This window comes from Podarcis gaigeae, assembly GCF_964106915.1.
Source record: "Podarcis gaigeae genome assembly, chromosome: 11".
Classification (NCBI taxonomy): domain Eukaryota; kingdom Metazoa; phylum Chordata; class Lepidosauria; order Squamata; family Lacertidae; genus Podarcis; species Podarcis gaigeae.
Genome location: NC_139687.1, coordinates 26,136,952 through 26,281,130, shown reverse-complemented (window position 1 = coordinate 26,281,130; position 144,179 = coordinate 26,136,952). Strand labels below are relative to the sequence as shown.

General features: G+C 42.4%; 1 protein-coding gene and 1 long non-coding RNA gene across 5 annotated transcripts; one reads left to right on the top strand and one right to left on the bottom strand.

Annotated features, from left to right (window-relative positions):
• Positions 1 to 82,328: 82,328 nt before the first annotated feature.
• Positions 82,329 to 95,440, top strand: LOC310827018. The gene is made up of 3 exons (XR_014556138.1): positions 82,329 to 82,806; positions 90,772 to 90,883; positions 93,479 to 95,440. It is a non-coding gene; the product is annotated as an uncharacterized lncRNA (long non-coding RNA).
• A 6,183-nt stretch (positions 95,441 to 101,623) lies between these two features.
• Positions 101,624 to 140,181, bottom strand: SLCO4C1 (solute carrier organic anion transporter family member 4C1). 4 transcript variants are annotated; one of them, XR_014556079.1, is made up of 13 exons: positions 136,968 to 137,612; positions 131,638 to 131,901; positions 123,610 to 123,807; positions 122,494 to 122,590; positions 121,882 to 122,003; positions 119,546 to 119,655; positions 118,585 to 118,729; positions 116,573 to 116,768; positions 114,070 to 114,226; positions 111,948 to 112,129; positions 108,930 to 108,994; positions 106,658 to 107,162; positions 101,624 to 106,477 (listed from the first exon to the last, which is right to left on the bottom strand). XR_014556079.1 is itself a non-coding variant. In XM_083702327.1 (13 exons), exons 1-13 carry the CDS (start codon positions 137,203 to 137,205, stop codon positions 104,971 to 104,973), a joined length of 2,037 nt encoding a protein of 678 aa, XP_083558453.1. In that variant the 5' UTR covers positions 137,206 to 140,181; the 3' UTR covers positions 101,624 to 104,970. The 4 variants fall into 4 exon arrangements, 3 of the variants coding, with proteins under 3 accessions (XP_083558453.1, XP_083558455.1, XP_083558454.1); XM_083702327.1 differs by having other exon boundaries at positions 101,624 to 105,095; positions 107,025 to 107,162; positions 136,968 to 140,181; XM_083702329.1 differs by lacking the exon at positions 136,968 to 137,612 and adding an exon at positions 137,750 to 140,179 and having other exon boundaries at positions 101,624 to 105,095; positions 107,025 to 107,162.
• Positions 140,182 to 144,179: the final 3,998 nt, after the last annotated feature.

The following is a 144,179-nucleotide window of genomic DNA, read 5'->3' as shown; positions in this document are numbered from 1 at the left end:
ATGCTTAATCAGGACATCAGTTCCTCTAGCTCAGTATTGTGACTGTGACTCTCCAGGATTTCAGACATGGGATATTCCTAGCCTTCTGGGAACTGAACCTGAAAGCTTCTGCATGCAACACAGATGCTCTACCACTGAACTATGGTTCTCGGGTTGGAATCATTCATCCCCTCTTAAACAGATGATCAGGACTGTCAAATGGAGAAACATAGGCCATCTGATTAGAGGACCGGCACACACAACTCTTTGCTTTCCACGTGCTTCTGGATCCAGGCTTCATGAGTACTTCCTTGGGAAGAGGGATTGACTGTTAAGCCATGTTGAGAATTGCAGCTATGTTCTGGGGAATGAGGATCTTCTAGCAACACTCAGCACTCTTAACAAACTACAACTCACAGCATTATTTGGAAGAGCCCATGATTGTTGGGCAGTACGCTACCACTTTGAATGAGTGCAGATCTTTTGCCCTGTAACCATGGATAACAATTTCCTCCACTTTTTAACATGGTTCTGTCCAAGTATTTTGTCCCTTGATTTGGCACTACATTTTGCTTCAGTGCAATTTTCTTTTTTTCACTATGAGACAAAACCAACAATAAATGTAATCATCCTCCCTTTAAGTACCCAGTACGTCTCCAACACCCACATGTAGTAAAGCAGAGGGAGACAAAATTATATTTCCCTTCCTCATTAAGTGTTTAACAGTTCCAGGCTAGAGCATCTTCCAAGTGTACTATGAAACAGAAAGCAACAGATGTTACTGCCATTATTGCTAAGAATGAGAAGGATCTCTGGTAATGCCACCACTTGAAAGAAAACAAAACCATGCATTTTACTTGACTTTAATTTGCCAGCTTGACCCTGCAAAACACTGACATTTGGGGAATGTGTGGCTAAAAGACAATTCTGTGTATCTCTAACTATTCAAAGATGCCATCAGGGTAAAGTCAGAAGGGTTTGAATAAAGATTCTTGGTGTTTTTAAGGACATTACTGACTCTCTTTATGTCAATAAAGCTTGCAGAGTGGTGCCATGAAGGCAGTTGGTGAGAGAGTGTGGTATAAAATTGCCTGAAATTGGTTTTGATAAGTGTATCTTGAGGACAAGATATAATGCAATATAAACAGAGAAGTGACTCAGATCAGTCTACCAAAGAAAATTACATTCTGCCCCCTTGAAGCTAAGCAATCAATATGGGAATCTGTTTCATAAAGTCATGGCGCTTCCAGCATAAAAAAAGCTAAAGGTCATCTAGTCCAACAAATAGCAGTAAGTCAGGTTCCACAAGTTATATATTCGTAACTTTGAAATGTTTAGGTCTGGAGGTCCCTGACTTCTATATCAAATATAGAAAGTTAACAGCCTGTTATCAAGAGTGTCAGATGCAAGAATCAATAGGGACCAATATGTAGAATAATGGAGGTCTTTCGACCCCCAAAACGTTTGCACTGTGTTCTGACGAAGCGGCAACTGAAACCGTATACAACATGATAAAATATCAATAAAATGAAATGGTAAAGCAATTAAAAAACAAATTAAAACACTGCTATAAAAACATCCCCAGCAAAAGAAACCAACACCAGTTGCCTTTGGCCAGCACAAAACACCTGTCTGAACTGCTAACATTAAACAGTTACTGAAATGCTAAGATAGAGGTTGCTGAATACACCTCTGATGGCAGAATTTTTTCGTATTGGCTCCATGGCACAAAACACACTGCCTTTACACTCCATTGCACAGAACACATAGAACACCTCATCTGCAGATCTGACCGAATACAGAGGAATATTTAGATGGTGGCTCTCTAAGAACTGGGCTTTAGGAAGGGGTTTAGAGAAAAATAACCACACTTTGAATTGGACCAAGTTGCTTATATACAATTGGAGTGATATGCTCCCCCAGACCTTTTCCTGATCAGAAGTAAACAGCAATACCCTGTACTGAGTAACCATGGCTAATTGAAAGTAAAGTGAAGGTTTTCAATATTGTCTCCATAGCAGCAGTGGATAATAAGAGAAGAGTTTATGGTTTATCATTATGCGCAACCAAACCTCGAGCTTGAGCATTACAGTACGATTGCTGCTGGGAAAAGGAGGTGGTTGGGGGGAAATATCAGGCCTGCTTTCAGGAGTGAGCCAGCAATAAATCACACTGTGCAAGTTGGAGTTAACTCTTTATTAGCAAAAACATGATCTGCACAGATTTGGTGGAGTGTGAGGCCTAATGAGTGCAGCAACTCATCTCTAGTAGGTCTTGCCAAATGGATCAGTTGCTGAGACAAAGTCCCAGCTTCCCCACAGCCATCTAAGTCCCCTCCTTTCTAGGGTTGTTCTCAAGTAACCAGAGACTGTGACTGCATGAAGCCAACCTCTTTGCTGCCATTTTCATGCCTCTTCTGGTTCTGGGAGACCAGAGGAGTGAGGGAATTGTCACAGCAGGAGGGAGGGATACCTGTGACTCTTCACCATCCTCACTCATCTCTGCCTCCTGGCCTCCCTTCTCCCCTGTTTCAGTTTCTGCCTCTGATTCTGGACTTCTTTCTGCCATAGTCTCTCCCAGTTCACTAAGCCTTGATGATACCTCTTCAGCTTCCAACGCCTTCACTTTCCAGTCTTCTCCCTCTTCTCCTTCTAACCACTCATTGTTGTCTAACCACCACTCCTTGGGCTTTGAGCCTCCTTTCTTTGGTGGTCCCCCAGTTGGTTCATGACACCTGCTAGCTAACAATACATTGTGGAACTTTCTAGAACCAAGACAAGACCCAAAGCTGGTTATTGTTTGTCTTTTTTTCTAGGTCCATAGCTCAACAATCCCAGAATACAGTTCAGCCGCAATTCTTTTAAATTTAATTAGGTTAGGATTGTTAAAAGCTAGTAATAGCAGACTCATGAAAAGCTGCCTTTGTCTCATCCCAAGCAGTTGAAGGATAACCATGTTTCTGTGCAACAATAGATTTGAAATTTTAATATTGCTGAAGGTAGAATCGCTCTCCCTCCACATTTTGTACAGAGATTTATTGTTTGTATCCCAATAAGGACTTTAATATAAAAATGGCAAAGGACAAACACTTAAAAGTAAAGTTCAAAACCTTTCTGTCAGGTCCACAGAGAAAAATAACTAAATGCCACTTTTTAAGTGTGCTTCTTCCTTGATATTGGCTGAAATATCAGCCAGACAGCTACTGTGCAAACATTTAGTGCATTTGTCCTTTGTGCTTTAAGGATTATGCCCATTTTATATTTTGCAGGCAGTCCAATGACGTACAGAGGGTTGAAATTCTGAAAGAATATTAAACCATGCATACTAATAAAAATAGGGTACAAAGTGCTTCTGTCAGTGACTTAACATCAAATACAAGCATATCGGACACTGAAGGAAGTCAGCTGAAAAGTGACACCCCCCCAAAAAAAAATACAAGAAGGGTAGATATGCTGCAACAGTTAACAAAAGCTAGCCAATATGTCTTGAGACTTATTAAAGAGTAAGGTTTGGTAGAAAAACTAAAATAAAATGAGTATTTAATTATAACAGCATAAAGGCTTTCTCCTTTAGGTATTTCTTTTTTTTATTGATTGTTTGTGTCTGGTTTATTTACTACAAATTATTAAGTATTATCTCTTTAGCTGACCTATGTTAGGTTAACTTCTTCATTCTTGTATCAGCAGAAGATACATTTGTGTATCTTTCCCAACCCAGCTCAGCCAAGACCCAGTTGGCTGAGCTGAGCTTGGCGGGTCTTAAGCATAACTTACACTGGCTTTACGTCAGCTTCTTGTGTATGGGATTGCTCCTTAAGACTGCAGTCGTAATCACACTCACCTGGGAGTGAGACTCATTGAATTCAATATGACTTATTACTGAGAATTAGGTCTGAGAACCCTAATGCACCCTACAGAATAACCTGAATGCATAAAGATAAAGGAAATTGTCAGCATCAGAACTCAAATTGCTGATAGGCACTAGATACAAGTTCTGTCTGGACTGGCATGTAGCTTAAGACCAAATCCCTACAGCAAGCTGTAACTCACTTTACTATTTTTCAGGAAGAGTAAGTGAGTGAGGTAACTGACCTGTAAATGAATAGCATTATGGAAGTTATTGACCATATAATTGCCACTTTGATGATGAAATGTGATGCTGAGTAAATAGTCAAAGCAGCAAAATTTCAGAAGATTAATGTATCGGACCAGCTTACAATCATAACCATGTCTACTAGATGTCCTATTGAATTCAATTGTGCTTACTTTGACGTAAGTGAGGTGAGGGTTGTAGCCTCAATATCTGTAGCTCCTCTCTAATGTGAATCACTTCAGTGGGACAAATATTGTATTTGAGATCAATGCTATAAAATTGACTAGTTAAAAAGAGGAAGAAACCAAATGTTGGTCAGAACTTACAGAACTTAGCAGGATGGTAGCTAAGCCCACCTATCTCTCAATTATGTAGTGTCTTTCTTTTCCACACAAAGTCCAAGAGAACCCCTACAAAAATCCATAAATTAAAGAATACAATAAAAACCATAAATGTAAAATACCTGCTGCCAGCCATTATACCTGCTGCATCATTTGTTATTCCACTCCAAAACATGTTAAAAATTGGGGAAGGTCTCCTTAAACAGATGGGTGACCTAGAAACAGATCTTCCTTGACATTAGAGTGGGGGTCCCAGGACAAAAAAGTTTAGTTGGATACAAGATAGAACTTGTAACAGAGACTTCTTATCCTAGAACCTTAGAGTTGGAAGGGACCCCAAGGGAGAAAACAAGCTTGCTCCATCCTCCATGTGACAGCCCTTGAGAGGCAACCAGAAGAAATCAGTTCTTAGGCAACCAGAAGAAATATATTGGGGAAAATAGCACCCTCGGACACACAGGGCCTGAACTGTTGAGAGATTAGAAATTCTGGATCATCACATTTCATACAACTTGGAAACATACAAGCAGTCATTAGAATAACTGTATGTGCTTTTTATGCCTTGTCACCACCAGGAGATAAACTGCATATTTTGATATGACCAGCCTACCCAAATATGCTGAACCATTTTCAATGGTAACTCTAGCTCTCTCAATGTGTCACTCACATGTAGAGGGCCAGTATAGGGGAAGCAGGCCTTGCTGTGTGTTTTGTCTCAGTTTGATGAGCATAACTTTTGCAGGAGGGTAAAGAAAACTTCTCTTTGCATGATTTAGCACTTGGCTCTGTCAAGGATCTTCCAGAGCTATCAGGGCACAGAAAGAGTATATGCAAATAAAAGTTATGCTTTCTCTTCAGCTGAAAAGTTCTACTTAGCACAGAAAGAGTGGGGGTGCCTGAGTGCCCATTAAAGTCCAGGGGAAGACATCATTAGTGTAGGTTTCATGAAGTAACTCTTCCCAAGGGAGTTCAGAAAGTGTGGACAGCCACAGAGGCTGGAGAGCACTGGATAAATGTTTACTGGTGAAATGGAAATTAAGCCAACACAGAACAGATACAAGTCCCTTGGCACCTCACAACAATAAGGCAAAACCTCACACTTGCTGAAATTATAGAGTGCCTTCAGAATGAGGCAGAGGAGAGAGACATTTGAGGAATTGGAGGAGTGACCAGCACATCACTAAACTGAACCATTCTTCTATCAGACAAGAGGCTAACTTTTCACAGAAATATTTTGCTTGGTGGAGTAATATATGTAGGCACTATTGCAAAATGCATTAGCAAGAGTAGTCAAGAAAATCCATGGGGTGGATCCAAAGGTGGCCCCATCAGTTCATGGAAAGCTTCTTGTGGAAGGGAGAAGGTAATTTTCCCACAGGCCTCACAGTATTTTGGACAGTTCCCCAACTTCCGGGAGCACATTTGCATGAGGAGAATCAGAAAAAGAGAGAGAAGGACGTATCTCACTACAAAATCCAATAGTATCCCATTCCAAGTGTGGAATTCTGCCCACCAGGGCCAGTCCACCCATGAGACAAGGTGAGCTGACCACCTTAGGCAGCAGGATCCACAGGGGTATCAAATTGCCATGTAGATCTTTCTTTCCCCTTTGTTCCTGATGTAGATCCTCACTTGCCTCTTCTCCCTTGGCAAGGAGGGAGACACCTCTTTGTGGTTCACCTCAGGTGCCAAAATATCTTGAGCCAGCTCTGCTGCTCACATAACTCAAGAGCCAATCCCAAATTAAACTGTACTCCAGTTTGTTAATTAAGCTATATTCCACCCATTTTCCTTCTATTTTTTTAATGATTTAGCAGCCCCAAATAGCTCAGTGGACCAAGGAACTAGGGTCTTTGTAATACCAAATTAGAATTTGAAACAATAAACCCCTTACTTAGCAGATTGGTGTTCTGCTGTACCACTGACCCAAAGGCATCCAAGCCATGATTAATTGCAACCCACATTCCATAACTAATGTAAAAGTCACAGTAGTTTTATGGTTTCAGTCATCAATCTTGAAAGTGATGTCACTTTTTGTTTTTCCCATCCCTGTGGCAAAGACGAATCGAGTTAATTTTATTACTCATTACTTTGAACCCTACAGGAGACTATTGTTAAATTTGTACTTCTGTTTATTTCATCAAATCAGTCCTGGAAAATACAGCCAAAGACAATTGTACCATGAAATACACATGTGGGTGTTAGATAGAAAATTATATTTATATATATAATTTTCTATCTCTGGATCCATGCATCTGGGAAAAACTAAATCTCTATTATGATATAAATAGCAGCCCAAATATGTTTGGATTAGGAATACTGTCAATTTAATTCAATGGCTATATTGGTACATTTTCATCTGCCGTTGACATTTAGTTGCTGCCCAAAAGTCAAAATGCTATGAATTTTTGTTTTAAAGAAAAAGTAATGCATGCATGATTTGTTAGCTAATGAAGTTGGAAGTTAGTTCAATTAAGAGATTTGAGGAATTAATGGAAAAAAATATAATGAGCTGAGTATAATTCTGCAGCTCCCAAGGCAGTTTACAAATTCAGGCAAGTTCCTGAAGTAACTTTATCAGCTTGGAGAGTAAATTGGACTAAACAGGCCTACAAATTTTAGTGTTGGGATTTTATATATATCTACCTAGTATAAATAAAGTTAGGCCAATTCATATGTAACAGATCCCACACAATCACCTTTTTGAAGGTGTGAAGAGGGCTCTAGTTCCTCAGGAAAAGTACATTGTTTCACTAGAATCTTGAAGAAAAAGACCATTTCAATGTGGAGTGCGCATGTGGCTCTGTAGATGTTGTTGGACTACAGTTCTCATGATCCTTCATCACTGGCCATGTTGGCTAGTGCTGATAGGAGCCCAACATCTGCGTGGGTTACTCACTCTGACATACACTAACAGAATAAATGTAATTTTTATACCAACTTTTACTAACCTTCATTTCAGCAAACAGCAGATCTCCCATTGCCGCTTAGCATTATACAGTACATTGATAATTAATTGCCTGCCCTCCACTTTTCAGAAGTCCTTCTCCTCTAGACTTCAGCTTCTACATAGCAAGAATGTCTGTCTGCTCATGGTCCACTTATACCCTTTTTCAAGAGAACAGAAAATATATTACTCATGTTCATTTATAAGGCTACTTCATTTTGAAAACCTGGAAGACAGACAGGTTTCTAATGCACACAGTATGATAAATTTGCTTGTCTGCTTGCTTTATTATTAATAATCTTAGCAGTGCAGGTTTTTCTATTTCTTTTAATGCTCATTTCATTTTCATGGCCATTAATTTGTGAATTCAAATGTAGAGATCCTCATGAAAAGGACTCTGTTTAACATTTTATGTTGTGTACTGATTTGATTTATGAGACTGTGCAGCATGAATATTGTTCTCTAACCTTTACTTCTGTTGAAAGCAGTTTGAATTTCATTTTCTTTGTGCAATTTAAGCATAGCTGTATAGGATGGGCTTCGTACATCTTTGTAATTATTCCAGAGTAGGACACGTTGAGAAAAGTGAAAGAGCATCTTGATGGGTTCAATTAGACTAAATAATAGTTTTCTTTCTTTTAGACTTGAAACAACTGGAGAAATACAACAAATACTTGTCTTCCATGTATGACAGGACAGGTCAATGAGGAAGGACATGGGCATGTCCCTATTCTCCCAGCAGTGGAGTTTCTGCCACTTACCAGGAGGGGAGGGAGAGGTGGCAGGCAGGTCAGCACTGTGCAGACACATCAGTGGGAGCTCCAGATTAGCTCTGCCACCATGCCTACACAACACCAACCTCCCTGCCACCTTTTCCCTCTCAGTAAATGGTAGGAACTCCGCTGCTGGGAAGCCAGGTGCCTGGTACTGCCCTTCTTCCTCAGCCTCTCCTGCTCTATGTTATTGCCCACTGTAGGTTATTGCCAAGGCAATGCCGTTACTGAGCCAAACAAAATGTCACATAATAGCATGTAAGTTTTTGAGTTCTCTGAAACTCTTCGTCCGGCTAGATGACAAAGCAAAGATGGAGGAGAGGAGCAGGTGGCTGATGATGTAGCCTTTGATTCTATATCAATAATGTTCTATGTAGGCTTCACATTGAATATAGGGATGCTAGGAAGGAGATACATAGAATGGTTGATCCCCCATTATTGAAAATATAAGGTCCACCTGTTGCCAAGGTCCATCCTTAGTTACACAAGACACACAGATTCCTTGGTAGGTGGAAAACAAGAATAGACAGTTGTTAGCAAACCTAGAACATAATTTTAGATGGTGTGTTAAAAGGTAAAGGTACCCCAGCCCATACGGGCCAGTCGTGTCCGACTCTAGGGTTGTGCGCCCATCTCACTTAAGAGGCTGGGGGCCAGCGCTGTCCGGAGACACTTCCGGGTCACGTGGCCAGCGTGATGAAGCTGCTCTGGCAAGCCAGCACCAGTGCAGCACACGGAAACGCCGTTTACCTTCCCGCTAGAAAGCGGTACCTATTTATCTACTTGCACTTAGGGGTGCTTTCGAACTGCTAGGTGGGCAGCAGCTGGGACCGAACGACGGGAGCTCATCCCGCCGTGGGGATTCAAACCGCCGACCATGCGATTGGCAAGCCCTAAGCGCTGAGGTTTTACCCACAGCGCCACCCGCGTCCCTAGATGATGTGTTAGGTACTTAAAAAAAACTAATATGGTTTTGCGATTCCTCTCCCCCCACCCCCATGTGCCAACATGGTTTCCTTTACTTTGTATGTGACATGTTATTCCATGGCATAACAATGTTTTATATTCTCTGTGTATAAATTATATTACAGTGGTACCTCGGTTTTCAAGCGTCTCAGAAGCTGAACGTTTTGATTTTCGGACGCCAAAAAAGCAGAAGTAAATGCTTCCATTTTGAATATGCCTTGGAAGTTGAACGGTTTTCACTGCATTTTTTTTTTCAATTTTCTCAATTGAAACTGCAGACTGCCGTTTGTGCCTCAGTTTTCAAACGTTTTGGAAGCCAAACAGTCTTCTGCAATGGATTACGTTCGAAAACTGAGGTACTACTGTATCTAAAACTGTATCTAAAACTAAACTGTATCTAAAACTTAGCAACTTGTTTCATCCAAAATTCATTAAGAGTTCAATTCAGTGCATGACCCTGAAAAATAATCAAAAAATGTTAGAGCTTCAGGTGTTTTCTTGTTCACCTGAACATCCAACATCAATGAAAGCAGCAATATTCAGTACAGAGGCTAGACTTCTTCTCCTCACCTTTCACAACAGGTTAGATTTGATGTTGACGGAGTGAAGCCACACAGGCAATGGTAGTCTAGCTGTGGAAATGGTTCATGTGAATGCTCTTTCACACCGCAGATAGTAGGTTTCCAGCTTACCACTTTCTTTGAATTTCTTTCATATGTAGAGATGGGAAATTTGCAGTTTTCCAAATGTTATTGGACTACATCTCCCTTCTTTCTTGACCATCAGCCATATTGACTGAGGCTGATGGGAACAGAAATCCAAGATCTGGAAGATTTCTCCCAATCACTGATCTAAGAGATTGTGAACAACAATCTTTCCACATAGCACTGATACCTCATCAAATTCACACAGACACCCCATGATGGTCTATGTAGCTTTATTATTTTATACAGTGATACCTTGGTTTACGACCATAATCCGGTCCGGTTGTAAACCAAAACAGGTTGTAACCCAAGGCGCGCTTTTGCCAATGGGTCTCCAAAAAAAATTGGTTGTGATCTGTGATGGGATAATGAGCTGCTTGTGCATAAAAGCTTGATCCCTCTGGGGTTTGGCTGGTCATCCAAACCGAGGCACTAACGGAGCCCCCAAAGCATGGCTCCGTCAGTCGCTGGTAGAATCTGACAGTGGGCGTCTACGGAACTTACGCCAACATAAAAGCTGTTTGACGGACATGCGCCTTTGTGACTCTCTGCGTGACAGTTTCCGGCGAAGGGTGGGAGTTCCTAAGGGGGGTCTTGTTCCCTCTTCACTATTCTCACTAGAAGTATCCCAGAGCCTCCCCTCCGCTGTAACTCCTGCACTCCCCCTGCTGGTTCCTTCCTCTGCTGCAGATTCTCTCCTATTCTCCTGGAGCCTGTCCACCACCTGTCCCTCCGATGGCAGTTCCCTGACATCCACCTCCCCCCCAGGGCCCCCTTCACCCCCTCCCGCTTCCTCTCCCACTGGCGGTGAGGGCGGAAAGCCCCTGAAGGAGCTCTCCTCGTCGTCCGAGGATTCAAACACTTCTAGCCACGGCGTACCGTCTCTCTCCCCTTCTTCCTCTTCTTCGTCGGAGACGGCTTCCTCACCCACCCCTGACTCTGGGAACCCTTCAAACTCTCCTTCCTCATCGGTGGTCCCAAAGTGTTCCCTTCTAAATCGTGCCACGGGTTGCGGTTTTTTTGGGAAACGCTGATGAAATGTTTCTATTAAAACCTCGTCATTGACTACCTCTGCTGGTACCCAAGTGTTTTCCGACTCTACTTCCCCCTCCCATTCTACCAGATATTCCACCTGATTCCCCTTCCACCTGGAATCAATGATTCCTGCCACGTTCATGTCGCGTTCTCTCTCTTCTATCACGGGCGTTTGGGTGGCCTCTCTCTCACGCTCCCCCCACTCACGTCCCTCTCGGTACGGCGACAGTAATGACCTGTGAAATACTGGGTGTAATTTCATGTGACTGGGCAGCCTGAGTTTGAATGCTACTGGGTTGACCTGCTGTATGACCTCAAAGGGTCCCAATCTTTTGGGTCTCAATTTCTTACTCCCGCCCTTGAACGGTAGTCCTTGGGTGGACAACCACACCCGGTCTCCCACCCTTATAGTTTCACCTTCCCTCCTATTTCTGTCTGCTTGCTTCTTATATTCTTCCTTGGCTTTCTCTAAGTTAAGTTGAAGCTGACGGTGGATCGCTTCCATCTCTTCAAAAAAATGTTCCGCCGCCGGCACGCTCCACCTCTCCCCTCCCTCTCCTGGGAATGCCCGGGGATGACACCCATAATTTGCCAGAAAAGGACTCATCCCTGTGGACACGTTCTCCGCGTTGTTGTAGGCAAATTCTGCTAGAGGTAACTTATCTACCCAATCATTTTCTCTGTCTTTTACATAACACCTCAGGTATTGTTGTAAAATCCCGTTTGCCCTTTCCGCTTGCCCATTTGTTTCTGGGTGCCGGGCAGTAGAGAAATTGAGTTCTACGTGCAGTAAGCTCATAAGTTTCCTCCAGAACCTGGAAGTAAATTGTTTCCCTCTGTCGCTGACCACCCTCAAGGGGGCGCCATGCAACCTGAAAATATGTTCTACAAACAACTTGGCGGTTTCCTCCGCTGTGACCGCATGTGAACAAGCTATAAAATGACACATTTTGGTTAATAGATCTACCACCACCATGACAGCTGTTTTGCCTTTGGATTTTGGCAGGTCCGTCATAAAATCTATGGATACTGCCTCCCATGGCCTTTCTGGCGTGGGTAAGGGTTGTAATAGCCCCGCTGGCGCCACCCTCTCTCCTTTCGCTCGCTGGCACCTGTCGCAACCCCTGACATATTCCCGTACGTCCTCCCTCACCTTGGGCCACCAAAACTCCCTGGTAACCAACCACATGGTTTTGTGCTGTCCAAAATGTCCCGCTGTGGGGCTGTCATGCAACTGCTTGAGTACTCTGCCTCTCAGTTCCCCATCGGGTATGTACAGTGCCCCTTTGTAATACAACGCCCCGTTCTTTTCTTCAAACCCCCCTGTGTTCTCCTCTGTCCTCCTGAGTTCTCTGAGTTTCTCTTGGGCGTATTCATCGTTCTCAGTACCCTCTATCAGTTCCCTCTGCCCCACCAATGCCGCCCCACACACCCAGCGGTCTTCAGGGATTACATGCCTTGCCTCAGGCGCTCCCTCCCCCTCTAAGTACTCAGGTTTCCTGGAAAGAGCGTCCGCCCTCACGTTCTCGGAGCCTGGCACGTAACGAATCTCAAAGTGGAACTTGGAGAACTCCTGGGCCCATCGCACTTGTCTCTGGTTCAGCACTCGGGCTGTTCTCCAGTATTCCAGATTTTTGTGGTCAGTTCGGACTTGAACCTTGTGCTGCGCCCCAATCAGCAAGTGCCGCCATTTCCGGAATGCTTCATGAATGGCGAGCAGTTCTCGGTCGTATACTGTGTAGTTCCTCTTGGATTTGTTCAACTTCCGCGAGAAGAATGCACACGGTCTCCATTCAGACGTATCTTTTCCCGGCTGGAGAAGCACGGCCCCCACCGCTCGGTCTGACGCGTCAGTCTCCACTCTCATTGGTTGTTGTAGATCCACGTGCAGAAGTTGCTCTTCCGACGCAAACGCCTGCTTTAGGCGTTCGAACGCCCGCTGCGCTTCTTCCGTCCAAACAAATTTCTTTTTGCTACTAAGACAATCCGTGATGGGCGCTGTTAAATGGGCAAAGTTTTTGATGAACTTCCTATAGAAGTTTCCGAAGCCCAGGAACCTTTGCACGTCCTTCTTGGTCTTTGGTGTTTTCCATTCCAGTACCGCTTGAACCTTGCTGGGATCCATGGCCAATCCCTTGTTAGACAACCGGTACCCCAGGAATTCCACCTCCCTGGTATGAAACTGACACTTCTCCAGTTTCACCCACAGCCGGTTTTCTCGCAGTTTGCTCAGTACCTCTCTTACATCTCGCACATGCTGCTCCTCATTCTCTGAGTACACCAGGACGTCATCTAAGAACGCTACGCAGTTCTTGTAGAGCAATGGCCCCAGGACGTGATTCATGAATGATTGAAAACAGGCGGAGCCCGCTTGTAATCCGACAGGCATAACCAGGTACTCAAAAGCCCCCAAGGGGGTGAACATAGTGGTCTTCCACTCATCCCCCTTTCTCACACGTATCAAGTTATATGCCCCCCTAAGGTCCAGCTTGGTAAAAATTTTCCCTTTTCTCACCCGTGTCAGAATGTCATCAATTCTAGGCATAGGGAAAGTCACTGGTTCTGACACTGCATTTAGGGCCCTGAAATCACATACAAGCCTGGGTTTACCCATGTTTTTTTTGTCCACAAAGAACACTGGGCTGCCCCCCACCGCTCGTGACTCTCTGATGAAACCTCGCTTGAGATTCTTGTCAATGAACTCCCTTAACTCCTGCATCTCACTGTCTGACATTGCATACAGCTTGCCCACTGGCAATTGTGCTCCTGGGAGTAAGGTAATTTGACAGTCAAAGGGTCTGTGCGGGGGCAGTTTATCTGCTTCTTTTTCGCTGAATACGTCAATCAAGTCAGCGTATTGTGGTGGCACCTTCCCCTTGTCCATCACTTCCATCCCTGCTAGAGTGGCCCTGGCGCCTGCCTGACCCTCTCCCTCCTTGCAGTGTTCTAGGCAATGTGCTGATCCAAAGGAAACCACTCTCTGATGCCAGCCTACTAGTGGATCGTGTAGTGCCAGCCAGCTCATTCCCAAGATAATAGGAGCTCCTCCCAAGGTGGCTACGTTAAACGCTATCAGTTCTGTGTGTCGTGCCACCCTCATTATCATTGGTACAGTCTGTTGGCTCACTTCTCCTCCCAACAGCTCCCTCCCATCAATCGTGGTAACCTGCAAAGGCTTACTTAATGGGATAGTCTGTATCTGGTGTTCAGCTGCAAACTCCTTACTCATGAAATTACATGAGCTACCTGAATCCAATAGCGCTTTTATCTTTAGTGGGTGTCCGTTTGCCAGTTCCAGCAACACCTCTATCACAAGCGCTGGTCTTGGAGGTTCCGGCATGGGCACGTTCACTACTCCCTGGCCTGGCTGCTGTGCCCTGATGTTGGCAGCCAGGCGTTGGCTTTTACTTGCTCCTTGATTTCTTCCTCCTCCTTCCCCCCAACAGTTCCCGCCATCCCTTGCCATTCCTTCCTTTGCGGACAGACTCTGGCAAAGTGACCTGGCTGTTGGCAGAGATAACATCTCTTGGCACTCTTTCCCTCCTTCTTCCGCCCCTCACTGGTGTTTGAAACTGCGCGCGCGCACGCTGTTCCAAGTTCCATCGGCTCTGCTGGCGGGAAAGGCTGCTCCGGAATCTCTGGAATGCGGAAGTCCTTCCAACGTTCCCCCTTTCCTTCCTGCTTTTCCATAGCTCTAGCTTCCTGGCGTGCTCCTATGGACAGCGCTGATTTAGTCAGCTGATCCATAGACTCCGCCCTAGGCGCCCGGGAAAGTTCATCTTTCACTGCCGGAGAGAGACCTTCTTCAAACAGCATTTGAATAGGTTCACTAGCAAGGTCCCACCCCAGTCTATGAATCAGCATGGTGAACTCAGTCCAGTACTCACGTACAGATCGGCTCCCCTGTTTACACGCCATTAACTGCCTGCGCACCACCCCCTGCTCAATCTCGCTGGAAAACATCAAGTCCATGGCGCGAAAAAACTTCATTGTGTCCTTTAAGATTTCATTATTGGCTGCCATCAGGGGCCGAACCCAGTCCTTCGCCCCTCCCTCTAGATGGCCAATCACGTACGCCACTCTAGAGTTCTCATCGGGGAAGTCATCAAACAGTAGATTGAGAGCATATTGCATCTCTGTCCTAAAGGCTTGATAGTTCCTGGGATCCCCCCCAAATTTCTGCACCAATCCAGGCACCCTTCTGGCAAGTGGGGTGGTTTTCCCCTTATCCGCATCTTGAGCCCTCCTCTCCTCGAGCCTCGCCGTTTGCAGCGCGAGCTGGACCTCCAACGCCCTGTACCTTTCTTCCAGGCTTGGACCTGCTCCCGCTCCAGCTGCTCCGGTTCCTGCTGGTTCACTCATGATGCCCTCTGCTTGCACAAGCTGCTTTCAGAGACTGTCAGATTGCTGTGATGGGATAATGAGCTGCTTGTGCGTAAAAGCTTGATCCCTCTGGGGTTTGGCTGGTCATCCAAACCGAGGCACTAACGGAGCCCCCAAAGCATGGCTCCGTCAGTCGCTGGTAGAATCTGACAGTGGGCGTCTACGGAACTTACGCCAACATAAAAGCTGTTTGACGGACATGCGCCTTCGTGACTCTCTGCGTGACAGTTTCCGGCGAAGGGTGGGAGTTCCTAAGGGGGGTCTTGTTCCCTCTTCACTATTCTCACTAGAAGTATCCCAGAGCCTCCCCTCCGCTGTAACTCCTGCACTCCCCCTGCTGGTTCCTTCTTCTGCTGCAGAGTCTCTCCTATTCTCCTGGAGCCTGTCCACCACCTGTCCTTCCGATGGCAGTTCCCTGACATGATCCAAATAAAATGGGTTGTAATCCAAAAAAACGGGACACACACTTCAGGGTTTGACGTGGTTGTAATCCAAAATGGTTGTAATCCAACACGGTTGCAAACCAAGGTACCACTGTATAGCATACCATGGCAATAGATAAGATTCCCAAAGTGTGGCCTCCAGTCCTATTATCAGTTCTCCCAAACATACCTGTTTGTTCAGATCCTAAATTCCTGATTATCAGAATTTCTCACAGCCACACTAGAAAAGACATTATCCTTAAATCAACTTACATTGTCTTGTTGGGGTATAGGTGCCTTATTTAGGATTCATGGAAACTTCAGCCAGTGTTCACAACTAGGCAGAGTTCATTATGCATACACATAAACAAATCCCAAGTGAATTCATTTGATATAAAATGTTCTTTCACTGTATTCCTTGTGGAGGGGTGGATAACAGATAAAACACCAATCAGAGGCACCAGAATCTTGACAGTTCTTTTCTGAAAGAAAGAACTCCACTCTCTTAGTTGCAATCCCCACTAGTGCTGCGTTCTTTGGAAATGACAGGCTATTGCTGCCACATTCTAATTTATCCAGCTATGATTATAGCAAATGCTGCAAAATGGGTACCAAAGATTTTTGTTTTATTATGTGTAAATATGACTTTCTACTTTTGAGCATAATTTTTAAACACTGGAATTTGGAGGCCCATTTGGAACTTAAAAAGGTACAAAGGCAGACTGTCACACCCACCCCTTCAAATAACACGAGTTGAGTGTTCAAGCTTGTGAAGATATGCATTTCAGAATTGCTGCTGACAGGTTTTCATTGGCTGGTATTCTGTGATAAGAACGTGACATGCCAAATAGAAAGATGTATGATTTTGAAACATATAATAAATGAATCTTCATTCCTTTCATCAGATCAGGTCAGTAGTGGTTGGCATGGATTAAATACAATATTACAGGAAACGGTTCATTTTACTAGTTTTGTCAGATTTAAGTCAGTAGAGAAATGCCATCTGCAGTACCGTATATAAAATCCCCTACAACAGGGGTCAGCAACCTTTTTCAGTGGTGGGCTGGTCCACCATCCCTCAGACCATGTGGTGGGCCAGACTATATGGGGGGGGGATGAATGAATTCCTATGCCCCACATATAACCCAGAGATACATTTTAAATAAAAGCACACATTCTACTCATGTAAAAAAACCAGGCAGGCCCCACAAATAACCCAGAGGTGCATTTTAAATAAAAGGACACATTCTACTCATGTAAAAACACTCTGATTCCCGGACTGTCCGCGGGCCAGATTGAGAAGGCGATTGGGCCACATCCGGCCCCCGGGCCTTAGGTTGCCTAACCCTGCCCTACAAACCCATATTCTTTCCCGAAACAGAGATTTCCTTAGAGCAGAAAATGTTACAATGACATCTCTAAATTACATTTTCTGTTGCTACTTGCTACTTTTTTAAGGGGAGGGAATTTCCCGTGAAAATGTTGTTTTTTCTGTTACTGCACCTCTTTCCTTTTGCAAACCTGCATTTTGTTCTCACCCAATGCTCAAACCATATATGCACATCTTCCTATGGGATGAAAAAAGGGTAACCAGAGGTTAATGCTTAATTCTGGCAGCAGCTTTTGGGAGAATAATAATAATTGAAAAGTAAGGAGAACAGGGAGCTCATAGAAAATGTTTAGAGGCACCGTTTCAAACAAAGAGTTGCAACTACCCAATTTCCATTTTTAAAGGTGTTTTCATTGACAAGAATTAAATGAGAGGGAAGCAGGAGAGCGACGTCAGAGAATTGCTGTTCTTGCATCCAGGCAAAATATGTAGATGAAAATATTTAATGTCTCAATAGGGTACTTCAAGATATGGCGCTTTCAAAATTCCTGAAATGAAGCAGGAGCCCAAAGTGCATGCAAAGAAAAACATCTGCCGATGTATATGCAATGAGTGTGTTGCATATTTTTAGTACTTCAGTGAATGAGCATCATGTTGGTTATTGGCTTAAGTTAATTTAACTTTTTTTTCTCCAAAAGAAAGGAGTGCCCTTTGGTACCTACTCTTTCTCCAGCCACAATTGCCACAAAAGCTGAAGAGTCCTGATTCAAAACCTTTTACAAAAAACTAATGGCTAACACTAAAAACAAGTGGGATTTGTAACAGAAGGCCAGTGTTGAGTAGTGGTTAAAGGACTGGACCTTAGAGGTCAAGGTTCAAATCCCTCTCTTTCAAATTTACTGGGTGACTTTGGGTCACTTTGTTTGTCTCGGTCCATTCTACCTCACAGGGTTAGGATAAAATGGGAAAGAACCATGGGTGTAAGTCCTATTCAGAGTAGACCCATTGTAATAAATGGACAGAATCTATTTTAGGACCACACAATTAAATGGGTGTCCTCTGAGTAAAAGATCACTGAATATAGTCCTGTGTGTCCAACCTTTAGCTCCTTGGCAGAAAGTTGGGATACTAATATAACTGTTGCAGTGTGGAGAGACGTTGTTTAGGATTGCACCCAAACTCCCTCTGCCATTTTCTATCCTACTTACTTTGCTTACTTTATCAAACCTTTATTAGGCATTATGGAAATAAAACCTTAAAAGAGAAAATAACATATAAAAGCCTTGAAATATATATAAAAAGGCAGCAGTTTGCTAAATGCATATATATATATACATATAGAGTCAGTGGTTTTCCTTGTTATCCTGCTCCTTGGAGGACTGCTACCAAAAACTCGGCTACCCCCGCCGTTACCCTTTGGTCAACGTCGGATAGGTAGAAACCCACACATTCAGCTTGCTGCGGTTCCAGACCACCCAAAAGAGGGGACAGCACGCGTTGACGGAGCGTACTGTACAATGGGCAATGAAGGAGAATATGCTCTACAGTGTCCGGGACATTCATAGAGCATCTGCAGAGTCTCTTGTTTCTAGGAATGTTTTGATATCTTCCCCTGACAAATGCTGAGGGAAAAACATTCAAGCGGGCCAGCATAAAAGCCCTACGTTGGGCTGGGATTATTAGTTTAGTGACGTAATTGGCTCTGCTATCTAAGATATTTAATTCATAGAATATGGGGGAGCAAATTTTGTTTACAGCTGCCATAATATTTTGTCTCTCGACATCCTTTAGTCTAGTTAGGATATTATGGGAGATATATTGCTCACTAGAATTGTACAGGGGCTCCAGCTCGATGCCTAAAGATTCAATCTTTTTTTCGAGGTGCTGATACCATCTTGATTTATAGGAGTCTTTGAGCAAATCAGCGAGCAGACTTGATGGAGGGCAGCGAAAGTGGCAGCGTAACCAATACTTTATTGAGGTGGACCATGCCCAATATTCCATTGTGTGTATGCCTATTTCTGCACACATTGTTTCATATTTGATCATAGCTGGGAGTCCAAGAATACGTCTCAGAAAGCTAGAGTGAATCTTTTTTAAATCATTGTTATATGCTTGGACCCATAGCGGGATTCCATAGAATATCTGGGATTGCACTTTTGTTTGAAATATCTGATTTGCCGCAGGAATAAATTGATTACCTTTCTGATAATGAAAACGGGCAACTGCTGATGAGATGCACTTTGCCTGTTTTATGGCATTTGTGCGATGGGTTGCCCACCCTAAATTGCTCTGGAATAAGATTCCCAGATACCTATAGATTTTCACTTGTTGGATTTCTTGCCCTCTTATTTTCCATTTCTCTAATTTCCAACCATTCGAGAAGACCAAAATTTTTGTCTTCTCATAGTTTATAGAGAGTTTGTTACATTCGCAATAGAGGATCAGTGAAGATATAAGACGTTTCAGACCCAAGCTCGTTAAGGATAGTAGGACAGCATCGTCTGCGTATAGTAAGAGAGGAACTGGTTTCTGATTAAGTTTAGGGGCATGTGATTCTATTTTTTGAAGGTAATCTGGCAAGTCTGATAAAAATAAATTAAATAGAAAGGGGGCAAGAATACACCCTTGTTTTACCCCTTTCGAGATTGGGATGTCTGATGAGAGGTGACCTTTGATGTTAAGTTTGACTTGACAGGTATTGGAAGAGTGTAGATTTTGCATTAGAATCAATAGGCGCTGATCAATTTTTAATTCTGCGAGTTTCCTCCACAACTTTGGGCGGTCAATTGAGTCGAATGCACCACGAAAATCTACAAAAGCAGCGTATATCTTAGATTGCCTTTGGGATCTGTATTTTTCAACCAGATGCATAAGTATAAGACAGTGGTCTAGTGTGGAGCAACCTTTGGAGAAACCTATTTGTTCTTTCCCTGGTAAATTTAGATTTTTCATCCAGGTAAGGAGTTTAGATAAGAGGTGCTTAGCGTAGATTTTCCCTATCACTGATAGAAGGCTTATCGGTCTATAATTCCTTGGTTCTTTTGGGTCGCCATTTTTAAAGATTGGAATAATTATTGATCTTAGCCATATCTCAGGTATGATCCCATATTTATCTATAAGCGTAAACAGTTGGGCTAAGGGTTCTGCCCACCAATCGATATAGGTCTTAAATAATTCTATTGGTAGACCGTCTGGCCCAGGAGATTTCCCCGATTTGAAATTTTTAACTATCTCTCTAATTTCCTCTTCCTCTACCCTTGGCCACTCCTGGAGTTTAATAATTTTATTTTTGGTGGTTTCATTTCCTTTAAGTTCACTGTGTAGATTGTTAAATACAGATGTAAAGTATTGGAACCATTTGGATTCTGCAATTGGTGGTAGAGTTAGTTGGTTTTCGGCTTTCAATCCTCCATACACTAGGTTCCAGAACGCTTTGTTGTTTTTGCTCTGAATTGAGTCAAATAATTGTAGCCATTTTTGGGTTGCGTATTTCTGTTTCTTTTCGGCCAGAATGTAATGATATTTTCTTTTTTCATCAAGATAAGAGGGCTCTAGTTTAGTGCGATTGTTTTTAAATGTTTGGCGCAGTTTTCTTTTTAGCTTGAAACATTCATCATCAAACCAAGGGCTAGCGGTATGTTTAAGTACCCAAACTTTAGGTGGAGTACTAAGCTCTACAAACATTTGAAAGATTTCATTATAAATTTTCGGAATATCACTGTAGAAATTAGTGATCTTTAAGTTGGATAATACTTGTTTTCTCAGGTTGGCTGTAAGTTTTTGCCCCACTGCTACACTCATTTCCTGGGACCATTTTAATTGGGTCATTTGTTTGTTTAATTGGGTCATTTTCTATCCTATATCTAACAGTCAGCCAGAATCCCATCAACACTGGGCATGCTCAGTACTCATTTGGGTATTTGGTGGCAGGATTCTTCCACCCATTCCATCAGATCAGTGCAATGCAAAAGCAACATTAGAAAATGGCACTGAAGTGCTAGCATTATAATTAGGAAAATTAATGCAGCACACCACATGCCTGAAAGTACCTATATACAGTCCAGGACCAGTTTTATTTGTGATAAGCAGTGTTATGAGGGAGGTTCTTATTGAGTAAGTCAGGCACAGGCAAACTCCGGCCCTCCAAATGTTTGGGACTACAATACCCATCATCCCTAGCTAACAGGACCAGTGGTGAGGGAAGATGGGAATTGTAGTCCCAAACATCTGGAGGGCCGGAGTTTGCCTATGCCTGGAGTGAGTGATAAGGAATGGCTATCCTCACATGATCCCAACCACACGGTCCCGATTGTGTGAGGGAGGAAAGCCAGAGTTCGCTCACTTGACCTATCCCTTTTGTAGTCAGGTATGTGTGACTCAGCTCTGATAAGCACATTCTCGGATCAGACCATAGATAGTATTTTCCACTTGTGAAAGTTGCTGCTCTTCCTTTATTGTTGGGCCTTTAAAAAAGAAAAGGAATTTATTCCTGTGGTACCACCCATTTTGGCTTAAGCAGTGTTTCCTTGAAAGGGCCAAGGCCTGAGGAGAGGATAACAGCAGCTTGCACTGACACCTATGACAGGAGATTTTATTCAGACCTGCAAAATAAAATCTGTTATTTCCAGACACAAAGGAGAGGCAGTCTGTAGGATGAAGGCCAGTGCAGTTTCAATACCATCTGCCTCTCTCTAATTGTATACCTGAGAATAATTCTTCAGAGAACAGAAAACACCCACCCACCCCATTGTGTCTGCAACAGAAAGGAACAACACCACCGCCAAAATATCTAATGGTACAGAGAAGACACATTGGAATATGGTTTATGGACTTGGGAACTCCTCCTGACCTCTGGAGCAAGACATTTCATTATAACATTCAGATAACATTTAATTATAAAATGTTTAGTGCCACAGCACTGCAAAGGAAATGGCACCAGTTCTCAGTAAGATACAACTAGGGGACAATTGCACAGGCACCAGGATCTTGATGACAACCCTTTAAAAAAAAAATCAAAGAAATTATGGTTCTGGGAATGAGGCTCACATTGTGAACATCAGATCTGACAAAAGGATGTGACAGTGACTAGTCATGAATGTTGAGGAATACATGTACCATGATTCCTTGGGTACTACGCACCTTGATTGGGGTACACCACACCCTTTGCTTCTTTGCTTCAGGTGGCAAAATCCCTAGGGTTGGACCTGCTTCTCCTAGCTGTAAAACATGCTTCAATGTGCAGGGTAAATATTTTAAGCACCTAGGAAAGCAATGATATAAAAAACTGTGCATTCACTGTTACTATTATTATTCCATAGTTGTTTTCTCTGTGGTGAAAGTGGATGGAGAGATGTATCTCTCCATCTCTCGCAACACTAGAACTCAGAGGCCTACAAGGAAGCTGAATGTTAGAAGATTTAGGGTAAATGGAAGAAAGTACTTTGAACTTGTAGAAGATACCGTAAGTTCAAAGATCTTATGGCGGATTAAAGGTAAAGGGACCCCTGACCATTAGGTCCAGTCGTGACCGACTCTGGAGTTGCAGTGCTCATCTCGCTTTATTGGCCATGTGGCCAGCATGACTAAGCTGCTTCTGGCGAACCAGAGCAGTGCACGGAAACACCGTTTACCTTCCCACCAGAGCAGTACCTATTTATCTACTTGCACTTTGCCGTGCTTTCGAACTGCTAGGTTGGCAGGAGCAGGGACTGAGCAACAGGAGCTCACCCCGTTGCGGGGATTCAAACCGCCGACCTTCTGATTGGCAAGCCCTAGGCTCTGTGGTTTAGACCACAGCACCACCCACTATGGAAGAATAGTAATAATCTTTTAGTCCAATTTGTGGTCAATTGGCTCCTCATCTGTGATCTGCTGGGCACACCACTGCCAATCACATGAGCATTGGCATTGGCAAGTTAATTACTTCCCAGACAGGGAGCCAATGAACTAGGGAATTTGAAGTGGATTTTCAATGGACATCTCACAGCTGAGGTTACAAGAATTGCTAGTCACTTAAAATAAAGCCAAAGAGTGTTTGCAGACTTCCTTTCGTTATCTCTCTCTTTGATTTAAGGTCTAAGAGCAAAGGATTCTGTTAGCTTTTGCTGAGCTGTTAATGCATTTGGATGAGGTATAAAATAAATGCTGCTGAAGGCAATTGATGGCTTCTGCACAGACAAATGAAGTACCAAAGATAAACAAAAAGAGCCACAGTAAGATTATTTTAAAACAGAACTAATATTCCCCTTTGCTGAGCTGTTTCAGTGAAATAGAACAGAAGTAATCCTTCTATTATTTGATTTCCCACTTCCCTATATACTTTTATAGCCCTCAAAGGCATCCACAAATTCCACTGTATACTAAAGTAGGTTTCTTGTATTCATAAAATTGAAATGCTGGCATTTTTGATATGGCATGAAAGATGCAAAGACAAAAACGTACAAAAATTAGGCTGGGTATTATAGCATGAGATCAACTTGAAGACCCAGTTCCAAGTCAGAGATTGCCAACTGAGGTTGCTGACTGTCTTGAAACCCATATCTGTCCCACATCTTAAATGAAATGCACAGAATCATGTAGGAAGAGGAAGAGGAAGAGGAAGAGGAAGAGGAAGAGGAAGAGGAAGAAGAAGAAGAAGAAGAAGAAGAAGAAGAAGAAGAAGAAGAAGAAGAAGAAGAAGAAGAAGAAGCAGCAGCAGCAGCAGCAGCAGCCCATCTGGCTGGGTTTCCCCAGCGACTCTGGGCAGCTCCCAACAGAACACTAAAAACAGAATAAAACTTCAAACATTAAGAACTTCCCTAAACAGGGCTGCCTTCAGATGTCTTCTAAAAGTCAGATACAGTGTTACCTCAGTTTAAGAACAGTCCAGTGTAAGAAAGATTTGGTTTACAAATTCCGCAAAACAGGAAAGTGTCTTGGTTTGAGAACTTTACCTCGGTCTAGGAACGGAATCTAAACAGTAGAAGGGCATCGGCAGCAGGAGGCCTCATTAGGGAAAGTGTGCCTCGGTTTAAGAACAGTTTTGGTTTAAGAACGGACTTCTGGAACAAATTAAGTTAGTAAACTGAGGTACCACTGTTGTTGTTTATTTCCTTGGCATCTGATGGGAGGGCGTTCCACAGGGCAGGTGCCACTACCAAGAAGGCCCTCTGCCTGGTTCCCTGTAACCTCACTTCTCACAGTGAGGGAACTGCCAGAAGGCCCTCAGAGCTCGACTTCAGTGTCCAGGCTGAACGATGAGGGTGGAGACGCTCCTTCAGATATACTGGGCCGAAGCTATTTAGAGCTTTAAAGGTCAGCACCAACACTTTGAATTGTGCTCGGAAACATACATAGTGCCTATTTTTTATATTTTATTTCTCTTCCCCACGTATTATTTTGTGTAACATCTTGCCTGCTGAAGAGTTCTGAAAAACCCAAAACCTTGCCACAATTTTTCATCATTTTGGTTGCTTCCTGACTGTGAATTTTGGATATATTTTTTTCAGTGAGGTCAAAGCTATTATTTACCGTATGCTTCTGGTATATGTGATACAGCCGTATTTTGTGCAGTTCTTCTGCCCTCTTCTAGCTTCCAGACATGAAAGCCATATTAATTAATAATGTTCACAAATATTTTTTCCCTCCTGTTCTAACTCTAGCCAACATTTAGATACAGCTGCAAATGCATCAGTGTTTAGGCCTCCTTGGGTTTCATTTTTATCAGTGCCGATTTCAGCCATGTGATGTGCAGAAATCTGTGGCACAACGAGGCAAGATAAGGGATGGCTTTTCAAAGCAAAATATAAAGAATTGCATATGCCTTTTATAATGTTAATGTGATATGTGCATAAGATTCCCAGAGCTCTGCTACAGTGCTTCTCTCTGTCTGGAATGGTGAATTCCACAGAAGAGCTCCCAAACACATTTTCTTTGTAATGTAGATAAGGAAGACAATGGGGCAGGGACTGCCTGTTGGATGTAGCACAAACAAGCATGAGATGAAAACACCAGAGCACATTTCTCTTTGCACATCAGATAAGATGGCTGTAAGAAGAGCCAAATGCCTTAAAAAACCTATATTAGGTGTATCGAACCATTGCTGCCTTACAGATAGGTAGCCGTGTTGGTCTGCCATAGTCAAAACAAAAAAAATTCCTTCCAGTAGCACCTTAAAGACCAACTAAGTTAGTTCTTGGTATGAGCTTTCGTGTGCATGCACACTTCTTCAGAAGAAGTGTCTCCTTGGGTGAAGAAGTGTGCATGCACACGAAAGCTCATACCAAGAACTAACTTAGTTGGTCTTTAAGGTGCTACTGGAAGGAATTTCTTTTGCATTGCTGCCTTGACACCAACAGCAAGCCCTTGTCCCATCAAGAAGAACTCAGCCCATCAGAGGCTCAAAACATCTGTTGTCTGCAAATTATAAAAAAGAGGAGGTTGCCAAGTACTTGGCAGGCCACAATACATGCCTTGTATGTGCCATTTGGCTCATGAGTCACTAGTTGTGCAGGCCTGATATGCAAATATTATAATCTATAGTCAAGATGATGCAACACTGTTTTGATGTTGTCAGAATCTGTTCTCTTTTGTGATGAGGCAGGCCAAAGGGTGCTGTAGATGCATGGCTACGAACGCCACGTTGCCTGTGTGGTTTTGGAGCAGACATGGGAACAAAACACCCACATAAGAGATTGTGACACTTGTCAGTTTGGCAATGCTGTAATCATACCAGCCTCCAGGGGGACCTTTCCTAGTCTCTCTCTTGAAACATATGATCAGCGCTTACAACAGTTGGTGCTGTGGGTCAGGTTCTGCTGTATGCTGAGCTCTGCAACTCAGGACCAAGTTCATACCCTCCAACATTCCTCGGATGAAAATTGGGACAATTCTCACTCCTCCCACAACTGACCCTTCTCAACCCCCCTCCACTTTTTTGTCCTGCAAAGCATTATATATATATATATATATATATATATATATATATATATATATATATAGACTCCTTGCACTCTGCTCCGCTCCACTCCCATTTTGTTCCTGCTCAGGGTGGCCCTGCCCGCTACCTGCCCCTCAGAGCCAACTCGTCACACAGAACTGGCCTCGGTGAGCACAATCTCTCCTCCTCCCCCTCCTCTTCATCTGCTGTCCTGCAGCTGCTAGGAGTTGCCCAAGGGAGAATGCCAGCAGCAGCAGCCACCATGAAGAGGCTATGGAGAAGCAACAGGATGCTCCCTCAAAGCCGACACCACCATCACTGCCATTGCTCAGGATAAATGCCAGCCTATTCTCCCCCCTGAGCTCAGTGGAGGTGGCACAGGCAGGTGAAATAGTGACATTTTGGGCTCAAATGTAAGCATGGACCAATGGTACCAAATAGTATGTGAAACAGCCTTATTAGAAAAACTAACCAATAAACTGAAACTGACATGGGGACAAATGGAAGAAGACGCCTTCACCCCGGTATGGCTCCCCTTTATCACATACACAGCCCACCAAGATAACGACAAGAATCCGCCAACAAATCAATATGGCTAACCTAATACAAAAACACCCGCCCACCCCACTCACACATGAAAACAAAGTTCACCACAGCCAATCACAAACAAACAACTACACCCTAGGTCAACCCCAACCTCTCTCACCACCAAAAGAACACAAGTGAATAGTAAAGAGAAACCGCACAAGCAATGCTGACCCAAAACCCCACACATAAAGTAAAATAGAAACATCGCCACCCGACTCCACCCCCACTCAACATGGCCCCCTCCACCTCTTTCCCCCTTTTCTTCCTAATGTAACACTAAGGTCTCAACAAATGAAACTGGTCTGTAGAAAATGTAACTTGAAAAAAGAGACATTGCACATACTTTTGTAAACCAAGAAATCTTTAATAAAAAATACATTAAAAAAAATAAATAATACAGTAGTACCTCCGGTTACAAATGGGATCCGTTCCAGAGGCCCTGCCGTAGCCTGAAAACTTCGTAATCGGAGGTGCCCTTCTGCACATGCACACAGCATGATTGAGCACTTCTGTGCATGTGCACACGGCGAAACCCGGAAGTATACATTTCTGGGTTTGCCATGGCTGTAACCCGAAGATTCTGTAACCCGGAGGTTATGCAACACTAGGTACCTCTGTAAATCAGAAGCCAGGTTGGCTTTCATAATTCTGGGACTGTCCCTAGAAAATCAGATTGCTTGGAGGATATGCAACCGGCATTGATTTTGACAATATTCATGGCATCAAAAAGTAATCTTGGAATGATGCACAGAGAAGGCATTATAAACTCCTTGCATAAAACTCCACTTCTAAAAGAAAGATTCCACATGTGAAGGTGTGTGAAGAGAGTTATCTTTTCTTTCTGTGCATCATTTGTCCATTCCAAGACCTACAGCCTCTTGAAAACAATAAAGTACACTGTACAGCAAGGTTGTGCAGAAAGGATTTTATTTTTCCAGTCCTCAATTTCTAAAGGTAGGAATGGCAGAACATCAGAATGAAGTGAACTAAAGTGGGGAATATTCTAATTTAATGGGATTGTAAACATCAGCCTGCACAGAATTTATTTCAAACAGAAAGAGCTGAGAGAAACTATCTATCAAAGGGGGAGAAATATGCAGGGCTTCAATGAATAAATGGGAAAATGAGAAACATCTACTCCTATTGGAACAGATGGTGTTTGTATATGTTATCATATCTCATCCTTCAGCGGAAGGAAAGTACATGGAAGAACTGATTAGGTATTGAAACTGCTGGGGTTATAATGCATATACTTAGGTTTTCTGTGCCAAAGCTTCCCCCTAACAATTTAGAAGATCAATAAAAGCATAGAAACTCCATGCCTCTGAAGTCATTACCACATGGCCACAGATCTTCATCGGGCCCTTACAACACTCTGAAGCATTTACCTTCTTTGTTTCACTTTTTTATCCAAAAGTAAACTTCTGGTCTCAGACAATGAACAACTTTGAAAGGTGTGCTTGGGACTTGTGGTTGTGAGTGGTATGGAAGTAGTTGTGATTTTGCAAGTTTCCGTGGGACTTTTCTGTGGGAAAGACATATAAAAGCATTTTAAATGTATGGTATGGATATGACCAAAGAATGAAAAACATGTTCAGACTGCAGAAGACAGCTAAATCAAGGGAGCACTGTGAGAGAGGTATAGAGTGTCTAAAGTAATGAGATTTTCATTTCCAAGAATTGCAAGTGTCATTTATTAAAATAGAAAAGAACAATTTGCTGTGGACATGTAGCCTGTTCACATCAGTGCCTCTGCACAAAGAAACTAGCTGTTAGCAATGGGAAGTTAGAAGATTTGAAACTGGGTCCACATGGGAACACTCTTTGCCACATTGACTGCATTATAAAAGGGGTTTATTTCCCAGCAGAATGCATCACTTCCTCTAAATAACGAATTCAGCTGGAGAGGCCAACAGTACTGTAGGCAAAATGGGGAGAAACAAAGTACAAAGATGTTTGAGGGATCCCCAATGTTTGCAGAAGTACACGAAATTCTTTAGGAAGAAAAGCTAAGGGAGCGAAAAAAGAAAAGAAAAGAAACCCATCCAAAATATATAACCCAATGAGAAGTGAGAATGCTAAGAACATAAGTACACTTCAGAGAAACATGGGAAGTCACATTATACTGAGATTTGCTGGCAAATTCAAGTATTGTTCACACTGATGGGCAGCTGCCCTCACGCATTTCAGACAGGATATTCCCAGGCCAGCCTGGAGATGTATGGGGTTAAACTATATAATGTTTAGAATTCATCTGAAGGCAGGAAGTAAGATTTTTATGTCTGATGTTTTATTATGTTTTTATATCTGTTGGAAGCGGCCCAGAGTAGCTGAGGTAACCCAGTCAAATGGGCAGGGTATTATTATTACTGAGCTATGGCCCTTCCTGGAGACACGGGTGGCGCTGTGGGTTAAACCACAGAGCCTAGGACTTGCCGATCAGAAGGTCGGTGGTTCGAATCCCCACGACGGGGTGAGCTCCCATTGCTCGGTCCCAGCTCCTGCCAACCTAGCAGCTCGAAAGCACGCATTGCAAGTAGAGAAATAGGTACTGCTCCGGTGGGAAGGTAAATGGCGTTTCCGCGCACTTCTCTGGTTCGCCAGAAGCAGCTTAGTCATGCTGGCCACATGACCCGGAAGCTGTACGCTGGCTCCCTCAGCCAGTAAAGTGAGATGAGCACCGCAACCCCAGACTCAGTCACGACTGGACCTAATGGTCAGGGGTCCCTTTACCTTTTTGGCCCTTCCCACAAATCTCTGAGCAACCATTTCCATCGAGCTTCATTCAAACCTTCCCCTGTTCTGTCATTTTCAAAGTAACATTCTGTTGTTTCATCCACTAGCCGGACAAGTGTGGGGTTACACAAACTGATAGCCGCTGGCTATCAACAACCGTCAATTATTAAGAACCTTTCTGTCTAGACTCAAGTGGGCTACTTTGCACAGTCGGCAAGAAGTGTGTTTACATCTGTCTGTCACTTAACTGAAGAAAGTGATTTGGCACCTTTGACTGTGATGATTGCAAGCTATATTTCCCTTGTGTATGTAAGTAAGTTTCACAACTGGCCTGCTGTTTGCTAGCAAAATGTCAGATATAGAGATTTGCTGGCTGTTTTATCCCATTTATTGTCAGTAAGTATTGTTGTTGGTGAGAGGATCCAAAGACACATGCTTGCTTTGCACCTGCTCTAAGCAAATGAGGCAAGGGATAATAGCACTTATTGACTAGCAATGGCTAGGAAATCTACTTACCTTTTGAGCCTTTTTAGAAATTAAAATGCAAAATCAAGCACAGAAGAAAAACAGATGTGAAACATCGAAGCAGAGACTTTGATGAGGGGACTGACTGATTACATTCCAGACTTTTGATATAATAGAAATTATAACAAGCCTATAAAAATATAAACACCATTAACACGGCTATCCCTTATTTCGAGGGAGGATGAGTTGCATTTTCAGTGAACCTTAGTTTGCGAAGCTCTGCATGTATTCCTATTTTATTGTATCATCCACAGCCTTTTATAGGCTGGGGTGGGGGGAGGTCGTTTATGTTCTGCATTGTTAACAATAATAAAATGATCCCAAACAGAAATAAATTTGTCCTTACTTTATTGACCTCTACAGGTTCTCAGTTTATACTGTATGTCATTTTTTCTAATAGTTCAACCCAGTGCTTTTTTTCTTTAAAAAACAAACAAAAAATGTTTAGGGGTAGTCTCATTTTGACTCAAGAAAATCACCATTTTATAGTTCAAATTGGGAAAAACAAATACAGTAAATGGATAAAAGTACAAAAAACATGCATTACCTCACATTACACAGCTGAACTCTCACAGTAACTTATACACTGGCATGAAGTTGTGTGCAGTAACATCTTTCTTCCTACTTCCAACTCCTACGTCACACATTAAATGCTCACTCTGAGACTCAGGAATCACCGTGAAAGGAAATGAAGCCACTATCAGGGGTAGTAATGGAACTGATGATTCACCATGCTAGAGGATAAGCTTATTTTTTTACAAAAAATAGTTTCTTCTCCTGTTAGATTCACAAAATGTTTAGGGGTATGCGTATCAGAAAAAGCACTGGTTCAACCATGACCTCATGTTGAATGGGAAGGTCTGAAGGAGGGTACTAAGGGCAGAGCCATAGCATACATTTAAAGCACGGTCAACACACATTTAAAGCAGATGACTTCCCTCAAAGAATTCTGAGAACTGTAGTTTCTCCCTCACAGAGCTACAATTCTCAGCACCCTAGACTGTTTCCAATTCCCAGGGGAATGTGCAGGGAATGTGTTTTAGATGTATGCTGTGGATCTGCCCTCATAGCACATTCAGCTGTACCTGCTTAGAAGGCTCCCTGCAACTGAGAACTCTGAAAATACAAAGTTCACCCCAAAGCCCTTAGAAGCCCCCTTCAGACCTTCCTACTCATCTGAAGGTCAGGAGTGAGCTGGGACTTGGGATCAGGGTTGCAGTATGCAACTAGATTTCAAGCTTAAACAACCAAATATGGTATAAATCTACTGTTTCAGTTAGAGATGCTTTTTTCCTTCTCAAACATAGGGTGTTTGATGGATGTAATTGTTCACAGCAGCATTTTTCAAAGCATGATTCATTCAGAAGAGTCAATGATCCATCTTCTGCCACATGACTCTGCTTAAATTCGTCACTCAGGTCACTCCTCTGACTCCCACTGCCTTCTGAAGTGAAGCTGTGGTGAATAGAAGAAGGCGGTGCCCTGTATTTATTTTATTTGTTCACTTTGATGATTTATATGCCGCCTTTTGCAAAAGCCAGAGAACAGTTACAACAAAATCAAAGAATCACAAAAAACTATGCAATGTCACTGTTGAAATGTTCATGGCTGCCCTCTTAAAAAATTATTTCAACCAATTCATTACTAAGCAGTTTTTAATGCTTGTGTTTCATTGAATTGTGTGTGTGTGTGTTAAATATCATTTGTCATTCTCTCATATGGGTTTGTTTATGCTTCCAATACTGAAAATCACTAGATGTCTCTGAAAAGAAAACTACTCTATTCCTTTTCTTCTTTCTAGGGCAATAACAACCTCCTTTTAAAAAGCTGTGCATTGCAGATAAAGACATTGCATAATATTATTTATGTGAAGCATTGTTAATTTAATATAAACAATTCAGGCACCTTCCTAGTTGGACTGTCAACAATGTTTTTCTCTTCTGCTTTAACCCTATTAATATCAAACAACGCATTTAGCAGGCAAGCCACAAATCATCTCCTCTAAAGTATTCTCACAGATATGCTGAAGTGTAGGGAAACCAACTTGTGTTTCCAATTACACATTCTAAGTACACTCTATAAACAGCTCTGCTTTCCATAGTTGTTGTCGCCGTTGCAATTTATTGGCCAACGAATGGGCCTTATTTCTCACAGGTATTGTCCCTGATGGTCAGCAATGGGAAACATCATACATGTGTGGCTCAAAATTTTACTTTCCCCCCAAAATGCAAACAGTCTATAATCCAAAGATGAGGTCCTATCTCCAGAGCTGCTTCCAGAAAGTAGTTATGGGCAGCTATTGTCTGACACCATTGTCTTGTGGTGTTCCAGAGGATTCTTTCTTGTCCTCCTGGCTATATAGCATCCATGTGAAGCCTCTGGGAGCTGTCACTGGAAGATTTGGAGCAAAGTGCCATCAATATGCAGATGACACCTAGCTCCAGCTCCCTGTTCCATCTGCATCAGGAAAGGTGGTTGATGTGTTAGACCAGTGCTTGGAGGTAGTGATGGGTTGGATGAACAAGTCCGGAGTTTGGGGGTGCTCCTGAATTCAGCACTGTCACTAGAAGTTCAGGTGCAACATGCTCTTTGTGGGGCTGACCTTGAAAACAATTTGGAAACTTCAATTGGTCCAAAATGCAGTAGCTGGATTACCCAGAGTGAAGGATGTGTAATAATTTCATCATCAACAACAACATCAGCATCATCAGCATCATCTTTGCATTAGAAGGAAAGTTCCTATTTGCACCACTGGAAGTCACTCAACCAGTGTAAACAGCAGATGAAGAGGACCTCATCCAACAGAGCCACAGCAAGAACAGAAAGTTAGTGGCTTCTTGCACCAATTGCATTGTTGTAAGGTGGGGAGATGGCTTCCCCCGTTGACCAATAGTAAAATCATTTAGATCAGGTTTCTTGATCAGTTCTGAAGTATGATGCTAGGCCCACAATCAGTAGCTTTTCTGTAAAAAAATAGTAGTTAAGCCAGTCAAAAATGTATCTGGATCCCCAACCCCAACCCCCCCCCCCAAAATCAATTATAGTTTATAATGTGAAAGTTCAGACAGAGGCAGCTTATTATAAAGAATGTCTTCCAATAATTTTCTATTTGCTCTGAAGCATCTGGTTGCAAGAGAAGTAACTTTTCCCGAAATGAAAATGAGAACTGCTAACCAACAAAATTCTAACAAGAAGAAATCGTAAAAGAGCTGGGACTTGTAAATTAAAATTGATCAGTTTCTGCAATACAAACAATGTAATGGAACAATGTGCTTGTTTAATGCATTGTTGTCACGAATATAGAAGAAAAAAAGCTCTTTAACAAATTATAGTTCTTCTATCAATCTCTATCTAGATAAAAGCATTAACACATCTATCAAAATGATATCTATACACACTAGAGAGAGTTTAATTTTCCAGTTTGCTTACTGATTTTGCCTGCATTGTTACTATATGCTACATCTCCAAAGAAAAATCAAGTCTGGTTCAGCTGCCAGATTATGAATGCCTGGTTACTTCTGTTCATTCTCCAATACAGATATGGGTACTTGTTACCAGACTTGCCCATGTTCACATTTATATATGTAAATAAACTTGAAGATCACATGTGCACCCACAGAAGTGCAGCTTCAGGGGAGGGCACAGTGTATTTGACAGAGGAAGAGATAAGACACCAACAGCCACCTATCCTGAGGAAGAGGAAGAAGGACATGGTTTTCTGAATTACACCGTGACCTGTGAATGAAGGGTCTGAGCTGTACACTGGAGCTTTAGATAATGCTATGCACAGCTTCTGTGGTGGTCAGTCATCTTTGAGCAAAAGAACCAGGTTGCAAGCTGGCTCTCTTTCACTAAGCAACTAGATCCAACTCATGAAAAGATGGGGTAGCCAAAGGTAGACCAGCCTTCACGGGTCACCCTTGTGCTAAGTCTATCCTGGCTACCTTGGAATCCTCCTAACATAATTCTCCTTCAGGGAGAACACTGAGCTATTCCATTAAGAGTTCCTGAGAAAAAACAACAAACACAGTAGAGAACAAGAAGGTAGGGGAAAGAGGCATAGAGGAGGAGTCATAGCTGAGGCTAAAATATCTCTTCTTGCAGTCATTCATGAGGGTAATACAGTTTACAGAAGAAAAAGGTGAAGTATGGAAGAGCCTCATGTGAACAATTTTGAGAGGGTTTTACATGGGCATAGGTTACTAATACAAAGAGCCATTTCATTATTGGTTTGTATTTAGCAGGATTTGTATAGCATGTAACTGCAGAAAAATAAAAATAAAACCCAGTGTGAGGCTTACATGAACATTTCATTTCAGTATAGACCAAGAAGGGGACATTAAATGACAAAACATATAGGCACCAAGATGTCCGCATGTATAACAATATGGGTATCCCCATATTGCAGAGTTGCAGATTGGTAATGAGGTATTCTTGGGCCTATCAGAACACACACTCAGGTGATCGAGGTACCCCACATGTTGGTATTTTCTCAGGGAACACAAAATCATACTCATTCCAAGTAGAAAGATGTGGCTTGGAAGGGATGACAGTGGCATTCTGTTATTATACGTAGATATAGATCAAGCAAACATCCCAGGAATTAGACATAGGCATGTTCACAATGTGTGTGCTACTTAGGGAAGTCATTCTTCTTCAGAGAAGGTTTGCTTCATCTGTTACTTTCAAATGGTACCACACTCAAATCACAGGGCAGAGCCAAAATGGTCACATAGGTCAGGTTCATGCCAAGTTGCAGCTGAAATGAACTTCTAAATAACAGTAAGTGCTACAGTTTTCCACGTTTAATTTCCGTGCATCATATTGTATGGGTTAAAATAGTTATTTGCTTTGAAATCTGAAGGGGCCTAATCTGATATGCCTAGCCTCTTTATATTATGTGTGCAAAATGTAGCGACACCACCTTCACTCCACATTTGCACAGCTAAGTGTCATAAACTTGGTCAACATTTGATAGTTTCTGAGAATGCTGGGCTGAAAGGATATAGCCATAGAGTGCCAGGGGGGTAAAACAGGGATTAATTTGAAAGAATCAGACCAATTGTCTTGCTGGCTCACCATGTTGGCTGTTGACAGACCAAACAGATAATTCAGAAAAATTCACAAATAGTGTATAGTAGTAGTAGTAATAATAACAACCACAACAATAAACCCTTTTTTGATCCCTGACATATGATATTAGCAGTGCTTTTTTTCTAGATAAATAAGTGCCGGTATTCACCATGAAGTTGCTACAGTAGGTGCCATTCTGGTACTGGTGTTGCGTTGTCTGGAGTGCCCCCTGAAAAAAACCACTGGATTTTAGAGGAGTCAGCATTCTAAAAACAGAGGATGGGGTGTCACCTTTGACTTTCAGAAGAAGTCACTATGCAGCTAATTATAGCTTCCTCCACAGTATACAGGAGGAACACGCTTGTTGCCATTCCAATACCCAATGGAAATTAGTTATACAGTAAGTTTGATTACATGTTGTATGAATAAATGCTTCTGTTTGCTTGTCAAGAAGAGGCAGCATACCTTGCCTTCATTTGTGGATCAGACCAACTACCTTAGTCATTGTTAAGTATCCTCCACAAGAATCATGGTACATCATATTCACTCAGCAGTGTCTCAAGTGCTGCTACTGCATCAAATGCCATAGAAAATTTAACAACTGAGCTTGTAGTGATTTTTTTTTCATCTACACAAAGTCACAGATAAGAAATCTGAGGATGTTTTGGACTCTTTTACTCAGTCCCCAGCTGTGCTTTGTAAGTGCCTACTTTTGAAAATAGCCACTTATGCACAGCACGACAGCTGGCCAACAAGGGATTTAATAATCCAAATTGGTCTAACGTTTGTTGAGGCTGTATGCTTTGAATATTTGAAACAATGACTCTTTCCACATTAGACTTTTTTATCTGCAGATTGAGGAATGTTAAAAACATATCCACTGAATAGCCGAGCACTTAATGAATGACCAATTTCCCTTCAATCAGAAGGAAACAAAACAGGATTTCTGAACAAACCTTTATGCATCTCTTGCTAGGCAGTGTTTTATTCTGCATTATCACAAGGTCAGCTAGAATTCTGCCAACTTCAGATATTTGTGTCTATTTTCCTCTAGAAACTGGCATTATGTAGAGCATAAAGTGTTGGAAGCACTTTGCATACAACATTCGTTCATTCGTACACATTCCACTTTTCACCCATTGTGGATTTCAAGGTGCTGAATATAGAATACTCAGCATCCCATCAGTCACTGACCAAATCTAGATCATCTTAGGCAATTAGATCATGTCTTCAGAGCATGTCCTAGGGCATGGGGGACCCATGGGCCTCTGGGGCTGTTAGACTCCAACTCCCATCATCCCCAATCAGCATGGCCCATGGTCAGAAATGATGGAAACTGAAGTCCAATAATATCTTCAGGCCACATCTCTGTCCTGAGACCTTGCTCAGAAATCCTTACATCAACTTTGCAAACTTGGATAGTATTACTATGGCTGAAGTCCACATTATGTTTGGAATATGGCTACATCTCTGTAGCAAACTATGAGTTTGCAAAATTCACTGTATTTGAGTTTTTAAATTCAAACTGAGTTCACATTTTCTGATAAATTCCATTGATGAAGCTTTCCAAAGTGGGTATTAATTACGTGTTCATCGTCCATTACTGAACCTCTTTTTTCAAACATGGCTGTGGTTTATAACTGGTTGATTGATTGACTAGTGAGCATAGTAGATGAGAATTGCTGAGTCTTTAATATGCTGCTACATTGCTGCTACATATGAAGCCTCATACATTTCTTAGGCCATATGTAGGCACAGACACGTTTTTAAAATTCAGGCCAGTGACAACTGGAAATGGGGGACAGTGGGTGACTTATATTCAAGTAACGTTCAACAATGCAGACAATGTGTTTTTAGTGGGGATAAGTACAAAGTTCAGGTATGGAGAACCTGTGACCTTCTGAATGTTGTTAGACTACATCTCCCATGACCCCTGACATTGGTTGGGGCTGATGGGACATGGAGTCCAGTAATATTTTTAGAGGATCATAGGTTTCCCATCCCTACACATGACTCTAGCAGGGTAAGTTCTCCTTGAGGTCTACTGCACCAAAGCTTGAGGTCTACTGCACCAAAGCTCTGGAGCTTAATTTATGCCAAAAATTAAAATAGCAAATAATAAATTTTAAGTATTAAATGAAATCCAAATGGGTCCTTGAATCTTATTCCAGTCTTCTCTGTAGCAATTGTTTATTTATTCCCAATATTTATAGGCTGTTTATAGATTTGTAGATGTTCACAAAGCAGTTTCTGCTACAATCAGCAAAGCATTCCATCCACTCATCAAAATAACATGGCACTCAAAACAGCCAAAAGCCCAAGGTAAAAAAAATAGTTCAATAAGAAGGCACAGTATATGTATAGTAATGAAAGCAGTCAACAGAAAATATCAAGCAGATCCAGTACTAAGTAATTGGTTGCACATAGTTTGTAGAAAGTTTCAATGTTGCTTTACACTTCTAAACTGTGATCTTTATATTTAAATGGGAAACTCAAACAATACCTTCTGATTGAATTTGGTAGTTGCCTTAGTAAACTTGCTTTTTTATATCAGTGGCTTCATTAGATGACAGAACTTTGCATAGCTTTCTCTTTTTATTTAGGTTCTGGTGTCATTTGGCTGGTGGGTCTGGGCATGGGAAAACATATTCAAGCAATTGCTCACATCATAGATCAGACCAGGTTGTTCCCAGGGCCGGATTTAGATGAAGAGAGGGCCTAGGCTACTCCACTTCTGAGGCCCTTCCCCATCCCTCACCCTCACAACTAGAAGAAAATGGAAGAGTGTAATAAACAAAATTGAGAGAAGCCAAGGATGATGACGTGTATTTAAAATTCTGCAATTCACAGTTTCTCCTCTAAAGGCCGCAGCAGGCCTAGGCAGGCTGCAGGACTTCCTGTTATATACCTACTAGGATTAACAAGGCATCTGACCCTCACCTGAATCTCTTAACTCTCCTGACAGGTGATTTGGTCTGCAGCCACAGTGTGGAAATAAAGGATGAGATTGCCCATCAGATACCAGGCACTCTACTGTTCAAATTAGGCCCCAGTGTTTTTGTTACAATCCCCTTCTCAATTGAGTAATCAATTTTAATCTAGAATTTTAAATTCTCTAAACTTTCTTATTTGTTAATTCAAGCAAGTAAACTACTGCTCTGGGACGTGGGTGGCGCTGTGGGTAAAAGCCTCAGCGCCTAGGGCTTGCCGATCGAAAGGTCGGCGGTTCGAATCCCCGCGGCGGGGTGCGCTCCCGTTGCTCGGTCCCAGCGCCTGCCAACCTAGCAGTTCGAAAGCACCCTCGGGTGCAAGTAGATAAATAGGGACCGCTTTCTAGCGGGAAGGTAAACGGCGTTTCCGTGTGTAGCTCTGGCTCGCCAGAGCAGCGATGTCACACTGGCCACGTGACCCGGAAGTGTCTTCGGACAGCGCTGGCCCCTGGCCTCTTGAGTGAGATGGGCGCACAACCCCAGAGTCTGGCAAGACTGGCCCGTACGGGCAGGGGTACCTTTACCTTTACCTTAAACTACTGCTCTCACTTCATTACAAACAGTATTTCTACCTGCAACACACTTGAGCAAACCTGCTCCTCTTCCTTTCACAGATATTTTGTTACCATTTGTAACTGTACCTACCTCTGATTAGTTATCATTTAACTCTTGGGGGAAATAATTAGCATCACACGTCATGTGGATGGAAGTTGCCAAACCAATTAACCAACTAGAAGGATTACTGTTAATAGCACCAGTTTTCCTATAACCTGATATTGCTGGATAGTTCTGATGAACTGCAAAAGCATTTTTAGTTTGCTTTCTGTTGCCACCCTTTGACTTTTCTTTATTAGTGCCACTCTGTTTTGTACGATTTCTTGCAAATGAAGGAAAACAACTTTTCTGCTTGTATATGTTGATAATATAATTTGCTTGCTTGCTAAACAGCTGTTGGGAACTTCAAGGTCCCTGCTCTCCCTTCTTATGTTCTTTATATTGGACCTGGAGACTCCAATAGAGAGCATTCCATGTCAAGAAGGAGGGCAAGTGGGCACCCTATCAAATGACAGGGCAGGAGCTACATGGAGCAGGGCCTTTTCACTGGTGGTGCCCATTGTATGGCTCACTCTTCCCAGACCTGTTCTCTTTTGGCCTGTATTTTGGAGCTTTATAATTTAGGAAGACTTTTGAAGAACTGGTTGACAAGTCTTATCAGTTGCTGTCGTATGAGCATATTTTATTTGCTACCATTCTGGGCTTCTGGTGCCCCAGGGTTTACACCAGCATAATAGAGTTGGCCAGTATGCCAGAAGGGATACAATTTATGAACTTTCTCCATTATCTGCACAGCAGGGGGTGTTCAGTCAACAGTGCAAAGGCTGAGCTGCAGTGTTTCCTGCCGGTTACCTGCTTTCAGCAATAGGGGTTGCTGTTTGGTAGTACCCAATAGATTCTAGAGTTCCCTATTGCTACATATTGGGTGTATATTTCAGTGGTTGAACATACAGGTTTATGGCCATGCTGTAGTGTAGTGCTTATGTGAATAAAAGGTGGCTGGGCTCATTGTCTCAGGTTTGGGGGGGGGAGGTCAAAAAGCTGATTTCCAATAAGTGTCCCCCCCCCTTTATTTCCATAACAAGTCCTTGAGTCTGTGCTCTGAATAATGACACCAGGAACTTAGAAGGTGCTGGGCTTGTCAGTCCAACCCCTGCACAGTCTCATCAGAACTATTAGAGCAATTAGGCCAAATTGGGGGCCCCATGCCGCTCCTAAGGGGCTCTCCACACCAGGGCAATTTAGATGGATTTAATTTATATCTGTAAGATTTTGCAGACTTTGGCTGTGAACTGGGGCCCTACAAAAAAAAATTTCAAGTTGCGCCCCACTGCTTCAAATTGGGCTTCCCTGGCTAGCCCTGAGTCTCATAGTTGCTGAGCCTGAGTTGCCTTGCCCTTTCATGAAGTCTTGGGTTTGCAATTTTGGGAGAGGGGAGTCTGTGGCACTGGGGAGCGGGCAGGCTGGTGAGGCCCCCTAGATTTAGAGACCTGAGTTTCCCTGACCTCACATGAAATCTTGGATTCAGGTAGGTAGCCGTGTTGGTCTGACGCAGTTGAAATATATATTAAAAATAATAATAATAATTGTCCAGTAGCACCTTAGAGACCAACTAAGTTTGTACTTGGTATAAGCTTTTGTGTGCATGCACACTTCTTCAGAAGTCTTGGGGTTTGCAATTTTGAGAAAGGGGAGGTTGCCTGCTGGGGATAAATATTTATTTTACTGCCATATTTTTACCCATTTTCTTTCTGTTAAACTATATGCATGCATCTTCCAAAACCTTGCAATGGCAGCTGGTTGTTCATTTGCAATACAGTATTCTTCTTTTTTCATCCCTTAATCACAGCACATTATTTATCACTTGACAAATGGTTGCATTTTAAATGGTACAAACATATTGTTGTACTTTATTACAAAATTCCCTCTAGACAAAAGGTCTTAGCCCACAGTTGGTTTCAGGCTATGGAAACAAAATTTACAGGGAAGAAATGTCTCTGAAGCCATCTAAGTGAAATCTTTTTGCCAAATAATTCTTCGGTTGATCCCTTAAACCTTTAAACTAAAGAAAATTCACATTCATAAGTTAAGCTTCTGCAGCCTTAGGGTAGACTTTAGTTTAATTCCTGCAGAGAACCCAATTTCATCTCATTATACAGATCTTTTCTTTGTTGTCAGTCATTGCATTATTACTCCTTCTCTGTGCTTAATCAAACATTATTGCAGGAAAAATCTAAACATTTCAGCCCAAAACTGTTTTGTCAGTTTTTGTGTTCACACACACACACACACACACACACAATCAGGAAAGGTGCATGCATGAATGAACGAATGAGGAGGGTCACATTAAACTATCCAAATAGGAATGTTGTTTGGAGGAGGTGGAATTGTTCCTTTTTACTAGGAGTAACTTACTAATAGTAAGTTATCAACAAGTAGCATAAATCTAGAAAGTCAGATTAGCTGGTGGCTCTTGCAATATTAATTTATTGAATTGTAAGATTTCTGTGTCACTTTCCTGATCCACTTAGGGCTCTCAAGGATGCAACCTAAATCAATCCGCTATTTAAAATATCAAAGTAAGTAAAATGTTTTTATCTTTCTCTTTGCTCCAGGGGAATGACTTCCCTTTACATATCAGGCAGGCACCATCTCTACTATCTCTGTGGAAGACTTTCCTTTTCCAGCAAAGCCTTCAAAGTGGAAAGTTATATCCAGTTCTATCTCTGTACTGAAATTGTTTCTATTGTTGATGTTTTAATTTTTAAATTGCTTCAGGTCATAGGAGCCAGCTCCTAGGGGCTGAGGTCCTTTTGGGCCCCTCCCCAATAAAATATTTTAGCCGCTGTCCTCCCCAACCCCCCCCCCCCCGCAAATCCATGAGCATTGTCATTCAAATGGGCATGTGTGTGTCACATGTTGTGACCAGGACAAAAAGGTTTTTTAAAAAGGTAAAGGACCCTAGACAGTTAAGTCCAGTCAAAGGTGACTACGGGGTTGCAGCACTCATCTCACTTTCAGGCTGAGGGAGCCACCATTTGTCCACAGACAGCTTTCCGGGTCATGTGGCCAGCTTCTGGTAAACTGCTTCTGGCGCAACCGAAAACCATGATGGAAACCAGAGCACAGAAACACCCTTTACCTTCCTGCCACAGTTGTTGTTTAGTTGTGTCCAACTCTTCATGACCCCATGGACCAGAGCACGCCAGGCACTCCTGTCTTCCACTGCCTCCCGCAGTTTAGTCAAACTCATGCTGGTAGCTTCGAGAACACTGTCCAACCATCTCGTCCTCTGTCATCTTCTATCTGTGCCCTCCATCTTTCCCAACATCAGGGTCTTTTCCAGGGAGTCTTCTCTTCTCATGAGGTAGCCAAAGTATTAGAGTCTCAGCTTCAGGATCTGTCCTTCCAGTGAGCTCTCAGGGCTGATTTCCTTAAGAATGGATACGTTTGATCTTCTTGCAGTTCATGGGACCCTCAAGAGTCTCCTCCAGCACCATAATTCAAAAGCATCAATTCTTTGGTGACCAGCCTTCTTTATGGTCCAGCTCTCACTTCCATACATCACTACTGGGAAAACCACAGTACCTGCCACAGTAGTACCTATTTATCTACTTGCACTGGAGTGCTTTAGAACTGCTAGGTTGGCAGGAGTTGGGACCCTATTAGACAGAACAGGAACTCACCCCCTCAGACAGGACAAGGGTTACCTAGCCCCCCCCCGCCATTTTATTAATGTTGCCACCCTTGCTTTGGGTTTATTTTATGGGAACTGATTCAGAAACAAAATAAGTAACAAATAAATAAGAAAACAAGAGGTGTGTTTCTCTATATTCTTCCAATTCATCTGTTTTTGAGGTACAGTGGTACCCTGGGTAACAGACGCTTCAGGTTACAGACTCCGTTAACCCAGAAATAGTACCTCGGGTTAAGAACTTTGCTTCAGGATGAGAACAGAAATTGTGTGATGGCGGTGCGGCGGCAGTGGGAGTCCCCAATTAGCTAAAGTGGTACCTCAGGTTAAGAACGGTTTCAGGTTAAAAATGGACCTCCAGAACAAATTAAGTTCTTAACCAGAGGTACCACTGTATAGTGACCTGCAGTAGGGGCATCCTTGCTCTCACCAGATATTTAAATTGTGCACTGATATTCAAAAGAAGGTTGTGTGCATGCATGCATACTCAGCGTTTTGAGTTCCTTATTATCCCACCTTCAACATACTCTGGAGAGAACACAGTGGGGCTTAATTCTCACAGAAGTGAGATTGGACTATACTACTTCATATTGCAAATGAGAATTCACATGACTGGATAATAATAATAATAATAATAATAATAATAATAATAATAATAATAATTTATTATTTATACCCCGTCCATCTGGGCGGCTTCCATAAAAACCAAAAATACAGTAAAATATCACACGTTAAAAACTTCCCTGAACAGGGCTGCCTTAAGATGTCTTTTGAATGTCAGGTAGTTGTTTATTGCTTTGACATCTGCTGGAAGGGCGTTCCACAGGGTGGGCGCCACTACCGAGAAGGCCCTCTGCCTGGTTCCCTGTAGCTTTGCTTCTCGCAATGAGGGAACCGCCAGAAGGCCCTCGGCGCTGGACCTCAGCGTCCGGGCAGAATGGTGGGGGTGGAGACGCTCCTTCAGGTATACTGCTCCTTCAGGTATACTGGATGCTCCTCATCTCCAGCTGAGGGGAATGGAGGTGTTCAAAGATTTGACTGGGGGTGGGCTGGTACCCCCCTAAACATGTGCCACATTAGGCAATTGTTTCATACTGCCCTAGTACAACATGTTTGCCACCTCATAACTAGGATAGTAGATTCTGGGATAGGGGATAGTACTAGTCCTCTACTGATACTTTTAAAATATGTTGCAATTTGTTACTCACCTTGAGACTTGGGAGTTTAAAATCTAATCAATCAAAGATTGGATGGGTACATTTTTTTTGTTTTTCTGAATCAATAAGATCTTTGGTTCCCCAATGCCATATGGCTATTTCCTTCCTGTCCAGAAAATGGTCATTCAATGGGACTTAGTCACAATTAACTTTTGCAGTAACGTGCCTGTTGACTCATTTCATATTTCAGGAAAGAGTTGGTGCCAGCATGCAAAACTCCTCCCGGCTACCCCGTGCAGTTCCCATGCAATCCCTATGGCTCCAGGGTTCTGACACTCTACTTCTGAGGGACCCTGGGAAGTATACCTTCATATTCAACCTAGTCCTACAGTTCAGTTCATCTCTGCAAATTTCATAATACATAGTGAACGAGAGCTGTAGACACAGAAAGGGAGGTGATATGAAAGGGAGGAAGGAACCCATTCATTAACAAAGCCCGAAGTGCCACAGGCCACCATGCATTTGGCTGGGTTGTTAATGCGCACATTTGCACAATCTATGTGATCAACAAAAGGCCGGAGTTGCACAGAAGACCCTTGGCACAGAAGCCGCAGCTGAATGTGTGGAGGTCATACACGAAGCATGTCATCATGACCTCACCATCAAAACTGCCTCACCCTGGCACTTTACTGAGACATGTGGTTTTCTGCTGAAGAGTGTTGCACTGAGCAGAGTACATACTGCTATCAGATACAATCAATTGCCATCATCATCTTTAAACATGTTAGTTACTTCTTACACATGAAAGGTTTTGAAAGAACTTTTAGCATTGTTAAGAGCATGGCGTGTGAGTGCAGGTGTGGGTGGGTGGGTGTAAGCTTTGGCAGCACAATTTACAGCCAGCAACATCATTGCTGTCCATCAAAAGCCTGAAAAAGAAGTACATTTTTATCTGCTGCCAAAATGGTGTAGGCAAGGGCCCCAGGCAAACCCGATTCCCACCCAAGTAGTATCAGTGGGTCAAATATTTGGTGATTTCAGAGATACCTGGTATTTTCCTTAAGTCAATGATTTATGTCAAAACAGTATTTTTGAGAGTTTTAAAAGAATGGTTTCTTCCCACTCTTCCTCTGGCAGTTTAATTATTTCTCGGATTTCCTTGTGATAAGTTTTGTGGCTCCAGTGCCCCAGCACAGTTAAAAGTGGTTTGCACCGTTAATCGTTTCATTGACACAAAGAGAGCTTGATTTTTTATATATAAAAAAGGATAAAAATCTAATACCGGATTATGCAAAAGTATTATTGACATAAGCAGGAGGGTATTAAAAAGTAGAAGAATTTAAATTAAAAACAGAGGGGTAAGAATTGTATGCAGTCAGCTCACAGCAATAGTTCCCTTAATCCGTCTGTAGTGTTGATAGCAGGGCAGAACAGTATTCCACGTCTCTGCATCTGCTGCCTTCTATTGATGTTAAGAATGCAAAACAGAGAGCTGTTTCTGCCTTAGAAGAATATATATTAGATCACACCAACCCTCTTGAGTTAGGACCGTGACTAAACACATCATTGCCATTTATATTATTAATCAGTGTTAGAATATGTTTGTCCACCTGCAGTTTATCTTTCTAGTGTACTACATAAGAGTAATGTTTATACCATTTGTCTACCTTGATGAAGAAAGACTGTTAACTTCCACAGAAAATGAGGAGGTGGGGTTTCTGTCACCTCCAGTAGGTTTAGTTGCTAAAGGTTGTAAGCCAGGGGTGGGGAGCCTGATAAGTCATTGGACCAGTGCTGGCCCACCCATGAAGCAAGGTGAGTCAACTGCCTCAGATGGCAAAATCCACAGGGACAGCAGATCCAACCTCCAAGGAATGCATAAGCCATTGGCAAAATGCAGTGCTTATAGCTGACCCAGGTCCTAAGTTTCTGACTTCCAAGCAGATAAATCCTTGTCAGCTTTTTCCCCATGCTGTATCCTGTTCTGCTGCATATGAGACACCTATAAAGTATTGTCAGTTACTCCTTCTTACCAAATCAAAAAATAGTTTCAACGGTTGGATACTTTTGTTTATCTGCCCTCCCCCCAAATATCCCTCACTTTAAAGTACACTGAGTATTTGGTTTAGGGAGAGAACTGAACTTTTACATTCAATGCTGTCGTTTTTTAAAAAAAAAACTTGTAAAACAAACACAGAGCTTAAAAATATCTGAAAACACCCTGCTGTACTGACACAAGTAGGTCAATTGGTTTACTCACGAAAATATTTCCAGCAAATTCACAAGGATGGAGTAAGCATGCTGGCATGGTATCAGAGTCATCGCTAAATTATAGACAACCACCCTCGGAATGCAGAAGTCACAATGAAATACCCATTTTTACAAAGAATAATATTGCCCCCTTCTGGTTGTGATAATCAAATATGGACATTCAAATTGATAGTCTGTAATATGACTATTAATGTGATAATTATAGCCTGCATTGTTATACTAGTCCTCCACATAATGTGATGGTTTGACTCTGAAAGTAAAAGAATATATCCTAATTTGTATTTCTTTCTATAGAACAATAAATGTCAGAATATCACTTTAAAGGGATTGTTGTATTAAATTTGAGTCTAAAGATAGATTCGTTTTTGCAACTTTTTATTAAAGCAGCAGCAGCAGTCAGATGAAGCAACGGAACTGAACAGGATTTTTCAAATGATGAATATAAGCATAATCTCAGTGTTCTGGAGGAAAATAGAATAGCACCCCACTGAAATTGCTAGTTTCTCTCCATAAAACAGAGGTGGAGAATATGCAACACAGCTCTAGCAAAACAAACAAGATTCAAATACAGTAAAGATTCATGTCCTCCCACTGAATAAACCACTATGGGTGATATCCAACATTATTTGTGAAGTAGAACCACTGAAATCAACAGACTTAAGTAACTTTTCCATTGATATCAAGGGATCTGTTCCAAGGCTGGCCCAGGGCATTTTACTGCTTGAGGCATAACATCACCTGTTCCCCGCTGCCACTGCTGCAGCCCTGCCCCTGCCCCTGCCAACATCTTTCTCACAGCCCTGCCCTATGCTGAAGGAGCTGGGGGATTAAAAGGAAGCTTCAGGGGAGCAGATGGTAGCCAGCAGTAGAGGGCAGCAGAGGAGGAGGCTGCAGCAATGGCATCAGGCAACAGGAAGCAACAACCAGCACATTCCTTGGAGGGTGGATCTGCTGTCTGAGGTGACTGCCTCACCTTGCCTTATGGGCGGGCTGGCCCTAATCTACTCCAAGCATACGTGCCAATTTGAGCAGAAGATTGGGGATGATTATGCATGCATTGATGCACATGTGACACTGGGATGAGGCAGAGGGCAGAGCTGAACACAGTGGTGGTGTGGCTTCAGTGGCAGGCAGTTCCTTCTCACGGGCACCCAGACTCCTCCTGCTGCCACTGCCACTGGTCCAGGGCTGCTTCCCCACTCCTTCCCCTCCACAGCAGGGAGCCAAGTGCAACAAAACAAAGAGCAGTCTGGGCAAAGGCTCCACATAGATCGCTCTTTGTTTTGTGGTGCTCAGATCCCACTTGAGCGTGGGACCTGGAGGGAAAATGGGACTTCTTGCATCCAGACCATTCAAGCCCTTTCCAGCCAACTTCACTTTGCCTCACAGCTTCAGTCTTAGCACGGGGTACTGCAAGGCAGGTTTCAGAAGAGGGAGGGAGGGAGGCAGAAGTGTGTGGTTTGGGTGGGATGCGAGGGGCAGGGTGCGAGGGGCCCTGAAGCTGTGAGGCAGAGCGAAATGGGGTGGGAATGGCTTCGTTGGCCTGGGTGCAACAGCCCCGATTCCAATGGCAACAAAACAAAGAGTGATCTGGGTGAAGACTCAACACAATCTGCCCCTCGCATCTGCCCGCATGACACACTTCTACACTTCCCTTCCCCCCACCTCCTCCTGCCATGGAAGAGAAGGAGGGGTGAGCAGCTCTGGACTCATTGCAGCAACCTTAACATGGAGGAGGGGTTGTGCCCCATAATAATATTATTGGGGGCATGCAAAGGATCCAAGCCCCCTAGAGTTGGCACCGATGAAACCCCCCCCAATTGTCCTCAACATGCAGGGAGAAGGGAATTTTGCCCCTTAGAGTTGGTCCCTGTGACTCAAGTATGACTTCCAAGTAAGAGAGACTACAGACTGTACCCTTAGTTGGCTATCACCGAAGATGCCATAATGCAAGGTACTTTCTGATCTGGAAAGATCACACTTTATTAAATGAGTGCAGCTGATAACAAAGGCTGTAATTTTACGCAATATCTGTTGACAAGGGCGATGATAGACTTGTGTTAGAAATGAGTTATCTAGAGACTGAGGGGCAGGGAGAGACTGAGAAGGGGCTGTACACAAGGACGGGCAAATTCATCATTTTCTCTTGCTTTCAGTTTTCCAAATTTCCACACCAGTTTGCATTTTATATTTTAAAAGCGCTCATGAAAATTCATACGTATTTTACTTATTTCTCATATACACATTTTTGTATGACATGTTGCCTGATTTACACATTTCTGCGAGCCATTTTCCCCATTATAATGCACGTTTGCATGTTATTTCTACCAATAAATGCATTTTTAAGCACACTTTGCCCTGGCAAAGATATTTTTTGTAAACATTACTTTGCTGGGGAACAGGATTGCAAAACTTGGAGAAGTTTGAATTTTGAACTGTGGTTGTGTTTCAGTTTGCATATTGTTTTTAGAGGGTGTGGGTTGGGTAGGTTTGTCTTTAAATAATTCAACTTTATCCCCTATTCCTAGCTAGCTATACAGAAAAACTGCTACTACAACTCTTAAAAGGTATTGTTCCAAACATGTACCAGATGCCGTGGGATGCAATGGGGAGGGATGTAAGGAATAAACAAGGCTTTGGAAAGCTACATGTGCAAAATTAGCTCATGCTCTGTGTCAGCTGTAGTTGAAAGTGCCATAACTTTCCACTAGCTTTCTAATGAAAAGTAATGTTGTGGTTCGAGGACCCGACCCCCGCGAAGTAAAATGAAGACACAGGGACACGTGATATAAGGTTAATGGGCTAGAAAAGGCCACAACTTTATTGATTACAGCAATGAAAAGGTATTGGCTTAGGCATTGGATCACGAAACAAGTGGGTTTATTCACCAGGGGTTCATCACCTGTTGATGCTAATCCAACTATAGGCTCTCCCCTGATGTCACCGAGGGTCGTGCCATGGCCTCCCGCCAAGCAGGCTTCGGACGGAATACATGACCGCCAGATTCCTTTAATGGAATACCCCTAGACATTGAAGGCATAGGCGATGGCCACACCTAGCACTTCGACACACCACAACACATTATTCCAATGCCTAACCTACCCACCAATACCACCAAAAAGTTGTGACGATTGCTACGAGGTAGGCGAAAAAACCAAAAAGCCCAATGCCAAATGGAAAAACTCCTACCAGGCCCCCCGGGCAACCGGGGTGACCAACCTAAGGTCCATAGCAAGGCCAATGACCTAAGCCCTAACTCAAAGGGAGTGGAGGGTGGGTGACTCGCGACGAGGCGAAGGCGAAGAATGAGGCCGGGGAGAGGCTGGCACTGCAGCATAAAGGCTGCTGGACACGCCCCCCCATGGCACCTGGTTGGACGGCCACCGGGGGGCGTGAGCGCCAGCCAGGTGAGCTGGAGGCAGGGGGCAACGCCCACAACCACTCCCCTCTCTTTCAGGGAGGAGAGTCTATCTCATATAGTAATTTAGTATAATATCTCTCAGCCAACATACTGATGAGCTTACGAATTTCAGCCCTATCATGATACCTCTGACGTGACACAAGGAGCAGGATGTGGAAGTTGTACCTTTCTGTAGCAAATAAGGAATTAGTCATTTGGTAAAAGCCTTGGGACAAATGGCTGTGTCTTACCATTATCAAACATTCGCCGACAGTTCTTGCTGTAGAACACATAGCTGTTTTTCCACCTGGAAGAATGTGATAAGTTCAATTTATTCTTTTAATTACCATTCATTGTGATGCCGAAGGAAGTGCTTCAAAATTCTTGCGACCCCTACTAAGCCATGCGATTTTTCCCAGCTGACCAACATGATGAAATTTGTTAGGAGGCATCTTCTATATAAATTCTGTTTGGCCATTTTGTGTCTAAGAAAACCTATTTTCGTATATCTTAGGGACATGTTTGCAGGTTCTGGTGGGGATTATGCTTCTCTAATGCCACAAACCTAAATGCATTTACTGTACTTGGAATTTATGTTCCATGGAAATCTTAATGTACTTTGGATCAAAGCTTATGCTCTGTTTTTCATCAGCTGCTATGCTATGAGTGATTCACACAAACGAGGGACTACATGCACAGTCTCAGCACAGCTCAAATTACTGTAGGAGGCAAATGTATACCCTTTGGGATAGAGGGAGCAATTTATACTAAGCTTTAAAACAAATAGGACAGTGAGGGAAGGCGTTAGAACTAGCAGAAGCATTCAAGAAGCAATCGTCATAATGTCTAGAAAAGGATGTGTAGCAAGGACAGAAGGTTTCATACTACAGGAAAGTGGTAAGATGCTTACAGTTTGCCGTTTTGTTCAGCAGAATATAGGATTCTGGGGAGGACATCATCCAGCTATCATCTTAATCTGGTGTGGAAGGGCAAATAGTTGTTGCCAGTGGTAGCATCTAACCTATGAACATGAGTGACCTATTGGAAGGGACAAACAGAGAAAACACCAGGGCCATTCATTACTAAGGGATACTTGAGTAACCACCAAGGTCGGTTGAGAGTTAGTGATCTATCAGTCGGAATACTTAACAGCAGAGACACTGTCTAGCACTGCCAGCAATGTTATCAAGAATCAGATAATAATAAATAATAATATTTTTTTATTTATACCCCACCCTTCCCGGTTCAGAAAACCGGGCTCAGGGCGGCTAACAACAAATTTAAAACACTTAATTATAATACAACATAGAAGCAGCATAAAATACAGTATAAAAGCATGAATAACATTAAAATTCAAAGTCCAAAAACTAATTTGGGGAAAATCCATCCAATAAACATTAGATAGTCACCAGGTAGATAGCCAAGTGTTGGACAACCGGGAAGCTGTCCAGGAGGTTACTAGACTAGGAGATGGCCCATAATATTCTTGGACTAAAAGCTTCCAAGGATCAATCAGGAGTTTTTTGTAATAAACCTGCTGCCATGCTCTTCCTGGTGCACTCTGAACCTGACCATGCTCAGGGTAAGGACTCCTTCTCTTAAATAGTGTTTTCCCAGGGTGTAGCTTCTGTCACATTCTGACATCTTCTAGGAGCCACAGGTGAGAGCTGAGTGCAGGGTGGGGTGCAAAGGTGGAGAAACTACCCCAGAAGGAGCATGATGTGCCCCCCAACCAGCAGTACTACCCCTCCCCCTAACACCCCATACATCCCACTGTTTATTTCACCATAGGTGTCTGGTGCTCTATGCACTGGTAATGTAAACAGAAATCCTGATTTATGGCAATGAAATTCTGTTTGAAAGGACAGAAGCCACTTCCCATACTAGAGAGTTTAAACACCTAACATGAGGTGTTATTATTTGTGATAACGGTCCCATCTGCTGGGAAATATGAGAGCTCTTGTAAGTCATGACTCAAGACATTTCTGCAAGAAGATTTGCTACAGCAGCAAAGACATTTCCAGATTCAGACAAAAAGTAGAGCAGTGGTGGAGGTGGGGAGGGATGATTTGCCCAAAAGAGAGTCAGATAATTAAACGCAGCCCATCCCCAGGCTCTAAAGCATGCTGGCATCCTCCCAAATACTCGATTCAGCTTGCAGACCTCTCTGTGATAGCATTTGCAAAAAATAGTAACTCTAATTTGCAATAAATTAACTAAGGGGACTGGAGGCAGCCGGCAAAGGGAAGGCTGCCACTGTTCGTGGTGTCAAAATAGGAAGGGAGGATTTTTCTGATGTGACAGTTTCAGCTGCAAAGAGATGAGCGTGCTGTCACATTGCCCAGCAGGAGTCAAGAGCAGAGTACTACTGATGCTGTGTGGCTGGCAATCAAGTGGTGAGTAGCCAAGAGAACGTTACGGTCAGGATGATCCCATTACACCATACGGTCTAAATTCTATTTCTCGGAACACAGAGCTGTCATTGCATCAGGAAAAATCTGCATTACAGCTGCTTCCTTTATATCTGCTGTTGCCCTGTTTTAGCTGTGACACACACCGGCATTCAAGCAGAGCTCATCTGGAGTACTCCATTCACCATGGTTCACAGAGGATATTGATAAGCTGGGAAAGGACCAAGAAAGAGTAACAAAGTAGAAGGCCTAGAAAGATAAGGCCTAGAAGATAAAATGTAATGTTGCACACCACCTCAATCTCCTAGCGGTGCAAGATTCCAGGGGTTCCAGGCAGTTACCCAGGGTTTGAGTTTCCTTTTGGAAATGAGGCACAGTAGAGACTGTGGTGTCTTTAAAATATATGGTTTATTTATACATATATACAATGTAAAAAGGTAAAGGACCCCCTGGATGGTCAAGTCCGGTTGAATTTGACTATGAGGTACGGCACTCATCTCCACTTTCAGGCTGAGAGAGCCAGAGTTTGTCAGCAAACAGCTTTTCCTGGTCATGTGGCCAGCATGACTAAACTGCTTCTGGTGCAACGGAGCACCATGATGAGTGCCAGAGCTCACGGAAACACTGTTTACCTTCCTGCTGCAGTGGTACCTATTTATCTACTCGCATTGGTATGCTTTCAAACTGCTAGGTTGGCAGGAGCTGGAACAGCGCAACAGGAGCTCGCTCTGTCGCGTAGATTTGAACTGCCGACCTTATGATCGGCAAGCCCAAGAGGATCAGTGGTTTGACCACAGTGCCACCCGCATCCTTATGAGCCTATGATGGAGGGGTTCACAGCATTAACACCACAGCCTTGGATTCAAGCAGAAATCAAGCATTGCTCAGACCCTCTCTCCAGCTTGCTGCTTTGCTTCTGGCCCACATTTACTGCAACACTCCACTCTACCTTTTTGTATTTCTAATGAATAGACAGTTGAGGGAGGTGGGTCACCCATTTGGCCTTTGGCAGAGAACACTCCCTTTGTTCCCTTAACGACCCATACTTACAGGGCCTTTACCAGGATGCCAGGCTGTTCCAATGATTAGAAGGGGAGCCCAGGCATTAGAAGGGTCTCGACCTACAGCCTACTTCCCTCAAAACTCATAGCAATAAAACGATTAAAAGATGAAGGAGTTAGGCAGCTATGTGGGAAGATTGATATATAGCCAAATGGTGTGCATGTGTGTGGAAATTCTTCTTTTTGGTGAGCATTGTCCTCCATCTGATTGCTTTTAGGAAAAGATCATGTGATGAAACTGAACCAGAGGGAGAATAAGGTTTCCTGCATTCCTTGCTCTAGAACCTGATTGGTAAAGAAAAATGGCACCACTAGTATGGATGGGTGGCACTGTGAGTTAAACCACAGAGCCTAGGACTTGCTGATCAGAAGGTCAGTGGTTCGAATCCCCACTACGGGGTGAGCTCCCGTTGCTCGGTCCCTGCTCCTGCCAACTTAGCAGTTCGAGAGCACATCAAAGTGCAAGTAGATAAATAGGTACCGCTCCAGCGGGAAGGTAAACAGCATTTCCGTGTGCTGCTCTGGTTCGCCAGAAGCGGCTTAGTCATGCTGGCCACATAACCCAGAAGCTGTAAGCCGGCTCCCTCTGCCAATAAAGCGAGATGAGCACCGCAACCCCAGAGTCGGTCACGACTGGACCTAATGGTCAGGGGTCCCTTTACCTTTACCTAGTATGGATGGGGGGCAAGGAGAGAATTCAAGTCTGTTTGCATTTAAATGCAACTTACCAGTGAACTTACCAGATTCATACTTTGCAAAGCAACATGCAAATTGAAATGTGACTGTCCTTCAAAATCTTTGCTTTCCCAAATTTTGCAGTGCAGTTCTCAAGCCAAGCAATGTGTACAGTAATACATATATTAGGGTAATGTTAGTACAGTGGTACCTCGGGGTACATACACTTCAGGTTACATACACTTCAGGTTACAGATTCTGCTAACCCAGAAATATTACCTCGGGTTAAGAACTTTGCTTCAGGATGAGAACAGAAATCATGCTCCGGCGGCACGGCGGCAGCAGGAGGCCCCATTAGCTAAAGGGGTATCTCAGGTTAAGAACAGTTTCAGGTTAAGAACGGACCTCCAGCACGAATTATGTACTTAACCCGAGGTACCATTGTAGTGAAAATAACATACAAAAATGAATCATATTGGATAAAATTGCTTGCAAAATATGTAAATTTGGTGAAATTACATACAAAAATGTGTATATGTGGAATTCGCATTGAAATGCAGATGAATTTCCTTGAACACTTTTTTTTTTTTACAACTGAACTTAAGGTTGAAAAAACAAGAAACAGAGAGAACAAAAAATTGAAAGGTTTGTCCATCCCTACACACCAGTAGCAGGATCATGATTATTTTGCTGCCAGCAACTTCATTCAAGCCTTATTCTGTTTACACCACCTAAAATTGCCAGAAAGTCTCCTCTGACTCCACAGCATGAGAATGGAATGACAAAGCTCAGCAGTAGATTAAAGGATGTTTTGGCAGCTTCCAATATATCACCTCTATGTATATGTTTGCTGACCCTCTCGAATAATTCTAAAAGGTGAATGAGACTGGACTTACAGCAGAAATAAAAAGTGGGATCATTTTCCATTCTTGTTATTGATGAGAAGGAAAGGATGAGCAAAATTAATGGTAAGAAAACAAAAACCTCCTAGGCATTTCCTAATTCACACATAACAGTTAGAATAGGATAAGACACTTCAAAACTCATGCAAATGTCCAGCAGTACATGAAGGTTGCCTCATATGAAGAACCTGCTTGGACTACAACAACACACACTATATGTGGCTAACTTTGAAGGTGACTTGGAAACTAAAACTAATCCAGAATGCAGTAGCCAGACTGGTGACTGGGAGTGGTCACTTGGGCCAAATAACATTGGTCCTGAAAGACCTACATTGGCTCCCAGTATGTTTCCAAGCACCAATTTAAAGTGTTGGTGCTGACCTTTAAAGCCCTAAATAGCCTCAGCCCAGTATATCTGAAGGAGCGTCTCCACCCCATTGTTCAGCCTGAGCTCCAGCACTGAGGACCTTCTGGTGGTTCCCTCACTATGAGATGTGAAGTTACAGGGAACCAGGCAGAGGGCCTTCTTGGTAGTAGTTACCACCCTGTGGAACGCCCTCCCATCGGATGTCAAGGAGATTTAACCTTTAGAAAACATCTGAAGGCAGTCCTTTTAGAGCAGCTTTTAATGTGTAATGTTTTATTGTTTTTATATATGTTGGAAGCTGGCCAGAGTGGCTGGAGCAAGCTAGTCAGATGGGTGGTGCACAAACAGTAAAATAATAATAATAATAATAATCATCATCATCGTCATCTGAATCATTCTGGTAGTTTTTGCATTGATTTGAAGGCTCTTTTTCTGGGTGGGAGTGTTGATCACACTATGCAAATATGACCACTATCACATGGGGAGCAGTTTCCACATGAATTCATTTTCAAATAGGCTAAGACAAATGCCCTTTGACTATTCCAGCTACCTACCTGCTAATGCTTAGGTCAGCAGATCTTAAGAGGCTTACAGATGCATGCTCCACACAAGCACTTTGCCATCTGTGCAACACTATCTGATTCTGTTTGATTCTCCCTTTCAACTCAACATTTCACAAGAATCTTGTTCATAACAAAGAATTCTTAAATAATGATTGAAGCACACGAAAGTCAACGTTCAGTCAGTCCGGTGCAGTTGGGTGCAAGCAACACTGAGTGTGGTGGGATTTCAGATGCAGAGTAAGAGGGAGGCACACAAACCCAGTGTCCAAATTATATTGCCATGAAATTAGCAGTTGGTGCTTTTGAGAATAAAATCCTCCTTTTTTTTACTTCTTTTTCAGGTATCACACTTACCCACACATCAAAGCTTCCAAGTGAACTGTTCTGTGGGTTATTTTAAGCATTATGCTTTGCTTTCTTTTGGTTTGTTTGGGTTTTGTTTTGTGTTTTGTCAAGGAGACCAGACTAGGTATGGAAGAATCTGTTGGTTTTCGTTTCTCATTTTTCAAATCTAACTCACCAAATTCTACACTAGCTTGCAGTTATTATTTTTCAAAGGGCCTCGTGAAAATTCATCACCATTTTGGTGCAAATTTTCCCCAATAGGGGGGTATGCGATTTTGCTTAATATGTGCATTTTTGCAGAGCAACTTTCCATAATAGAATGCATTTTTGTATATTATTTTCACTAATATATGAATGGCAGGGGTGTCTACTTGAATAAAATATTGGGGGGGGGCAGGTAAGCCCTTCCCTGCATAATCAATGACAAGCCATGGCAAGAACACACCATTTGAATGGCAATGCCCATCAACTTGTGGGGAGCTTCCCCCTCAAATATTTGATTGGGGATGAAGGGTCCTCCGCCCCTAGCAGTTGGCTCCTAAGATTGACAGTATTCAATTCAGAGTATATATCAAGTCCTGACCCCTGACTAGCAGCTGATTCCCAGGGTTTCAGACAAGGTGTCTCTCCCAGTTCTACCTGGAGATGTAGGCAATTGAACCTTGGACCTTCTGGCATGCAGAGCAGATGTGCTATCACTGAGCTATTGCCCTTCTGCCATGACGAGACCTATTGTCCAGTTACAGCACAGAATCATAGAATCATAGAATCATGGAGTTGGAAGAGATCACAAGGGCCATCGCGTCCAACCCCCTGCCAAGCAGACCTGTTGAAATTAATCACCTAACTTAGTCAAGTTCATTAATATCAATGGGTCTACTCTGAGGACAATGCTTTACCCTAGTATCCCAGCATTTATGTACATATTAGGTAGGCTCACTTTTCAATGCAAACTTGCATGCTTGATATTTATCTGTTATATTTATGTCCTGCCATTTCACTGCCTCGCTGGAACGAATTGGGTATTTATTTAAGATTTTAACAAATTCCATCCCCACTGTGGTCCAGGAAACATTAATGTGCTCTAGGGAGGATCCAGCTTGTTAGATTTAATAGTGAGATGACTCCATTTAGCTCAGTTGGTTAGAACATGGCACTGATAAGGCCAAGGTTGCATATTCCTGCACTGCAAGGGGCTGGACTAGATGATCCACAGGGTTCCCTCCAACTCTACAATTCTATGATTCTGTATCTGAGATCAAGATCTGCTTTAGCTGTGAGTTCACCTGCTGGCATTGGTAAGACATTTTCATGCCATTCACTTCCTTATTTGTAGAAGGTTTACCTATATCACAGGATCGTTCTGATGACAAATACTAGAGGCTTATAGAAGTCTTTTAAATGCTATAGAAGTCATCAGTCATAAAAAACCCTAACAGGCCAATCATATTTACTCAGAATTAGGTGCCACTGAGTTCCTGGTAAGTACAGCACATAGTATTTTAGCTAAAAACCAATGGCACTGAAACAAGATGAAGTTCCCAGCACACGGTGACATGCAAAATATCTAGCAAGATGGCCATTGCCGATTTTATGTGTATTCCCATTTCACTGAAGCACAATCATCCAAAATTGAAATGAAAATGTTGTGAAAAGACTTGTCTCCCCTTTGTGAACTCATTCCTGCCTATCGGGTCCTACTGGCAAGAATGAATTTCCACGCTTCCTCGCAGTATGTACTGATTACTCTTCTGTCTCTCTTCATGCTATGTAAGTCTCAAACTACCCTCTTCTCTTTTTTTCCCCCTTCTTTTTTCACCCATCTAATATGTGACTTTCCTGCCAAGGCTGTTAAATGAAACTAAAGTCGGTCCCAGTGCACAGAGATTGCCTCGAAGTCACTGCTGATTGCCGTAATATTCTGCTCAAAACCAGATGGAAAATCTCAAACAGCAGAAGGTTGTTTTTTCTTTAACTATTCACAAATCAAGTTGAGTTTAGTAGCTTAGAATAAATGTGTTTCCCCCACTCTAGTCTATTTACATACTTAAATAGAAGACTCCTAAGAGCCAATTCTGGGGTTACATTTTCACTACTGTTTAAGCTCTATGTAGGCATTTGCGGGGTTTTAAAAAGCTGGACAATTTTCACACATTATGCAGGGATAATAAAGCACCTGCCACAAAGAGCATTCACATGTTACATTCATAAAGTGTATAATCTGTATTCTTGCATACACAAACGGCTGATTTGTACACTCACATGGTTATTCACATGTAATGTTCAATGAGTGCACAATATGTCCACACAAAATTTGAAGCGCACAAACCAGCAGCTATAAACTCTTTAACGCAGAACTATCCAGATGGGTAGAGTTTGTAACTGTGCTTAGTATAATGTGTGAACAAGCCTAGGCTAAACTTGAACTACAGTGTTGAAAGATAGTTGAGGGTAGCTACATGGCTCAGAGCAAGGGTGGTGAACACAGGCCTGGGGGCATAATGAGCCTCCACCCAAAGCTTCTCTAACTGGCCCCCAGACCTCTTACCAGGGCACTCATACCCCTTACGAGGCCATATTTCTCACCAGCAGCAGCGGTGTGCAGTGAAAAAATTCATAGGGGAACAGTTAGGGCCAGAGGTGAGAGCATGCAAGAGCGATTGAAGGCGGAGTCAATGTAACATCACACACATGAGCCTCGCAACTCCCTTCCTAGGCCAGGCAGAAGTTTCCCAGGCTTTGGGAAGGAGGCAACAGGCTTTAATACTTTAATACTCTAATTTACCAGGAAAATTCAGGGAACTGTCCTAGTCCCCCTAGTCCACTGACCGCACGCCACTGCTCACCAGAACTACTTCATGGCCTCCTTGGCTGGATCTAGACACATCAAAAAAGCATTTCAGGAAAACACGTTTCATTATGGGAAATCATGGTGGCAAAATTCGGGACCCCAGAGCCCCATCAGGTGTCACAGTGTTATAATGCATATAAAACACTTTTTCTTTACTAATGTAGCTGAGTCCCTTAAGTGTTTTTGACTGTCTGGAATGTGTCCTTGGACTCTGGCAATGCCTCTTTCTATCCTGAATGGAGGACATAGGGGGCTGAGTGTGTGTGTGTGTGTGTGTGTGTGTGTGTGTGTGTGTAGAATCTAGCTTATTGTACAAGGGTAAAATTTACATCAATTGTCCCACCCACTGTTTCCTCTGGCCCAACTTACCACTGTCATGTGACCCCTGGCAGGTTGGGAAATGCAGCCCTTGGGATGAGAAGGTTTGATGTGCAACCTCACAACATAGGAAGGTCCTCTTTGCAAAAGAGTGTGGAATAGTGGAGAAGTAGATTATCATAGCCACAAACAGCCACAAAAGAAGCAAAGGGAGAGTAGCTGGGGTGTGCCTTGCTGCATTTTTGCTCTGTTTTGATGTGGGATATCAGTTGCTGCACAAATTATAATGTGAATGTCTTAGCAGGTAAACAATTATACTTCCACAGAATGATGGCAGATCAAACCCCTTCCCTAGACACTCCCCTCATTTATTTATTCTTGAAAAAGTGTTTTCAGAGAGTAAATAAGCAGCAAAAACACCAAATAGTGGCATGCACTATCCCCGAGCTTCAGCTGCATATCTTTGCCACATATACTAGCAAAGATACTGTCCATTTTGCAAACCAAAAAGAAGGTATTCCCTTCTGCGCAGTTCTATTTGTCCCTAATGCTTAAATTTTGAAAAGTGCATCAATCATTTCAGAGGCATATTGATTATGGTAGAAAAAATGCACGAAGCTAGAGAATAAATATTACAAGCAGTGACACCATTTTAACTGATGCGAGGAGACAATTGAGCCATAACCTTCTATGGGGTTTGGGAGTGGTTGCTTTAGGGCATAGTCAATGGAATGGAATAGTCAGAGTTTTAGAAGGCCGGATTGAGTTTTGACTGGCGAATGTGAAGGTTCTTGATGTAACACTTCCTCTATTAGGATCACTGCCTGGGGGCCACTGCCAAAGGAACAGTAACTAACTAAATAAAAAATGGCTAGAGAATATGACTAAGTATTATTATTATTTCTTAAATTTTTATATTGCCCTTCATCCCACCTCATGCCCTAAACACCATTCTGTGCTGGCTGATTTGCAACCAATGTTACTCTGAAGGTGACCCCATGCACATACAGATCAATGCAAGTAGGGCTCTCACCATGGAAGTAAAAACCCTGATCCCATCTCTGTGGAACAGCGCTACATATGCATATTAGAATATTTGTGGAAGCGAGGCCCTTAGGCTGATACCAAATGTAAATCAGCTCTCTCTGTGTGTCAGCATCTAGGAGATGGGGCTAGACAGCTGCATACTAGAGAACACCTTCATGTGTTTGACACCCATGGGTGCTGACTGGTTGAACAAAGTTATAGATTTATTTATAATTTTTGTTCTCTTGAGTCATGTCCCTCAAGAAGAATAGACGGAGGGTGCATTGAGACATGGGGAATATGGTGTTAGTTTTCATTATTACAATGCTAGCACTTTTGTTCCATTTTTCCCATGTTCCTTTCACGCTGCAGCTTTTTAGCTGCTATAGCAGCATGTCACATTAATTTTCATTCACACCTGTGGGCATGGCGTGACACAACAACAGGCGATGTTGCTGCCTTTCTCCACATGCCTGCTTCTATTCCCCTATGATTCCCACATGAAAACAGCGGGGGGGGGGAGGGACTGTATGCCACCCCAAATTTCATCACTTTACTCCTGTAATTTTACAGGTCATGGGGGCTGCAAACGGATCTTTTCTGGAAGCAAACAACATGGAAATGAGCACTAAACATGCTCTGTATTCTGTTAGATTTCTGGAAATAGGTTTTATGTCATGTGAAAGCTCAAATGTAATGCAGAAGCTAACACTTAGGGAACTGTCAGGGAAATGGAATATAGAATATACTGCCATGTGAATACATTCTGCATGTGGATGAGAGTCCAGCTAAAGATTACAGCTTTAGACTAAAACTGTGCCTGCTGAAGATGCTTTAATCCAATTGACTTCAATGGGATCTGAGAAGATTAATAAGGGGGCTCTCCATTTTACTTTGTGGCCTTTGGCTTCCAAATAGCTCCAGGCTAGCTAAAAAGTAGTGGGTTACAACAATAAGGGGAAAAGGCAAAACTCCAAAAAGATTGCGTGAGTATTCATTTAATGTTTAATGTAAGTTTAAAGCGAATGTGTTGCTCTTTGTAGAGTCTCATTGCCATTCTCCTCATGCATCTGCTATGAGGAAATGAGAAACGGCACATTAGGAAGATGAAAGCGTGTGATGTGCTAAAGCGAACGATTCTGCTTCTGTTCTGTGCCTCCCCATCTACACACCAGCATCCTTCTGTCTCTACCCATCTCTTCCAAATGACAACACAGCCCCAGAGAAAACATTATAGAGGAATGCTCTATTGGGACAGAAATTAACATCAGCCAGAATCAATTAAAGAGAGAGCGAGAGAGCACCTCTCGACACTAAGAACTGCAAATGAACACTGGGAAAACAGAAATGGCAACATCTCAGGGGTTTAGGTTTCCTGTGCCCAATAATAAAGAATTACTGAGTTGGAAACAACCATTTGACCTGAGAAGCCCCTGCCTCCCTCTCTCCCTTTTGCTCCTCAATCAGGGACACTTCTTTTAAAAAAATAGATAAATAAATGCTTTGACAAGAACTACTGTCACATTTTTATTTTATTTTTATTTTTAAAAAAGCTTCAAGGAGGACATTAATAAATTCATTGCTACTATCTAATAATTCAGAGTGTAGCACAAATCATGTTAACCAAGAAAAGAAAAAGAAAAATCTTGTTTGCTGTGATGAATAAGATCAATTCCCTTGTCTTTTGTTCAACTCATACATCTTATATCTTTTACAAAGTGCCTGCAATAGAAAGAGAAAGCAAACAATTGTGACATACAGCCTGCGTACAGCAAGCAGGGATTCATGAAAATCTATCATGGACAGATTTAAGGTTTTCCTTAATACCTAAATGTGATAGTAACAAGGTGGGTTTTTTCTTTTTATTTGTGCTGTGCCTGTTCCAAATGGATATCAGCTGACACCAATCCTGTTTGCACACTACCTTCCTGAAACACAACAACAGCTCTAACATGAGGGCAAGGAAGATATCTTCTTCATGCTAGTAATAGTACAGGTTCAGCAGCAAGCGCTGGGTCCAGAAACCAGGATTCCAACATACATGAGCAAGGCAGGAGATGCAAAACTGAACAGAAGCAATGAAGATGTCCTAACAGCTATCACGTCCTTCCCGCCAAGCTTTTAAAGATGAGACTGTATGAGCTCACTCATGAGACCTCTCACCTTATGGGACTGCTGCTCATTCAAACACACACTCCAGCTAAATGGGTGCCTTTGATCCCACCAGTGAAGGTGGTGCCTGGATAGTGGCAACAAGACAGCCTCTCTGACTTTAGCTCTGACTAGCAGGTCAAAGTCCTTCTCCCTCCCCAGTGAGGCTCTGTGCTCTGTAAGGGGGATAATGGAGGGAACCAGAAGATCTGCTTCCTCTTTTCTGACAACTGGATGCACAAGGGGAGGACTTCCATCCTCCACTGCTGGGGGCTAGACTCCAAGCTCCCCTCTTGACTTCTTCTCCATTCTCCTTTCTCCTCCTCTTGTTTCAACTGGGGCTGCCAAACCAGGTCCTGATTAAACTGAGGGGCCCATGACACTCTCTGTGCTTATTCAGGCATAGTGTTCAAGGTGGGTTATACAAGAATTGCAACATTGTAGGTGTTCAATAGATTAGAATGGGGCATCACTGCATCTGCCTCCACCCTGATCTACACATCCTTCATTCTTCATCCTTCGGCCGCCGAGACCATATAACACTGGTCTTGAAAGACCTACACTGGCTCCCAGTACGTTTCCGAGCACAATTGAAAGTGTTGCTGCTAACCTTTAAAGCCCTAAACGGCCTCGGTCCAGTATACCTGAAGGAACATCTCCACCTCCATCGTTCTGCCCGGACACTGAGGTCCAGCGCCGAGGGCCTTCTGGCGGTTCCCTCGCTGCGAGAAGCCAAGTTACAGGGAACCAGGCAGAGGGCCTTCTCAGTAGTAACGCCCGCCCTGTGGAACGCCCTCCCACCAGATGTCAAAGAGAAAAATAACTACCAAACTTTTAGAAGACATCTAAAGGCAGCCCTATTTAGGGAAGGTTTTAATGTTTAATAGGTTATTGTATTTTAGTGTTTTGTTGAAAGCCGCCCAGAGTGGCTGGGGGGGACCCAGCCAGATGGGCGGGGTATACATAATAAATTATTATTATTATTATTATTATTATTATTATTATTATTATTAGAATTTTTGTAGAGAGCTCCTATGGTTCACTTGCGCATAGGGACCACTTTTTGTGTGCGCACATGTACGTGGCTGGGTACAGCTCCCTGCAGATTTTCTAATCATACAAAGGTCATTGTGGTACCTCCCTCTGCACTCCAGCTACTCTCCACACACACCATAGAATTGTAGAGCTGGAAGGGACCCTGAAGATCAACTAAGTCTAACCCCCTGCAATGCAGGAATATGCAGCTGTCCTATATGGGGATCGAACCTGAGATCTTGGTGTTATCAGCACAATGTTATAACCAACTAAGCTGTCCAGTCTTATCTATCTTATCCCTATTGAACATAGGTAGGAGGCTACATTTTCAAAGGCCCACATGCTCTAACCTTGCCTTTAAAGATGAACCAAGTCGAATTTCTCCCCCAGCTCTCTTGATGGCCCTGCCCTGTGACAACTGAGAGCATTCAATGTGACTGGTTGACAAGCCACTGGTCTAAGCAGCTCACTATGGGCAGCGGGGTCTAGGGTGTATAACTGGGGAAGAAGCCAGTGGGCACAAGATATTGGTCATAACATTATGTTTGCTGACTGGGAAAAGTTGTGGACCACCTGTATGAAATTTACGGCATGTAATGCTCTAAGAGAGAATATTATGAAAATGATTTATAGGTGGTACATGACCCCAGTCAAGCTTGCAAAAATTTACCACTTGCCTGATAATAAATGTTGGAAATGTAAAGAAAATGAAGGTACATTCTTTCACCTTTTGTGGACGTGCCCAAAGATTAAGGCTTTCTGGGAAATGATATATAATGAAATGAAAAAGGTATTTAAATATACCTTCCTGAAGAAACCAGAGGCCTTTCTCCTGGGTATGGTCGGCCAATTGGTGCCAAAGAAGGATAGAACATTCTTTATGTATGCTACAACAGCAGCAAGAATACTCATCGCAAAGTATTGGAAGCCACAAGATCTACCCACCTTGGAAGAATGGCAGATGAAGGTGATAGACTATATGGGACTGGCAGAAATGACTGGCAGAATCCGAGACCAGGGAAGAGAGATGGCGGAAGAAGATTGGAAGAAATTTAAAGATTATTTTAGGAAACATTGCAAAATTAATGAATGTTAGAATGACGTTGGTTTAGAAATTAAGTGGTTTTCAGCTGTAATGATTAAGTAAAAAGAAAAGAAAGGCTAAAAATTAAATGAAAAATAAGGGAAAGGATTTGCTGAATTAATAATTAGAAATTGGAATACAGAAAGGGGAGTTATGAGGAGGTTGGGGAAGTAAGTTACAAGAAAATAAGAGATTGAAATTATACTTGTTTTTGTTTGCGTTTGTTTGTATTGTTGTTTTGTTTTTATATAATTTTTGAAACTTTAATAAATACCTTTAAAAAAAAAACTGGGGAAGAAGCCATTGTAAGGTTTCATCAAAGGTATAAAATTGCCCGAGACTGATCCTGCAAATAATTATGTGGGTGCTGAGATTTTTGCTGTTGAGGTTGGATTTTATAGCCATCTTGTGAACGATACATTAAAACTGCAGCATTTTTTTCCCTTCAAAAATGCTTACGAGAAAACAAGAAAGATATCTTTCTGTATATAGCCTCGCTATAAAACCTTTCCCAAAAGTGCAACATTGCTTTGCCAATTTTATCCTGAGAGATCTTGAAGAAATTCAGAGTGATATCAGGAAGCCAATAAAAGCTTGCAAGTGCAGACCATTCACAAAATAAATATTAACAAAACATCTCAGATGCATCAAAGCATTACAGAGTGGAAGATTGCGCTGAATGTACAGACATATTTGATATTTCCCTGAAAATGTCTTTTTACCTTAATATTGACTTTATAACCAAGCAATGTCATTCGGCTTTAAGTGGTGATATGTGGATTTAATTCAGCCAGGATGAGTTGTCCTAGGATCTATAAAGCTGAAATACATTGTTTCACCAAGGGGGCAAAATGGGTTTCAAAAAATCAATAAAAAATATTATTTTCTCATGAGGCTCATCTGGCCCCTACTCGTTCTTGATCGTTGCCCTATGGCTTTTATAATCCCTTTTTTTTAAAAAAAACAGCAGCTTAGCTGTATACTCAAGAGTGGGTTGATTCCCTTTTTCTACATATGCAAACTCAAATTGTGGTTCGAGGACCCGACCCCCGCAATGTGGAATGAATACACAAGGACACGTGATATAAGGTTAATGGGCAAGAAAAGGCCACAACTTTATTGATTACAGCAGTGAAAAGGTATTGGCTTAGGCATTGGATGTCTAAAACAAGGGGGTTTATTCACCAGTAGGTGGAGCCTGTTGATGCTAATCCAACTATAGGCTCTCCCCTGATGTCACCGAGGGTCGTGCCATGGCCTCCCGCCAAGCAGGCATCGGACAGAATACACGACCGCCAGATTCCTTTAACGGAATACCCAAAAATTGAAGGCATAGGCGATGGCCACACCTAGCCCTTTGACCCACCACAACCCATTATTCCAATGCCTAACCTACCCACCAATACCACGAAAGTTGTGACAATTGCTACGAGGTAGGTGAAAAAACCAAAAAGCCTAATGCCAAATGGAAAAATTCCTACCAGGCCGCCTGGACAACCAGGGCGACCAACCTAAGGTCCATAGCAAGGCCAGTGAACTAAGACCCTGAGCTCAAACGGAGTGGAGGGTGGGTGACTCGCGACGAGACGACGGAGAGAAGAATGAGGCCGAGGAGGAGCTGGCGCCACAGCATATAGGCTGCTGTAAACGCCCCCTCGGAGGACCTGGTTGGGTGCCTGCCGATGGGCGTGGGCGCCAGCCAGGTGAGTGGGGAAGGCAGGGGGCTAATGCCCCCTGCAAGGGGCGGAGCTCGGGCTCCCGCCCACAACCACTCCCCTCTCTTCCAGGGAGGAGAGTCTTTACCAAAAGCAAAAATGTTACCAGAATGAGCACTTAATAACGGCTCTTAAAATCTAAAAACACACAACAATTGATCAGAAAAATTAACATGCTGAACTACTGAAATCTGTTCAGTAAGAGGACCTCAGGGGAGTAAAAGGCTCAGTCCCTGGCATATCCAGTTAAAGTATCTATTCGGTTAAAGAATCCACTCTTCCTTGGTCAGACCACACCTGGAATATTGCATCCAATTCTGGGCACCACCATTTAATAAGGATGTTGACCAGCTGGAACATGTGCAGAGGAGGGCAACCAAGATCACCAAGGGCCTGGAAACCAAGTATTATGACATTAGATCCCTGAGACAGAGAACAGCACCATATTGTGATGTCTGGCTTCCAATGCAAATCAAGCAGCCACAAATGTAAGCCCCTGCTAAAAGAATATCAATTGAGCTTTCAATATTTCAAAACAAACAAGGGGTCAGGGAACAGGGGGGTGGATGTTCTGAATGGGTACCAGGCACGATGGTTGTGGTGCGTAAATAATTGCAGCCATGAACTAGAACTGAACTATGACTCCTTTTTCTAGATCCTTGAGTTCTCAATTACTGAGGAATCAAAACAAAGGCTGCACTCCAGGCTACAACTTAAAAGAAAAGTTGGGACTCATTTTTCACCTTCCAGATAAGCTGAGGCTATATAAGTCAACATTATGAGCTCAGTGGAAATGCGCGATTCAATCATAGCCAAGTTGAAGAAGAAACTCTTTGTTGTCCTTACAGATTCATGATGCCTATCAGCAAAATTTGTGGGGGGTCTTATGTTCAGACTTAGTACCTCTATATACATAGGAAGAGAATTCTGGAAATGATGTATCAAAACATTATTCAAAAGTGGCTACATTAAGCATGCGTTAGTATTATGCCGCTTCTTCAACATTCCTAATGAGATGAGGATATGCAGCTATTTGCTATTATTCGTACTAACAAATTTGTTGCCTAGAGGCCATGATATTACAGAACACAGAATGAAGCATTAACACAGATTTATCGCCACTCCTATAACCTTTAACTCAGTATTTTATTACTAAAAGCTCTGTGGGAAGTGCTTATGGAATATGCAAAAAGCATTTAAGGTACTTTTTATAGCCAGAAACCCTTGCATGTTACTTAGGCATAAACAATAGTCAAACAACCCAAATTTACATGGAAGTGTGCCTATGCATAATGGAAAAAGAGCCACCGTGTCATAAAATAAAATATATGGGACAATGGGAATTATTTTATTTTCTAAATCCTCCTCCCTAAATGCTCATTGTTCCCTTAAATCACAGTTTTTCTTTTCTTTTTTTAGTTCAAACTCTGTCCATCAGTGTGTTTACTGCCTGGATGAATTTGTTCAGAAATATGGGAGGAGGGGAGCACACATCAAAGCTTTTCCCATAAACTTTTTCCCAGTAAAAAAGGTATTCGTTATATAAGGTTGCCCAAGGGATGGCTGACAGGAACTAGGGACACTCTTTTGTATTCAATAGGAAATCATGAAGGAAGGACAATAGCTCAGGGGTACAGAATATTCTTCATATGTAGAAGGTTCCAGATTCAATTCCTGACACACATACCCCTAGGGGTGGAAAATATGCTTGTTTGAAACTTCAGAGTAGCCTACACAGACTGGCAGCAGCACTCTAGCATTTTTCAAACATCTGTCTTTTGCACCCTTGGGTGTCGGGCTGCCAGGAACTGAATCTCAGACCTTCAAACACTAGGCTAGGTGTTCCAATTGCCCAATTTGGTGTAAGATGGAGTCTTGCATTGCAATATCCATAAAGTGGTACCTCTGGTTACATATTTAATTCGTTCCCGAGGTCCGTTCTTAACCTGAAACTGTTCTTAACCTGAAGCACCACTTTAGCTAAAATGGGGCCTCCCGCAAAGTTCTTAACCCGAGGTACTATTTCTGGGTTAGCAGAGTCTGTAACCTGAAGCTTCTATAACCCGAGGTACCACTGTATATGCATATCTAGCAATTATATTCAATTTAATTTCGTTACCTCAACATATTGGTCAAAATCGCCCATAATGACTGCCAAATCCAGTGTTTTTATCTTTCTACCAAAAGAAAAAACACTTCCAAATGTTTAAGGAGTATCATCTATATAAATAAGGCATCCAAGCTAAAATATTATGGGCAAAAGTAATCACAGTGAATCATAAATTCACAGGATGCAAAAACTGTCAAGTTTAAAACATGGGAAGGCTTTCTTGCACAGAGAAAGAGCCACATGCCTTGCATGCAGGAGATCCCAGGTTAAATGCTCCTCCTGGTTTGGTTTGGTTTGTTTTTTTAGAAAAAGGAATCAGGAGTATGTGATGTGAAAGCCCTATGCCAAGACACTAGAGAGCTTCTGCCAGTCAAAACTACACAATACTGGTCTAGATGGAAGACCTGGTATAAGAGAGATTCCTAACACTCAAGTAACTTCTATGTTCAGCTATATTACATTTTGGAAGTGCGTGCGAATGAAATTCATTGGAGAGCAGGCAGGATATGTTGGTGAGAGTGAGGGTGTACTATGGTTAACAAATTTAGCAGCATCCTTCTCTCTTATCTTTTTTAAAAACACAACCTGGTGCTGTGGAAAGAAGATCTGTGTGTGGACACAGATTCTATATTAATTTGCTCAAAATACTACTGGGCGAGTAGGGATGCATGAATCTGTACTTTGCTGTCTAGTGTGCAAATGCAGGAATTTTCCTGTCTCCTCTTCTTTTTCCATGGCCAAACATTTGTTGTTTCTGTACACATCCAATTAGATGTCTTCCTTACATTTTCAGTACATAAGGAATCACGCTGAAGAGCTGGCTAATTTTGTCAAGTAGATATTCTTCTGTCACGTTCCCATTCGCTGGAAGAATGGGCCTTAGCATAACTAAAAGACTGGCCAAGTATAAGTGATTTGTTGCCATAGTAGTTAATAGTCAGAGACTGAGATGGCACTTGCAAGAGGTAATGACAGTGTAGTACTAATTGCCTTTTGAGACTCTTGAACCCCCTTTTTTAAAATTCAGCTGCAGCTGTACAGATGTTTGTGGGCACTATACACAAAGAGGGTGTTTATCATGGGTGAAGTGTCCCAATGAATCTAAGCCTGTTGGTACTTACAATGTCCTGCTCCATCCACATAGAGGATCAAAGTGGGGAGCCATGGACCAGCCAGGAAGGAGGGGTGGCTAGACAGCTGGAGGAGAAACCAGAGAAGCTGACTCCCATTCCCATCACTAGGAACTTGGTGCTGCTTCTGTCATTGACAGCAGACCCACACTCCTTGGAGAAAGGTGCACCTCCAAGTCCACCATTCTTGTAGGGAGAGAGAGTCTCATGAGTAAGCATGCTCGTCTTACTTTGAAAAGCTGCCAGGAGGAGCATGTCATTGATACATTGCTATGGCTTTCATCCAGTCCCTGGTGTCATTCCTGAGCTCCATAGCCATACCATAGATGACCTATAGCCTGATCTGAACTGTTACAAGCCTTGAATAAAGCTTACTTACTTAATCACACATAAGGGCACAGGAGACAGGGCATATGATCTGCGTCTGCAGAAAAGAACCAAATATGGTCAAAGCTCTTTTGTTAAGTAGATGGCCTGGCACATTTCTCTTTTGTTGGGATAATGGCTGTATGCATAATGAAAGAGTTGGCCGAGTGTAAATGATTTGTTGGAACCAATGGTGAGAGATATCGTTTGGAAGCAGTAATATCAGCATAACGTCCACTAAATGGATGATGTTACAAAACTGATTATCTTACAAACCCAAAACCCTTTTTGGCAGAGTCAAGAAACATGCAGTAATTCACCATGAACATGCAGGTTTCATTCCAAGATGGACGTCAGGGTGTCAGAACACCCCAAATCCATGTCTAAATGTGAACTGGGAAAATTTCCTCAAACATCCCTAATATTAGGGCAACAATGGCCTGCAGCTGCTTGGCCTGGTGCTTCTTATCTGAGCACCACCACCCATCCCTACTATTCCCCATCAGTGCCTGAAAGGCCTCTGGGGGTTGGGGGCGCATTGCCAAAGGCCCCTCTCAAGTCCGTCATTGCCATTAGATTGTTTGTCTAATACTTTGGCAAATAAGCCCAAATACAAAGAAGCTCTCCTGTGACACAATGGAATGATTGGCAATGTTTCAGGCAATTGACACATTTTAATTTTGCAGCAATTACTTTTCATAAGTTAATACTTTTAAATCAGACATTCCTTTAAACTCCTTGTATTTAGACTCCTGCTATTTCATGCTTCCTCCTCACCCTCAGCCCTCCTTTCCTGAACATAATTTCTGGCTACAAGGCTGAAGCCAGTGTTCGACTCCAATAAAAATGATCAAGCAAAATACAGTGTGCCACTTGGAAAAGAACCCTGAGTAGCTCTGCATAGTAAGCAAATGCCTGTTATTGTGATGCAATCATCACTTGCCTCCATTTTCTCTCTTCTCGGTGCAATTAGACATAATTGTGCACAAATAAATATATACATTTGCAACCAAACTGTAAAATGGAAGCATTTCTGCTGGATTTTTCCACAGAAAGTAAGAGCTGGAAAATGACGTGCACCTCAGCTTTTACAACAATCAGCATCCATCCTGATTTGTTTGTGCTGTATTTGTAAGTCTTCTCATTGCAGGCCTAGAAGAAGTACGACCACAAACAGGAAGACGGGGAAAGAGTATGTGGGGAGATTGGGGCTGGATTTAGGTGGGGGGGTGTGTGCTTTGCTCCAGAATCAGTATTATAGCAGACCTGCCAAAAAATGGTTTGGTGAGAGGGATGGAAATGAAACCTTGTAAAGTTGACCTGAATAGTGAAAAAGCCCAGATGGGGCTTGATAGCTTGGGAAGTAGGTGTGTGATACCTGAGCTGGAGTAAGCTCAGGTGAGGGTCATTGGCCTCGTAAAGCCGAAAGGATATAACAGGAAGACCGGTCTGCATCCTGGCCAGGCCTTCATCTAATATCATCATTTGGGGATGCATCCTGGCCCATCAACAGCTGTCTGGGTGTCAGGATGGAAGCAAACACCTCCCCCTGGACCCCTTTAATGGGGTACCCTGATTTGTTCAGCTTAACTAAAGGGTGATGGAATCCATCCTATTTTAGACCCTGCTACACTACAAAAAGCAAAATAAGAATTTGCTCCCTGAATCATGGTGTAAATGAAAAATAAACACAGTAGTTCTCATACATTTCCCTGCAAATGCAGTGATGTTTTTTGCAGACACACAGTTGCTCTCCCATGAGGATCTAAAGCAACGTCTCGTGATGCACTTCTTTTCTTGAAGCACCGAGGATTTCAGAACTATTTCAATTATATCTGTATTGTAACCTCTGTAACGTGTATTTTTTTATTTTAAATTAAACTAAAAATACATCTGAGTGATAATTGAATTTTAATATCATTACAGGATTATAAATTCTCCTGGCAGCTTGGCAAACTTTTAACAAGGTTGTAGCAAACGCCTTGTGAATCAGAATGTTCACTTTTTATAGGGAGAATGAAAACCTCCTTTTCGTACAGGGGTTGCCAATATTTAACAAGATTCAAAAACGTCTTTCTCATGAATGTTGATAGACAGCATTCAGATTCAATTTAGGAGTTAATTCACACCATAAAATATTGATGTGATTTCAGCTCTTGGGTGTAAAATTTATTTCTAACAGTGGCAGGGAATCAACGGTCTCTTGCAAGTAACTGCCCCAGTGAAGCTAACCTACGAAGATAAGACTGCTTCTAGTGCCACTGCTATCATCCCTCGAGACTGTGATAGCTTGCTCAAGCTTCTCTTCCATTGGTCAGCTTTCCACCATCCTATCCATCTGGAAAGGATGAATGAGTCTGGGTCATCAGACATGCATGCATCGCACATGCTTCGCCATGGAACAATCCCTTCATTGTAAAAGGAGCGTCTTCTCCCCCATCGTTCAGCCCGGACACTGAGATCCAGCGCCGAGGGCCTTCTGGCGGTTCCCTCATTGCGAGAAGTGAGGCTACAGGGAACCAGACAGAGGGCCTTCTCGGTAGTGGCGCCCGCCCTGTGGAACGCCCTCCCATCAGATGTCAAAGAGATAAAGAATTACCTGACGTTCAGAAGACATCTTAAGGCAGCCCTGTTCAGGGAAGTTTTTAATATGTAATGCTGTACTGTTTTTAACACTGATTGGGAGCCGCCCAGAGTGGCTGGGGAAACTCAGCCAGATGGGCGGGGTATGAATAATAAATTATTATTATTATTATTATAACTGAGTCCTGAGTGTAACTGGCTATGTTGGCAGGTAACGGTCCAGAGGGAAGAAGTTTTCTCTCCGGTCCTCTCACCCCCTAGCTCTCATGCCATTGACTGCAGCTGTGGGCAAGCTGGCAGTAAGCAGTCCTTGTCGTTGTGACTTCAGCAGTAATGGATGTGGCAGGAATTCTTCTAAGTGGGGTTCAGAAATGAACCTGCTTAGAAGAATGGGAAGCAAGTGTCCCAGCTCTCCCCAATTTCTCCTCTGTGATTGGATCAAATGCCAAGAGCCAAGAGGGACAAGTCTAGGGTAGGGTAGGGTAGGGTAGGGTAGGGTAGGGTAGGGTAGGGTAGGGGAAACTATTTTGGAAGGTGGTGGGGATGGCATTGGCAGTGGAAACTGCAGAGGCATCTGGTTGGTCACTTGTGAGAACAGAAGGATGGACAAGAAAGGTCTTTGGTCTGACCCAGCAGGACTCTTCTTAAATAGGAGGAAATTCCCAAAGTCAGTCTGACAGGCTCAGCATATTATTATTATTATTATTATTATTATTATTATTATTATTATTATTATTATTATTCCCCTACACCTGCAGGTCTCAGGGCAGTTCCTATTTTCCCAATTTCTATTGGGAAAAATATATAAAAATCCCAAACTAATCTGGGGAGAGCCTGTGAGGATTACTACTCACTGGTTCTGAGGAAGAAACCAAGAATGAATTTTTTTAATATTAATGTTTTTATTGAATGAATTAAAATTATAAAGAAATAAAGTGATACAAAGGGGGGAAGGGGGGAAGTGAGCAGCAAAAAGAACAAAGTTACATATAAAGAGAGAGAAACAGTATACAAAAATGCAATGTAATATTCTCCCATACATTCTTAAGTAAAATTGATATAGTGTTATTATCTTAATACATACATAGATGTTATTTGCCTACTACATTCTGTATGAGCCCATTCCAAATACTGTCATATTTATCCAAAGTCTACATCTATAAGCAGTCAGTTCGTAAGTTGCAAGTGTTGTCACATTGTGGATCCATTGAATAGGCCAAGGGCATTGTGAGAAACCTGCCCTTACTCTATTTCTATTTTAGATTTGCTGAATTCACCCTGATCATTATATATGGTGCTTGCCATGTTAGTAGGCATCCGGCTGATGGAATGAGCACAGAGGAAATCCTCCATTTTTAAAATTAAAACCTAGTGTACATCTGAAGAGAAACTGATTAATGAAGCAGCAGGACACCAAGACCTCCTGCTAGCATTAATAAATCTGAGCTTCTGTAGCAATCCTCATCCAAGGAAACCCACTGATCATAACTTGTCGTCTTGTGAAGACTTTAATATAAACTCTAGATTCATTAATTTTTTATGGAAATTTAGAACAGCCCTGAGTGGAGACCTTCTTCAATAATAAAACAAGAAAATGAAAATAGACTCTGATTATGACTAGATATTAGAAGTGCGGAAGAGGAAAGATTAGTAATAACCGGACTGTGTGTTAATATTGGGTTCTTTCGACAACATCAGCCCAGTGAGTTCTTAAAAGACAAAGTGCTGGTGGTCTGATATCCGAGAGAAAAGCAAGCAATTTACCAACTCATTAGAAACATTTATTTACATTTGATTTGCAATTCATTTCTTTTTCATTAGGTCTCCTGGGTCCCATAAGAACAGGATTATGAAATTAATTTTGACTAGCTGCCAGTTGTCGCTGCTTCTGTACAATTGTAAATAAGAAAAGCACAGTCATCTTCTCTCTATGCCAGCTATCTCTTGAAATCTGCAATGAACCTCAATCACCATTCAAGGGTCTCTGAATTTATTACCATCTTATTAAGGGATCTCTTGAGAGGGCTACGTGAAAATAAACTATAAATCAGAAAGCTCATACGATGACAGAGGGGAAATTTTGGATCAAGCAAATGCTGAACTGAGGAAAGCTAGAGAGTGTCCCTCTCCCTGTGTCCAAAAATACATTAGGATAATAAGATTTTGAGGAATGTTAAGAGGGGAAGCAGAGTTAAAAGAAAGCATTCTCAAATCTCTAGAAGAAATATTTCTGTCATCCTCAGTGCAAATTCTACATTTAAAGCACTATAATATCACTTTAAGCAGTCATGGTTACCTGAAAAGATAATTGGGAACTGTAGCCTGCTTGGGGTGCTGAGAGTTCCTAGGAGATTCCTATCCCCAGATGCCTGTTCCTGTAGCCCTTCCCAGAGCTACAGTTCCCAGAGTTCTCTGAAAAGAGGGATTGATTTGTTACACAACCCTGATAATTTTAGCTCTGGGAGGAGAATAGGCACAAAATCCCTTATCTGCATTCTGAAAGCTATTGGATCAAGAGCTAATACATTTTTTAAATGGACCTATCAGGGACTGAACCTTGTACTTATTTATTTTAGCATCCATATCCCGCCTGTTTCTCCAATGAGCTCAAGGTGGCATACATGATTCTTGCCCTCCTTGTTTAATCCCCATGACAACCCTGTGAGGTAGCTTAGGCTGAGAGGCAGTGAGTGGCCCAAGGTCACCAAGTGAGGATTTGAACCCTGGTCAGGACATGGGTGGCACTGTGGGTTAAACCACAGAGCCTAGGACTTGCCGATCAAGAAGGTCAGCAGTTCGAATCCCCGCCACGGGGGGAGCTCCCGTTGCTCAGTCCCTGCTCCTGCCCACCTAGCAGTTCGAAAGCACATCAAAGTGCAAGTAGATAAACAGGTACTGCTCTGGCGGGAAGGTAAACAGTGTTTCCGTGCGCTGCTCTGGTTCGCCAGAAGTGGATTAGTCATGCTGGCCACATGACCCAGAAGCTGTACGCCAGCTCCCTTGGCCAATAAAGTGAGCTGAGCGCCACAACCCCAGAGTCGGTCACAACTGGACCTAATGGTCAGGGGTCCCTTTACCTTTACCTTTACTCCACTACACCACACTGGCCCTCGGTGTGCTCTACTGAGCTAAGGTCCCTGCCCTTGATTTATATTTCAACATATGACACTGAGATCTTTTGCCAATATTTCCAGCTCCCAGGCATACATTAAGCCATTCCCTTGAATTACAAGCAACCATTAACAGTTCCTCTTAGCTTGGTAAGGGAACAGAAGACTTCAATAGTTTGTTGTTCAAGATTTATTTTACAGCCATTAGGCATAGCTGTTCACAGGCCATGTAATTGCTGTTTATAAGATAGGAAAAAGGAGAGTTACACAGTATGCTTGCTGCCTCTCTTTGCTACAAACAAGAAACACAATTACCAATATTATTCTTTTCTTTTGTCTTGCAGATCTCAGATGTCAATGCACATTGTTGCTATATAGCATGGTTTTTGTTTTATTGTCTTAAGGTGCAATCATAGTTCATAGCTCAGTGGCAGTGCATCTTCCTAGCATGCAGAAGGTCCAGGTTGGATCCCTGGTATCTCCAAGTAGGGTTGATAATGTCCCCTGCCTGAAACCCTGAACAGCCACTGTCAATCATCAGTGTAGACAACACTAAGCTCAGAGACGGAAGTAAGAAATTATTTATTGGGAATATGAACTGGCTAGGGGATGAGATAAGTATGCTGGACTACATGGGCCATGACCCAGCAGGTTTCTCTTATTCCCAAACATTTCCCACTGCCTAACAAATGCAGATTCCACCTCCTGAAACTACTGTCTCAACTATGCATTCAGCTTTCCCCATCTAGCCAGCCTTGTGCACAGAACCGATAGCATTACAGAGAAAGGCCTTGGCTTACAACCTCCTACCTGGCAAGCTAAATTTTGCTTCCATAATGTTTCCCCGCTTCATTGGTGCCAACATGCATTATGACCACTAACTCCTCACTAGCCTTGTCTACCATCTGCAGCCCTCAGTCCAGAAAGGCAGGTCAACATGCAATCTGGAAATCCTATGTCCTTAATTCTCAAACTCTGCATCCATTAACCCCTTCTTCAAAAATGGGATTTAATCTAGGTTTCTGGTTCCGTTTTACTGTGGTTCCTCAAGGCTGCCCTGCTAGGATAGAACTGAAAACTGGGTTTCTGCCATCTTATCACCCACTGGATTTAGGTTAAGGGATTTTCAAGTTTTACATCCTAGCACCCAGTGCCTTTGATATGTATCTTAGGTGACATTTTATTTATTTACTTCATAAAATTTATATACTGCTTGATTGTAGAGAAAAGCTCAAAGCAGTTTGCAAGAAAGATAGGGTTTTTTTGTAATATTTTAAAGAAATAAAGAAATACCATTATTCTGTACTTCAATCTCTCCTCACACAACTGCCTAACTCTCTTTCCCCTTTACACTTTGTCACTGAAGTCAAGATACTTTGTTAGCTGGGGCTGATCTCCTGCTGTAATCCTGTAGCTACAAGAGTGTCTCTTGCCAGTTATGGAAAAGGCAAATGCCTTGTTCCCTATTTACGGTATTTCTAATTAAGGTGTGAGGGACCCTCCAAATGTTGCTGGACTCCAAGTCCCATACATATCAACCTACACAACTCAGATCTTTGTAAACACTCCTGATTCCCCCATTAAGTTTGATGCACATAAAAAAAAACAATAGCCTATCTCTCTCCCCCGCCATCCCCGGGCATTCCTTGGTGTACTATTTTTGGGAAATGTACCTTCTTTTACAGCCATGTTCCATAAATATCGCTAAGCTTCAGTCTAGTAAAATATAGGTGCAATCATGCTTCTTTACTATTGCACTCTAAAATGAGTCACGGCGGTCTTATAAGATTGACAATTAGGGGCAAACATTTTGAAATGAAGGACACAATGAGGTACATCAAGCTTGCTATAAATGACGGAAATGATACTTTACACAAAGCTGTAAGTTGTACTGCAATTGGATGGTTATTTTTTCTCTCTCAAAAGGACTGGGAGTTTATAGGACTTAGAACATCTGTTTCATGCAGCTTTGTGGAGCTTAGGAATATTTAGGGAACGGGAGTGTGTGAAATGCAGTGTATTTTCCAACAGTAGTTAAGCTGAGCATGTCATAAGGTAAGAGGAGCAATTCCATCAAGCCTTGACTGCAGAATTCATTGTGCCATGGAACATCTCCAGGCAACCTACTTGCAATTGAGTCCAATGATGTAGCAACTGCAACAACAATGAAGAGTCAATCCATTTTCCAGGGAAAGAGGGAAGGAGGACTGTCTGACCCCACCAAAGCCTATGGGCTTTTGAGGCCATTCTGATTTCAGTTCATGAGTCTCTCTGCAGATCATAGGAGCCGACTTCTAGGCACCAAGGAGTCTTTGGCCTCCCTAATAAAATATTTGAGGGGTCAGACCCCCCCTAAAAGGTTGATAAGCATTGCCATTCAATTAGTGTGCATGCATCGCATAATATGATCAGCATTATGTGGAGTGGGACTTACCGGCTCCCTCCCAATGTTTTTTTCAAGTCCCCCCCCCCCACTGTAGGTTGTGGGAAGCTCATGCAGGGGAAAGCTAGTATGATGTACACACATTCAATTTCTAGTATTGCTGCCTTTATTTGGCAACTTTGTTGTTGTTGTTATACTAGGAAACATTTTCTTCTCCAAATAAAAAAAAAATTAATCAGTATTTTTGAATCTCCATCTATCCACAAAAAAACCCTGCCTTCTCTTCAAGAGGTGTTAGACCAAAATGTAACCATTCATTGCCTTTAAAATCAAGCCAACTTTGAAATACTTGTGTGATACAGTGGTATCTCGGGTTGAGTACTTAATTCGTTCCGGAGGTCCGTACTTAACCTGAAACTGTTCTTAACCTGAAGCACCACTTTAGATAACGGGGCCTCCTGCTGCCGCCACACCACCAGAGCCCGATTTCTGTTCTTATTCTGCAGCAAAGTTCTTAACCTGAAGCACTATTTCTGGCTTAGTGGAGTGTGTAACCTGAAGCATATGTAACTTGAAGCGTATGTAACCCGAGGTACCACTGTAATTGGTCTCATAATAGAAAAATGCATCAAAAATATGGTCAATAAATTCATAACTGAAATCATTTAAAAGGTTTGGGGGGTTAGATTAATGATTAATCTGGAAATGAAGTGCATATTATCCACAGTGTTTTCTTCCCCTTTACTTAGATTAATTGCTCTCCAACCTCCTTTGACCCCCCCCCCATTTTTCTACTGCTCCTATGGGGGGGGGGGATAGGTGTAGCAGTAGTAGGTAAAATGAATATGAATCCCAGAAAATGATTTGCAAATCTTCTTGCTGAAGAAGAACATTTTTCATCCAAGACAGCTCTCTTTCAACTTTATCTCTCCTAAGCAGTAACAGTGGCATCCTATGGTCAAATGTATTATTGGCCTGTGTATAAATTCTAATGTTTTCACCATAGCGATATGATAAATCAGATGCTTCTCTCAGCTTTGGACGTTCAACAGTGATCATTTACAAGATCTGAAGCATTTACTAGATCTCTGGGACTAGCCTATGTGACCTGTATAGGCCATTTGTATTTCAGATGCATGAACTCTGAAGTTATATAATTAAGATGTCAAGTAAAAAAAAATCAACTGTATTTCACAGCTCAATAATGTTAACCTGCTTTTCTGCACATTTATTTCTCAGTTTATCCCACGAGGGTTATGAACATACGAGTGACAAGAAAAATAATCTAGGGTATCTGCATTGGAATATTTGATAGACTGCCTTGCATGTGGCTAGCAAAAGAATATTATGAACAGGGTTTTTCATTTTCATGAATGGAAGGCTATAAGGAATCAATCTAGTTTATTCAAGTTATAAAAGCAGTGACTTAGTTAAGAAGACAAAGGGGGTGGAATATAACCCTCCTTCTTAGATTGTCTTTGATTAATTCTCAACAACATCTACCTTTCTACCCAGTTTGCTACTTATAGACATCAGCAGAATTATCTCAGTTGTGTGTACTCAGCAGTAAGTTCCACTGAGTTCATCAGGACCTACTCCTGAGTATGTGTTGCAGCCTTGGTTATTAGTGTTTTCTAAATAATTACAGGTTACTGGCCTGTGCAGTAATCAGGGGCAGTCAAAGATGTTTTATTTCTTGAGGCAAAGGACAAGGCGGCATGCATCCAATTCTGTATGTAGAAGTCAATTGGACTAACCGCTGCATCTTACTTCAACACCAGCGATGGAATTGTGTCCTCTAGCACACCTGAGGCAGCTGGCCAGATTAGGGGCATCAAGACAGGCCATGTGGCAACAGAGGGGGAATAACTGGGTGGCTCAAGAGGAGCAGCTGGGGCCTGCCCTCCCAAATCTGCTGCCTGAGGCAGTTGCCTCAAGTTGGCCAAATGGGAGTGTTGGACTTGGTACTTACCGGATAAGACAAAGATGCAAATTGCTTTACTGAACACAAATGGGGTGTGTGGGTGTGTTTGCCCTGCATTGATACAGCTATAGTAAATGATGTCAAATACTCTGAACATAAACTGATTACTATTTTAAAAATAATCTTAAATATATTCAAGAGCAAGCATCTGAATAGTTGAGACCCTGCCACTGAGTACAGGATCTGTTTTTGTGAACAGATAGAAGACTCGTCAGTGAAAAAGATTGATGTTATGTGTGCATACCCTCTAATTCTCCCCATTATTATTTGGATCCTGCCCATCTGACTGTGCTGCCCCAACCACTCTCGGTGCCTTCCAACATATGTTAAACATCACACATTAAAAAGCTTCCCTATACAGGGCTGCCTTCAGATGTCTTCTAAAGGTTATGTAGTTACTCATCTCCTTGGCATCTGATAAGAAGGTGTTCCACAGGGTGGGCACCACTACCGAGAGGGCCCTTTGCCTGGTTCCCTGTAACTTCATTTCTCACAGTGAGGGAACTGCCAGAAGGCCCTCGAAGCTGGCTGAATGATGGGTGTGGAGTATACATGGCCAAGGCTGTTTAGGGCTTTAAAGGTCAGCACCAACACTTTGAATTGTGCTTGGACACATACTCCATACTCATTGGGGCAGGGAACTGAAAAATAATGCTAGAAACTAAATGCAATGCAAGTTACCAATGCAGGAACTCAGAAAATCCTGAATGCTGGAAAATAATGCTATAAAATGCTATATATAAAAAAAATGTCTTCCTTAGGGTAGCCTAAAGCCATGGTTTCTGATGACATGTGATGAAAGTCAGAAAGGACAAGTTTACTTTTAAATCTAATGAGCTGCATTACCAAAAGGTTAATGAGGGATTTCAAAGACTCTGAAGTGTGACACGATTTAATACAATATTCCAGCCAGAGCTATTGCTGATGTATGCACTAATATGATGCATTAGACACCAGTGCGCAAAATGAGACAGAAAATTACAAGCCTTCATGAAACTTGCTAAAATCAGGACAGAGATATAGATCAAATTTAGAAAATTATGTAAAAAGGGGGGGGTTGTTTATATATTTTACTTCAGTTATTAGAAAATAGAACTAAGTGTTCATAGTATCAGGAACTGGAGTGTTTTGCAGTAAAAAAGCGAAGAAAAGGCAAGGAAATTGTTGTGGTTTTTTCATACTAGTGTGCTTTATGCACAACCATCAGCTAAAAGCAATTACCAAGGGGGAAAAGATATTACAAAAACAATGTAGAATTTCCATAGTGACAGTAACTCGAACTATATTGTAAAGTGTACAAATAAAGCAAATAGAAAAGTCAAGAGTTTGTGAAGGGACAGAATAAATTATTATAAAATGGAATTCAGAATATTTTATTTGCCTCTGAAAATGAGAGCTGCATTTAGACAACATGAATTTGCAATTACCTTGTGATGAGATGTATACGCAGGGAATGTTGAGCACCAGCAAGCTTGTGCCTCAAACCCTCCAAATCAGGCTTCTCAGATGGTTTAAAGGCATCCACTACAAGCTCATTCATACAACAATTCTTCAAGCGGCTTTCCCCATTTATAGCAGTATAGTTGTTGTCTGATGCAGCATTTTTAAGAGCGGATTTGTAGCTGGTTGTCTGCACCTTTGGTCAAATGTCACCATAATTAGAGAGTGAGTGCAGCGCTTTCCTTGCCACACTAATGGTAGGTTGGGCCTGAATTGAGAAAAGTGCTATGGCTGTAGCTACACTCCTAATGCACCCTTATGTTCCTCTCAGCCAGTACAGTGGTACCTCAGGTTACATACGCTTCAGGTTACAGACTCCGCTAACCCAGAAATAGTGCTTCAGGTTAAGAACTTTGCTTCAGGATGAGAACAGAAATTGGGCTCTGGCGGCGTGGCAGCAGCAGGAGGCCCCATTAGCTAAAGTGGTGCTTCAGGTTAAGAACAGTTTCAGGTTAAGTACGGACCTCCGGAACGAATTAAGTACATAACCTGAGGTACCACTGTACATGTCAGAATTATGAGCATGCAGATGGGGACAGCTCTTTTGCAGGGTTCCTCCACCCCCTTAATACCTAGTCTTCTGTAATTCTAATCTCATGGGAATATAGATGATGAGAAGAGGAACTACAAGTCTGCCTGAGCTATGGTGAACCTCGTTATTGTGATGACATTTTGTCAGCAGCTAATGATTGCTGCCATGGGCAGTACTTTGACTCAGCACCAGTGTCTCAATCTGTCAGATCACTCCTCTGAACTGAGTTTGCAGAATGACAGCTCAAACCGGTCAGAAGGAAGTGGAATGAAACAGTCATCTCCCAAATCAATCCCTACGCCATCCACACAAAAACAAGGTTGATGCTTGTACACATGTCAGGCTTTTTCTTTCTTTCTTTCTTTCTTTCTTTCTTTCTTTCTTTCTTTCTTTCTTTCTTTCTTTTTGCAGTAGACGGGAAAATGTTTGGTTATTGATTTCATTATTCTGGAGCACTGAATATAGACGGTGTTGTGTGGCAGCATGCTATATATATGTGTGTGTGTGTGTGTGTGTGTGTGTGTGTGTGTGTGTGTATGGGAAACCCAGCAATTATACTAGAAATGTCAAGTGTGAAAAGGCCCGTATAAAATGATTGTGCATCTATAGTGGCTGGATGTGACAGAAGTTTATCTGGAAAACATGGAGGAAGACCTAGTCCATTTCACACCTGCCTCTACAGCTGGCATATGCAAAAAAAAAATGTTAAAGTGATGGATTGACATATTTACATCACATTTCTAGCTTAGCCCTAAGCAACAGTAGCACATCAGATAATGAATTTGCCGCAGCACCAAGGTTTCAAGACATGATTGGTCTCAAATCGGAAACCCTGGGATCATATGTCTATACCAGGGAAGCCCATCAACATCTGGGTGGCCTGAACTTCCATCATCTCCCAATCACTGTGTGCAAGATTGACACACTATGTGGTTAGAGTATTGTGTTTAATTCTTTAGCTATAACCCTGTTTCTGGACCATATCACTGGGCAGCCCTTAATGGAATATTACCATAATGTGTGTTCTGACCTCTCCTCTGCCCTACAACCATTTCCTGTACTGGAGATGCATGCCGGTATTTCTGTACTTGTGCTCACACACTAAAAAATAAATTAAAAAATCAGGATGTTTCAAAGAGCAAATGTTAAAAGCTTTGGGCACAATAGAGTCTTGTGCTTTTTAGGAGAAAGGTCAACAACCATTCCATTCCATTTATTTGTTTATTTTAAACAAAACAAACAAGTAATAATTAGATATTGTGCAAGACTGATATATAGCTATTGGTTATTTATTCATCTTAGTCATTTTATACCCAGCTTTTCACTATGTTACAGAGTGGCAATACTGTAATTCTGATAAAGAGGTTTCATGCAAGATCTCGGTATTAAAAATATGTTTGTTTTTGAAAAATACTATATTCGGTTAAGGTCTACTTAACTAAAATAACATGTCTCCCTTTTATAATGTACACGAAACCTTTTTTCTTTATTTTTTTGTTCTGTTTTGTTTTCTACATGGGTACTATTTCTTGTTTCTTTTTTTTACTCTAAGCACTTGTAATTTTGTACTTTTTATTTTTCAATATCAAAGAAAAAAGTCTTGATGTAGGTGTTGCATTTAAATTCACCAAGATACCTTCCCTCCAGATGTGTTAAGGTCTTGACAGGATAGCACCTCCAAACTGCGTTGCTGAACTTCCAGCATGCTTTCAAAATGCTGCAGGTAATGGAAATTAGCACACTTGTATTATTTTGGTTGGCAGAAACAAAATGGCGAGGTTGTGTTCCGATGAAGGGCAAATAGAATCTGGGAATGGGGTAGTACAGACCACCTATCAAAACATCACCACACCCATGAGAGATCACCCAACAAAAAGAATGCAGTAACAAGTTTGCACACCAAGTGATGACTGCAGATGCATAGCAGGTAGTTTAAGGGACACAGGTGGCGCTCTGGGTTAAACCACAGAGTCTAGGGCTTGCTGATCAGAAGATTGGCGGTTCGAATCCCTGCAATGGGGTGAACTCCTGTTGCTCGGTCCCTGCTCCTGCCAACCTAGCAGTTCTAAAGCACGTTAAAGTGCAAGAAGATAAATAGGTACTGCTCCGGCTCTGGTTCTCCAGAAGCGGCTTAGTCATGCTGGCCACATGACCCGGAAGCTGTACGCCAGCTCATAAAGCGAGATGAGCGCCGCAACCCCAGAGTCGGTAATGACTGGACCTAATGGTCAGGGGTCCCTTTACCTGTCTTTCCACCATAAGAGAAAATCTGGAATAAATGTAAAAATAAGAATTAAAAGGTTGGTGTTTTGATGATGAATTGTTCTGAAGATGATGGGGTGAAATGGTATGAAAGTGTACCACTAATCCCACAATAAAGCTCCAAGATCTCCTGTGCTCAGTTGCTGCAGGAAGCCACTGGGCTTTCCTTCTTTCATCCAAATATTTGCTGCCTGCCAAAAAATGGTAGTCAGGACCTTGTCCGCTATTGGACCTGGGCACCTGGTCTTTCTTTTCATTGGTGTGGAACAAAAGGGCTCTTTAGCTATATGAGGCAATTTCCTTGGACAGGCCAGCAAAGAGGTCCCATACCACTGATCTAGAGACCGTGTGCTCTACCCTTTCATCCCAATCTTCTCCATCTGGTTTGCAATATAGAATTTACAGTTCTTGCTACCTTAATTTAACAGTTGTGGCAAAGAAAGAGTCTTTGCTTGTTTCAAGACTCTCTCTTTTGCTTTTAATTAAACAGCAGATTTGCACCTTGCATTGTGTTTATTATGTCTGCAAGTTTTAATCAATTTAATCAGTGAAGTTGATTAATTGGAAGGGGCAATTTTCATCAGCAAGGCAGAGAGCTGAGGGTATTTTTGTACCTACTTTTGGTACTGGTGTTATTACTATAATATGGAATGAATCAAAAGTATTGAACGTTGGTTCTGTTCTTACAAGCAGCTAGTAGTTTTTGCTTATTATACTGAAAGTTCTCTCATACCTTCATTGTCTCAAAAGGACATTGTTGGGCAATATGCAAATATTCTTAAATGTAATTAAGTGTTCAGTTAATGGGTCAAATAGCAGGTGATTAATCAGCTAAAATTGTTCAATCAGTTGACAGCTATGCAATATGGAACATTATTGTACAACCACTGGGTTTTCTCACGAGAACCTACATTTAGGCTAGAAATATATTTCCAGAGGAGCTAAATAAAGTATAAAATCATGACTGTATGTTCGAAATAGGTATAAATGAGTACTTTGAAGTCAGGCCAGCTGTCAGCTATTTTTTACTGCTATCTCCTGCTATTAACTTCATTATGACAGGTCTGTTTTATTGTTGCTGCGGTAAACTGATTTATATTAAGCACGATAGGTAAGGTTTGGCAGACTTGACATGAGCAGCTTCTAGTTTAAAAGGCTCAAAATTCTATTTTAGGAGTTTGCAAACTAGTCCTCACCAGAATTTGCATGTAAAGTCAGTTATCTGAGAGCCAACACAGTGTGGTGGTTAAGAACGGTGGACTCGTAATCTGGTGAACCGGGTTCGCGTCTCCACTCCTCCACATGCAGCTGCTGGGTGACCTTGGGCTAGTCACACTTCTCTGAAGTCTCTCAGCCCCACTCACCTCACAGAGTGTTTGTTTGTGGGGGAGGAAGGGAAAGGAGATTGTTAGCCACTTTGAGACTCCTTAGGGTAGTGATAAAGTGGGATATCAAATCCAAACTCTTCTTCTTCTTCTTCTTCTGTCTGTGCCTTGGTGTCATACCACATACAGTATGTTCCTTCCCCCACCCCACCCCTCTCTCCCTCCCTCCCTCACACACACTGGGGAGCAATCACATTTTAAAATGTCCTTAATTGGGATAATGTTTGGTTTAAATACCACTTATAAGAGTTTGCTGTGTATGTGAAGAATTGAGTATCAATTCGTGGTTGGCAGCTGATTGTTACTTAGCAACATAAAGCCGATTGCGGGTAAACTGGCTTATTTTAATGCTGAGTTACAGGATTGTAAAATTGCTCTTCTGATTGGCTTGCTAGATAGAAACTCTTGGTCACTCATTGGACAGGAAGTGTGGTCTGTATACCAATCAAATCTTATTGGCTGAAGGGCAGGCTGGTTGGAACATAAATAGGCTAGTTCTATCACAGCTTAGGGAGCGTGTGACTGTCTGAGATTGCTGACCAGAAAAAGAAACTGGGAGAGAAAGCAGAGCATAGGAGTCTAGAGTTGAAGCAGAAGCCGGAGGAAGACAGGCAAGAGGTGGTTGAGGAAAGCCTGGGAGTATCCTCTGCTTCCAAAAAGCTGAACCACCATCTTAAGCAAATCAAAGGACTCTGAGCAGTGAGGGAGAATTCAGCAAGGAGTGCCTGGAGCTGACCAGAGTGAGAATGCCTGCAAGCCTGACTTAAAGGAGAACCAGCCCAAGGCCTTTTTTGCATGGCAGTGGTGAGAACTTACTGGTTCCTATGGGTAATTGGCAACCAAGTTAAGCAGGGATAGGAATTGTGCTTCACCATTGAGTCTTATGTAAGTTCCTATATTTGCAAACAACAGCCAGTTATAATAACAACCACCTTGTAAAAGCAAGCACAAATCGTTAACAGGTAACCAAAGTATAGTATAGTATTTACCTGGTTTTACTTTTCTATTTAATAATAATTGGAGAATATTTCATCATTTTGATTTACTTACAAAGTGTGTCTGGCTTGCTTTTGTACCATGTCTAATCTACCACAGCTACTAGTATTTTAAAGGCGTTGGTTAACAGCACAATACAAATATATGGCAGCAGCAGTTAGAAGCTGGTTCTCTACATATTGAGGAGAGCTAATACACCACTCATTGGGGGAGGGGCTTTGTCATGGGGCCTCTAGTGCATAGTCTCATCCCCTTCCCTTCCTCCCATTCCAGTCATTCACCCTCAACGGCCTCTACCAATTAGTCTGAATCGGAGTGCTCAGAGGGAACCATGGTGCTGAGCATCATGTCAGCATCTGCAGGCATCTGTTAACAAAAGATGTCTTGGGAGAGCTTGACCCTAAGAAGCAGCCTATAAATATTTGCACCAGAGTTTGACCCTTCTGCATTACAATTTTCTTATTTCAATTGAATTAAATGTTATTTAGGTTGTTTCAGATGAACAAACAAAGCGATTCCTAATGCACTTTCCTATTTGCTGGGCAGATGATGTTACAGTTCCAATCCCAAAGGATTCACAGTATGAAGTGCTCTGTGATCCTATAGTTCACTTGAAAGGCTCTGTGAAATTTAGTAAACAAAGACACTACTCCTAGAAATGAGGGTATTTCTTGTTTTCTAAATTGCCGTTTCAAAGAGCAACAAAAGACTTCATTTAAGATCACTCCCTTCTCTCTTTAGAAATCTTCTCTCCTTGTAGACAGAGGAACAGATGGGGGAGGAGGTACAGAATCTATGAACATAAAAGAAAAAGCTTGTCAAAATATTCTTGTATGTCTTCCTTTAAACCTCCCTGCCTGAGTAATCCATGATCAGAGACAAATATTAAACATTTTTACAACAGTCTACTCTTTTAAACCTAAATGCTACACTCTAGGAAGTTGAGCCTCATAAGACAAAACCCAAGAATTCCACACATGGGTAAATGTTTTATAAACAAGTCACTAACTTCGTCATTTGATTTTCTTCTTTGCCCATCACATATTGCCTAGGGAGATAAAGATTTATTTTTGTTAATTTATTCATTACAATAAAACTATTTGCCAAATAATCTCTCCAAAAAGGCAGGCATGGAAATTATGCTTAAGCCATTTTATCTTGGAGTGTGCACACAATAGTTTGATTGCACACTTAGAGAGATCATAGGAATCTGCTCCCTCAAGGGTAAATCACATAGGAAGGCTTCCAGGGTAAATAATTGCAACTCTAAATCCATGTTCTTTGCAGATAGCTAGGCTTGAGAATCCTTTGTTTTGGGGAAACTTGTTCCAGTCGAAGAAGAAAACACAAAAGAAGTTCAATGCAATAAACATTCCCAGCCTCCCTCCCCACCCACAGACACACAAGTATAAAGAGCATAACCCAGGAAAATGGAGGACAAAATGCATGGGCCATGAACATCTGCATCTAGCATATACAGAGACTTATCTTGATTTAGAGCTCAGAAAAATCAGATCATTGGGTTATGCAGAACAGCCTCCACCCCTGACTTAGGGGGCAAATTTCTGTGTCAAGTATTTCAGATTTGACTTCAAGAGCTGGGTTGCAGTCAGTAAGCCAGAGCTTTCCAAACTTTGTGTCGCGACACGTTAGTGTGTTGGCTGCAGTGTGTAGGTGTGTTATGCAAACGCTCCTCCCAGGGCTGGAAAGGGGTTGGTTTAACCTCCAGTTTGCTAGTAAAACTGAATTACTGTGTAGCAAAATGATGCATGTCTAAAAAGCATGAAAAGTTTGGAAAGCCTTGCTTGAAAGGCTAAGACTTGGAGAAGCAGTCTGAGTCACTGAACGAGCTTCCTTGCATGCTCTACACGAGGTTTCCTCCATCCACAAAGCCAAAGCATCTCCCATTATGACATTCACAGCCAGCTGTACCCAAAGCTAATCCTACTCGGAGTAGACCCACTGAAATTAATGGGCATGACTAACAGGAACAGCATGTGGGCTGGACCTGGGATCAGCCAGTGGATGGGCTGGCTGACAGGAAAATCCTTGTCCCATGCCTTACCAAACTTGTTATTTCTGTAAGCATTAAAAGAATGGTTTACGGTATGTTAGCCTGGAGAGTATTGTGGTCTCCACAATTTGGTCTCCCCCAAATGCCTTTCTCAATAGAATGGAGCATCACTTATACTCCTCCCAGCTGCATAGCTCAGAAGGATATCATGCAGGGTAGCCCACCAGAGCCATTGTTAAGCATCTTCCACTGCCTGACCAATACATTATTTTTGTGGGAGGCCCTTGGAAATGACTGATTATCTAATGTTACCATTTATATTATTATGTTTGATTGTTGCTGTTTTCGCTTTGCTTTTATGTTGGTATTAGTTACTTTCTTGTCTTAGAAGACAGGCAGAATATTAAATAAATAGGTAAATTATAAGGTAGACAAATACCTTTGTGTTGGGTTTTCCCTACACAACTTTTATTTTTTGAAGCTAGGAAGTGCATATTTTAAGCAGAAGAAACAATTGAATTAAAATGTACAATAGACAGCACTGAATATTTAAGATTTTCTGGAGATTTCTTCCTGATTCAATAACCAGCTGGGAGGCGTTGATGGCCTTCGACTGAATCTTGGAGTATTCCAATTATTCAGAGGAATTCTGCCACCAGCAATTGCTTTGTACAAAGATCAGTTATGCTTGTAATAGCAAGTTACCGTATTTTTCCGTGTATAAGACTAGGTTTTTTCCCCTTAAAAAATAATGTCAAAAATTTGGGGGCGTCTTATACACAGATGGTAAAAAAATATACGACTTTTTTCTTAAATGGGAGTCTCCAAAAATAGTGGGCGTCTTATACGTTGTGTGTCTTCTAGATGGAAAAATACAGTATATGTAATAATTCATTGAATAACTTCTTTATATAAATAAGGTTTTCCCCCTCAATGGAGCTTGTCCATCTCATGGTATAATGTTCATCTGTCACATTGTGTCTGCTTCTTCTCACATCACCATGCTGGTCAGGACAGAATCACAGAACTGAAAGCTACCTTGGCGGTGGTCGAGTCCAACAACTTACTCAGTACAATGCCTGCAATGCAAGCTACAACTACAACCTCCCGAGCAGCTGCCTCTCCAGCCTCTGCTTAAATATCTCCAGCCTGAAATATCTCCAGCCTAATATTTGCAGGACGTGAGCCTCCCTGGGCAAAGTATCCCACAGAAAAAGTCCATTGCCCCAAAGGGCTACTCTGGGGACCCATCTGCACTATGCATTTAAAGTAGTATAAGAATAAGAATTTATTTATATCCCACCCATCTGGCCGGGCCTCCCCAGCAACTCTGGGTGGCTCCCAACAGAATATTAAAAACATGATAAAACATCAAACATTAAAAACTTCCCTAAACAGGGCTGCCTTCAGATGTCTTCTAAAAGTCAGATAGTTGTTAATTTCCTTGACATCTGATGGGAGGGAGTTCCACAGGGTGGGTGCCACTACCGATAAGGCCCTCTGCCTGGTTCCCTGTAACCTTGCTTCCCACAGTGAGGGAACCACCAGAAGGCCCTCGGAGCTGGGCCTCAGTGTCTGGGCTGAACGATGGATCTAGAATCATACCTAGATTAGTTTCTTTTGTACTGTAATATGAAATGGCTTAATTAAATTTTATTTTTAAAAAGTAGTATCCTACCACTTTAAATAAGTCATGCCTTCCCTCAAAGCACCCTGCTGAGAGTTGTTAGGAAACCCCAATTCCCCTCAGAGTTCCTTGGGAAGAGAAATTTATTGTTAAACCACCCTGGGAATTGTAGCTGAGAGGGGCCCAGCTCTATACCAGAGGAGACTGTTATTCTGAAGGTTATATAACTACTTCTGTACCCAGTTCCAACTATATAATGGAACACGTGGTGCCACACAATCCCAACTGCCAATAAATAACCAATCAGCACTGGTAGCAGACATAAATGCCAACCTTGCATTCAAAGTGGCCTTCAAGGCCACAATAAACAGAAACTATCACAGCCAAACAGTTACATTCTCCTTGTTGGGCTGTAAATGAAGATATTCCTAAACAGAACATGGCCACCCATGGGCACACACTCCTTATGTACGTTGGAATCAATAGATAACAGGCAGAAGTAAACACCTGGCTGAAATGATGTGGGGAAAACGTTTGGTTCCCCAGATGTTGCTGAACCACAACTCCCATCATCCCTGGCCCTTGACCATGTCTCCTGGGACGGATGGGAATTGTAGTTCAGCAACATTCGGAGGAAAACAGGGTTCGCTGCATCTGATCTATGTAGCCATGAGTTCCACAGTATTCTTCTATTAACACTTTTCAGATTCATAGAATGTCACCTTGCTCTTTATTGGATAAAGGAAAGTGGAAGTGCCAGCCTGACCTTCTCAATATTCTTCATGGTTTTATATATCTATTTAATGGCCTCTCTTATTAGCCTCCCTCCAGAGGTCTTCCCATTTTTCTTATTTTTACTCTGTCCCTATGTAGCTCTTCTATTTCTGTTAGCTGTTTTATGAGATAGACTGGCAAAAAGTGGAGTATTAAGTGCCCTATTGATCCGTTCTTCTAATAAGCTCAGCCTGACACCATTCTTTATACAGAAACAGAACATTCTAGATTTGTTTTCCATTCTAACTGCCATTTTGGATCATCAGTTGTATTAATTTGTCAAATAGAGTATATTGCTGATATGTGTCCAGTTTTAAAATGTGAAGGATGAAAGTAGCTACTAGGGACATTATGTGGAATTTAATGCTGCATTCCCATGCACATTTACCTAGGAGTAGGGCCCGTTGAACTCAGTGGGGCTTCCTTCTGTTGCTTCATTGTAATTTTCCTTTCTGAGGAAAATATTTGAACTAATGCACTTCATTAACTCCATTAATTCCTGATTACATTCTGATTTGCTTTTGACTGCCAGTCACATTCTTAAGATGTCTATGGCATTTCAGTACCATTGTTTTAAATGAAATATATTTTGTGATCATTATATTTAGGATTTCGCTTGTTTTGCTGCAGTAGTTGTTCAGAGGCATCACAGTAAAAAAGGACAAGATGCAAAGCAAGAATTTGAAAGGCTCTATTAAATATATCGGGAGCTGTTTGTGGGAAGCTTCTCTCACACATAAAGGTGAACAACCGAACTGTGTAAATTGTATTGCAAGTCACAACTGGTTATTGCGTATGCAATCATGATATGTATTTTAAAACATCAGCTGATCATACTATACCAGTTCCAGTTAGCAATGGCACACTGGCAGAAAACAGAAAAAAATAGAGAGCGCAGCTCATTCTGCAAGTAATTATATGCTGCTAAAAACAACAACAGTTGAACCTCGTGGCCTTGCTGTGGTGATTCAGTTTCAGATATATTTTCTCTTGTGGAAATGTATCGTTTCTCAAGCTGAGTTTAATGTTTCTTGTTGGCTGGATTTTTATGGTTACCAAAGCTCCCCAAATATTCTATGCACCTAGCTGCAAATCTGAATCAAAAATATAATATTGCCAGACACTCAGGACAAATGTGAGCAATTACCTTGGGTAGGATGTATGTAGGCAGGCTGCAGGCAGAAATCAGAAAGGATGGAGCCCAATGGTCTGGTGAAATGGCGAGAAGACTCGGTAGACTCTTTCAGCTACAAGTTTCCCAATGTAGGAGGAAGGGAGCAAATCTGGGAGTCTTATAGCAGCCAGACAGCCAACCAGATTGGTCCTCTTATTTCCCAAGCCAGGAGGATATGGGCTGTGATGTGCAGCTGAAATTATATGTAATGGCCTCCTTTGAGCAACAGTCACAATAGCCAAGGAAGTCAGTATCTGATCCACATTGTGTTCCCTGGTCTAAGATCACTCATCAGCTGATAAGTGGAGACTTCATTCCTGCTCTCTGCTCCTACAACATGTTCCCTGCAGCATATGTGTTGTCAAAGCAGTACCCAGAAGGACTGAACTCTCTACTCATCAGCTAGTGAGAAGGGAGTGAAATCCTGCTCCTTTGTCATTGTACCAGTTCCCAGCAGGAACCCAGAGGTGTCAACTGATTGACAGGTGGGTGTGGCCTTGGAAAAATTGCCTAATTGGCCAAATTGGACCCCCTGGCTGGGAGTCCCATACCCCTGGGGTGGGCAATATTGAACCAGTCGGATGGTTAGTGTGGTGTTGAATACAGCAGCTTTTGCTTATACTCCAAAAAATGTCGTCAACATATCATCAGGGACCAACTAAAATAACACAAGGAATGAGTGACTTAGAAAATTATCTACTGAAGACTTTCTTTTTGTGTTAAATGCCTCTTCCTTTATAGCTAATGCCAAAGCCGGATTTCAGGAGTCTGTCCGTCTAGTTTTTGGGTTCTTTAGTCTTTAAACAGTGTGAGGAATGAGGGGTGGGACTTGCATATACCAAATGTAATGTTGCAATCCTTGTATAAAAAGGACATTTCATAGTGACTAGTAGCAATTTCATTACTGAGTGCAACCATGCCATAAGGCAATGAATAAAACTCAATATTCCCTGAAACACTGCAGCAAAAAGATAAAGTGTGAGTTTCATAATTGCACCCGTTATGCATATAATCTGAAATGTATTGCACAGTATATCAACAATTCAAACCACTGTACTCCTAGATTCCACAGATTGTTTCCTAAAACAGTTCTATCTCATTTTCCTAGAATGAATTAGTAATGAGATTACACTTTTGTTCTTTCACTGGAGTTAGCAGATGTTGTTCGATTCCACCTCCCATCCATCCCTGTCAGCATGGCCAATGGGTGGGGGTTGATGGAAGTTGTCACTCATCAACATCTGGCGAGACACAGGTTCTCCACCCCTGTTTTTGTGCTACAGAATAAAAGAAATCCACTTTTTTTAAAAAAAAAAGATAGAATAAGGCTTTCTCAAAAAGAACAAAACAATTGAATTAATTTGAATCCTCAATTTACATAAATTATCCATATAGTTTGTACCTCTCTGCAGTGTAATGTTTCTTTGTTTTGAAAGAGCAAATCTCATCTTAATTTGATTAGTACATGGATTGTACTTTATCTGCTATCTTAAAGGCTTAGGACATTAACATTTGTATGCTGCTATTCTATACATATTCTACGCTACATACAATTTATCTTGTGCTAGCTATCCACGCACATTTCCTCAGAACAGATTACCTTTGTTCACATTATCGTTGAGTGATGATCCGCAATATTCTTGAGTAACTTTAGTCCTTGAGATGGATAGCATTTCTCCAATGAAAATAGAGACATCCTAAAGAAAAGCAGGACATTCTGGGATCAAATCAGAAACTGGGACAACTTCTGTAAATCCAGGACTGTCCCTAGAAAATAGGGACACTTGGAGGTCTGGAATAGGGTTTGTTCATTTATTATTTTATTTATTAAATTTCTTTGCCTCTTTTCATCTGAGGATCACAGGGCAGTTTGCAATTTAAAACCCCCCAAAAATGCATGACAGTAACAAACAAAAACAATACACCCAAGTCTGGGGAGTGTGCTGAGGACCATATAGAAAGGTTTGGAAGCCACTTTTGACCCCCAGGCCTAAGGTTTCTTCCCCCTAAGTGAATGAAAGCAGAAAAGCTAGTCATGGATTTCCAACTGGATATCTTTATTTGGAACCACAATATGAAACCTTCAGTCCTGCTGAATACAAAAATAGCTAATCTCTTTCTTCTTGATCTGAATGCTTCTATCTTCTGTTTCTTTTGTATTAGGAAGAGATGATATAAATTGCAATGGGGGGTCTCCACCTCTCGTACGTTACCTTGCAGGAGAAAGGAGGAGAAACATCAAAGGACCCTTCCATTGGCCAACTTTTAGCAATTTGTATTCTATGCATGAAGCCTGGATTATTTTTTTCAACGTTGAAAAATAAACTTGGGACATAAATATATATATTTAAAATAGTATAATAAATATCCATCTCTTGGGTACTCTGTAACCTATCCAGAATCACTCCACTTTTCTCCCAAGCTCAGAATATTCTTGTTCTTTGGTGAAACCGTATTACCTTCTAGTCTTGCCAGCTTGACAGTGGTGACAAATAATATATACTGCGAAGAATACATTCTCTCCCATGTGGAATAAATCTTGAAATGACATCTCAGTATCCAGGAGATTTTATACAACTACCAAATTCCATATTAGACAGTGAAGAACTTACGCAAGCACCATCTTGACCATATCTTGTAGAATGCAGAAAAAGACCCTGCAGGTAATCGGGTTGAATTCTCACACCTAAAGAGTATATAGGTTGTTTTCTTTTCCTGATGTGTGTCCAGGTTTCTAGAACCAAGAAAATGTAAGAGGGGATATCCTTCCTAGCAAAAAAAGCAGGTCACAGATGCTGAATGCAGCAGATTTCTGGTGAGATATGAAGCAAATGAATATATTTGTATCCTGCCCTTCCATCGATGTGTTCAAGGTGGGATAGTTATAGGGTTATCTCATTTTATAATTGCAACAAGACTGAACGGAGACTATAAACAAGAGTTGCCACAGGTCCTTTTCTATTGTGAATGTGAAGGAAAGTCTTCACTGTGCGAGATGACCTTCCAATTTGCCTGCCCTAAGACCAAAAAACAACAACAGCAGAAGTCAAGCCTGTTCATGCATTTGCCTGAACATGTGAGCTCTTACTGTGTCCAAGGACAGGGGCAGGGGGCACAAATGCAAGCTCTGTTCCCAATGCAAGCTCTTTGTGCATAATCCCAGACCTTCCTTATGTTGAATGCGGAAGATCTGCACAGGCAGTTACTCATTTTCACTTGATGTGAACCCACAGCGTGATTATAAAACAATCTTCATCAGGATACCCAACTGTATGACACACTATTTCATATGAGATCCTGCTCCACTTCTCATTTTTCTATGATCCCAAGATGGTACAGAATTCAGGGCTGATCTTCCAGGCATTTGTAATTCCTACCATCCTCTAGAATCAACAAAGTGTTGCACAATAGCTTGGGGGGCTTCTGTGGGCACATCAGATCATCTTTCTATATGATGCACCATTTGCAACCCAGCTGTAACACTGCCAGAAATGTTTCAAACCGCGAGCGCAGCAGTTGCTTGTTGTAACAATATCAAAGAGCCACAAGATGCAACCTGGGTGTGTTGAGCTTCCTGGAATGAACCAGGAACTAATTAAGAGCAACACTCACTTCCTCTGGCTTGAGGCGAGAGGAAGAGATCATGGACTGAGCCCTGCAAAACTTAAATAAAGTCGGTTTGATGCTATAAACAATTCCATATTCATGAAGCACTTTCCTGTTTTCTGCACTTGTGTTTTCTGAGGCATAAAAGAAAGTTGAAAGAAAAGTCTCTCATTGTCTGTTACAATATAATTAAAGAAGGGGGACAAAAGAAAAGGGATCCCCCACTAAATATGTAGATGTTGTCTATTGTGGGCAGTTGCATAGCGTGCATTGCCAGTGCCTGGGGCTGTGCAGAGGGGATGGGGTGAAAGGGAGGGAAATGGATAGAGTACACATCCATATTCAACTGCCTAACGGCATCCGTGTCACCCAGGAGATTGCAGTTGCAGAGCTAAGAAAAGAAGAGTCGTTCCATTGTCTGGAAAGGCCGCTTCCTGGTTTGCATGGAGAAGCTGCTTTCAATGGAGCCCAGCGATGGAAGCGCACAGCTGTATTGAGGCAGCACCAGGTGTTGAAATTCTGTGCCCTAAAATTGTTGTGCCTGGGGCAACTGCCCCTGTGGGCTCTCTCCATGCCACACCACTGATTGTGGGCCCAGGTGCAGTAGAGCCAAGGGCAGAAGGAAGCTGAAAACAACACAGGTGGGTTTTGTTCATTTATTATTATAAGACACGTGACAGCGTTGGCATCCAATGGATGGAGGAGTGTGCCATCAGTGATAAAGTGAATCCACTGGAAAGTTACAGCACCTGCTGTGGCTGTACAGATCAATATGGGAGAGACATGTTTTGTTACAGCTGGTGAGGCATCCAAGCAGGGTGCTACACTGGGGCAAATGAAGGTGTCCAGTATGCGCTATGGAATTTCTTCTCTCTGTGCTCCTCCCAGTGATCATTTCTTCTCTGGTCACTTCTGTGGATACACAACCTTTCTGTCTAGGCACTGTGGTCGTCTGCAAGGGATTCCCACACAGTGGGATTAATGTTGCCAGCCTTCATGTCATGTTTGCAGGCATCTTTATAATGCAGAGTTGATCCACCAACAGGCCTGGTGCCTAAAACCACATACAGCACATCCTTGGAGATTCTGCCATGACAGCAGTATGGGATTATCCAGGCCACAGCGTTATTGATTACAGATGTTGGCAGGTTTTGTGGCAGGTATTGGGTATGTATCTTGAAATCAACCAGCACACTGGCAATAATAAATTAACATAAGAATATGTTCCACATAGGATGAATAATCCACACCTCTCTGCCCATCAAAAATACAAAGCTGTTTACAAACTCAAAATTCCCTGGAATTCCTATACAAGCGGGGTGGGTAACATTTTTGGGCCTAAGGGCCACTTTCACCATTCACCAACCCTCTGGGGGCCACATACAGAAAAAGGTGTCGCCAGAAGTGGGTGTTGCCACCCAAACTTCAAGCAGAAGGGTTGCACCACACAGACACACAGCCCGCTGCTTCTCATCTCTGCAGATCAGCTAATGAAGAGTGTATCACACTAACAGCATTCGCTCAGTGTTTGCTTTTATGACCTGGGGGTAAAGAGATTGGCATCTCTGGTAGGACCATGGGGCTTGGCAAGGTTCGAACCTCTCCAAAACACACTGTGGTGTGTCTGCTTTTAGAAATTGGTTTCCTTTTCCTGTTTCCTGCCAAAATCAGTGGGGTGGAGGTGAGCTAGAAAAAAGCAAAGCTGATTGTGCTCTGAAATCAATGCTGAAGGAAAAAGCAGGGAAAGCACCAAACAAATAAGCAAATGCAATCAAAAGAACAAGCAAAGCTGCTAAATGGTACTGAAAAGCAAGTCTTTATCAAATAATAACAGCCCTTGTGAAACCATAAAATTCCCAGCACTTTTCAGCTGATGACAACCTTCCTCAGGGATGCAAGATGAAGGTTCTTCTATCAAAGGAACATCTCATTTCTTTTTCAATACCTGTTCTGAGGCTCTTCTTTTGCTTCCTCTGGAATATATCTGAAGCAAATGTTTTGATCAATTGTCCCAAAAGGTCAGTCGAACAATACAATCTCGTGAGCTATGCGATCATTGTGCATTATCAGCAGAAGTGATGGCAACTGTGAGTTGAGCTCAGCACTCCTCATGCTATACATGGAGAAAACTCCTAAGTACAGAATACAAAACATGACCAGGCAGAATTATGAAATGGAATCCTGGAGATATGGTAAAGGAAACTGCATGCTTGGTGTCACAGGATCTTGGCTACTTGTACTTTAGGACTGAGGAATATGGGAAGGTAGAGCATATGGTAGAGCAGCCCAACCAAGGGCCAGCTCCTAGTTTGGGACAACCCTTGGCAAAATGTCTTCCCTTGAGGACTTTCTGCTAGCCACCAACTTGGGTGGCTTTTAAAGAAGGTAATACAAACTCATAGAAGACAAGGCTACCAATGGCTAATAGCCACAAGAGATATGTCCTTCTTCCAGTTTTCTTGGAATCACAGGTGGGCAGAGTACTGATGCGCTCAGGCCCTGCGTTTGGGCTTCCCATGGGCATCTGGCTAGCCACTGGTTAGCCACTGGTCCAATCTTTACTCAATTCCTCATGGATCTCTAGGACTTTAAGCAGGACCACATCTCCCTAGAACCCCTGAAACAGATTTGTGTGTGTGTGAAAGAAGGACAGGATGGAAGGTCCCATTTCATTTGCAGTAATCCTTGTACTAACAAGACGTTGAATTCACACTACGTTGAATACAACCTACCATGTCTACACAACACCCGTAGAATCACAGTGATGTTGCATGCATCGAAATGGTGAGCGATGCTAAGAGAATATACACAACTCTAAGAACGTAATTGGCTAATTTTTGTGTAAGCTGAATGGAGCAGGCATTCAGTTGGGATCCAGTAAGGCCTGGGAGGTGGGAGAAAATTAAGAGTGACGAAGAATAATTTGGAGTACTGTGGTTGTCTATAAGCAGTGTCTCAGAATGACAGCAAGGAAATATCACTAACAAATTAGGGGCATGGTAGGAAAATGAGACATGAGCAATAATTAGGCAAAATACATGATATTAACATAAATTCACATAACACAAGCTTACAATGTGAACTCATCTGAATATTAGTTCTGTTTCTTCAGGGATGTCGCTGAAAGGTTATGATCTGCTGAGGTGGTTGATTTCTGCTGCAATTCCTCCCAACTTTTAAACACTTCCCCAGGAATGGAGTTGAATCTGTGTGCAACCAACTTTGATATGTGCCCATGCTCTTAGAGCATAAAGAACTGACTTACAAAACATTTCAGATGAAGGTCACCCACTTTGACTAGACCGAAACACAATAGTAATGTCCTTTTCTTAATCTTCTTGAAGCCTTTCCTTCCAAGCATTACAGTTTCATCCCTCATTTCTTTTGTCTCATTTCACGTCTCCTCTTATGGCTGCTTTAATATGCTTATTCGCCAATATCTCACTTGAACAGCTCCAATTCACTTACTGTAGGTAATTAGCTCGGAGTTCCTGAGCCCCTGTCATCTGCACTGCGGGCTGCTCTAGCTTGCTGAATTTTTTTTAAAAAAATCCTCCTTGGTTAGAAACAAAAAGAGACTCTGGATAGAGTAATGGGATTATGTGGCCTGATCTTTTTGTCAGTTCCTGTTCAGACGTAAGTCTATGTCTTCTTTTCTTGTGTTTGTTGTATGCCTATAGGCATGGGAGCCAACTCCTAGGGACCAAGGTCCCTTCGGCTCCCCCAATAAAATATTTCAGGGGGCTAGACCCCCCCAAAAAAAGTTGATAGGCATTGTCATTCAAATGGTGTGTGTGCCATATCTTATGATAGATTATGTCCCGTCTCCAATATTTTTATTCAAGTTGGCACCCCTGCCTGTAGGCGAAGTGGAGATTTTAATCTAGGCTAGTTAGTATATTTAAGTGCGGAGGATCAGTGGGTTCAGTAGCACAGAACAAGTTGAAAATTGTTTGGATGTGTATATGGGAGCAGGCATTGTCCAGTCTTCCATTATTGTACCTGGTCCTATCTGAAACCAAGTGAAACCACCGGTCCATTTAGCTCAATATCACTATGCTAACTGGCAGTGGCCCTCCAGGATTTCACCCTAGAATGCAAACCATGTGTAGCCATTCCTTTTCAAGTCCCATGGAGCCTTCTTCTCCTGCTCGCAAAGGTCCATCCAATGCTAGGCTCCATATTTCATCTCCTGACACAGAGTATAGTCTTACTCACCAATGTCTCACATCTACTCTTTGACCATCTGTCATCCATATTTACAACTTCCATTGCCTGCTATCTAGTTGGCTTCTTCCTTGCCTCCTGACAGAATCAGCCTCACTATTCCTTCTTTGCCTTCTATAGTTTCTGAGCTGAAAAAAGCACCCACAGGGCTGGAAATCCCATCCGCCAGCTCCTCCATTCAAGATGACCACCTAGAGTCGATTTGTGATATGTTGATATGTGTGGGTGTCTTTATGAAACTAAAGGCCCTTGAAATAAAAGATGTTCTATAAATGGAATTTGTGTGGGCTTTTTTTACTTTTTTACTTTACAGAAAAGGACATTGCTTTTGACAAAGCATACTACAATCTCAAGAGGAATAGCATAAAAAATGTAAAGTCATGGTCACTGAAGGTATAACGAGAAACAAATCATACACGGAAGATACTGCAGAGGAGTGTTCATACCCACTGGGATTACCAACTTGTACAATGCGGACTCCCAGAGCCGTCTTTCGCATCGGGCTTAGTGGTCCGTTGCGCCAGGGCGCCAGCCTCTCAGGGGTGCCCCAGTAAGTGGGGGAGCTGCGCGGCTTTGCCGGTGGCCTCCCTTTCCCAGCACACCTGCCAGCTGTACCCTATCAACCATATGGCTGGCGGGTGTGCAGCTTGCCTCCCCAGCCTCTGCGGAAGGAGAGCAATCCCTGCAGAGGTTTAGGATGGAAGCTGCGCCCCACCAACTATATGGCTGGAAGGCGTGCAGCTTCCTTCCCAAGCCTCCGCGGGGATTGCTCTCCTCCAGTGGCATAGGGGAGAGTTGTGCCCCCCCATGGATGGTAGTATGCAGCTTCGCCCCCCACCCCCATCCATGGTAATTTGGGGGCGCTGGGCAGATATTTGCACCCCGGCGCCACATCTGCTAAAGACGTCCCTGCAGACTACTTAAACTCAAATTAGAGGGCCAAAGCTCAAACGCATACACAAGTGGGGTTTAATTCCAAGAAGATTGCCACTCATTTCCAGTGAATCCACAACAATCTGTTAGAGGAGCTGCCCCAAGATGTGTTCTTATCACCGTATGTGGAGTCCTCCAAAGGTGGAAACTTTTTGGACTGTGATCTTGTTAGAAGTGGAAGCCATTACAAAGCAAACCATAGTTATGCTACTGTTTGATGTAACATTATGGACATCGTTTGATGTGGGCAATGAAGGTCCATAGAGCAGAGGACTGATCAGCCCAGTGGCAGCACAAGTAGCAATAGCTCTGACATGTAAAACACATGGGCAAGTCTGTGCAGCTAGGTGGCACAGACCAGTGTGGACAAAGTAAACAGGTCAAAATATGGGTGTTTAATTTTATCATGCACAAAAATAAGAAGAAACAAGGGTGACCAATACCATTATATATAAACCTTTGGACACCCTAATCGTAAGGCATTGTTACTTCTTTGCTGTTCTTTCTGTTTAGGAGGGAAGTCATTATTAGAAAGATACCTTAACAAAAAAAAAAGTCAGACTAAAAAACCGAGTTAAGAAAATGCAGTGATTTAACTACAGCATAAACTTACAAATCCAACATTATTTGATTGTGCCTGCTGGAAGAGAAAGGTAAAACCATTAGTTTTTTCAGACAGAAATATTCTATGTGCTTTTATATGGAGAGAGAAATCATTTTCTGTTCAATATGAGTTACTACATGAGCTGTCAATACTCATAGCTCCATAGTTTAGTTTACTTTAACTGTGAAGTCAAAATATCTTAGATTTGATTCTTTGCTTGTATTATGTACTGTCAAATTTTCAGTAAATATTACAGTATATAAATATTTTAAAGACAATGCATATTATCTCTTCCCTATTGCATGTACAGAAAGATGTACAGGAAGAGTCAATGTCTCCAGTCCACCCTCCAAGTTTGACTTGTCATTTCCCCCATTAGAAGTCAATAATAATAATAATAATAATAATAATAATAATAATAATAACTGCTCCACCCTTTTAAATGGTGGTTGGATTTCACGTGATAAAGGATTGAATCTGTTGCAGCTTCTTTACTCTGATCTTTTAAAAACCAAGCAAAGCCTAAAAACCTTATTCAGCTTCCGAGAGAGGTGGTGTTACGAGAAACAACAGCACCATCTGTTGGCGGAATAACGCTAAAAAGTTTGGTCCTCTTTTCTCATGGCCCAGTATGAGCCACTTCTTCACACAATGCATGCTTTTCATAGATGTAAGCAAAAAGATGTTATATGCACTCATAAAACTGTGGAAGTGGCACTAGTGTGGTTGTTCCAGCAACATGACTCAAAACAGGTAAGTGAACCTAGAAGCTGGGAAATAGCCCTGACAGCAGCTTTAAATTCTTCTGGATTGCAGGTTTTGCATAAGTCTTGCCTTGTATTTGGAATGCAACATTTGGTTTAAAACTTTTAAGCTAATAAGCAAATGCAACAACATTATTAAATCATTCAGAAAGAAAGCAGAGTCCACAACATTAATACATTTGAAATAAAACTTTATTTCAAGTCAAATATTTAAAAATAATCTGTTTGAACAAAATAAAAATTGTAAGGCATTTACCTCTTGGTGTGATGCTCTAAAATAAATACTCTATCATTCAAAATATGATGTGAAACTGTTCAACACAACAGGAGTACAGTCTGTTCAGGATCTTTGCATAGAGTTGTGTGATGTGCATATATGTACACACAAATACATTTATTGATACAACAAAATAGTGCAATTATCTGGCACTCAGTGGCAATATAAAAGAGCATTCTGTTAGCTTGCAAAGAGCAAAATCATAATGTCCACAGAGCCTGAGCATACCTAACTCTGTTAGATGGTTTCCATTGGAAAATACTATTTGATACTAAAAAACCCCAAAAACAAATCTTGATAAGTTCTTCGCACTGTAATTGAAAGAGGATTTATATACAATCCTGCACCCAAATAGTCGTATGTATAGAAAGGTATCTGAAAGAGAACACAGTGATTTCTGCAGGAAAATTACACATAAATGGGTCCAGGACCATAGCCTACTCACCAAAATTTAGAGAAATGTGTTTGCCAATGTTATGTAAGTAGTTCTGTGCAAGCAACTTCATTTTGTCTAAATGCAATAAAGTACTCCCCACAATTCACAAGGGGAAGCTGCAAAAAGCAATCTGACAGAACCAGATTGCTATGGAAGAAAATAAAATACAGTAAAATCTTTCCATTGTCTTGATCACCCACATTTTGGATTGTGGCTGAACTCTTTAAGGCATTTGGTTTAAGAAAAGTTCTGGCAGTCATAATAAGGCTAGCTTAAAATGGCAGAAAGTTAATTGGTTCCCCCCAACTATTTCTTTCGAAATGCATTTTAACGCTTCTAAAATGATCAGCCCTTTAACATAATAATCCAACATACATATAAAACCAAAGGTGTTTTCTAACCCTATGGATATATTTGCATTATAAAAAAAGACACAAACAGTAAGGTTGATAACTTTGTCCAGATCACTGCAAAAATGATTCACATTGCTTGTGAATCAAAATACCGAGACAATTTTTAAAAAAAAATGTAGAACTGAAAAAGCTTGAAAAATAGGAAGAGTAAAGCATATTACTTGCTTGTGCTGCAGAGATCCTAACTTGTGCAGGCTTCTTTTTTTGGTAATGTATTACAGAACCTTTTTACTGCCAATGACCCCAAGGACCACTTTTCTGATACCCTTATGAAAACAGACAAGTCGTGTTGTGAATCACTGAAGCTGCACCATTCTCTCTGCTCCATACTTTCAAATGGCAATATTTTTATGACTGCTGGGGGCATACGATGCTGTAAATGCATCCTAAATTACCCCTCCTCACCATCATTTTGGAATTAATGGGAAAACATGTGATAGAAAATAAGGTGGGAAATGATAACATCCCCATGTATCCTAGCATTTATGAAGACATTTAAGATTCAACGCACTCCATTTTATGGCACTAATATTGAGAACGCATGAGAATGTTTAACTTGACGTTGGAATGACAAGAATCACAAATTAATTTTATGAATGTCTAAATATAGGCATATTCTTTCTGCACTTCTCAGATACACTTCAGTGAAAGTTGTGTATCTGAGTGCTCAGACATACAAAAAAAAATTCATCTGAGATTTCCACTATTCATAAATGAATGGTGACATACACCTAATGGCACTGTAAGGTACATAAAAATGTGTAAGGTTATTGGTTTAACTAGTTTTCAGGTTTAAATAGTAGATAAAATATATATGATTCTCCTGACTAAAATTAGTCTGTTTATAAACAGGCATAGGCCAAAGGTTCAAGTAGTTACATCAAATGGGTTGGAGACATGGCAGCAACCATTTTTCTTGAACATAAAGAGCTTAAAATAACCTTCTTGAATTGAGGTGGTTTTTTTGAGTTAGTATTCCTATGGTTACACACACACACACACACACACACTCACACTCTTAAACAATGGTACTGGGTCCTGCATGTGAAAACCTTTCTAGCAATTTTCTTGAATTCTTTTATTGAGCCACACAAAGACAAAGTGCCTCTGTTGTATAACATTCTATATGCTTTCATATATATAAAAGCATATATATAATTTCATATATAGATGAACAACAGAGGCATTTGCCAGAGCATTTTTTTCTTTATGTGGCTCAACAAAAGAATTCAAGGAAATCACTAGAAAGATTTTCACATCTTGTAATTGTACCATTTCTGTCAAGTCAAAGCCTACAAGTCAAAGAAAGCCTACAAAACAGGCACTCGGTTTTGTCAACCTGGCAAGCTATGTAAACAATCCACATTTATCCTTTGAGAGACAGAGGTGCAAATAAATTTAAAACACTTTGCATCTATGGTCAACTAGCCAACAGTATTGTTGCATAGTGTGCCTGGTTTGTAGAAAACATTACAAGAGCTTTAAACAAGTAAACTTAGCTCTTAGGTGGCTAATTTTCTGTAGTGCATCACAGTTCACTGACAGGTCAGGTCAGACGCTCAGGAGTATAGGGGCAACTGCTGGGCTTGTGGAGATACCAACTGCATGAATAAGTGGGGTCTATGCATGTGGCTGTCATTATTTGCAAAACAACAGTAGTTACATGTATCCGCTATTTCATACAGAAAGTGCTTCTGTGGGATTCAGCAGTGTCATAAATCTGCTGGTGGCACACAAGCTCCTAAAGCCAATTGCACATAGCTGCTGATGACTGGAAAGAAACAACATAAAATTTAAATATGCCTCTGATCTCTTTGACATAAGATTAAAACAAAGTGTTGTTTTATATTCTGCAACATTCTAGGAGATTGGATCCAGATTTGCCTTTTCTGTTTGCAGAAGAGATTCCAATCCAGTGGTACCTCCCACTGGGGTTTATTTCTGGAGGCAATTTTTGACGGTTTCCTCTTTCCTCTGCAACCCCCAACCCCTCTTCCTCCCACGCTGGTGCAAATTTGGGAGGTTGTCAGAGGAGGTTGAGGAAGGAATTGGGAAATCAGTACATATTTCCTCTTCTCCCCATCTTCTCACCTAGTGGAAGAATACTCTTAATGGAATTGCATTTCTGGAAAGTCTGGATCCAACCTCGTGGTATTTTTCCTGAATGAAACATTGTTTGAGGTGACTGAAATAAACCTGACAGGCTGTGTTTATTTTATTTTTATTTTTTTAAAAAAAAAAACACCAACTTGAAACAGTTGCTCAAGATGTGCTCTGGTGCTGGCATGATTCATATTTAGCAGAGCCAGCTGCTATGACACATTCTTAGAAAGCCATCGCTTCAGTCTTAGTTTTTGCGTGAGAGTTTCTATGAAAAATTTAGGGGTTTGCTGTGTTAAAGTTGTACAGAAGTCACTGCTTCTTCTTTCTTCTCTGAAGACTCCAGTTGCTCTGGTGGAGGGTTATATATGAAAACTGCTGTAACAGTAAAAATGATGGAGATGACTTTGGCAATGACGCCTGTGAAAGGCAAAGAAGGAAGATTTGCAGCATTTTAACAATTTCCCTTTTGCTAATTTAGCAATTAGTGATAGCTTTCGGTTTATTGTATTGTAGATTTATTTCACACCTCTTTGGAGATATCAGCAACATAACCTATATTGAAGCTTTGATATTCCACACATTGATTGATTTATTGATAAGTTTAAGGCAGCCAATTAAGATGCAGTCTACAATTGGCATTGGGCCAGCTGAGGGAGCTATAGAAAGAAGAAGAGTTTGGATTTGATATCCCGCTTTATCACTACCCGAAGGAGTCTCAAAGCGGCTAACATTCTCCTTTCCCTTCCTCCCCCACAACAAACACTCTGTGAGATGAGTGAGGCTGAGAGACTTCAGAGAAGTGTGACTAGCCCAAGGTCAGCCAGCAGCTGCATGCGGAGACTTGAATCCGGTTCACCAGATTAGGAGTCTACCGCTCTTAACCACTACACCACACTGGCTCTCAAGAAAGAGGCAGAAATAGCGCTCTGTGTAGAGGGAGGCCTTCCAGACTGCCATGTGGAAGACTGCAAGGGCAGTGGCACATCATATGCCCGCGCTGCCCAGGGCGGGCACATTCCTGAGGGGCGCAGGGGCGCATTCCCGAGGGGCATAGAGGGTGCCCTCCAAGGCGTGGGATAGCCAGACGCGCAGCCACCAATCCTGCTTCCTTTCTCTCTCCTTCCTGCTTGCCTGCCTCCTTCCCATCCTCTCCCCTGCCTGCCTGTCTCCTCCAGCCGGGAGCATGGGGCAACTGCGCACCACCCACAACAGCGCACCACCTGCCCGTGACTCCTGGCTGGAGGAGAGGGTGGGAAAGAGGCAGGCGAGCTGGAAGGGGAGAGGAAGGAACCAGCAAAGCAGCGCAGCAGCTCCCCCCGCCCCTTCCTCCAATAGCTCACGGTAGGGGTGGGAGTCCAAGTCGTGGTTGGGTGGAGCACCGAATGTCACCCCTGCTTAGGAATGACACCCGGAGCGCCTCCCTGCACCCACCTTCCTCCGCCAATGTGCAAGGCTGAGGCTGTGTGACCATACCAACCAGGGCAGCTGATTGATTCCAACAGTGTGCCCACGAAGTGTGAGTCTCACCATTGGGTAGCCACCCACCCCCATCTTGGTAAGCAGCAGTGACACCTCTGCTGGGAGGCTATTGCTGCAGCTCCACCCGACGAGGTGAGTCCGTCCTGACAAGGGATGACTTCCAGTTTCCTCTTACATGTCTGTTGTCAGCCATTTATGCATTCGTATGAAACCGACATCTGTCCATGTCTGCCACAATAACTTCCAGCAAGCATCAGGGCACGTTAGGTCACCCCTCGCGAGCGATAAAAATCAGAAACTGCTGATCCTCAGACCAGGAACTCACCCCGTCAGACAGGACAAGGGTTACCTAGCCCCCCCCCCCCATTTTATTAATGTTGCCACCCTTGCTTTGGGTTTATTTTATGGGAAGTGATTCATAAAAAAATAAGTAACAAATAAATAAGAAAATAAGAGGTGTGTTTCTCTATATTCCTCCAATTCATCTGTTTTTGAGGTACAGTGGTACCTCGGATTACATACGCTTCAGGTTACAGACTCTGATTACCCAGAAATAGTACCTTGGGTTAAGAACTTTGCTTCAGGATGAGAACAGAAATCGTGCTCCAGCAGCGTGGTGGCAGCGGGAGGCCCCATTAGCTAAAGTGGGGCTTCAGGTTAAGAACAGTTTCAGGTTAAGAACGGACCTCCGGAACGAATTAAGTATATAACCAGAGGTACCACTGTATTCAGTTTGCTTACCATACCAGACAAATGAGAAACAAAACAGTTAATTCTAACTACAAGGTGCCTCCCCCATCCCATATCTTCACTGGAATTGTTCAGACTCAGACTATTTGGAGCACAAGGCTTTGGAGAGATACTTACTTATGCCCACTAGCATATAGGCCATTCTGTGGTTGTTATAGGTCCAACATGATCCTTTACGTCCACACTTATCTATATCCCAAAGTGTACAGGTACTGTCTATTGAAACACCAAAGAGGATTGGTCCAGGTATGCTGCCTGTAGAAAATGGAATGGTGAAAAACAACAGCTGAAAATGCAAACTCAGATGCCGAAACCATGCTGTAAAATAGAGGTGTTGTACCAATAAAGAAGGCTCTTCAAGCATTCCAGAATAATATAAATATATTTTTGCCTTTAACAAAATGCATGATTGCAAGACTTGAAGACATAGTTTATATGTCTAAAAGTATGGAAAATGGAAAATGTTAAAATATTTCATATTTTAAGATTCAGATTATGATCCAGGTCCTCCTGTTCTCAGTTACCTCTGCAATGCATTCTCTGAAACAAGAACATTTCTCTGTGCATTCATGCCTCCAGATCATGCCCTCTGAATGTACAGACTAGCCAATGTCACCATATAGATGTTTTTCCTCAATCTTTAATAAGTTTTCGCTTGATAAATCATCAAAATGGAAATGAAACGTAGAGCCTGGCAAAGTTCTTAACACAGAACTATCAGACACATTTGGAACTGTTGAAGCAAGAGAGGGCAAATCCCCCCCACACACACACCAATTTTCAGTGACGGGAGACACCCTGAGGGACCCAATCCACCGGTCAGATTTGGCTGATAAGCAGTAGTGGAGTGCAGATGGAAAGCCCTGGAAAAACCCAGAAAAAATGGGGGGGGCACTTTCCCCTCCAGGTTGTTGTTGTTTTGCAAAGCTGTTTTCCCCCAGAAAAAAAAGGGTGGGAGTGTGTGGAATATTCAAACTATATCAAACTGTTTTTTCATTTTTTCCAGAAAAAAAGGCTTTGGAAATAAAACGGAGGAGGGGGAGTATGGGAAAAACTGAGGGGGGGGGGGGGAGAATGGAAAAAAACCTGAGTTTTCCCCCAAGTTTTCCAGGTTTTTTACAGGCCTTCCCATCTCTATATGGGAGATAAGGATCTGTCCCACTAGTCTGTTCCATGTCTCCAACCCTGCTCCAGAGCTACAACAGAGTAACGAAGTGTGCTTCAGAGCAAAACTCCATGAGTTATTATAAGGAATCAGGGAAATTGTACTGCTTGGAACACTATATGTGGCAGTTTATATAAACGAGTTATGGGATGTAGAAGAATATTGCTTATTTAGAAATCAACAATATTCCAGAAGCCTATTCATTTACAAGTTATTTATTCCTAAGTTTTGCTCAAAAGAAACCATGGCTAGCAACATAGAATTTAATGAAATCTAAAAATATTCAATGAAACGAGCCTTTCATGTGTATTTTAAATAAAAAATAAACACAAATCAGCAGCAATAAATTATCAGTAGTATCTCCTCCAGAGTCAATATCAACTTAAGAAAGATATGTTTTAAACATCAGCCTGAATAGAGCTAATGATAGTGTACATCAGCCATGATCGAGTCACCTGTTACCTACATTTGTACAGGTAACATCCTGATCCTTCCTTTTCCATAGATACCGTATTTTTTGCTCTATAAGACTCACTTTTTCCCTCCTAAAAAGTAAGGGGAAATGTGTGTGCGTCTTATGGAGCGAATGCAGGCTGCGCAGCTATCCCAGAAGCCAGAACAGCAAGAGGGATCGCTGCTTTCACTGCACAGCGATCCCTCTTGCTGTTCTGGCTTCTGAGATTCAGAATATTTTTTTCTTGTTTTCCTCCTCCAAAAACTAGGTGCATCTTGTGGTCTGGTGCGTCTTATAGAGCGAAAAATATGGTAACTATGGAGCCTCAGGGCACTTGTGATTCTTAGAACTGTGACCATTGTTCCTAGTTTCTACTTAAGTATAGAGGTTTTAGAAAACATACCCAAAATTCGTAGAAAGAGCATGTGAACCCCCATAGCAAATGATCGGTGCCTTTCTGGTACACACCTGTAAACCAAAGTTTGATTTATTGTTTAATAGAGATTTATACCAACCTTCAGCAGAAATTATGAGGATGGCTGACAGTATAAAACATGCATAGCTATCTTAAAAAATACAAATGTTAAAACAGCAGTGAGGGAGAGCACCAAAATTGGTATGAAAACCTCATCCAATTTTAAAATACATTAAGATTTGAAGTTTAAGGAAATGGCAGCAATGTAACTTTCAAATCTACTGCTTCTCCTGTTCATCTATATTTTCAAATCATGCTTCCATTTGTTACTTCTCATTTGGAAGTATGAAAACAGTTTTTGTTTTCATTCTGTAATTTTGTAGATACAATGCCTACTTAAGAAAAATGCAGTCTTTAAGAATAAACAAGAAACACAATAAAAAACATGAAAAACAATAAAATCAAATTCAACAATATATCTGTAAATTGTTCCATGCTGGCGTCTAGTTTTTAAGGAAAGGAAAGGCAAAATTATTATCTACAACATCAAAGAACAGTTTTTGCATCGTATGAGAGTTCCAAAACACACATACAGCAAGGGATACTGTTATCCACAAAGAATAAGTTGTTATGCAATACATTGCCTACAAAATGTCTTAACTGTTTTGGCTATCCAGGCTGTTGGTGTGAATTCTGGAATAGGCAAAAAAAATGACACCATAAGCTCGAACCAGTGCTTATTAGTGTCCGGCCTGATATCAGCACCCAGAATCATCGGATAGCTGCCAGGGCTCTGGAAAACCCACAGTGCCTACCACTGGTGCCTAACTTGGGTCCCTGTTAAATAAATGTCATTTTCCCAGTGCTGGGCTATAGTGCAGGAAATTAAAATGTTAGCTTCCAGTGGAGACCAAATGACTTCAAACTTGAGTCCTATTGCTGCCCACAGATGAATAAATCAACTGTGGGGGAGTCCTAGTTTAGGCAAGGGCCCACCTATTTGCCAAGGGCCCATCGAACCTGGAAAAAAGCCCTGCTTAATTATACATTTTACATTCAGGTTACTATTGATTATTATTATTATTATTATTATTATTATTATTATTATTATGATGATGAATAGTCAGCCTCTCCATCCCTCTATACATTCAAGCACAGATGGACAAATCAGTCAACTTTCTGTTATCTCAGTTTCTAATTTTTCCTATCTTAAATTTAACAGCAATTTGCATTGGAAAAACCTTACGAAAATGTGTCAGTCTTTTAGTGCAAGTTTCTTTTAATATGTAATATGCAGTTTTGAAAATATATACATATTTGCAAGCAATTTTCCCTAGTAAATGCATTTCACATGCAATGTCCACTAATATATGCATTTATATATGCCCTTCACCCTAATACAGTTGTACCTTGGTTCTCAGACGTAATCCGTTCCGGGAGTCCATTCAACTTCCGAGAAAGTTTAAAAATCAAGGCACGGCTTCCGACTGGCGGCAGGAGCTTCCTAAATCGGAAGCCACAGCCACTCACTTCTGCGTTTGTGGCATTTGGGAGCCAAAACTTACCAAGGCATTCACAAACCAAGGTATGACTGTATGTGTATTTTTGGCTAGCTTGACTAGAGAACTGCATTGCAAAGTTTAGAAAATTGTGTGTTTCAGGGGATGGCTGTATTTCAGTTCACACCTTGTTTCAGAAAGTATGGGTTTGGTAAGTTTGATTTTAAATGCAAACTGAATCAGATTTCTCCCCTATAAGATTCCTCCCACCCATATTCAGCTTGCTTGTGTTATTGAACTTACAAGCAACTTTCAACTTAAATAGGGGTTATGTTCCAGAGATAACGCCTAAAGCCAAAATCAAATATAATCAGAACCCATTAGGTTTAATGGCAGGTAGAATAGCAAAAGTCTTTTTCTCTCTCCAGACACCCACTCCATTTCCACCCCCATTTACCATATATATATATACATAGGTAAAAGGTAAAGGACCCCTGGGCGACTATGGGGCTGTGGTGCTCATCTCACTTTCAGGCCGACCGTGACAGAAAACAGAGTGCACAGAAACACCGTTTACCTTCCCACCACAGTGGTACCTATTTATCTACTTGCACTTGGCACGCTTTCGAACTGCTAGGTTGGCAGGAGCTGGGAAAGAGCAACAGGAGCTCACTCCATTGCGGGGATTCGAACCGCCAACCTTCTGATCAGCAAGCCCAAGAGGCTCAGTGGTTTAGACCACAGTGCCACCCGTGTCCCTTTTACCAGATATATATAGATATAGATATAGATATATTCATAAATCTAAATCCACATAAGTTGCATGTTACCTGTACTTCATCATCTATAGACATCAACCATACTGCTAGTTATATTCATAAACAATTTTACAGATGACCAGTCCACTAAAACACACATTAGTCATGTAATGTATGACACTTCCTCCCTCTTAACATCATTTAAAAGGAAGTTAAATAAAGTTACAACACAGTCAATATCCTTCACCTCTACCCAGAATATCTCTGGATTGTATCCAAAGTTAGTCATGCTCAGAGTAGACATTAGCACTGAGTAGCACTTTATGCAAGTGGAAGTAATTCCACTTACACAACCAGGATTCCCCCCCCCCCAATGTCCTGGGGGGGGGGGTTCCCCAATGCTTCAGAATGGGTTTGTGGAGAATAGGAAGCACACATGAGGAGGAGAGCAGGAAAAGTCCCGTTGCACAATCAGAAGTCATTCTGCTCACACATTTATTCAGCTGAATACTGCCCATTGAAATGAATGGGCATGTATAATTGAGCTGTGTTGATTCCAATGTGTCTACTCTGAGTATAACTTAGTTAGATGTAACCCTCTGTTCCTTTCTGAATTGTGCTAGAGAAGGAGGACAGAGAGGGGCAAAAAGAATGAGAGGTTTTTATTTTTTTATTTAAAAAATTTAGAGAGGAAATTTATAGCATTTTGCAGCGATCAGTAAGTAGGATAGAAACAAAATGAAAACTACCTTAGAATGGCCACTGTTGTTGGTGTCACTGCCATGAACGTAAAAACAATAGTGAAGAAGAAGAAGCCAAGGAACAGAGACAGGGAAGAACAGTTTGATGCACATTTCCCAGGGGTAGCCCCATAGATGATATTCTCAATGGTAGATTTGGGATTCACAACACAGTCACAGTTGGTGAAGACCTATAAACAGTACATATATACAAATATGAGCACAACGAATGAAGTAATCACTGTTTCCAATATTAGCAATACTGAACAACAAAGTGATTAACAAATTACAGCAGAAACAGAGAAGATGTTTCTGTGGAACTGCCTTCATTTCAACAGGAAAGGGAGGACCATGAAGTCGACCCACACCTTCTGCAATGTGCCTGGAGAACTACCCTGGACATAGGGCTGGTGGAGGAGGAAATCAGGCTTAGAACCTAAGAATGTCAATGTAAGGAAGCTCACAGGAAGGAAAGTTCCTGGGTCTCCAGCATCCCTCCATGCCCAACCCAACATTGTTCAAGATGGCTTCTCACTCTTTAGGGGGTGGGGACATAGCTAGCAGTAGGGGAGATGAGGGGGTGGCAAACTTTCCTTCTACAAACTTCCTTAAGCTAACTTGCCTTATGATCCAAGTAATGCAGTGGTACTTAGGGTTACGAGCAGTCTTGCTTACGAATGCTTCAGGTTATGAACTCCACAAACCCGGAAGTAGGTGTCTAGGGTTGCGAATTTTGCCCCAGGGTACAAATGCAATCTGCTTCCAGGGCCATGGGAGGCCTATGTAGGGAATGTGTGCCTCAGGTTAAGAACGCTTCGGGTTAAGAACGGACTTCCGGAACGAATTAAGTTCGTAACCCGAGGTACCACTGTAATGAAAACTATCTTGCTGTGTGGAGGAGCAGATCCCTGCTTTAGTTGAAAACTATCACCATATTACACACATGAGGCATGGAGAAGCATTCATGAGCAGACTAGCCCCACATCCCATCCTGCCATGCCATCATATGAAAATATTTTATGTAGTGATGAGCATGGAAGAATCAAGATCTATCTGAACTGAAGAGTTCAGATTACCAGACCAACCGCCAAAACATGCTTTAATAAATTTGTCTTGAGAAAATAACTTCTCTTGTATGCTATTCATACAAGTGTTGTACAAATGCTAATAATAATTAAGAAAATTAATGAATTAATATGCATTTGAAAAGGACATGTTTACTAAATACAGTGATACCTCGGGTTACAAACACCTTGGGTTACAAACACTTCGGGTTACAGACTCCGCTAACCCGGAAGTAGTACCTTGGGTTAAGAACTTTACCTCAGGATGAGAACAGAAATCGTACGGCAGCGGGAGGCCCCATCAGCTAAAGTGGTACCACAGGTTAAGAATGGTTTCAGGTTAAGAACGAACCTCCGGAACGAATTAAGTTCGTAACCAGGGGTACCACTGTAAGCACTTTTAGCACCCAGAACTCAGAGGCAGACCAGTGGGCCAAATTTTGCCTGAGAAGCTGTTTTCGACAAACCACACTCACCTGCACCACACAAATGTCATATGTGGCATGAGGTGTGGGGTAGGCAAAGGCATGGCTGCAGTGGAACAACTGGAAACTTAAAGTATGCTCCTGATTGTACCTTGGAGAGCAGGGCTCGCTTAGCAGCACCAGTCAGCTGACTGGTGTTGACAGTGCATATTCAAAGTCGCTCAGTGTAGCATCCAATCAGCTGATCTGCAGTGACAGTGAGCCCCACTGAAGTTTTTCACTTGCAAATGCAGTTTGAATGCAGACTATGCCTCCAAATAGTCTTTAACCAGTGTTATCAGCTGATCAGCAGCTACGAGTCCCTTTGAATATGTGTCTTCATTGCCAATCAGCTGACAGTGCACCTTCAAAGGGGCTCATTCTTAGTTCCCTATCAGAGAAAGCCCCTTTGAAGCTGTCAGGTCTTATCAGGTGACTGGCAGATTTGTCAGGTGATTGGCAGATGGCATCAGGTGATTGACACGTCTGTTCTGCAGGGGGTGGGGAAAATAAGGATCCTGTCTGCCAGCCAAATTCATTTTGCCACCCTTTAGACCTCAGGTAAATTCTGCATTCTCAACCCATGATATAAAATGGCAATACCTTTGAACCGTCTTGAATAGTAGCAGCAGAGGTACATCCTGCATAACATGCAGAAAAATACTGGACTCCATCTGTGCCACAGACTGGTAAATAGTTTGAACGCAAGCATCTACAGTGGGCGTTGCAAGGCGCAGTTAAGTTTGACAATGTGCCTGTCCTGAAACAGAGAGATAAAAGTCAAAGCAGCTAAGCATACACAGCTTTTGGTATCTCCTAAGCACATATTCTGAACAATTAAAAAGTAAGAACATAAGATCTCTACAGGATGAGACCAAAATCTAATCTAGTCTTGCCTTGTGTTTCCCACTGTGGTCAGCCAAGTGCTGCCAGGAATTCTGCATGCAGACATGCTATTTATCAAAATATTTATATGCCTGGTTTCAGACAAAATATCAGAGCGGTTTCCAAAAGTTAAACCTAAAATCATACGACAAAAACCATGCAAGCAGTTTTAAAATCTGAAATAAAGGAAAGGTGCAAGTTCTTTAAAAATGAGATATACCAGAGAATGAACCTGGATGTTCTCCAAACAAAACGGTGGGCCTTTCACTCCAAACCCTCTGAGAATTTAAAAAGCATAGAGGACAAGGTGGGATTACACAGCACATAGTATGGAGATGAAGTCCCCCTATGATACTTATTTATTTACAATGTTATCTAGGAAATTTATAAACTGCTTGCTCAAAAAAAGGGGAAAAAATCTCCAAATGGTGCACAGGTCAAATTATATATAAAACATGGCTAAAAGACACAAACCAGTTAAAAATAAATATACATAAAACCATCATTAAGAACAAAGATAAAATAATGAATATAATTAAAACAAATGCTAACTAAATCATGTGCCTGGGGAGAGAGGTTTTCAGTAGATGTCTAAACAGTGCAGTGAACCAACCCGCCAAGTAGGAGGGTTCCCAACCCACAGCACTGGTCCAGTAAGGTACCATGGTTGACAGTTTCAAAAGCCACCGAGAAGGGAAATCAGTAGGGTCACATTCCTTCCGCCTCTCTTCTAACAAAGTCATCCATCAGAACCAAGGCTGTTTCAGCGCTAGACCATGGTGTTGACTGAAATGGCCCAGAAAGTCCATTTCATCCCATCACATTTGGAGTAAGACTACCACCACTTTCTAGTATTCCTTGTCCCAAAAGGAGATATTTGTCAATAGTTAATAGTTATCACAAACTTCAGTCTAGAAGCCAGAATCATATCAAAATCCATTGCTCCAATCTAGAGAACATGAACAGAAAGCTGCCTTTGTGTTGCTATATTGGATAAGCCCCCAATATGTACTAATAGATGATAAGCTCCGTCAAATGTGACAGGACTAATGAACTGCTCATGAATCCCACTGTGTGTTGTGACAGCCCCGATTAGCTATCAAGTAATACACGCATAATTAGGCTCAGAACACCTAACCCTCAAGAACTAGCTGCATTGGATTTTTGTTCTCACAGCAGTCTTCTTCTTCTTTGGCAATCACTCGTAGCCGAGTAAGATTGTCTTCCATAAACACGGTTTTAACAATGAGTCCGTAAGTGACTGTGAAGGCCAATTCTGGATCCCACACGTCCTTCCACAGTGGGGACATAGGTTTCCGGGAGGGAATTGATCACAGTGTGGATTTGCCAAGTGTGCCCTTTCTCTTAGCATGTTTCTCCCTTGCGTCCTGAGTTCAAGTGTCTACAAAGCCCATGACACCTTTGGTAAAGGCTGTTCTCCAACTGGAGCGCTTGCAGGCAAGTGTATCCCAATTTTTTTAGATTTGCCTTGAGACAGTCTTTAAACCTCTTTTGTTGACCACCAGCATTACGCTTTGCATTTTTAAGTTCAGAATAGAGTAGTTGCTTTGGAAGATGATAATCAGGCACCCACACAATATGTCCAGTCCAACGAAGTTGATGTTGAAGAATCATTGCATCAACACTGGCGATCTTTGCTTCTTCCAGTACACTGGTATTAGTTCGCCTGTCTTCCCAAGTGATGTGTAACATTTTTCATAGACACCATTGATGGAATCTTTCAAGGAGCTGGAGAAGGCGTTTATAAGTGGTCTATGTTTCACAAGCATACAGTTAGGTTGGTAGTACAATAGCTTTGTAAACAAGCATTTTGGTTTCCCTTCAAATGTCCTGGTCCTCAAACACTCTGCACTTCAATCGGAAGAAAGCCGCACTCACAGAGCTCAGGCAATGCTGGATTTCGGCATCAATGTTGGCCCTTATGTAAAGATAACTGCCCAATTAGAAGTGATGGACATTTTCTAACATTACACCATTGAGTTGGATTTGTGACGCTGCAGAGGGGTTATTTTGTACTTGTTGGTGCAGCACTTTGGTTGTTTGGATGTTGAGCGATAGGCCAAACTTTTTGTAAGCTTCTGTAAATATATTTAAGATGGTTTGGAGGTCATCCTCTGAGAATTGTCATCAGTAGTATACACTCATAGAAGTACACACAGTCAGGCCCATCTCATTGTTATTCTTTTGAACAAATACTTACCCGTTATAATCTTCTGAGACACCCGCAAATGGCGTATTCCCACATATAGCAATTAAAAAGACCATATTGAATCCAAGCGCCACTGAACAAGTAAGGACGATGAACTTGAGTATGCTTTTGCAATTTAGTTTGAGCTTGGAAACTAAGATACCACTTATGATTTGACCTATTGCTGCTCCTGGGACCAACACAAGTCCTGCGGGGAAACAAGGTGACAACAGAGATTGAATTAACATTTATTGTTAATAATAGCAGTCATCAATAGTTCCAGAAAATATAAAACAGTGAACATATAGAAATGGTACAGGCACATAAAACTTTCACAGACAGAAGCAAAAGTGGGTTATAATGCTAATCCTACCCCAACATGGCGCACAGATACCAATATCAAGGATGCAGGACTCGTGAAGTGCATCATGTTGAGGCAAGGCTAGGCCCCATTTCCCTTTCTACCCATGAAAGACCTACATGACTATCACACACAAAAAGGGCTTAAGAATATATTGAATGTTAAATAATATCTAAACAGCAGTTAAATCAGTTTATTTATTATTATACTATTTATATCCCACCTTTTCCTTCAAGGAACTCAAGGTAGTGTGCACAATCTTCCCCCTTCCCCATATTGTCACAGCAACCCTGTGAGGTAGATTCAACTGAGAGGCAGAAGGTCACCAAATGAGTTTCCAAGTTGAGTGGGGATTTGAGCCTGTGTCTCTCCTAGGTTCAGCACTCTAACCACTGCACCACCCTAGCCTGCAACTCCAAAATCCATCTTACCACATGCTTCAAATTGTTTTGATTTTGTACCCATGTGGCTTGCCAGTCAACTTTTGCTGCGCATCACAGGACCAGTGAACCTAACTGCACTGTTATTCATGAATCTAATGCCACACACAAAGAGCCAAAGGTTATATATCGTTGATCTCAACTGCACTTTCTCTTCCGGCTAGCATGCTCTTTCAGTGCCAAACTACATGTTACGCTAAGTAGGCTCCCTTTTTTAAAAACATGCCAACTCAAGCTGTGTCTCCAGTAAAGCCTCTTTATGGTACAGCCTCATCCTAAGAGCCACACAAACATATTCTGGAAATGTCTCTTCACATTTGGGGCACGGGACAGAATTGTGGTCACATGGAAAGTAGGAAAAAGATGACTTCTTAAAAGTTGCTGCTACTACCAATTTGTTACCACCCTATGGTTCAGAAAAACTTTCCCACACCAGCACAAAAAAGATGGTATGTCCCCTTTCCAATTCACTGTTTCTGTGTGGGGAAGCAAATCTGAGGAGGACATTTTTTTTCCTCAGTTTAGAAATATCTGAAATAACCACCTAGTCAAGACCAGTGTCTGACATACCCAGGGCTAATGCAGAAGCAATTAAATAAAGATCTAGCCAACAGGAGTTTCATACTGCTTAAGTATATAAGAACATTCTTCCCTTTCCCTGATCAGGCCAAAGGCTGCCAAAGTCTAGCATCTTGTTTTCCAGGTGGCTCCCAGGGGAGCCTGTAAGCATTCTTCCCAATAGTGATTCCCAGCAATCAACATTCAGAAATAATGTCTCTGGCATAGAGGTATAAACAGTCATTGTGGCTAGTTTCCCTGATTCCTCTCAAAGGGATCAGTGTGCAGGCCAAGAGACATCAGCTCAGTTCCTAGCTGATTCTTACATCCCCCTCCAACATTTCTCCAATGAAAATAGGGACATCCTATGCAGGAAAAGCAGGACTTTGGGGGGTCAATCAGAAACTGGGATGGCTTCTGTAATTCTGGGACTGTTCCTAGAAAATAGGGACACTTGGAGGGTATGTTCCCAGCCATGCACTAGGAAAACATATTTGCACAGAAATAAGCCTCACAGGGTTCAGTGGACCATATTCCCCAGTAAACCTGTTTAGAACTGCAGACTTTGTATTACTAATCCAGTTTTACTCTGCTCTTGTTATTAAACTCAAGCAGTAAACAGGTTAAGAGCGTATTCTGTAAAATAGATAAGAGAAATACATTACCCCCTAAGGTGGCTGAATAGCTAGATGTATATCCAAACTGGTTTTCTATAAATTTGGGCAAGAAAGTTGCAAAGCCAGTGGCAACACAGGCTTCCATTGAGGCAGCGAGTACAAGACACATCAGCACTGGGTTCCTCAGAAGCATCTAGGAAAAAATGGGGAGGAATTATTTTGTGACTTCTGACATTTTCTTATATTTTCGCAATTAACAAGTTTGATAATGCAAATATTGGAACTGATATGGATTTTTGTCACAAAACTATTATTAGGAATGGATGGATAAGTCTAATTCTGGTTTGCAGCACTTTTGTAATGTGTTCATTTTTTAAAGTCAGTTCTGTCTCCTTCTTACATTATTTGGGGAGGGATTAAAAATAATGTCACTTTGAGATGGTCTAAGCCTGGGGTGCCACTGGCCTAAACACAGGCTTCCCTTCTGTTGCAAATGGCAGTTTCCAAGCAGGGATTTCTGTTCGGACCATGGCAGGGAGAGAATGGTTAAACTCTCAGCTTGCAATCCCCCTGAAGCTACTATTTACATTTTTCAAACTGTGCGTGTTAATTGCATTCATGTTGTGTGTAACCTGGGCTTAGGGGAAGAGGTGGACACAAAACAATTCTGAGAGATAATAATCAGTGACTGTGCATTGACAAGCAGGTTTATTTGTGGGTGTTGTTGCTTTAAAAAAATATGTATGTGTTGATAAACTGTATTATTCCTAGTTAAATCATTTGTCCTTTGCTTTGGGGTTATAATTCTGTTTTTTACTTTGTCCCATTTACCAAAAGTTATGAATTAAATAACCTGATCAGGCAGCCAATCTTACCTAGCACCCAACCAGAAATGAAACATGAGAACAGGGTCATGTTGTCTATGGAAGTGTTATTAGCACTTCAAGCACACAGATAGGCAATGACATGAATCTGAGGAAACTGTTCTAGATTCCTTGCTTATAATTACCCAGAGTGTCAGCAGAAAGTCTCTGAGACTCCTCCCACCATATTCAGACTGAACGTCAGCTCCACCATGATGTGCTTCAGAAATCTTTTCGGCTCGTATTTTGTGCGTACCTGAGGCGGTGGGGGAGAAAGCTCATCAAGCATATATATATATATATATATATATATATATATATATATATATATATAGTAACAGAAAGGCATGATTAACAGCTGTACCTGGCACTAGAGAACACAAATCACAAGGAAATAAGCTGCTGTTTTTAATGTTTGACAAATTAACTTCACAAAGCTCCATATCTGGGACCATTTTGCTTAGTCAGCCAATTTGCTTAGATGGCCGCATGTGTGTATGTGATTCCTTTGTGAACTGGAGTCTGTTTCCCTCGTCCCCCACGCTGTTGAACATGTGCTGTTAAGTATAAACAGTTACAAGGAGTCCGACACTCTTATCCATCTCTGGTGTGAAAAACTCAGCACATTTAATTTCTTTTTCAACATCTCTAATTGACTCACACAAGCCTTCCATCCTGACAACTGTGGCTGATAGGGATTGGCTTATATTCGGTCTGGTTTGTCTATTTAAAAAGCACAGCCAGGACATTTAAAAGACAGCTCTGCTTTTTAAAAGAAGAAAATCTCTTGTGGGCCAAGTCACTGAGCCACCCCCACCCCACCCCGCCTGCCGACAGCAAGATAACCTGTGGCAGAACAGGCTTGGGCAGACAACTAATTGGGCTGAAAATGGCCACAACTTTATTGATTACAGGTGTAGGTGGATCATTGGCTCAGGCATTAGCTGTATATCCATTTCAGCCTCCTGCGGGAGGGCTGAAACTGCTGCAGGGTCGTTCCAAGGTTATGGCCTCCCCAAGATGCCAATCTAAGGAGGTGGCCGTCCTAAGGCCACTGCTGGAAGCTCTATGGCCCATCTACCCCACGCTTGGCTTATGGACAGAGACTTCCACCAAGCCCTTCTGCCCTGAATTTGCTGCTGCATCAGAACTGGGTGATGTATCACTTCACCCAAGTTTGAGGATGAGGATTCGACCCATGCTTGAAAAAAGAAAAAAGAAAATCTCTTTAAGCGTCAGAGGGAACTTCCCCAGTGGCCTAGCCAGGAAACTGGGTAAAGGATTACAACCTTGGATCAAAATAGGAAAAGCCAGTCCCATGCTGCATTGGGGAACCACCGCCTCATTCTGCTAAGTGGGGCCCTGGACTTCTGCCTCAAAGTCTTACCCTGTCAGCACAACTGCAGGGATTCACAAGGTGACTCGGTATTTTGTATGAGAGACATAAGCTTGTGGCCATTTTCTGAGATAAGTTAGAGTAAGATGACAGTTTTCTGCAAACAAGGTCTTGGGGTCCACCTGGCCAAAATCATTATAGCCCAGGTGTTTGAGAAAAGTTTCTTCCTTTATACCTTTTTACCTTTCTAAAGGGAAAAGCTGATCCCTAAAACAGATTCAGTTTTATAGTCTTCTAACCTGCAGTTCATCTGCACCTGCCCTTCACACCTTCTTAGCCAATGTGCAAGGAAAAGTTATGTTTTTCTCATAATTATGGGTTTTTAAAATTATTTTGTAAGACATCTGAGTGATTCCTAAATATTGGGGTTATATTATAAGAGGCAGTCTAGCTAACTAAAAATGCTAGATTGTGGCAGTTCTTGTTTGTTTTAAACACAACACAAATATATGAATGAATCCAAATCCCCAACGGATGATTAAAGTAGAGCGGTGCAGGTAAATGACATAGAAGTCTCAAATTTATATCTGTCTCTATCAAATAATGAAAAATGGTGGCTTCATGATTCTATTGGGATCCCTGTTTTCATATGTGAGTGTGCGTACATGCTGCTTTCAATACTTCAGTAATATTACTTGTCAGATAAGCCTAGGGGAAAGCAGCATAGCATGAGCTAGCACAATGGGACTTCTTGGTCCTCCTCTCCACCTTTAGCCCACAAAGGACTGCCACATCTACTCTGGAGGATAAGGGAAGATTCTGGAGCAGATTTGAGGGGCAAGGCATTGGAAGGCAGAAGGAAAAACCTGTTGCACTAGTGGAATTTGTTATGTGCAAGTGGACAGACGTAACTGTGATCTCTCCATTGATTACTACGAGGGCTAAAACAACTAACGCAAATAATTCTCAAGCACCTCACAAAACCTAGGTCACCATAAAACAGGAACACTGAAGCCATGTTTAGGCCAAGGCAGGGTATATATTCCAAGCCCTTTTCATACTAGAACCTTAGAGCTTCCAACTAGATATTCGAGGCCCTAACCACTCGGGATGGCACTTCTCTCCTGCTTCACAAAATGTGTTTACCTGGCAATTGCTTTGGGAAATATGAAAACGGTGCTACCAAAAGGCACGTAGAGAAACTGCATGCAACAAACGCTACCCACCAAGCTCCAACCCAACGTGGATCTTCTGGAGTGATGTCATGTCTAGAAAGATAGTAATTTAGCAAACACAGTTTTAATACAGACATGATTAGCTGAGTCACTTTCCAGTACATTCTGCCAGGCTATTCTGCAAGATAAATTATACACCTCTGGGTTATTCATCACATACTGAGCCCTTTATGATCCAACGCAATAACAATTATATAAACAATGGTACTGCTGCCTTACCAGCTGGGGAAATTACTGTCTTTTACAGTTCTGGTTCACTAACTAAGTTTTATGTTTCTACTTCATTGATCAAAAGCAAATAAACAGTAAGTTAACTAAAGAAAATGCCTCTTAACTCTGTGGTTGTTCTGACATCCTAACGCAAGTTCCCCCAAGCCCAGTTCCACATCCAGTGGGTATATTTTTTATCTGTTTGGCATAAGGCTAACATGCAAAGTTTAGTAACATTGTTGTTGGGGGGGTAATGGAGTTCTAGGGTAACACTATGGAAGTAAAAGGAAAGAAGAAGAAGAAACCTCCTTGCCTCGGGTGACGATTGAAATCAACATAAATGTTAAGCAGCTGTCCTCCTAATACATAACCGATAGCTGGACCCATCAATGACATGGCATAACCAATTCCTGCAGAGTAGAAATATAAGATAATAGTTTGCATTGCAAGGATCCCAAATGCATTTAGCCTAGATGCCAAAACAGGTTGATCACTTTTAGATTCCACAGAAGCCCACTGAAAGCATGCAGAGTAAATATGCAGGAGGCTGGAGCTGATCCCAGGGGCGAACCCCACATGTATTCAACTTATTTATTTTTATCCATTATGACATTTACACGCCATCTTTCCTCCAAGGAGCTCAAGGTGGTATACCTGTTTCTCCCTCCTCCCTATTTTATCCTCACAAAGGGCATCTAAATAATAATAATAATAATAATAATAATAATAATAATAATAATAATTTTTATTTATACCCCGCCCTCCCCAGCCAAGGCCGCGCCCAGGGCGGTTAACAAAAACTTAAAAACAAGATTAAAATACAACATTAAAATATTGAAACATTAAAATATTAAAATGCAGCCTCATCATAGGAGGAGAAAGGAAAAAGAAAGAGGGGGACGGAATCAAACTGGCTCCAAGCCAAAGGCCAGGCGGAACAACTCTGTCTTACAGGCGCTGCGGAAAGAAATCAGATCCTGCAGGGCCCTGGTCTCATGAGGCAGAGCATTCCACCAGGCAGGAGCCAGAGTTGAAAAGGCCCTGGCTCTGGTTGAAGCTAATCTAACTTCCTTAGGGCCCGGGACCACTAGGGTGTTGCTATTTATGAGGCTCTCCGTGGGGCATACCGGGAGAGGCGGTCCCGTAGGTAAAATGAGCTTCATGGCCAAGTGGGGATTTGAATCCAGGTCCTAGTCCAGCTTTCTAACCACTATGCCATTTTGTTTTTTTAGCGTATGTTCAACCTCTTGCAGTTCTGCACACACTGGACTCCCATTGGACTCAGCAGGGCTTACGTCTCTTGTAGGCATGTATACAATTGTAAGTAAACAAACAGAAGGCACAAGAGGTACTATGGATATTCTTCCAAATATGGATGGATAATCAATATAAAAGGACATTTCTTGAAATAAATTTCAGCTAAGCTTACCTATGTAGACTGAAGACTTGTGCTTGGGGACACTGTCGTCAATGAAAGCTGTTCCCAGCGTGTAAAGAGGAGTCCCACCCGCTCCCATTATCAGCTGTCCCAGCAGGAAAACGTAAAAGTAGTTGGAGAGTTCAGTCTTTTTTAAGCCAGGCTTGCATGTGGCATTCTTAATTGCAGCCAGGTTTACTGGACAGGTATCTGGAAGTGAAAGTTTATTACATCAGTAAAATTTATTTGCTTTCAGAGGAATTATCATAGTCCTTTGGTTGTCCACGGTACCACTGAACCCAACAATTGGTGCACAATGCTGAAGAAATGTCAGGAAGCTGTCAGTGGCTCCCGGCTGGTTGCCCAGGAAAGTATAAAGACAAGGGGAAGTTTCTTACCGTCCTTTTTTATTTCAATCTTTACAGAGAGAGGCTATAGAACCCAGCCGCTCGGATAACGGCGTTGTCCCAAGTGAATCTCCACCCCACCTTCTCTCCCACTTCCTCATTCGTCATTCTCATCGTCTCTTCTATGGGTGTTGCTACATGCCTTCTGTCTTTGAGCTCTTTACTCTCCTACTGTTAAGGCTCGCTGGGTTCTGGGAGATAGAGGGTCTGGAATGCTTTCTAATGACAACGTATCAGCTGAGTGTTGTTCCAGCTCTCCCATGATTTACTAGCTTTCCCCTCATCTGCCTCTGAGCTGCTACCTCCCTCCAATCCCTGTTGTAAATCTATACTGTCTTCCTCTTCCCCCTCCCTGGAAGGGTCAGGCTGGGGAGGCGGTCTCTACCATTCCTCCTCTGCCCAGCCCCTGAGAAGAAGTAACAAAGCAGCTTTTAAGCTGACGTGGGGAGAAGATGCAGGCTGTTCAGGATAACAACATTCAATGGTTGTTCCAAAAAATAATAATCTTGGGTAGCACATGTGAGAACTACAACTCCCATCAACCCTGATGATTGGCTATGCCTGCTGTGGCTGATGGGAGTTGTAGGCCAGCAACATCTGGAGACCATCGTGTTGGATAGCTCTGGAACAGAGGGTGACACTGGAAGCGAGTGTAAATGAATCACAACAATGAAAAGTTAAATGTTAAAATGAAGCTACCTTCCAACTTCTGTGCTTCGCCCACCTGCAATTTATATAATATCGCCATTAGAGATAATATCACCATTGCAGAGTGGTGGGTAAGGATTACTAAAATAATAATATCTTATGTACTTTGAACACCTTCTCTCACACACAAAAGAGCTATACGGATAGATGTTGCTGTTGTTATTATTATTATATACAATTATATAGTGCATTTTTACCCATCATCATAAATAACACGGCATACATGTATGAAATACCTTTCACAGAGCTGCAAAATATTCACTGTGCATAATGTCAGCACTGCTCCATGAAGATCACTGACTTTTCTTGTGGGGATGTTTTAACTTTGCTCAATTGAAAAAGTACTGTATTGATATAGCTTGGATATTCATATCACATAACCAGTACAGGTAAGACTACATTTTTATTGACCCAATGTGTATGGAAATATGGAAGGCAAGCTTTCAGAGGGTACAAAGTTCTTCCTTGGAGAAAGGTCATTGTGCAGTGGTAGGACATCTGCTTTGCATGCAGAATGTCCCAGGTTTCAGTTTTCCTGCTCAGAATCACGGAGAGCCATTGCCAGTCATTGTGGACAATACTGAACTAGCCGGACCAGCACTCTGCATAAGGAAGCTTCCAATGTTCCTAAGTTTTTCTAAGAATTATTATGGGTGCACATTAGTAGCATAGCAAGTGGAATCTGCAACAAAATTTTGCTGTGTATCCTCCTATCTAAAATAGTATTTTTCAGTCCAGCTATTCCCTCTAAGCAGGGCATCCCATTTTGTCATGTCATTCTATGGCTAGTGATCTTGCTCAGTTTTTATTGAGCTGCTGCTGTTTTTTTGAGGGAGGGGAACTTATAAAGTTCTTTTTCTCTGCATTCTTTCAGAATCCCTCAAGCCTGCTGCTGCTTCCCTCTTGTTTCATAATGGCCCACTTTGACTACAGTCCTGGTGGTGTTTGCCATTCGCGTTCACTAGCAAAAGGAGGTATAATAATAAATGCCACTAGAGGGAGCTCCCTTTTAATAAATCTGAAGTATGAGAATCATCTTCTATCAAAACAGTGTTCACCTGAAGAAATGCAGGATTTTTAACAAGAGAGAGGGAGAATACATAATTGCTTTAGACATTTTTTTTCCAAATGAAATCACAAACTGCTGGTATCATTCATTATGTTTATTCCAATCCAAATAACTTTATTGTACTAGCCATTGGCCATGACAAATCTGAATCAAAAATAAGTACAAGCAAAAAGGGGTGTCACACCACAAATAATGGTCTCTATTTAGATTTCTGCATCTCCCTTACAGTTCACTGCTATATTGTCCAGGGTCTTTTTTTTCTAATCTTTTTTGGCCGCCAAGGGAAAAAAGGGCAATTTTGTGAGTCACTGAAGTGTTTACATTGCTAAGAATGGATGTCTATCATCATAGCAAATAAGAGACAGAAAGAAAGGCCTCATATTTTAAGGGTTCCAGAGTGGAAAGGCAGGGAGAAACAGCTCTCATTGTAAATCTAAAGCAGACTAGCCTGTGTCAAAGATGCGAAACAGTATTTCCAATCGTCTGCATGTCCCCGCCGCCAAATAACTACGGTAACTAACTAACTAACTAACTAACTACCGTAACTAACTTTTCTGGGAAAGAAACCCACCAAATAAGCCATGTGGAGAAAAGGGTGGGCTGTGTGAACTTGCATAGTTAAAGGTTAAACTATCATTTTTATTTTGAAAAAATCCCTAGTGCCTTATTATGATCAATCAAATTGTCACAAAATAGCGGGCAAACTTTTGAGTCCACCAAAACTCTTCATCAAGATGGATATGTTAAGCAAAGGGGAGGAAGATGAGAAAAACAAACCTGCTTCAGTACTGAATCCATAATGTCCGCTTTGATTAACAATTCATTTTGTTATACAGCTTTAGAGGGATGCGGCTTTGGCAGTCAAGTTTGTTGATGATACAAAAATAAATAAATTAGGGTGGCTAAAACCACATGGGGTTGTAAGGAACTCCAAAAGGATCCCTCTAAACTGAATGGGAAGTGAAATGGCAAGCGCAATTCAATGTAAGCAAGAGATGCACACTAAGGTAAAAATAAAATAATAAAAAATCCTAATTTCTCATGTATGTTTATCAGGTCTGAACTGGGAAAAGACCTTGGGGTCACAGCGGACAACTTGAAGATGTTGACCCAGTGTGCAGCAGCTGTGAAAAGAGTGAATTTCATCCTAAGGATCGTGAGGGTAAAGATTGAAAATAAAACTGCCAAAATTGTAATGACATAACACAAATCACACTTGGAATACTGTGCATAGTTCCAGCCACTGCATCTCAAGAAGTATATGATGGTGCTGAAACAAGGTGCAAGAGAAAGTCCCCTATGAGGAAAGGTTACACTGTTCTTTTTTGGGGGGGAGGGGTTAGTTTGGAGAAAATATAAGTGGGAAAATGATAACGATGCATATAATTTTGCATGGTATGGAGAAAGCGTAAAGCAAGTTTTTCTCCGTCTCTCATGATACTAGGAGTCACGGCCGTCCAATGAAGTTAGATGCTGGAAGATTCAGAATCTGGACAAAGATGCCTAGGGGAAGCCCACAAAGGGGTTATGAGCGCAACAGCACTCTTCCCAAGAGGCAGTGATGGGCACCAACTTGAAAGGCTTTTTAAAAAGGAACAGACAAATTCATGGAGGATAAGGCTATCAGTGGCTGCTGACCACAATGGCTGTGGTCTACCTCCGCTGCTAGATATTTAGTTGATAGAGCAGAGTCATCTGCCTCTGAGTGACTGAGAATCCCACCTGTGGCGTTCACTCTTGTGCTCAGGTCCTGCTTCTGGTTGGCATCTGCTTGGCCATGATGAGAGCAGAATGCTGGATGAGATCAGCCTTAGTCTGATCCAGCAGAGCTCTCCTTAGGACCTTAGTGAGGTTGTCTTGAAGAGTGTCTGAACTCTAACCCGGCTCTGCTTACCTCAATTATGTGGCAATTTATCCTCCTAAAAACCTTGCCAATTTGAATGTATAACGGGAGAAAGCGAGTCTGTGTCATCCCATATGAACGAAGATGAAACATGCTTGACCACTGGGCTAAAAGATGGTGCCTCAAATAGACATATTAATTTGACTCTTCCCCATCTGAAAGTCTACTAAAGCCCCATTCTACTGCACTTCATTTGTTTGGGGCGTCAGGTTTTCCTCAGTGACTGAAATGTATGAAACCCTATTGATATCTACCATTCCAACTGCCTAGCACTAGCTAAGGAGCTATAACAAACTTACACTGTGTACACACTACACCTTTAAAGCACATTTGAAGCACATTCTTTCCCTTGAAGAATTGTGGGCACTGTGGTTTGTTAAGGGTTGTTGGGAATTGCTGCACTTAGCGTAACTCTTTGAGGGAAAGAGTGTGTTTTGAATATGATTTAAAGGTATGGTGTGTACACAGCCTACAGACCAGAATCTTGAATGCCAGCCATTAGATGTAGTATTTATAATTTCTTTTAGTTCAGTTCAAGTATTTTTCCCCGCACTCTTCAGCCAACGAGCCTCTCAGTGGGGTAACCTGTTCTGAAACTCAACGTGGCCTCCTTCCAAGCAGCCGGTTGACTGCAGAGCTGTGTTTGCAATGCTCTCTGTCAGGCACCTATTCAAAGACGTTGGAGCCTTCCCTACTAGGCAACCTTTCCCAGCACTCATTAACTCCACTTATGATAAAGAGTAATGGGATTATGTTTGCTTCTGCCAGATTCTCACAGAATAAGAAGATTACAGAATTTCACGACAATCCACTTGTAAAAAGAACCAACAAGAAAATAAAGGGGAGATAAAGAGGAGCAGCAGGAAACACCCTTATGGAGACCACTTCTTTCACAAACAATATTTCATTGCAACTGTGGGAGGTTAACTTTCATTTACATCAACAGCTTTGGTTTGCTGGTAGGTAGCCGAAGACGTAATGGTCTCTAAACTGCAAGAAGTGAGATGCTTAGATTGAAGTGGCCTTTTCCAACCGTTTGGGTTCCTTTTTCCCCCTCTGTTATGGGATAGAGAGGCTCCATAACCATGGTTAAAATGGTGGTGCTAGTACAGTGGTACCTCAGGTTACATACGCTTCAGGTTACATACGCTTCTGGTTACAGACTCCGCTAACCCAGAAATATTACCTCGGGTTAAGAACTTTGCTTCAGGGTGAGAACAGAAATCATGCTCCAGCAGCGTGGTGGCAGCGGGAGGCCCCATTAGCTAAAGTGGTGCTTCAGGTTAAGAACAATTTCAGGTTAAGAACGGACCTCCGGAACGAATTAAGTACTTAACCCGAGGTACCAGTGTAATACAATGCAATAGTACAATTATGCCATTTATATGTTATAACACTGGGGCATCTTAAAACATAAGATTAAGAATTAACTGAGACACCTTTTGTGTCAGGGCTAGCCCTTAGGCAAAATTGAGAATGCTGCCGCACGCATTCACACCACCTGAGGTGGCCTGGCGAGTAAAAGGAGGTGGGTGGCAGTGGTGGCATTCAGGTGGGTGGGTGGGCAGAGGATGAGTGGATCCACCACCAGTGGATGGATGTGCCACTTGAGGCAATGGGTGGGCCATCCCTGCTTTGTGTTGTCTTCTGCTCTTCATGTAGAAACTCACTACAAGTCAGCTAATGGCAGAAGACCATTTCTATTTTTGATGAGGCTTGGAAGCCCTCACAGACTAGGTATTTAACTTCTTTACCCAGGCATTACCTCTCTGGGCTGGCCTTCTGGGTCATAGCTGTTTCTCTTAAAGGTTAAAAAGAAAAGAAAAGTGGTCTCTTAAAGGACCGCCATGCTAGATATTTAGGTGATAATGCATACATTACATACACCCTGAAGAATCAGAAATACAAAGAAGGTTATCAAACTTCTAATTAAAAAAATAATTCAGCAAGTTCAAACACTGCAGGCAACACACTTAAAAAACAAATATGCACCCATTTCTGGCATTTATTCCCTTCCAGCAGCTCTCCCTAGTCTGGGCTGCAAACTGCTTTTAGTTTTAAAAGTGGGTTTGATGAAAGGAATTACAAAAGCCAACAGGCTGGAGAGAGAGAGAGAGAGAGAGAGAGAGAGAGAGAGAGAGAGAGAGAGAGAGAAATTTAAGAGAAACAAGGAAAAGAAGGGAGAAAGCCACTAAGACAAAACCAGGCAGGTAGACAATTCAAGGGAAGTAATAGGAGCAGATAGAGTTCACTGGAGTTAGACAAAGGTGCGCATTCAGAGTCTCTCAGGCCTGTCTCTGGTTACAAAGTCCTGGGATGCAGACTCTCTGCCAGGAGAGCCTGTGGTTAATAAATACTGCTGTGTGAGAGCAGGAAACAGTGGAGTGGGTGTCATGTGTGCTCTCAACCCTGCTGTCATGCCCTCACCACCCCCACCGCGTGCCAAATTATAATCTGTTTACTTCATCATGAATAACTCAGAGTAGAAAGCAGTCCAAATCTCCAGACCTCACCCCTACCTTTGCGTAGCCCCACTCTAGGTTCACATTATTGATTATGGTAAAGGTAAAGGTACCCCTGCCCGTACGGGCCAGTCTTGACAGACTCTGGGGTTGTGCGCCCATCTCACTTAAGAGGCCAGGGGCCAGGGCTGTCCGGAGACACTTCCGGGTCACGTGGCCAGCGTGACATCGCTGCTCTGGCGAGCCAGAGCCACACACGGAAACGCCGTTTACCTTCCCGCTGGTAAGCGGTCCCTATTTATCTACTTGCACCCGGAGGTGCTTTCGAACTGCTAGGTTGGCAGGCGCTGGGACCGAGCAGCGGGAGCGCACCCCGCCGCAGGGATTCGAACCGCCGACCTTTCGATCGGCAAGTCCTAGGCACTGAGGCTTTAACCCACAGCGCCACCTGCGTCCCTACATTGATTATGGTAGTGCTATGCTATTTATTTATGTATCAATCTATTCAAATACTGCTATATCCTAAAAACAACAACAACAACAAAGCAGTTCTTGACTATGACACTGATCTAAATTGCCTGCATAAAGCTAGGCAGCATAGAAAAATTATCAGCAGGCATTTAAAGGTTGAAACAGAAGGCACCTGCTGAATCTCTACTGACAGAGCATTCAATTGGTCTTATTTTATGAGCATGGTGGAATCCATCTATTGGCTTTTACATAAAGGTAAATTGCACACTAAGCAAAACAAGAAAACCCCATAGATAAATGTTGTCAATCTCAGGAATAATAAGGAGGAGGGGGAAAACTGTTCGAAAACCGAGGGACAGCTTCTGAAAATTGTTTGAAAACTGGAACACTCACTTCCGAGTTTCGATCATTCAGGAGCCAATTTATTCGCAAGCCAATGCTTTTGAGATCCAAGGTACGTCTATATACGAAATGTATAAATTCAACTTGTGTTTAGATCAGGAGTAGGCAACCTAAGGCCCGTGGGCTAGATGCGGCCCAATCACCTTCTCAATCTGGCCAGCGGATGGTCCAGGAATCAGCGTGTTTTTACATGAGTACAATGTGTCCTTTTATTTAAAATGCATCTCTGGGTTATTTGTGGGGCCTGCGTAGAATGTGTGCTTTTATTTAAAATGCATCTCTGGGTTATTTGTGCGGCCTGCGTAAAATGTGTCCTTTTATTTAAAATGCATCTTTGGGTTATTTGTGGGGCCTGCGTAGAATGTGTGCTTTTATTTAAAATGCATCTCTGAGTTATTTGTGGGGCATAGGAATTCGTTCATCCCCCCCCCCGAAAAAAAATAGTCTGGCCCACCACATGGTCTGAGGGACGGTGGACCGGCCCACAGCTGGAAAAGGTTGCTGACCCCTGGTTTAGATGATAGATGACACACACACACACACACACACACACTGTATATCCAGTAACCATAACTTCAAAATGACAATGAAAGAAACATTTAAAGCATAAGAACTTACCTTCTGCTTTATCCCCGAATATATATGGTCCGGCAGTAAAATGTGGCAAGCAAAAAACAAGTGCTCCTAGTGCTATCAAGAAAGATGCAAAGGCCAGCCATCTTGGTTTGTGCCCTCTTTCTCCGTAGAAGGATATAAAAAGGCAGAGCAAACAGAAGGAAATGTCATAGCCAGAGGAGATGATACCAGTGAGGGAGCTGTTCAAATCATAACGCTTCTCAATGGTGGAAATGCTCACGTTTACCAGTCCGTTTACCACAATGCCTAAAAGAAAAGAGAAATAAAATTAGATAATCGAAGGATACATCAATATTTTTTTTTATAATGATAGCACCTTTCTACATGGGCTCCCTTGTCTCGCAAGACAGACAGATGCCAACAACAACAACAACAACAACATGGGCTGGATAACGTTCTGCTCTTTATACATCAGTATTGTTCCCCCAAAGTATTTTATTATTGTGAAATTGGTACAGTGATTTGAGCCAAAATATGCACAGTGAAGTAGTGGGAGCTGGGGTATGCGTCTTTGTTTTTTATCGATTCACCATTTCAGACACTGCTTAGAAATGCGAATGATTAAGCAGTATATAAATGCCGGGGGGGGGGGAATCGAGAGAAATTGTTTTTGTTAAGTACTGCCATTCACTACAATAGGGCACATTCACCCATATTAGTTGCCACCAATGCATTTTCGAAGCGGCACATGCCGGTACCACCACCTCTTCCCTCCTCTGTGCTACACCTTTGCCTATCGCCGCTGCTGCTGGTCACTGCAGACAGTTATTCAGCCCAATGGTCTGAGTCAATTTCCTATGAAAGCTGCCTGTTGTCAATTTTGCCATTTGCTGTGGTTGTCCTGTCACTTTAAGAGTTGCGTACACCCCATATACGTAAAGCACATCACAAACACACACCAAGAAAACAATATTGGGAGCTGTGATTTCTTAAAGAGTCCTGGGACCTATAACTCTGTGACGGGTAAACTATAGCTCCCCAGATTCTTTAATATTTAAATGTATGGTATGTACACAGAGCTGTCTTCAAAAACGCTGCTCTGAACTGTCCAACACCTTGGTGGATTAAAAGGAAGTTTGGACTATGACTTCAAAGCTTGCAAGCAAGAATTCTCAAATTGCATTATTCATTTGTTAAACAAATTACTTGTGCAATTAGCTCTTCATGGGCAACTACTCTATTATTTTGTATAATCAGGGTTCCTACTAAAGAATAATTAATAATCTTAAAAATTAGCAAGTTTTATTCCCTCCAAAGCCCCATAAGACCAACTTGCTTTCATGCCATCTGTTCTGGAATGCAGTAGTACCTCGGGTTACAAATGCTTCGGGTTACAAACTCCGCTAACCCAGAAGTAGTTGCGAACTTTGCCCCAGGATGAGAACAGAAATCGTGTGCCAGCAGCATGGCGCCAGCAGGAGGGCCCATTAGCGAAAGAGCGCCTCAAGTTAAGAATGGTTTTGGGTTAAGAACGGACCTCGGGAACAAATTAAGTTCGTAACCCGAGGTACCATTGTACTGCAATGTCAATCCAATAACATGGAAGTTTTCTCAAAAGTCCAATTGAGCTCCTAATTAATTATATTACTTTTAAATGATTTTTTTAGATATATGAGTATAACCATCTAACTTTGAGCCCAAAAGATCCCAAAGACTGGTCTGTAATACAACTCAGTTAAGCAGCTCTAGTATTGCAGCTTTTCAGGTCAGACTCATTCTGGTCATGCAGCTGCCCAGTTCTAAATTGTCTCTTTTGAAGTTACAGATGTAGAATTGTAAATGAATTGCAATCTCTAAAAATTGCTTAGGCCAATAGGCAGAACTTGTTTTTCAGGCCCTCTGCCCACTGATGTGACACATCATGCCTTGTAGAAAGTCTTTGGCTATGTATGATTCCTGAAGGAACAAAAATGTGCCTATGTGTTGTTCACTTTCATAACATTTAATTTAATGTGTGGGACAAAGCTCATCCACACCCACAACCAAGAGAGGCAAGACTTGGGTTCAGCACCCTTAAAAGCAGGAAAGAAGGTGGGAGGGACAGGGTTAAGAAACGAACCCATCCCTCAGCACAACCTCAACTCAATATGAGAGAAGGATGGGAGACTCCAATTCGTTTCTACTTCAAGTAACACAAGGTCCCATCATCTCTGGTGTGGGTGACACTTCCTTATGGCTCCATCCCACACTGTTTCTGCCATGTCTTGCATATAGGAAATGTGTGTAACAGACTGATGGAAGGAACTTTATCTTCAATCAATCCACCTCATGTGATTTTCTGCGTACATATGTTACCAGAGCAATATGGGACTGAGCCACAAGGAAGTGCAACAAAGCTGCCATTGTAACGTAAGAACTGTCCTTGTGAAATTTGATCTCTTAGCAAGAGACAGTCAGTTGCTGGTGTATACTCAATATCGCATTACTACCGCCTTGGAAGACTAATAAAAATGGCCAGTCATATCTGTAAACATAGTGAGGATTCAAATCCAAAGTTGTGGCTATAAAACTGGGGAGGTGGTTCTGCTGAACCCAATAGCTTTGAGTGTCCCTGAGCTCAGAGAGTCAACCGTCCTCCTGCACCTTGAACCATTGTTTTCAGCAGATCATTCCAGGACTTGGCAGGGGAAAGTTGTGCCTGCGAAAAGTACCTTCATCTCCACAACTATGAAAGGACACCAGAGCACTTCCTGAACTGCTAGCCAAATTAACACATAGCACAGGAGGGTGGTAACAGGCTGGCACCATCAGCAGGCTTGGCATGGGCCTCAGGAAGACATGGTGGCACCAACACCTGAGTGACTCCTGCTGCTTCTGGAAGAATCTCCCTCCAGTGGGTGTATGAGTGATGCCAGAAGGGGGGAGAGGGGACAAGCAGCTCACCCCCACACTTGCCCTTCCATTGCTGGACCTCCATTAAAATATACTGTTGTTTTGCTTTATGTTAACTTCTGGGACACAACTTGCCCACCTAGAAATATGCTTTTCCATTTCTGTGCCCCCTTCCCCCCAAAAAAAAAAACTATATTTCTTGGTGCCACGATTGAGTGTGTGGGTTGCATCTTCCACTGTGTTGTGTTTGTGTCTTTGCCACAGGCAGTGGGAGCTGCCTTGTTTTTTCTCCTTCACACTTAAACGAGGCAAGCAAGTGGAAGTTGAAAGGATTGGCCCTCTGCCCAGCCTCCCACAGGGTGTCAGTAAAGGATTAAGAGATAGTTGGTTCTCTGGTGGGTAGGGAAGAAGGTGGTGGTGGGGGTGGTAAGGAGAAGTTATGGCCTTCTCACTAAGAGCTTTGTCCTACAGATTTCTAGTATATTTCATATAAAGAGGTATATTCTCAAATAAAGCCCCCCCCCATTTTGTTGGTTTTAAATAGGACTGCAGCCTCATTTTATTTTACAGATCACAGATGTTATAACCTGGATGGATTGCTGGTTAGAGTGTTGAACCAGGACCTGGGAGACCCAGGTTCAAATCCCCACTTAGCCATTAACCGAACGGGGTAATTTTTCGCCAGTCACGATCTCTCGGCGTAAACTACCTTGCAGGGGTTCTGTGAGGACAAATGGTGAGGGGAGAGAACGATGTACAGTGCCATGAGTTCATTGGAGGAAAGGTGGGACAGAAATGAAAGAAATACATAAAGATAATGCACACGTTGTCCATCCATACATTTCACACAATCATAGAATTGTAGAGTTTGGAAGGGACTCTGAGGTTCATCAAGTCCAACCCTCTGCAATGCAGGAATATATAGCCATCCCATGTGGGGATCAAACTTGCATCTTGGCATTTTCAGCACCTTGCTCTAAGCAACCGAGCTATCCAGGATGAGGGTAACAGAGAGTTCCACCACTGGGGGGTGAGCAAGCAGAGACCACAACCACAAGGAGCAGTTGCAGCCACCCCTCACCTGCCCCCTTCCTCTGAATAGCATGGCAGAGAGCATGTGGCTGAGTTTGCTCACTCACATTGCTGCTGCAGCAGAGACAAATTGGAGCCAACTTAGCTTAGTGGGAGAACACAAAAGATCCCAGTTTCAATCTCCACATACTCACTCTGAAACATTAGAGTTAGTGTAGGCTGGGGCAGGGGGCTAACCCACTGCCCTCCAGATATGGTTGGACCACACCTCTCATCATCCCTGGCAAAAGCCAGTGTGGAGTATTGGTTAGAGTGTCAGACCACAGGCTGCGAGATGAAATCTTCACTCAGCCACATACCTCACTTGAGCCGCTCGCTGCCTCTCCGCCTAACCTACCCCACAGTGCTGTTTTGCTGATTAAATGAGATGGGAGGGAGAACCCCATTTGCCACCTCTGGCTCCTTGCAGAAAAAAAGGTAAGGTATGAATGCAATGAAATAAATGAAAATAATAAAATAAATAGTCTGTGATGTCAGGGTTGGTAGGAGCTGAGAACCCAGCAACATCTGGGTTGTTCAGTTGATTAGAGTGTGGTGGCAATAAAGCCAAAGTTGAAGGTTCAGTTCCAATGTGGGACGGCTGCATATTCCTGCATTGAAGAGGTTTGGGTTAGATGATCCTCAGCGTCTCTTCCAACTCTACAAATCTAGGTTGGCCACTCCTGGTGTAGGTCACACTAAGTCTACTAGAAGGACCAGTGGCCGGATTCAGCTTCTGGTGCCCCAAAACCCTGAACCAGTGATGTGCATATAATTATAGAATGATCGAGTTGGAAGGGACCCCAAAAGTCATCTAGTGAATTTTAGTCCAATCACGTGCATTGCCAAAATCTTGTCCACAGTGAAATATGAGAGATCCCTTCAATGAACAACCTTGAAGGACACCCGTGATTTGGGGGCAGGGGTGCCAACTTAAATATGGAGGGCAGGTAAACCCCACCCCACATCATAGATCACAAGACATGGTCACACATACCATTTGAATGGCAATGCCCATCAATAAATATTCGAGGGGTCTGGATCCCCCAAGGAGTTGGCTCCTACGTTTGGGGAGGTGGCCAGGGTGCAGGTGGAAGAGGAACATAGTTTCATCAAACCATCGAATTGTACAGTTGGAAGAGACCATGGGGCTCGAACCCTGAGATATAGAGTTTCATTCTCTACCAGCTGAGCTATCCCAGGCGTTTGATCTGAATCCTCTCCCCCCCCCGCCCACTAACCCTCTACTTGCACTTTTTTTTTCCATCTGCCTTCCTCCACACCACCGCAACCCATGCGCCACAAGGGCGCACTTGACCACGCACGCCTTGGAAGCCTTGCGGGGGGAAATCTCCGTCTCCTGAGAGTGGGGGGGGGGAGAAAACCCCTCTGCTTTCTTTTCTCCTCACCTTGGAAGATGGAGAGGAGACTGTAGAAGAGCAAGTAGCCCTTGGGGTTGTTGCAGACCTGCAGCGCGGCGGGCGCGAACCTGCCGATGCCGCAGAGGTGCTCGTCCGGGTCCAAACTGCAGGACGCGCCCAACGCCGGATGGCCGAGGCGGCCTGGGGAGAGCGCCGCCCGCTTGTGCTCGGCGCCCTCCGGGCTGGAAGGCTCGAAAGCCGGGTTGTCCACGCCATCTTCGTTCATGGCGCGCAGCCCAGGAAGGACCTGAAGCACCTGCCACCGGCTTCCCCACCCACCACCGTCTCCGGAGACTCGAGGCCGCCGGGTCCCAGCAGCAGCAGCAGCCTCGGCGGCTCCAAGATCAGAGCGCGCGCGGAGAGAAATGGAAAGAGAACAGCAGGCGGTGTGGCAAGGAGACCGTCCCGGTTTAAGGAACCGGGAGGAGCTGCAGAAACCCGAGGATGAAACTCCCCGGGAGGTGGGGACCTCTTGGGGAGAGATGGCGAGCGAGCGTGGCTCTGCTGGAATGACCAGTTTTGTGTGTGCGCGCGTTTCCCCCGCTCACATGGCCAAGGCGACGGTTGTCCTCGTTCGGCTCACCTACGCGTGAGGAAAAGGCGCGCAGGGCGCAGCCTGAGGGGCAAAAGGCCACAAATAAGAACAACAACAGAACCACTTTCTTCCTGATGGACATCCCCCCCCCTCTCTCTTTCTCTTTCTCACACACACACTGCTTTCCAATAGTTTCAGATTCTTCAAGGAATAAAAGAAATAAAGAACAGGGAACCTGTAGGTGTCACCAACGTCCACGCTAAATGTTGCATCTCCTAAGGTGTTTTTTTGTTTAGAACTGCCACTCAGCTCCCCATATTTCTTTCCTCGTGAAACTCACAGCCCTTGCCATGTTGCCACATCCCTAAGGAGGTGAAGCGCATGTGAAAATGTTGCAAACGGGTATGCGAGTATAGGCATGCCTAAGAAATATTTATTTAGCGTCTATGGAATCAATGGGCCAGGGGAAAACGTAATCCAGCTTTTTAAATGAATAAATAAAGCTGCCACAAATGGCAAGCAGAATGGGTTAAAAGAAGAAGAAATTAACTATTGCAGGAGCAGGAGCCCTTCTGGAATGTTGCAGGCAGCCTGCTTGGTGACAGTTAAGAGTGGCAGTTGGTCAGGGACGCCATGGCAACCAGGCTGATTTGGACCAGGAGTGAGGCTGAGGGCACATTTGATGCTTGAAACACAGTGAGGTTGTTTCCCTGCCCCTGCTGGTTTCAAGACACTTTCTTACCATGTTCAACACACCAGAGAGACGGAGGGGATGTCTTCACCTGGTTGCCCAATACTTGATTTGTTTCCTCTTGCCATTTGTGCACATGTTGTCATCTGCGCATGCGCAACAGCTGCCTGAAATGTACGCACCTCGGCTCAACAGCTTCTTTGAGGGAAAGTACCTGAGTATTTCTCAAGAAGCCACAGGCTATAGATGGATTGTGGCTAACGCCATGTGCATACAGCTGCAGACGCCAGCGGTGGGAGGACAATGGAGCCAGAGTAAACAGTAATGTGCACACAGCCCAAGGCATGACATATGGAGAGCCTTTGGCGCTCAGGTGTTGCTGAACTGCAAGTGCCATCATCCCCTGGCATTGGCCATGTTTACTAGGGCTGATAGGAGTTGTAGTTCAGAAATATCTGGAGGGTCGGAGGTTCTCGACTAATGCAATCCACATTCCTTCTGAATATGATCATGAGATATCAATGCTATATTACCTCTAACCTTTGGGAAGAAAGGGAGTCCAGGTTTACAATATGGCTACTTCCACTGATTTCATGTGGAATTACTGGCAGAAGCAAGGAATACTGAAGCTTGCTATGCTTTAATAAATGTATGTGTTTCTCTCCCCCCCCCCCCCCTTGTTATCAGATGTGTTGGATATTCACTTTGATCTAAGTGTTGGCAAGACTCAAATTTTAAACAAACTGTATCTGATCCTTCAAGTTACTAGCTCAGCTCAGTTACTAGCATGAGACTTAATCTCAGGTGGGTTCAACCCCCACGTTGAGCAAAAGACTCCTCCATTGCAGGGGGTTGGACTAGATACCCTCTTGGTCCCTTCCAACTCTATAATTCTATGTTTCTAAACATGGAAAATAGGCATAATTGCTTGTATCACTGGTGTACGCTAGCAAAGTCTCTTGTGAGGGCTTTTTTCCTGTGGATTTTTCTTTTCTGTCTTTTGCTGTTGGTTGCTGTTGGTTGTTGACTTTAAATATTATATACGCATTGTATTTTTAATGGTGTTGTGCTTGTAAGCCTCCCAGGGGATAATTGTTGATTGGCAGCTGTTAATTTGTGGCCTGCTGTGACCCTTCTTGGGTTGCTTGTTAAACTGGAAAATTAAGTCCCCCACTTAGAAATGACAGACAGGTATGATCACAGTTAATGTTTAGCTTCCTATTGTTAGATCAGGAAGGGACAAGCTCTTCAGATAGGTTATCACCTCTCAACCCAGTTATATAGACACCCTGAGTTTGATAAGACAGGAAACCAACTTTTTTTAGTCTTTGCTTTCATTTTAATCATTAAACACTCATAAAATTGGTTGCTTTCTGCCATAACAACTAGGAATGTTTTCAATCTGAAAACAGACTTTCTTTCCAATACAAGAACTCTCCTCAGGACCTTCATCCTTCTCCTCTTCTCTTCTCTGTCACTCTCTGTCGCTGAAGAGGAACCCACCTACTACATCAAATGCAAAACTCACAAAAATATGAACAAATATTGCACGCACTCTCACTGACAGGTCAACACCCCACTCTCTTTCCTCTTCTCCTATATTCTTTCAAGCCTAATCACAAGCCCCTTTCTCAGGGTGATCTACTCTCTTTCTCCTGTTCTCAATCTCCCTTTCTTTTCTTTTCCTAAAGCAAGTGGTTCAAGTCAATGTCCATTTTCTTTCTGAGAACACCTTCACCCATTCAGCCACAGGCTCCCCTCTCCTTCCTGTCAACATCTCTGTCGCCCCCCCCCCCCATCTTTCCCTGGGCAATTTCACAGCATCCTCCTTTCCCCGTGGATGCTGATAGCTTCACTCCTTTGAAACGTAGCCTGTTTGGTCATGTATCGCTTATCGTAGAATCAAAGAAACATGGAATTGTACAGTTGGAAGGGACGCCAAGGGTCATCTAGTCTAACCCCCTGCAATGCAGGGTCCTTTTGCCCAATGTGTGGCTTGAATTTACAATCCTGAGATTAAGTGTCTCATGCTCTCCCAACTGAGCTACTTGTTATGAATGTCTGTGTTAACTGATTCTGTCTTACATCATTTAAATAAATATGCTGGTTCACTTTTATTACAGTAAATCGCTTGAATTATTAATTGGTGGTATTCTTTGACTTCATAAATCTTTAAGCTTTCTGTTTCTGGACATGCCCTGGTCTCAGTGTCATAAGATCCTAAAACAGGTGGTTACATATGAGAAATGCAGGCTTGCATGCAAACTACACATATAACCTTTTATTAATCGGAAGCATGGGAACTGAATATATATATGCAGGGCCAGATTTAGGTTTTATGAGGCCCTAAACTACAGAAGGTAATGGGGCCCTTTATATGTCCAGCTATTGTTTGTCAACAACAAATGGTCACTGTTTTTTGTGTTGAATATATGCTATAGGGTAAGTCATGGACCTAATAGGTATCTAAAGCCATTTGCACATAACAAAATATGTATTTTATCAAAGTAATTGTTGAACTGAAATACAATTAAGAAGAAGTATATTAATAGTGACATTGGGGGGGGGCAAGAGACTGGGGGCCTAAGTGATAGCTTGTTTAGTTTATATGTAAATCTGGCACTGTATAATATATGTTTGGTTTTTGCACCTGCAAACACATACACATATATCTAGGAAGGGCTGGGGAAGGTAGTAGGTAGGTGAGGGTTGTTTTCCCTTCTCTGTCCAGCCTTCTTCAGCTGTCTCTTGCACATCCATCCCCATCTGCATAAAGTAGGATTAGTTCCTCTGCTGCCCAGTCCCACTCCAGAGCCTGGAGAAAGAGAGAGGGAGGCTGGGAAGGAAGAGAATGGGTTGGTTAGGACAGTGTTAACTCCTTCCCCACTTGGCCTCCATGGCTCCTGAAGTGTCATGTGATAAGCCAGGTTTGTGTGCTCCAAGTTTTTCCTCTACAGCTGTGGCTTTAACTGTCCTGCACCTGAGGCAATATGACACGAAGGGAGGGAAAGTGGCCATGCCTAGCCCTTCCCCAAAAGCCAGATTCGTGTGGCTTAGTGGGCCTAATTTGTCCTGCAAGTTGAAGGCTTCCCTCTGCTGCTTAGGAATATCACACCTGTCCTCCATGATTATGGATTTGTCCAATCTTTTATAAAAGTGATCTCAGGATTGAAGAATGCATCACATGGAAATATGTGTGACGAACACCTGACATTTCATTTCTGTCAGGGAAAAGCAGCATCAGGAGGGGTGTATTTGGTGTTTTGTTTTGTTTTGCTTGCTTGGGTGGTCTCTCAGGATCCCTTCCAATTCTTGATTCTGAGAGTTATTGAGCCTGAAATTAGCCATGCAGGTCTGGCCCAGGTACATCATTTCTTCGAGACACATTGTTTGCCAAATGTTTGGCCAAGCAAGGGCTGCCAATGAAACTGAATATTGGCTGGTGGTTTGAATGTTCCAGTAAGGTGCCTCCCTCCCTGTTAAGGAATGTTGTGATTCAAATGCCTGCAATCCGGGGAGAGGCTCAAGAGAGACACAGAGAACTCAGTTCATTTCTGCAAGAACCTGTTGCCAGCTGCTTCCCTGAAGGTCTGATGTTGGAGCAGCAGGGCTTTTCTCTGTATGTGGGGGGGGGGTGTTTAATGCTGTAAATAAACAACACTTTTGCAAAATGCCAATATGGCTCCTGTGACCTTTTCCAATGGAAACCAAATCCAGGTAAGCACTGTTAAGAGAATTGAGGTGAGCACAGTGCTATTTTCCAAAAAAAGAGGTGCCGGAACTCACCACGAACTTCTCTCTTGTTCTCTTAGAATGGCAAGGGCACTCAGCTGAGCTTCTGTGAGCTCTGGCTGGGGGAAAAACCCCCTGGATGTGCATAACTTACCCAGACCCTGTGATCATCATCTTCCTGTGCCACCTCCATGAGAGGTCTGGGCCTTTTCTGCAGTGGCTCCCTGTTCGAGGAATGCTCTCTCCAGGGAAGCTTACCCCTTCAGCCAGGCTTCTGGCTGACTAACATCCTATATTGTTTCTGCCTGGTTTGCTTTTGTTCTTATTATGTATTTTGTGTTTTTATCTTGTATTTTTATGCTGTAAATTACCCTGAGATCTACAGAGGAAGGTTGATATGCAAATTTAATAAATAACAACCACAACAATATATGCACAGAAGACAAGGTGAATGCCCTACTCTAATGGATGAGAGTAAACATTTAACCTTATTTCTGTTTTGGTGTTTTTTAAATCTTAACAGCCAGGAATGTTGTAAGGAGCAGTTCTCTGCATGCATGTTTTGAACTTTGCTTTATTATCTCTGCTCCTTATCTTAAAAGCACTTTGTTATGGTTCATCCTCGGATCAGTACATGACTCCTCCAGGTGCTCAGAATCAATGAGACACCCATGGTGATAAATATGCATGCTAAATAATGTTATGCTCCACCAAAAAATATATATAAACAGTTAGTGCTCATCCGCACTTCAGCTTGCCCCATGCCTAGAAACCATGGGTCCAAGCAGTTTTCCATTTGACCCACTCCTTTCCCAGGGAAAACCTGCTCTTTAATGATAAATCAGAGCAACTATCAATCTGGAGAAAACCTGAATTGCCAATTGTGCCAACTGAGCACTAAAGAGCGGTTTTCCCTGGGAGAAAGCAACAGGGCAAGAGGAAGTGTGGATAAGCCCTTAGAAACCAGAATCCAGCATTTTGATAGCAATACACTACAAAAAACAGGTACTGCATACCTTAAAAGAAAAAGAAAGCTAGCAGATTTCTTACGTCTCAGCTGCATAGTTTTGTGCACCCAACATATGTAATAGTTGATACCAGAAATTATAAATAAATTCAGTTAGAAACTGAACTATTGACCCCAGCTGTTGGCCCTCATCCAGCTAAAATACTCAGGCAATCCAAAGAACATTTTCTCAGGGGTAAATCCCACTGAATTCATCAAGTGGAAGGAACTGCTGAAGCGGTCAAACCAGTTTCTTTGTTACAGTAATGGGCCTAGCTAAGTCTGTTAGGCACCCATTTCTATTTCTAAATAGGGGCTCAAGTACATATGCATTGCCATAGGAACAGCTGGCTGGTTAGGCTTTTTCAGGAGGGAGTAGGCCTGCTTCTCACAAACACACACACACACACAGCTGGAAGCTACATAGTCTTGCAGGTAGGAAAACAATTGCACAGGAACTAGCCTTTTGTTTTAGTCCTGTCAGGAGTTGGCCGTTTCCCAGGGTGTCTGGAGTTGGAGGCTAGAAAGACCCAGAGAGGTGTAAGCTGCTGTCTGTGCTGAGTCCAAGGCTATGGCTTTGGGGACAGCAGCCCCAACCCTTGAAGCTTAATGGGGAAGCATGATCTTCTGGAGGGCTAATCCTGTGAGTCCTGTGCTCAGTAAGTATGCGCTAATACATTTGTGTAAATAAAGCCATATGTGTTAAAGCGTGTTCTCATTAAAAAGAGAGCACGTGTTGCGGATGGGGCCAGACAAAACACCCACGGTTGCCAGCCAGGCTGATTCAAGGGGCTTGGATCAGATTGGTGGCTGGTGTTACTGGGGTAAATTTGATGTTGCCAATTTAGGGGTGGGATCAGTGGTTATTTAAGCAAGGTCCACAGCATGTTCCTTTCTCTTTTGCTGTGGACACCGGATCACCCGCCCACCCTCCCTTGATTAGGCTTCCGCTTTGACCTTGCTATGCCTGTCATGGGGTCGTTCGCATTGGTGCGGGGGCCTGGTAGGAATTTTTCCTTTTGGCTGATTAGTGTGTGCCAATTGGGTTTTGCCTACTGCGTAGCAAATCGTCACAACTTGTAAGGTTGGTGGTTAGGCATTGGTTAAATTGGTTGGTGGAGGGGTATGGATTGGCTGTGCCTGCCCCTCCAATGCTGCTGCTGCACGGGAATTCCATTAAAGGAATTCTGGGGCTTACCATCCCTTCGTCCAAACCCCTGGAATCGGGTGCGGGCC

What these genes read in the sequence shown, in the direction of transcription:
- SLCO4C1 (XM_083702327.1), bottom strand. Translation starts at nt 137,205, where the DNA reads ATGAACGAAGATGGCGTGGACAACCCGGCTTTCGAGCCTTCCAGCCCG. An exon ending in TCTCCTCTCCATCTTCCAAG is followed by an intron (nt 131,902 to 136,967) that starts GTGAGGAGAAAA and finishes CTTTTCTTTTAG; the next exon opens with GCATTGTGGTAAACGGACTG. An exon ending in ACAACAGTGGCCATTCTAAG is followed by an intron (nt 108,995 to 111,947) that starts GTAGTTTTCATT and finishes TTTGGTTTACAG; the next exon opens with GTGTGTACCAGAAAGGCACC.